The sequence below is a fragment of the Perca fluviatilis genome, chromosome 20 (genome assembly GCF_010015445.1).
Source record: "Perca fluviatilis chromosome 20, GENO_Pfluv_1.0, whole genome shotgun sequence".
Taxonomy (NCBI): Eukaryota; Metazoa; Chordata; class Actinopteri; order Perciformes; family Percidae; genus Perca; species Perca fluviatilis.
The window spans coordinates 16,861,811-17,005,989 of record NC_053131.1 but is presented as its reverse complement, the minus strand read 5'-3'; the positions used below and the strand labels follow the sequence as shown (position 1 = coordinate 17,005,989).

The 144,179-nt window shown below is 40.8% G+C and overlaps 1 protein-coding gene across 4 annotated transcripts; it reads right to left on the bottom strand.

Moving 5' to 3' along the window:
- Positions 1-56,369: 56,369 nt before the first annotated feature.
- Positions 56,370-142,045, bottom strand: qkia (QKI, KH domain containing, RNA binding a). 4 transcript variants are annotated; one of them, XM_039785134.1, is made up of 8 exons: positions 141,603-142,045; positions 109,265-109,407; positions 94,139-94,255; positions 87,172-87,315; positions 65,221-65,308; positions 63,502-63,801; positions 61,236-61,310; positions 56,370-59,996 (listed from the first exon to the last, which is right to left on the bottom strand). In XM_039785134.1, exons 1-8 carry the CDS (start codon positions 141,745-141,747, stop codon positions 59,980-59,982), a joined length of 1,029 nt encoding a protein of 342 aa, XP_039641068.1. In that variant the 5' UTR covers positions 141,748-142,045; the 3' UTR covers positions 56,370-59,979. The 4 variants fall into 4 exon arrangements, with proteins under 4 accessions (XP_039641068.1, XP_039641067.1, XP_039641065.1 ...); XM_039785133.1 differs by having other exon boundaries at positions 63,361-63,777; XM_039785131.1 differs by having other exon boundaries at positions 63,361-63,801; positions 141,603-141,747.
- Positions 142,046-144,179: the final 2,134 nt, after the last annotated feature.

The window sequence follows — 144,179 nt, the reverse complement described above, 5'->3', positions numbered from 1 at the left end:
TAAAACTTTAAAAAATATAAATTTTAAATACCTTTTTTTACTGCATGTGATTAGGTCATACTCTTATGTCAAGCATTTATTAACTGTTTATAGACCCATCATGGATGCTTCATAGGAAGAGTTGTAGTTAAAATGCCATTATATTTGATCAAAGCTAGTTGTAGTGTATTTTCATTAAATGTTCATGTACTGCTTATAAATGCTATGTGGTGGTAAAAATAACGTTTTAGCCGTGTACCTTGTTGTAAGTTGTTTGTATTTGTCCTTGATGCTTTTTTAAATGTAGTTATTAGCAGCATTAGAATACGCATTAAGTTATCATCACAACTGCCATTCAAGACTCAGTATAAATACAGCTTCAAGTGTTTCCCAATCATCCTACACAACCTCTGATCTAGATTATCTGGGCAAGGGAAAACAACATTATTCTTTCCATTCCTTTTTTTTTTTTTTGGTCAAATAGGTCCCTAACACAGCATGAGTCTGAATTTCTGCTGTCCAGAGCTGGATAGAGGATGTGTGGGCTCCTCATGCTCAGTAAAGCTCCACAGAGTGTCAAGAGGATGATCAAACAGTCGGGTGTGCTTTTAAACCCTTAAGAAAGTCTACTGTAAAATGCTTTGAACATGTACACACATTATACACCCCACAAGTGGTCCACAGGGATTGCGTGGATATAGAGTCTCCTTCTGTGTGAGTCTGTGTGTGCTAATTGCCTGCTATACAGCTATGAATCATATCATTTCCATAATTGTTGAAGTCAAACATGAAAGAATCGTTATACTCAGCATAGAATGACAAGGAGCATTAGCACATGTGATGCTATTAGACTTACCAATGCAAAACTAACTTCAAGACATCCAAGAGATCAAACTTGGATAATGACAAACTTCCTTTCTTTTGAATAACAAGGTGAATAAGAGTAAAGATAGACAAGAGAGATGAGATAAGATGTGTAGGAGATGAAATATGATGGGACAGAGAGATTTTTACAGAATAACAAAAGGTGTAACATATGTGTGAAAAGCGTCTGAATAGAGAAGGAGGTGATGAACAAGTAGGTGAGAGAACTCGTCGTTTCACAGTTTCCCATGCCACACACCGTAATCCATACAATGTGTTGTCTGATCCCATCAGAAGGGAAAGGTGTCATTATACAGAGGTGGAGGATTTGGTAATCATTTCAATCTGGGGATAACAAAGGCATTTACACAGACAAAAAACACAGCTCTCTGATTCATTCAAAAATGCAGTAGTACTACTTCTAGCTCAAGTTTTGCTGTAACGTTATTTGGCAAGGTGCTCTGTTGGCCAATCAAAACACAAGTGAACATTCTTGCCAGATTACTTTGTGACATGAATGCTGTATTTCCACTGTTTAGCTTGCAATCACTGTGACAAAAGGTTATATTATTGTTAAAACTTTACAGAGTTGTAAAATCCCTCCTTGTAATATTATAAGCCGCTGTGCAGTGTAAACCTTCAGATTCATGGATCTAGTGTATTACTCCAACTGGACTTCCCAGGTTCCATTTCATCTCCGCGGTACTTAAAACAACATGCCCCTATCAATGCAGGCCTTGAAGTCTTTTTATTTTAGTAAAGCAGGGCTGTTTTCAGTCTGAATGCCTACTTGACCCTAAAACAGTCATACTGTATATTCCAGAAAATGTTCTCACTCTCTAAAACTCAATTTACACACATACAACTTACTGCAGTTAAAAGTAATGGTTATTTTCTCCTTTTGTAGCTGCTTGCCCTCTTCCATTCCTCTTAAAATGACAATCTAAGTTAAAAAACAAAAACAAATTCATTGACACTTTATTGATCAGTGATTTCTGTAAGAGAGGAAATCTGAGTCTCCTCCTATGACGATTAGCTGGACTTCATGCATTCCATGTGTATTTGTATAACATTTTCCATCCATTTGAATTTAATTGCAATGCTAATGGTTATGAACCGGAACATTTTCCCTTATCCTTGTTAAAACACCCTGCATATTGTTGCTGAGTCCATAAAGTCAAACTCATGTGCACTGCAAATGGTGTGTTTGATTTATGTTTGCAAACCTAAGACTGTCCAGGATCACAGGAAAATATATCCAAACCTTCCCCCCCACACACACACACACACCATAGATTGCATCAAGCAGTCAGTGATGATCTAAAGCAGAGCAGTCAATAAAATATTTTTTTAAATTGTGAATTACCGCAACCACAGGAGGTCCTTGAGCAGACAGTCATAAATGTGCAGATATTATCAATTAGGGCTATCAAAACGAATGTGATAATAACTAGTTCCTTTAAATTCCTTTTAATGCCACTCATTTTTGCACACGTTCTGTTCCGGGAAGGCGGCGCTGCATTTGAGAAAATGTTGCGCGTTAACAAGCTGGCCGATGGCAAAATTACGAATCCCACTATGGCCACGCCAAGACCCGCCCTACGAAGCAGCTTGATTGGTTAGGGTTAGGCATTTCACCTGGAGTGGTTAGGGTTGGGGATTGGTCAGGGGATAGGACCTGTACGTGTTAGCATGGACGCCTGGCCAATAGTAGTGTGTGAATGCTATTGAAGGGCGGGTCTTGGCGTGGCCATAGTGGGATTCGTAATATCGCTGGCCGATGCCCAGCTTTATGCAAATGAATCGCGTTGAACGCGACGCGACTATCCAGTAGAAGTAGACGAAAATCTTTCAAACTAACCTTTGTTGCAACTGCATGGCCTATTTCTTGCTTAAAATGTTTTCAGAAACACATTTCGGTGAACTATTTTTGTAAAATACGAGATCGTATTCTCAACAAGCCGCCATGACACTGTTGAAATTCTCGAGTAGCCACACCCACTTCACGCATTCGTCCAATCAGCTGCTGGTTAGGGGCATGGAGCATCAACCATGGCTATATGACGTCGCAACACCACGCTTCAGTCGTGTCGGACATATGGATCTGTACCGTTAGAGCTGTTGTCACTACCCAAAGTGAGTAGAGTGCAGATTTGAGTTGCGCATGCGTCACTTTGCGACGAGTGCAGATGTGAGAGCTTACACACCGCCTGCGTGACACGGCTCGAAAACGCGTGCTTGCTAGAAATAGAACCGACGCCTATTTTTCAAGGGACACGCAAGCGTGTTGGAAGCGTTTCCAGGCAAAATAGAATAGGAAAAAGATGTTTATATGTCGTTTAGACAAGAATACATATTCATAAATGACATTTTGATGTTTGAAAGCCTCTAGGTTTTGATATAAATGCAAAAAAAAATTTTTTTTCTAATATTGCACCTGTCAATACAGAACGAAATATTCTGTAGCCTATTTTGGCATCAATACTGCCAACGTTGTCTTTGCTGTAATCAAATCAGTATATATTTATGTTTAACATGGCATTTCATTTTATCAATGGGAAACCTACATGTGTCCAGACAAGGCTAGCAGCAGCAGCGCCGCGTCAGACACGTTTCTGGTGTGTAAAGACATAGAAAAATCCACGCAGCTGACACGCAACAGAAACGCCACGCTCACGCCACACAGCCAGTGTGTAACCGGCCTAAGCCATCGCAAAAACTAGTTTACAGATTTCAATGAATTATGGTGGAAATGGGCCTAGGACCAAATTAGTTGGAAAAGATCCAAAAATATGTTGATTGATTTGTTAACACCACAAGATAGGGCCTATGTGCTATGTACAGTAAATCGAAGAGAGAGAGGAAAAAAAAAAAAACTATCTGGCACTCAGATGCATATTAAAACATTTCTTGAAATAACAAATTTAGAAGATTGTGCAGCCTTGACAGAGGTATGCACTTTCTGAGTGCTCTCTTGTTTAGAAATGGGCCAGCCAGGTGGTGAGGCAGTAGACAGTTTTGGCCCATCAAATCAGTCTGAGAGTTAGTTAAATCAGTGTGTGCCTGTCCCACTGTGCAAATCACAACTGCAAATTATACCAGCCCAATAACCTGTCCTGTGAATATTTTATGATAACTGGAACAGCAAGAGAGAGAGAGGGCACAGAGAAAGAGAGAGAGAAAAATAGAAAAATAGAAATCTGTTTTTATCACAGAGCCTGTAAATTACTGATTCTGTAGACAGCTTGTTAGTTTCCCCGCCTCTCCGTCTTTCTTTTTTGGAGCAATTAAACCAGACAATTGCTCCCCTGGAATTGCCTGTCTGAAAGAGGCTTGATGCCAGCTACTCAGGAGCCAATATCCCCCTCTTGCTTTTACTGCCGCAGGCTAGCCGGGCTTCTCAAATGTGATAACGTGAGTGGCCAAACAATAGAGCCAAGTTTCTGCCAATCACAGTCACAGTCAATCAAACACAATTGGCTCTCTACTAACATGGCTGCAATAAGCACAAAGCAGTTATAAACTTTAGGTGAACATGATTTTGACATCTGTTATTGTTGGGGAGAAACAGAAGCTTTCAGTGTTGAGCACAAAGGCGCCAACATGAGCGAAACTGAGCCATTATCGAAAACTGCTACTCCAACTCTCGGTATGCTGTATAATGTTTTCCGCGACACTTCTGCATGTATATCAGATGAAGGAGAGAACAATTCAAAAGGATCAAATCCTAAAGTTTAACCTGAATTCTGCTGACTTTTGGGCAGAAGCATTTCCAGAGCTATTCTACTCTACTTTCTGTTTATTCACTCCTTGTTAGTGTGACTGAGACTGGGAAATGAAAAAAAAGGAAAAGAAACAACACTTTTTGACAGGAACCCACAACAGCTGTCAGAAGGATTCAGCAGTATAAACAAAATACAGCATTGTTTCAAATAGGAAGGGAGAAGAAGAAAAAAACATCTTTTGTTTTTTGGTACCCGACTTGGGTTATAGATGAGATACAAACAGAAGCTGTGACAGAACTGGGGTGATTGAAGGCTTGGGAAAATAATTTCTGGGAAGTCCTCAAAGATTCCAGAAACAACTGGGTTAAATAGAACAATAAATACAGTATGGAAAGCCTGTATTTTACAAATATAAATTTACAACACTAACTTTGGCCCAGTATTTTGGTTTGAAAATGAAAACCTACGTTCTTAAACTCTTACTATAAGCTATGGGATTGTACATGAACACTGCTATCTGCCCGGGTTAAAATGGGCAGGCTTCTCTTGGAAAATGGTGATATTAAGTACAGTACATCCAGGATCAAAATCTGATGACAGTTGTTAGCAAAACAATCTCACCACAAAGTCTATTCAGGAGCTGCACTGGAGCTTTTGACCATCTACCTTAGCAGATGGAGCAGATTTCCAGATATATGAATAATTTCAATGTCAACTTAGAAGCATTCAATGGAATGTGCTGTTCGCACCACACGGTGAGGCGCTTAGCACAGTGCAGAGGCAAAGTTAAGCGAATGTTTATGTCACCTATGTGCACACATTTTGCTGACATATTTTGCTGACGCATTTTTGTTGATGCAATCCTTGCACCTGATATAGAGCAGGGGAAGTCTTTGTTTAAGGGAAGTTGACGGATTTGCAAAAACACCACTGATGAATGCCTGGAACAGTTATCAGGTCGGGTTTCTGCCCAGCTGATTAAATGGCCAAAAGGGGGCACTAATACATTACTGTCCATTATTTACCCTCCTTTGGAAGTGAATGACTTACGGTCTCTTTTAGTCCAACAGTGCGTCAAGTTGTTCACATCCTGCCAAAACTTTAAAATGGCTTTGTGCAGTTATGAGAATAGAGAAAATGAGCTTTTCATCTATCGCCCTAACCCTTTCAAGTAATGTCATCTCATCAGTTGCCCATTAAAAAAGGTCAAACAAGGTTGAAGTTGAAACTGAGGAAATTGCAAAAATTGCCCACACCGGCACAAAGTGATTTTGATGCTGATCATGTGTGGTTGACCTTATAGTGAATGAAGTAAGATTTAAACTAAGTTTTTAAGTGTTTTAAAATATATTGCAAAGCAGAGATCAAAAAGAATATTCACAGCTGATAATTCTCTACTTCAACCTTTTCAGCACTCCACAGGCAAAGAGGCCTTTGCACACACAAACATATTCCACATGCAAGTGTGTAGGAGTATTAAAAATGATTTAAAGTCTTACATAGAATAAAGAATCAAATATTTGTATAGGTTCATTTTGATGCTACTTTCCGTGAGATGAAGTCTGGTATGACCGAACTGAATGAGATAATCTCTGGAAGCCACGGGAGGCGGAGATTTACCAGGGCTCCCAGCGTGTCAAGCAGGTGACCGACAGATGGAGCTGGGCAGGCCGGCCTGCTGGCCAGCTGGTTCTCCTCTGCAGGGAGGCCGCGCTTTTCCTCCGCTGGGCCACCAATCCTCTTCTACCACTTCCAGTCACAGCCCTGACCTCGTGATCCCACACTGGTGCCACAGTCACCTGCTCATGGTAACACGGTGCTTCCTCGCAGAGAAATGTCTTCGCTGCATCACGAGGAGGTATAAAATAAGGCTGGGTAAAGGCTGTGTAGCAGAAGGTTGGCGGATCAATCTCAGCTGGGAGTTGGCAATGTGATTTGCGACAGCGTGATATTCCCTGACATGATTTTCCGTCCACCGGCCTCCTGCTATGTCTACACTAAGCTCATGCAGTTTTAATGCAACATCTTGATCTTATGCGCCCCACCTTTGCTACATGTCCTCCTTCCTGTTCATTTCTTCATGCATCACTTATTTCTTCATTCCTCTCCCTCAGTTATTTCTGTATCTCAGCACATAGCAAATTTACTTTATTTCACTCCTCCGTTTGTACTTCTGAAAATCATCCAACAGAGTTTGCCATCTGTGATATATGCTTGTCAGAACACTCTAGCCAAGTTGGATATGCTTTTTTCTAATAAGGTTGTGAATCAAGTCTATCTTGTTTTATCTGTCCAATATCAGCACCAGTTTGCCCTTTCCACCAAAAGCCACAGCTTCAAATTGCAATTTATTCCACAGGGATCGAAACTCAGAAGCAGCAGTTATGTGGAAGAAGAGAGAAAACATATAGTAAGAAGTGTGAGGAGAAAGAGAAATGAAAAAGGAGAATGATGGAGTCAGTACCTGTATATATTGGCAGAAATATTCAGGTTAAGACTTTTGGCTCCTGACTCGGAAGCAAAGGACAGAAATATAACGCACTTTGGAAAATGGCAGCTGCACTCGGAGCTTACGGGGGGGATGTTAATCTTTCCACAAAATATATACCTGCGTCACGACAGGCTAATATCTCTCGTGACAAATTGATGCAACTTAGCCGGAGTGTTGCCAGAAAAATGTGAAATGCTTGCAAAACAAATGCAGCCCAAAACAAAATCACGTTTGTGGCAGACACATGGGGACTCTAAAATGGTCTGGCCACCAAACATGCTGACACTGGCAAACAACTCTTAACAAGGATACAACTCACTGCAACCAATGTTCAAATCTTCCAAGAGTAAAATTGAAATGCTGCTCTTTTCCTCTAAACTGCTTTACTGCAATTATACAGCAGGATGAGGGAGAATTATTACTGTTTTTTTTCATTTGCCCTGTCTGATTATTGCAGGAGAGTCACAAATTCTCTTAAAAGCAACTGACTCAATTTTACAGAAACGTCGCTGATTCTGCAAAGATCTGTTCATTGTACGACGCATTTTATTGACTTGATAGCCTTTTAAAAAAAGGTCCTGTGTGTGTGTGTATATATGTGTGTGTATGTATGTATATATATATATATATATATAAAAAAATAAATAAATAAATAAATAAATAATCGCAATCAACTCATTCGCGCCACGCAGTTCAAAGTACATATTACAGCTATGGTAGCCTTCACGCTTCAAAAAGCCGGTCTCTTGCTCTTTTCAATATCCTTTTTCTTTTTCTGGGCAAAGAAGAAGAATCCTGTTCCTGAAATTTGGATTATGAATACGTGTGGTCCTCCATGTTTCCTTCTTCAAACTTGCCAGGGACAGGAAGCTACGATACCCATTAGCAGCATTAGCAGCACCTGTGAGTTTATCATTGTGACAGTGAAAACGTGAAAGGCGGAGCAGTATGTCCTGTAGGTCCCTTACCGGCTAACATATTTCAAGATGGTGCATGAATATGGAGCGTCTACCCCAGTTCATGTGAATGCAAATGTAAAATGTCAAGCCAAAAGGACTACTTGGAATTGATGGTTGGGGGAAATATTCATGAAAAAGTTTGTGAACGGGCAACACAGATGTTGATAATGAACAACTAAACACGTTACACACTGGACCTTTAAGTTATTGTTAAGTTTTGGATTTCTCCACATGGGGCTGTAGTAAGAGTCTCTCGGCATGGAGCGTGTCTTATTATTACTACCTCTCCAAAGCCAAAAACACATGAACAAAAATGGATTAAATTGTTCATTTGCCTGCTCAGTTTACTTGAGATTACCCGATTTACCTACAGTAATAACCTTGCATTGCATCCAAGGCTAGCATATCATTCACTGTTATTGAGTGCAAGTTTACAGGTTACATTTTTAAAAAGCTAATTTCAGGGCCGCCACATCCACCGCGTGTGAGCAGATACCGGTCTTAGATGCTAACTGCTAGTGCAACTTTTTCTCATGTAAAACTGAAACGTACTGTTTGAAGTTAATGTAACTTGTGTATTTTTTCCAAGTAACATATTTTGTATTTCTATTGTAAACATCTGAATGGCGTTACGTGTAATACTGTACTATACTGCAATACAAGAACATGCAGCACCTTTACTTCCAGGTGTGCTACAACCTTTATCAACTGCTGACTTTTTGTCAGACTTTTTTTGCATTACTACTGAATTAGCATGCTATCATATTGTGTATTTACTGTAGCTATCAAATGTATAGGTTTTCATTCCATTCAACTCAGACAATAAAAAAAGCCTTAGAGTTTTTTAACCAACTCAAGAAGCTAAAATGAATGAACAGATAGATACTAATATAGCTAAAATAGCTTGCTAAAATCGGCCAGTGACAGCCGTCATTTCTGCCGGCAAAACTGACAGTTGCTAACAAAAAATGAGAGGCCTGCTTTTGTCTATTTCTGTCAAAAGTCAAGAAACCCATTGTTTAAAATGACCATGATTTCCTATTATTAAATCTGACACAATTATAATTATATTAACTGCATGCTTGACAGGTGTAGCAACAGTAACTAAGGCGAGCAGGGCTTAGTGGACGATTAATTAGCATGTCAGTAATTTGCTAATATGAAAGCAAAGCATGATTGAGTCATGTCAGAACCACAGAACTGTCCATGAACAGCACAGGGTGGCAACTTGTTAGCCATAGGCTGATGTGGCTGAAAGCAAGGTTGAATGCAACTAGAGGGCACACATTGACTGACCAGCCTTGTTTAACCAACCATGAATGACAAGCCATCAGCACAGGCCTGAAGACAGAGATGCATGTACTAATTTAGGACAATAATGATGCACATGCGCATCTTTGCATTCAAAGACAGCGAGCCGAGAACACCCATGGGCTCTGTCAGTCCAATGCCAGGCACTCATTATCTTTTACATAACTGTCTGTGTCTCTCCTCATGCCAAATGTCTGCTTCGGGGGGGGGGACGACTAACAAACTGTGTCAGCTGGGAATAATTTAGGGGCAGCAAGAACAAAACGTCTTTTAGTTTTGATGTGAAGGATTGCTTTGTCTCCAAAGGGAATGTTGGGTGGTTCCCATAAAAAGTTTTGCAGGCACAAAAAGCTTCATCACTTATTCGGGGATGGGTTGTAGGCGGTTCTCTGCTCGTCTTCTCATGTTGTGGAGAAATGAGGAGGGGTTGCACGGTCCACAGATCTCTGGGCTGTCCTCATTAGAGTCTCTTAATATCTCTGAATCTGAAGCCCAGAATCACAAGGCCTCGCTGAAAAATTCTAAAAGATTTCTGATCTGTCAGCAGCCATGAGTCATATTTGAGTCATGACACGTATGAGGGATGCTTGTGCTTTTTGTTTATAGCATTACCAGAGCAGTTGCATCAAATTGCCAGGGTCTAATTTGGATTTTCGTAAAAAAATAATCATATAAATGGCCATGATATTGCCTCTCTTAATGGAGATAATACTCATCACAGAGAGTTTAATGTCTCCTGAGAAAATATAACCCTCTGAGTGAACTGACTCATCCAGACTGACTGCATCTATAATTCACCTGGTGCAAACACCTTCTCAACGGCAAGTCTGGAGCCTCACCTTCACCAATACAAAAAGGAGAAGTCTTACAACTCAATTTATGGAGTTCATATAAGCACTGGACTATTCACCTTCAAGGTACAGAGAGTTTGAATGAAGGGGTGCTCAACCATAGCAGCATGCATCTCCGCCCATACACAACTCCATTTTAATTCCTAACATAAGGGAACACAAATGCACTTCTATTAAATTGGAAATGACATTTAGGAAAAAACAAAATCACACTTTGCCACAAGCCAAGAGAAAGATTAAGGAAAGTAAGTGAAGAACTCAGTCGGACAATTTAATTGAAATTTCTTAAGGGATTGGCTTTAAAGGAGGGGGGAAATGCGTAATAAGTTGTTTTATTTTAAACGCCATCACATTTTTCAGCTGGAATGTCATTTTTCACTCAGTTCAAAGGAAAAGGTCATCTGGCATCCTGCAGTATTAATGTACCACCATTTATGATTGGTTTTCAATCATTCATTAAAACTTACCATGCTTCAAGGCACAAAGCTATGATTAAGAAACCTTTCTTCCCCCCTCAGTCTGGCCACTGGTCATTTTTTCCTGCTTTAGGCTCACTCCAGTCCATTCCGTTTCATTATTTAGTTTCTAATTAAAGCACCTGCAGTTATGCCCAGACTGTGTCTAGGTGTACAGTGTAGCAAGTGGTTCCAGACAACAGCTGAATTAAACAAGCAGTCTGCTAACAGCCTGTCTTTATGCTAAATGCTGTTTTCATGTCTACTAGACTGTCTGGAAGTCTCTCTCATCTCCTTCTTCCCACATGTGCTCTCATTGATTAACAGTTGCAGGGAGAGGTGGTGCAATGCCCAGAATACAGCTGCCACACCTTTCAAAGCATTTGCCCTTTTATTTGGCATGAAAACAATGTTTGAGAATCAACTGGCTGCAACATGTACTCTCGCACAGAAATGGATGGATCACCAAGCAACGCGAATAAAGGAAAGCCACATGAAACGGACAAAAACACATCTACGTTCCCCAGATCTTTCTGCACAGACTGCGAGAAGGTGTGACATGTTTGTCAAACACACATACATCTGTACAGCTGTATATATATCTGGCTGCAAGATTGGTTTTAGTCGCAGACAAAACATGAGGATGGAGATACTTCTAATGGAGCTCAGCGCAAATTCTTTCAGGAAGACTTCTAAAACATAATCACTTTCTCTCTCCTCTAAACGAATCAGCCGTAGAGGTGTTCACTTTTCTTTTAACCAATCAGAAGCAGCCACGAAAATCACGAGCCAATCACTGCCCGTCATCCCTGTTTTAAACCTGTCTCTCTCTGCTGCTCAGTTGTCATTTCAGGATAAGAGCGCCACCTTCCTCCTCCCCTGCTCCTCCTGTCTTCGCCCCTCACGGCTCCTGGGTCCTCCTCCGGCAGGCCTCTACCAGCGGCTTTTCAGTGTTGGTCTTCAGGCTCCTCTCGCCACCATCAGTGTCTGGACTCCATCAGGGGGGTTCATATTTCGGCTTCTACCCCTTTTAAAAGTTTTTCAGATTTTTAAAATGACGGTGGAGTCTAATCTCCAAAGAATGTACTGTACATTTCACCCATATGTACAATAAATCATTGCATATCTGCAACGAAGTCTCTCCTGATTGAAATGCTCATTGCGTATTTCTTGCCACTTCTACCGATTGTCCTTTAGGATCAATGAATCTTAAAATCCTGTGTATAGCTCAATTGATAGAGCATCATCTTACTGGTATTTCCAAATATAGCTGTTGTATTCTCATTGAGGCTATTCATGATAGAATTGTGCAATCATTGATAGCAACATAAATGTGTCAAATGCTGTATATCAAAGGTGCACAGTAGCTTCCCAAAGTTACTTGATAACTATTGTTTTTCTTTATTCACATGCTTACAGTGCAACTAAATTTAAATGTGCACTTGTTTTCTACATTTTGTCAGTCACTGCACCTGCAGGCAAGTGAGTGCCAGACAAGTAGGTGGCAAACTTGTCATTAGACATGATAAACATGTATTTTCTGTTTGAAAGGTTTCTTCTAATCAATGCCTTTGCTAACTTACCATTTTTGTGATAATTGTATTAACTATACATCAACAGTATGGACTCTGGTTACAGTTTTGTTTGTATGGCCTATTAGAACAGTAATAGAAGGAGCCACAGACCAATAGATCAATTAAACATATTCAGGACGGTGGCACATGTTTGAATTGTGCCTAGCGTAGTTTAAAACCCTGCAGCTGCATATGCTGACAATCAATTGATCCATCTACTTCTGCAGGGCCTGGAGTTTACCACCGGGCAGAGCGCCAGCCCTCTGGAGAGGGGAGCTGATCAGTCCAACCATGGGACAACAAGACTGCCACTGTGTAAGACAACCCAGGGGACATAGAGAGAGCCAGCAATGTGACATATGCATAGAGTATTTTCAATGTTACTTTACAATAACTTACACTTTATGTAAAGTTTATCACAGTCGTTGATTGTTTGGGCAATTTATTTGCCGATAACCTGTAAAAGTTTTCAGCCAACACAGAACGCTACTTCCTACTGGACTCTCTTGACAGTTTTTTTCTCAACAGTGCTGTCTTAGAAAAAGACATTTACTGCGCTGTCACCTTACTAATGAACTTTCAGAATACCACAGGGACTAGACCAAACATGCAGGAAATGATGCAGGGTGCGATTGCTAAGAGGTGAAAAGGTCAGACAGTGCCCAAGACTCTCGCTAATGATGTCGCTAACTGCCTAAATAAATCCGTCTGGAGAAAGTGCTGACGCAGACCAAAAGAAAGAAACAACCAAACCTCACACCTTCCTCTACCCTTCAGTTAAATCCAATTTCATATTCTCTGAGATTAACTTTTCCCCATTTACTGCTACCCGTAATTCTCTGTGATACACAAGCTTGAGGAACTTTATCTATCTGAGAAACACACATGAAATCACATATTCATACTTCGTATTCACACAGGGTACAGTAGTGTGTGGGTAATGATGATGTACGATCTAATAACAGCTTTCTGCTTCTGTCAAATCAGACACTTATTAGCATTCATGTGCTTGTCCAATTAAATCCTCTGATTAATGTGCCAATCAATTGAACTTAATGATTAGTGTTATGGAACACTGTTGCATAACACTGTTAAACCTCGTTCAAACAACAGGATATGCTGATTAGTCAGACAAGTGCACAACACTGTCAGTGAAATGGGAGGAACCTTTAATGAGGAGAAATGGTCAAAGGAGGCTAGAAGTGAGATGAGAGGTAGGGGGTGCAAGAAATGACACACACCAAGTGAGAAATGCATCAACAGAAACAAGTGAGAGGATTAAAAAAGATTTAAAGCTTTCTTCATGCAGGAAGTTATAATAAAGGATACCACACATTATTAGCTGAAGTGTTTATGTACAAAACATTTTAGAAAATGTTAGATAAGGTCCAAACTTTCAAAGTCAACATGAAATTTGATTCCTCCTAAGTTTTTGTGGCAGGAATAGAGAACTATGAGCACCCTATACTGTAGCCTGTCATACAAGAGGTTTTTCCCTTTTATCCCCACCATTGGTTATGTACCGAATTTGAGGCATCTGTCCCTTTTCAAAATTCTACGTTTTGAAGGACCCATCATGCTGTATTTCACTTGGAAAGTGGAAGCTAGCAAGCTAGGCTAACTAGCTTCTACTCTCTTATTTTTGGTAATAACAATTTTGACCAAATAAGCCTAAACAACAAAGACATATTGTATTAATAATAACAACATTAATTTTAATTTCAGTTCAACTATAATTTTTTAAACGGTCTATATTTCATTTCCTTATTTATTAATCTTGGTGTAAATCAAGTACTTAGAGAAATATCAACTTTCATAAATAAAATGTTCAGAGACCATGTCAGTTCCCTGGATCATACTGCTCTTTCATCATTTCACTGAGGAACTCAAACCCTCTGCGCCAAATCTTATGGGCATATTTGTTAATTCAATCTGATGCTCCAAATTATTGCAAAAAAAAAATTAAAATAAAAAAAGACTTAAATTACTGTTTGAGAGTAATTTACAAACAGGTTCAGAAGGGAACGTGGAAAGGTTTCAACTTATTTTCAGTCACAACGAAAACAATATAACAAGAAAATAAAAATCTGGCCTGAGAGAGCAGTTTTTTTTTTGGTGTAGTCTGGAAAGCTAACTTGCTTACAAGCTTCAAATTAAGGTACCATGTGGCTGCCATTTTTCATTCAAATACTTTTCTGTATACTCTCCCTGGCCAGACAGCGTACCGTTATGCATTGCTTTGAATATTTAAATACTACTTTCATCTCAGGATACCAGTTTAACAACAATTTTCATGTCACGCATTCTGAAATAATACTACTCAAAACTAGTATTGTGTCAATTTATAAAAAAACTGGCTTTTTCCAACTCAAGACCAACAGGATGTGATGAGCACAGTGGCTCTCAACGTACTGAGTGGAAAATATGAGTGTACAGACAGACATGAAACAACTAAGAATACTGAATTTCTGTGGCATTACAAAAGTCTTATTCTTTCTGGAGCTTATTTGAACTGACTCACAGAATAATTGAAACCATTTATTGCAGGTTTTGATGTACTATGTGCTGTTACTTACTGTTTATTTTCCAATAAAACCCTGATTCAGAAGGTCCACTCTAATCGAGTTGACTTGCGACTCATACTGTTGCAGTGGGGGGTAACAAGCTGTAAGGGATAATCAGTGCTGATTCACCACAGCTCAACTCCCAATTTGCACAATATTTCCACATTTTTCTATTCTTTTTCATCTTTTTAATATCTTGTATGCGCTTCTGAGGGAACTAGAGAGATTCTGTGTCTCACAGGAAAATATGTTTATTTTATTTGAGTTTAAGTTCATTGTTTTTCAGTTAAAGTTTGAAAGAAAGAAAGAAAAATAGTGGTGGTTATTACTGGCATCCGAGCTGTACCAAGTTGAGGAAATGATGAAAAAAGACCTACTTTGCATTCTCTTGCATACTCATGGCATGTGAAAAAAAGAGAAAAACAGGTCATCAAAATCACCCATATTACTGTATAAGATGGTGATATGAAACGGTCCAGTGAACAAATCATATGTCAAAATACTCCTTCAGCTATATACACATACATAGCTTGTAAAATATTTGAACTATATATTTCTGCTGTATTGCAACAATGTCGAAATTGTGATCTTACAAATATATGTAAATGTGTCTTATTTAAGTCAAAGACAATGTAATTGTTGAAACAAAAGGGCAGTCAGTGTTTGATTGGCCAATTTGCTCTGGTATTCCTGCCTGATGTTTTGTTCAGCCATGCATCCATTATCCTGGTACCATTTCCTCCATCTACACACCCCTCTGACCTCCTCCTATTCTTTCTCTTGGCTTGGACTCTGATCTGTGGTGTGAAAAGCCCCGACACCCTGGTGTTCAACAGGAAGAGAGTCCCAGTGTGATGGGACTGAATGTCTTGCCAACACACACTGTGAAGCGGGCGCCTGTGGAGGTCTGTATGGACCCTCAGATGTGGAGAACAGAGAGACAGACCCACAATTAACAACAGCCCCTCTGTATTCAGACATCCTCGGAGAGGGACTCTGCCAGTGATGGCCACCTGCCCGATTCTCTATCACACACACACACACACACACACACACACACACACACACACACACACACACACACACACACACACACACACACACACACACACACACAGAGGAGCTTGCTACAGCTGAGGCCCTGCATTTATGTCATTGTGATGTGCTAGAAGAACAGATGTGCACCCTTACATGCACCAGAAGTCCAAATTAAGATATCGCAATCACACACACACACACACACACACACACACACACACACACACACACACACACACACACACACACACACACACACACACACACACACACACACACACACACACACTTCCAATAAATCTAACAGTGGAAACTATAAAAACTCATTTGATTGAAAGCCTCAACTTTATCGGTTTCCTCAGCAACGCTTGAAGGAGAAACATCTTCAATTTAATCTGATGCCAACGAAAAACTTCCAACTTTGATGAGAAGAAGATTGTTGTAATCAGCCTCTGCAAGACCAAAGATTAATAAACACAGCCTGGAAGTCGACAAACCCGACACACCACCGTCGACCAAAGAATAGAGGAAGAAGTACCTCCATTTGTCAGCCCTCATTACCTGCACCACTTTCTTTCTATTCACCGGTCTCAATTTTCATTCAGCGGAAAATGTCAAGTTGTTTGTATGTTTCAGAGCCCTGAAATCATCCGTTAATATGCCGCCTCCTGTTTTTGAGCGCGAAGGGGTGGTGCTGTACGGGGGTAGGCAGGAATTATAAACCATATGTTGTTCTCTCTTTACATCCATCTCTGTCCCCCTATTACTGATGTGTGTGTGCACAAGTTTTGTGTAATCGATTTTGTGTGTGTTCAGCGTGCGTCAGGTCTGTCACGTTTACCAAAAGCAGGACTGAGAAGATTGATAGGGGTTATCGTTTCAAAACACGTAATTCATCAGCACTTGACGAATCCATATCTGACACAAACACCATCACCAGCAGCTACACCTTCCTTGGATTTTTGTGTTTCACTCTTGATGCAATCTATGATGTGATATGCGTGTGCATGCATGTGTGTGTGTGTGTGTGTGTGTGTGTGTGTGTGTGTGTGTGTGTGTGTGTGTGTGTGTGTGTGTGTGTGGCAGAGAGGTGTGTGTGGCAGAGAGGGGTGTGTGGTGGGGCCTCCATTTGAAAGCAGAAGGGAATTGACGGTGCAGGATTGGACAATATTTATCTACAACAGAGCTGAGGAAAATAGGTTTGTTCCTGATGACATTTTCATCGATTGAAACATGTACTGCCCCCCTTCCCACTGAAAATGACTAATCTCAGGACTTGTGGTAGCGGTTTTGTTCTTGGGAGGTCAAGGTGCCATGTCCACACAACATGTTGGACTTGAGATGAATTCTCCATTTTATCCCTACATGGATTTTTCAATCTTGCCCCAACCGAACTGAAAAGAAAAAGATGGGAAATAAATCTCCTAAAATATCACCTGTTTGGTGTTCTTGTCGCAAAATGGCCAACAACACGTGAATTAAAAGGAAAATAAAGGGACAGTAGTTAGTGCATCAAGTAGTTTTAAATGTATTTTTCTCTATTCAAATGGCTAACATTTTATAAATATTAAAAGTCACCTTAAACACACTTATTTCCTCCTGACCTTCACTGTATTTCATGGAAGCACCTTGATAAAACACAGGGTCATTACTAAAGAAGGAAAACCTTTATTGCTTGGAGGGTTTAAGAAGATTGACATCCTTCTTCTACTGTACTGCCATAAAAGGTTCACTTATGAATTGATATGCCAATTTTGGGTCAGTGTGAATATTTCGACATCATCCTAGTGTTTTCTGAACCCGCCCTAGTTGAGCAGTATGTACAGTATGGAGTCGTAATCATAATATGGAGAACATCATGGAGGAACAGTGTTGGCACCATTGGGTGCATCTGGTCACATAAAATGGCCTCATACTGCCTTGCTGTTATGTGACCCTGCAGAGCTATCAATGGACCTAATGGCTACAAGAACACAGCAGCCTGTGCCCATTCAGATCCTCTATGCTTAGCAGATGGCAAAAGGCATTGTGGGTCAGAGCATCAATTGGCTTTCTACAAACATTAACTCATTCTAATGTGGTGAAAATGAGACTGAGTAGATCAAATTACCTAAGTTTGTTTTTGTTTTTCATACGTCCAAGGTTTGTGAATAAATTATGTAATTCATCTGGGTGTATTGGCTTACAAATCGTTTCTGGTTAGCTCCCTTGCCCTGGGTTGCCAGATTTGAATGACACCAAAATAGCCCAGAGTTTCAAACTCGCCAATTTGTCATAAAAGTAGACCAATTCTTTTTTTTTATGCTTCATTTTGAAGAGTTTTTTTTTTTGTCTGATGTGGCATATAAAATGACACGCACACATTATTTTTGCAATAATTTTCAACATCAACACTGTCTCACTTACATAGAATACAAATCTCAGTCACACTTAGTTCATCGTTTCAATCTTGTTTTCTCATAAGGCCCTCTCTTAGACACGTCTGCTTATTCATAGGGCTCCAGAGGATCACTATCAACAGTTACACTCTCTGGTGAGTCCAAGGTAAAATCCAACCGGATGTGGTCACGGTCCGGTGAGCATGAAGCATTGGTGTTAATAAGTGATACATGAGCTAATGGTTCTTTAAAGTTTTTTTAAAAATCGGTTAACTTTTCCAAATCCTCCTGCAGAAAAGTGAGTACTGTTGAGAAAAGCCTTGGCAGTTAGTATGTGTGTCAAGGTAATTCTCATATTCCCCCTGTAGATATGCAGATTTGATGTGCTGTAATCATTCCAATATTCTGTTTCACTGAAATTTATTTGAAACGCTTTTCTACTGCATTTAAATCACTTTGCCAAAAACCCAATGTTTCTCCCTCAGCATCTGGGGGATAGTGACTCATTGAGTCATGTCATTAGATAATGGGTTTGGAGGAGTTCTTCAAATGAACACAGTTCCTGAATGTAAAATGGAGGCAGAGAGTTCAGTGTTGTTTTTTGTGGGCATACCAGGGGATTTCCAGCGCTGTTGCAGGGGCCCCATCTGTTGTAGATCGAAGCAGCATCACAGAACCACTGACCCATACTACAGCTGCCCTGTCACAATATTGTTTTTAAAGGTATAGCACAGCAGCCATCTCCACCTTATTGCCAGATAGATGGAAGATATTCTCAGTGTAATGCCAATAGTAAATATTAAGTAATGCTCAAGCTCGAGGCAGCAGGAGTTCATCATTTACTTGTTATTGATCAGCTCAGTTCCCCAGTGATCACAGCAGTGTGTTGTCTCATGTTTCTGTGTGTAGGAGGTATGAGGGCGCCTTCAGCACAGAGTCACCTTTGATTGCATTTCAGCTGTATTCACTTAGTCAATATGATCATTAACAATAATATTAACAACTCAACAGATTTACATATTTCAAAATGCAGTTCATCAAGATACTGAATAAATTATGTCCATGTTCCTCAAGAGCTGCTGCAAAAACCTTGGATTTATTTTGTTTGGTTATCAAATAAACAAGGGGACATGGAAATGCTCCTGTTCTGACAATTTAATCAGAGCTTTTAGTGAGAGGGCCATAATTCAAGGCAACTGCAACCTGTCATCACTCTTTTTAGATAATATGCTACAAACGCTGCATCCTATACTTCTCACAATGCAACTCTATATGTCCCTTTGTTAAAGAACACCCCCTCCCTTTCTGGACAATGCCCCATCTTTCAAATCCATGTTACTGACATATGCTGACTGACATATGCTGTTGCTTTTCCACATCATATCTTTCCAGCTAAATAAATATCTTTCCAGTTAAATATTTGTACGGTTTCTCCCTCTTCACCCATGTACCTGTGTTCCAATCGGTATACGTGTTTACTGTCTGTGTTGTATTTCAACTCATTTAGACTGCATTTTATTTTCTAATGTATTTTATTTTCTAACCCTCATTCCCTTTCCCTAAGTGACTTTGCCACTTGTCAGGCCGCTTTTGTAAGAACCTGTTCTTAATGACTTGCCTGATAAAATAAGTTTGTGACAAAGGCTTGCTTTTGTATTGTTGCTATTTCTTTCTCCATGCCCAACATAAGATAACACTGATAACCCCTCGTATTTCCAGCATAAAATATCCTTGACATTTAATTGCTATGTGGGGTTTTCTATGATTCTCTGTCGGTTCTGCTGATATGGATAGAAATGCTTTGAATAGTGACTTCATCATAAATTATTGGCTTATTATTGACTTTTATTGTATTTAAAAAGGTTTGACTGTACAGCACACAATAGTGTGATTACTAAAATACTGATGCCAGTTTGTAGTCCTAATTCCCTTGTCTTTGGGAAACTGGTAGGGACCACAAGCCCCTGATGCATTATTTTCTCATTATCAAGCTGTTATGAGAGCTGATGCACCTCCAAAGAAATAACCCAAAATGCAAAGAAAAGACATTTTCAGTCATAATTCTCCTACTACTAACATTTTTCATGTACACACTGCAGCTGGACAGTGTTTAAAAGCCCTTTCCCCCTTACATTATTGATGACTTAAAATAAAAAGAAATGCAATACTGAGGCCTAATGCAAAATATCTGCCTATAGAGGCATTTTCACAGTATGTGAAATGTAAGATCGACTGGCAGTTATTTTAATACTGAAAAGCTACAGAGAGGCAGATCCTTGTGTGTTACAGACAGCTTGCAATTCACTGAATCTCCAAGAAATGTCCTTATTTACTAAGAATGTACAGGACATCATCTGTTTGATGACAAGGCAATGAAGCACTATTTTCCATGCATGGCTATACTTTGACCTACACCTTTTCCTTTCTCACAGCCTACACTAATGCACGTGTACCTCTACATCCCTGTCCCCCGTCATTTCATTGTCTCTCTCAGCCCATTTCCCTTCTGTCTGTGTGTAATTTCAGCAATAAACTGCCCTGTTAAGGCTGCTGTATTTCTTCTGTTTCAAACTCAAGTAATTGAGTAATCTATGATGGATGCAGACTTGATACTCGCATGCTGTTAGAGACAAGAGAATACAGAAACTGTATGTCAGACTTACGCTTGGCCCTGAGAGTGTTTTTCTTTTGTTGTTGTATTTTTTATTCTTTCTGAGCCTGTGGCCATGCTGTATTGACAAGCTAGCTGTGGCAAGGCCTGGCTGAAAGGCTCGAAGGGCTTTTAGCTGCGCCCTCGTTTAGACAGCTTTGAAAAGAGAAGCTTGGCCTCTGTGGTTATCGCTGGCACGTTAGAGGGAATGAATATAGATTTTATCCTTTCCAACTCCCACCTCTTTTTTCGCACTCGTCTACTTATCTCTTTTCGTCTGTTGCATTCTCTCTTTCCGTCTCTCTCACCCTGCCCCTGCAATTATGACAGCATCATATTGAATTTCTCTATTCTCTGAAGATGATGAGGATGAGGCATCAGAGGGCAGGATGCAAACCGTTGTGAGGCGGCAGTTCATCAAGAATAAAACCCCACGGGGTGGGTAGAGGGGGGTGGGGTGTGCAGGAGAAAGGGGGAGAAAAGATAAACTGTGGAATAGGATTATAGCAATCCTTCGGATTGATTCTGAAAGACAAAGTAGAAAGAGGAGAGGGTGAAAATGGAGAAATGCAGCATCCTGACTGGGAAGTGGAGAGAGACGAAGGAATGGCGGAGTCAGGAAATCCCAAGGGAGACCAGGGATAAAAGAGTAAGTGGAGGAAAAAGTGAGATGAGCTCCACCGCGCTTTATACCCCAGAGAACTGCTGTGTGTGTATGTTCACACTTTTTTTTTTTTTTTCATAGTATTTGACTTGTACAAACTGCATCCATTAAGGAACTTTTTTTTAATCTTTAAAGTTTCCTGATGAAGAGGTGAAATAAATGAACACATCTGTTCAATTGCAGCAAAGAAGACATCCGCATGCTCTTGCAAAAATGAGAAGTGTATAAGACCTGGGAGACTACACTGATAGACAACATAAAGATAAAACTGTCACGGGCAAATTACATAGAGGGGGAAGGATGGGAGCAAAATTGAGAATGAATAGGGGAAGTAAACAGAGAAAGCATCTGAATCTTCTGCCTGAGCTAGCATGCTTCACTCTGAGGCTCATCAATAACTTAGATGTAATGGGAAATATTTTCCTCTCCCCCTGCTTTTCTTTTGGCAAAAGCTTCACATGGTGGTCAAACCAGGAACTCCCCTATATTTTACACTTGTCATTAGGATTCCCTTCACACATACACGTAATGTATAACCTGGAATCTCTGCTGGTGAAACTCCCCTTGCTCACATGTGTCATTATTGATGAGTGTGGTCATGTTTAAAACATTGTGATGGAGGTACAGAAAGATGGCCTTATCTACACTATGTTGTTGAAGCTGGCCAAAGTGAATTAAATGGGCATAATTATTTTATGGGCATACTATTATTAATAGTTGTTGAACTTCTAGTTTTTCATCAGAAAATGTATGGTATTTAATGAAATTTTTCGTTGTGTAAAAACAATTACTGTGGAAATATTTCATCCTAATACCCCAGCATAAGCCGTGACGTTAAATTTGCTGGCTTAGAGAACCTGGTGCTATTTTTTACCCACAATGCAACAGAAAAGAGAACTGCTGAAATATTTACTTACAAGTGATTAAGATAGCATCATACATGTTTAAATATTAAACCATGGCTAGGGATTTGCCCCAAAATACTTTATGCCAAGTAAATGTTAATATGCCACAAATAACCAACCAAAATGATAAGTCATCATTGTTTTACAATACTAATATTGCACAATCATTTTGAATGTTTGAAATGTCAAACATTTCAGTCTATTATATGTAGGCCCGCACTCGCATTCTCTAGAATAGACAGTTATGTTGTACTTTTGGTTCTGCTGAAGGATGGAGAGTTTATCCCAATAACACATTGAAACAACAGTAAACAATACATTTTTGTGGTCACTACTTACATATTTTTGTCCTTTTGAAAGAGCATCGACTGTGAGTTGAGTTTGCAAACCAATTTCCCTAATTAGGTAATACACATTTTGAACTGAAAAGAATTTGATTGCAATTAAGGTAACCTAGCAACTGCCTATCAGACTCAGACTGGAAGTGAGCAGGACCAATAATGTTGGATTGGATGTTGGTACTCAGCTGTGCCTCAATGTAACTTGTTAGTGGGTAATTAGGTCAGCTTGTTACATCAAACAGCACAAACACTCATGGCACCACAGTCTGCTGCATGAAGCCAAATAAAGGCAACAGCCTTGAAAAGCAGAAACATCTTAGATCGAAACGCATGAGGAGGGGACACCAACGATTCAAAATCTTAACAGCCTTGTCAAGTGATCACAGAGACTGTTGTGTAACTGTCATGTGAGTCACTGGTTTGATCTCTGCAAACACAAGCTCAAGTGTCCTTGAGCAAAAATACTGAGCACTCAGTTGTCAACCTGAATGTCATACATAAACAAATGATGCCGTTCACATTTTTTCCAACATGTGGAATTTTGTCCAAGTGAGCTAAAAATGAACAATCTAGGCAATGATGTATTTATTAGTAAGATATATATTATGTAGAAAAAGAAATTAATAAAAAAAGACCAACAAATGACTAAAAGAGGTACAGAGTATAAGAGGAAAGATGGATGATTTCCATCAGCCAGGTCATCCCCAGGGTGCTGCAGGGCTACTAAACACACATGCACCCACTTTGTTTTCTTTCTACCAGCTGCCTTTTTTTCTATATAAATGATTCTCTGGTTCTCAGTCCTCTTCTTTAAGGCATTCAGGGAGACAGTGCAGGCCACAAACACTATTTTTTAGAGCAGATCATAACTCAGTCAAGCTGCCTTGATGAGACTCATAACTATGAATTTACAGTCACTCAAGTTTTTCCCCTTGTACTCACGGCTGCATGCTCACCTCCATTCACCCTTTCTCCTTCAGTGTGTAAGTTATTATAGTGACTTTCACTAAGCGCTTTAGGATAATTAATTAATGGCACAGCACTGTGACATCCTAAAGTCCTCTTTGAGAAATTACAGTGTGTGGTCAACTTGTTCCTCTTGTCAAATGTGGTACTTAAATGCCCTTAATTCTTTCAGAAAAGTGGGTTTACAGGGACATTAAGATAGTTCCAAACAGCCTGTCAGCAACACTTCCACAGGACCCTGGGCATTTGAGGTAAAAGGGCCGCCCACCACGTCAAAGCATGTCTGCTGACGTCACACAACAAACACATATGTTTCAGATCAGTTAAAATCAATATCAAATCAAGCTAGACATCACAAGACATTTGTCATACACCGATACAAATGACCCATTAATAACCCTGATAAGAAACACTGACAAAAGCACAGGAAAACAACTTCATAACAAAGTTGACAAAAAACACATCCATGCATCTCAACTGCAAATCAATAACATGTTCAATCTTAAAAAGCATAAATAATTTGTCACACAAACCCACACACAATAAATAGAAAATTGGTCCTTACCTCAAGCAGCTTCTTCTCTTTTGTTTTGGCAAACTGGGTTACCATAGCCTCAAAATCCAACTTTACTACTGCTGCTACCTCCATTACTGCAGCATATTTAAATCACATTCACTGTGGGCAGCATCATTACTCCTCTTACTTTGCTTTATAACTAAAGCTTTTGGTTTCTTGTGTTTCACTTGCATAATTTTACTTTTGTGCTTTCTTTTAACAGTCCTTCTTAGTCAGACATGTTCCACAATTCATTGTTGTGTTACTGCACATTTCCTCTTTCAAAACCGAGTAGTAGCAAAATACTGACCATGGATCTGTTTTAAATTAACAAGTCAGACACCTCATATTGTAGCCCAGCCCCATGTTGTTCAATTGGCCAATCACAGCTGTTAGTTTTTTGTAAAGGCCCTCGTTAATGCCACACCCACACAGGTGTTTTTAATTTGCCTGAGTATACCTCTTCTCAGGCCTTTGTGGGCGTATACTGACTGCACTTGCTTCTCATGTCTTTTCTCATGTAAAAATGAAACATATTGTTTACTACCAACAATAAAGGATACAACTAAACTTTGTGTTATGCAATTATTTTATGTAAAGTGAACTGAAATTTTACCACCTTCAACCTGAGCATAGGCCTCATCAAGCAGAATAATTAAAAACATGTTGTGTAAGTGTGCAGGGCCTCTAAAATAAGCTTTGTTATAAAGACATTCATAACAATCATAATGTATATACTGTGGATACAGTATTTCCTGCTCAGACACCCAGTTGGTAGATCCAGTTTTGGCTGTCAGCTGAGGAAAACTTGACTAAAGTCACCGTAAAATATTGTCAAATTATCCTTACACTTTTGTTTGTCCTGTGTGGTCAAAATCCAAATTCCAGTACACTGAAACAAATTCAATTTGGCTGCAGAGAGTTACTTAGTTCTGCTGTATATTACAGATGCTGTTGTTGCTCTAACATGCTGTGCACACAATATGACTGAGAATCAGTATTTACATTGCAGATGCAATGAACAAATCCAGGTCACCCTTACCTTCAGGCGTGCATTGTTACAATGAGTGGCATGATGAATTGTGTCCCATCATCATCATCATATTCAGTAATACAGTTCATGATTGTCATAATGGTAAATGTGAGTTGCATATGTTCTACTATCATCAGTATTTTTCATTGTCCGTACATCACCATTATCTCTCTCTCTTCTTATTCATATTATACAGACAAGTGGCTTTGCCATGTTTGTTCTGCCGAGTGGCGGGAGCGAGGAGTGTGAGTTTGTGGTAATTAAAGCTGGATAGAGCCCTATCAAGTAAAGCTGCTTATGTTTAATACAGTCAGCCATGCAGACAGGGGCCGGCGGCACACGGCCCGGCGCAGCAGGGGGACGGCACGGCGCACAGCCTTTGCACATAATCCCGCCCAATGCATCAGCATGAGAACATGAGAGAGCGTGAGGAGGAAGAGTGGTTGTTACGCTTGGGCATTTAGCAAAGTTAAAGAGCATTTCATTGTGTGTGTGTGTGTGTGTGTGTGTGTGTGTGTGTGTGTGTGTGTGTGTGTGTGTGTGTGTGCAGAGAGACAGAGAGAGAGAGAAAGAGAGAAAGAGAGAAAGAGAGAGAGAGAAAGGGGACAGGGCAGTTGAGAGGGGATGGAGGGAGTTGCAGAGTGAGAGGGATTTAGTTTATGGCAGATAGACTTCACTGACTAACTCCATTGTGCTGGTGCTCTCTGGTGTGTGGATCAGAGACGGAGAGAGTGTCCTCCGCTAAAATTTGCTGGCATCTCCAGCCAGGCAGTCACTCACTCAGTCACAGTGTAACACGGCCGTGCAGTGAAATAATGCCTCGAAAGACTCACACTCAGACAAAGAATGACTCACAGATTGCGGGACTACATGTGCACTTACACACCTACACAACTGTTCTATTTTAGGTTTTTCAATGAAATGTAATGTAATGAATCAAATGGCATGGTGAGGATGCTGTTGTTTTTGGGAGGGCATTCTCCCTAATCACATACACTACTCACAACCTGCCTATCCCCAAACTGTTGGCCTATTATTCACACATTAGGCTGGTTGTAATGTTGGTATGTAGAAAATAAGAAGAATATGAGAATCAAAGCCACACACTCAACATATGGTTGTGTCCTTGCTTCTTATCCCTTTTGAAGAAATATAACTTTTTAAATGTAAAGAACAAACATTTGTCTACCCCCCTTTTTTTGTGTTGAACAGACTTCACCTTTTCAAATATTTGTGGTGGAAATTCACTGGACAGCATGAATCAAAGTAATTTGAGGTATTTCAAGGCGTGAATTTGTACTTTAGTGGGATTTCTGCTCTTGTTTGTGATTGTTTGCCTGATGATAATTACAGACTTGAAGTTATACTTTACCCACTCTTATAGTTTTTTTTCTTATGATCATGCTACATTGTACACTGCTTACATCTAATTTGATACACAGGTGTGCATGTTAATAGACACAGCCAATCAGCCAAATTCATTCCTAATCAGCAAAGGGAAAGGTTTGTCGGTGAAAACAATTTAGTTTATTTGTTTGGTTTAAATCTCTCAGTGGGCAGGGACTTGGGAAAGGAGCATTAATCAACAGGTGAAGAGGGCTACATCTGACCGTTAGTGTAGCAGCAGGTCATTAGAGCCTGAACACACATTGTTTGGGCCTCAGAGTTACAAAATATAGTGATTACCTGCTGCTTTAAATGTGACCTAATGGACTGAAAATAGGAGTATACAGCATGAATAAAGGTGTGTGGAACGTGTTTTAGATTAACAGTTGACAACTAATAATTGAATTCTTTGGCTGCTCCTCCATTTTGGTGCTATTATTTTACATGGCTGAGCTTTTGCTGCTACTCAGTGTGCATTTACATAACTGATTTCTGAGAAGTGGAGAGGGAGTTGTCCGGCTCATATTCCTAAATGGGAGGCGTACAGTGCTGTAATTTCACAGCTGTAATGTGGCATCAAATTAGCCTTTCAAATCAATGCCTAATCTAACCTCGGCCCAGAAAAAAGATCTGAGAGATCCAGTCTTGAAGAAGGCTGCCAAATCCCTCAGCATCCTTAGTGGTGGTGCCATGATGACACTTTAATAAGCTGTAAGCTCCTCTTCTGATTTAAGACAACCTGAAATATAACACTAATTCCCTTGATGAAAGGAATGTTATTTCTATAAATGTGACACATGTAACACAAGCTGAGGCAAGGGTAGGAGAGAAAGGGGAGCGTGTGGGGGATGAAGATGAGGATTTGCTTTCTGCCTAATGCACATATTTGCTGAAGTGGCTTCAGCCAGTGTCTTTTCAGCTGACCTCTCACTCTTCAAAAAAAAAAAAGGTTTAGTGTGATATTCCTTCCCACTTTTGCTCAAGATGTTTGATCTCTAAGCTCAGAAGAGGGTATTAGACTTCACAAAGGCGAGCCGTTGATACCCCAGGGATCAATTTCACCCCGGCAGGTCAATTCATTGGAGCCGCACAGTGATTAATTAAGTTGTCCTAACCATCGGAAGCAGGGAACGACAGAGGACTTTTAAAGGGGGCGAGAAGAGAGGAAAAGAGCCGGCTTGGATCGACGCGGGTGGTGAGGAGTCCTGAAATGTGAAGCTCGGCGGTGATGTGCGCTTTTGAGGTTTTCATCTGTCTTCACCCCTGTCTGCTCTGTCCTTGGAGCCGGGGCTGTTCATTAGAGGATGAGGAGGAAGCTGGATACCACAGTGTGAAATAGGGAGAGATGCTAATCCTGACAGGTTAGTCATTAAGAAGCCTTTAGAGAGGAAGAGACATGCAGGAGGGGAGGGGGGGAGGCGAGAGGAAGGACGAGGGAAAGAGCATGAGAGAAGGCCTTGTTATTAATCCTGGTCAGACACAGTGTGAAGCAACCTTTGACCCCAACAGCTTGTTTTTTTCCCCCATTCACCAATTTTTTTTCATGTTTTAAAGTGTGGCTTTTAGATGTCAGAGACTGGTCTATATAGTTTTCTGGTGCTGTCATTTTCTTTAATTGACCATATGGACAGAAAGGTGTGCACACAGAGCAGAGGAACTAAGGTTACATAGGATTTGTGTAATCATTTGTGTTTATGCAGATATATGTGTCCACAACCTATCTACACCTCTCTCTGCTTTCATACCTAACCTTTTTGGTTAGCGTAAAATGGACTTTCATTTGGGCTGTTGTGTAAGGTGTCAATCAAACTCTGATGTGGACTAAACAGACCGTGGCCGCCTGAAAAGCAGGGTCTCTGTCTACTTCCAAGCGGACTCTGGTGTGGTTTGTTTGTGGTGTGAAAGCCAAACAGACCAACACCAGGATTGTGGGAGAGAATATAGTATGTGACTTTCACATACATTAATTGAAAGGAGTGAAAATTATTGTAGCAACTGGCCTAATAACCTCTATTATCCCGTTTCTGTCACTATTTATGATATATGAGGTCCATTTACTGTCTTGACTAACAGTCAAGCTCACAATCAGCTATTTCTTTGGACGTAAAAGAAACACAATGTAAACACCAGAGGAGATAAATAAACTCATAAGGAGCAGTAAAGTGCAGCACGACCTGCTGTCAGTCGCCAGAATTAGATGTAGTGCTGATGATGCAGGATGGCAGTCGCCGAAACTCTCTAATCAATGAGTCCCCATATGACTTCATGTTTACAGCTCTTTGATCGTTTGTAAAAAGCTAGTCTATATCCTTGCCGTTCCACTCCCGGGATTGCTTCGTTGCCGCCGGAAAATCCGCCAGATTTCAGTCATTTAGGCCGGATATCCGTTGCCTTGGGCTTCCTTTGTGTTGGCATTTTAAACTCTGGGGGATTTATGAGGAAAAAAGGTTAACTTTTTCTCAGATCTCTGCAGGGTAAATCCAGACAGCTAGCTAGACTGAGTTTTCTGTTGCATGACTAAAACAAGTTTTAAACATCTCCTCCAGCGCGTTTTGGAGGAGGGTCTGGCAAAGCAAGACATGAACCGTACCAGAACGAAAAGGCAATGATGTATTTCTTTTTCCTTGGTTTGGGCTAAATGAGCTGAACTACAGGTGAGCCCTTAATCCTTCTGTCATTGCAGCTACTTCCTTTCATATTTCCTCTAGCACATCTTTTCACATGGGCTCATTTTATGGTGCGCACAAAGGTGCGACACAACAATCAATGCTAACACATTACCATAAAGCTAAAGGGATTCAAATTATAGGCCCTTTGAAGCCTTCCAACGTAAATTGGACGAAATTACAACAAGCGCGGGTGGCAGAGGCTGATGCCTACATAATTACAGTGTGCTGCTTTCTTTGGCAGGAAAAAGAGGCTCTGATGAATCTGCCCTGATTACCAGTATTTAGCACCGTCGCCCTGATTGCACACATACAGTACATGTGACAGGTAGCTGTTAGTCCTTTCGGTTCTTTCTCTTACAGTCTGTTTTTGTCTCTGTCTGAGCTCGAACTTCACCTCTTTCTGCAGAGATCCCTGTCTGTCCTCATCTCTCAATAGTCCCTTTCCGACCGGAGGGATTTTTGCAGTTCCTAGAACATAACGTTCCTAGAACCTTTTTTTTCTCATGTTCTGACTGGACCAATTTGGGGATTATTAAGTTCCTCTGACTGCAGTTCCTGTTTTTTCCTTTTTGAAAAGATTATACTTCTAGAAGTAGTTTTAAATCACTATACTTTTTACTTGAGTAGATTTGTGAAGAAGAAACTGTACTCTTACTCCACTACATTAGGGTACAATGAGCTCGTTACTTTTCTTTTTACCTCTTTGGTATTCTACGCGTCATTGTTTTTATCCCCCCGCGAGAACAACTTCCGCTAAAGGTTCTACCACGTGACTGTGTTTCACCAATCAAACGTAGTTGTGCAGTCTTGTCACGTAACCGTACTCAATCTCAGCGGCGGGACGGGTTAGCTTTACAGTCATAGCAAAACAAAAATGTCAGAATCAACCGTCGGCAATGCAGACACAGATGAGGAGGAACACCCCTGGCCTCATATTGAAAGCATGTTTCCCTTAGTAAACGTGCGAAACAGCAGCTACATTATGTGGTGTCTTCTGTGCCTACCAAAACAAACGGACATTTCAGCATTCAAAAACTCAATATCTAATTTGGGGAAACATGTAGCAGTAAGTTTCCTAAATTCGTTTTTTTTGCTGTGGATAAGCGAACGTTTGTCTTTTAGGTTACATATGTTTTAAACATTTCCTATATATAGGAAATGTTACTTGTGCTTATTTATTTTTTATTTATTATTATTTTATTTTTTAAGCACTTGAATTTACCTGGATTATTTTAATTTAAGCTATTTTTTAATTCATTAATTAATTTTAATTAATTTTATTAATTGGATGAACTATAATTTGCCTAAAGATGATTATTTCGTATTTTTGTCTGTCTGATTGAATGCTTGTGTTAAAAAATAAATCAGACGTTACTCAACAGTTACTCAGTACTTCAGTAGTTTTTTCACCAAGAACTTCGTTACTCTTACTCAAGTAATTATTTGGATGACTACTTTTTACTTTTACTTGAGTCATATTATTCTGAAGTAACAGTACTTTTACTTGAGTACAATTTTTGGCTACTCTACCCACCTCTGGTAGAACTGTTTAGAAGTGGACTGTTCCTATAACTACGTTCCTGTAACTACTTGGTCGGAAAGAGGCTAATGTATATTGATAAATTGTCTCGTCCACCTGCAGCACTCACAGGTGTGACTATGAAGCTGTCAGCTCCTGGGGAAAGTCAAAGCACTGCATTTCCATCAATGAATGTTCAATTAGTCTGGTTTTCATGTGATTTGTTCGTAGCAACAATAGGCTTTGGTGTCAAGGTACATGAGATGATGTTACCATTCAACAAACAAACAACACAGGTAAGACAATACGCTGTAATCCAAATGAGCAGGACAAATATACACACAACACCACACACACTCGTGTGTAACATCATTTACACAAGTCCGCCCACACAAAGCTAATTACTGGCATCCTTCCTCAGATTTTTTTTTTTTACTTTAGCTGTCAACACAGCACGTTTTCTGCAAGGTGACAAATAAGCAAACGTAGCAATTTTTTTTTTCAATTACACTGATGCATTGCAAGATTATTGTTTCACACAAGAGATATTACCTCCATTTTTGCCTTGAAAACTTGTTAGATGAGCATAATTATATATTTTCACGCTGAAAAGTGATGCATTACATTCTGACAGTTGGTATCCAAGGCTTGTGTAATGATATCAAGCGGAGTTAGGATGAGGGTAAGGAGAGCTAGAAAATAAACCCCATAATCCACCAGTGGGATGTGGAAGCGTGTGGAATCTGGTATTCCCTTCAATCGAGGCCCTGGGGTCCCATTTTAGATAATCAGTATTTCACAAATAAGACTATTTTTTGCTTCTGTGGAAATAGCTCCTCAGATGATGGCTTCACAATGAGACAGGATGGAGCTCTCTGTGCTGGGAGAATGCTTTAAATAATAAAAGCACATGGGGCTTCATGAATAGAGTATTATGGGGCTGTGAATGGAAGCTTTTTTTTTCTCCCTCTCTGCCTTTTGCCTTTGCTTCCCATGCCGGCTCCAAAAAACACTCTGGCCCACTGTCCAGCTTTTCCCTCCAGAAATGCAAAGAGACAGATTGAGAGGGAAAGAGAGGGAAAGAGAGAGAGAGAGAGAGAGAGAGAGAGATAGAGAGAGAGAGAGAGAGAGACATAAAAACATGCCCAATAAATGATTTGTGGAGTAAAAGATTACTTACCGTAAAAAAAGGGCATTTGTCAACTTAAGATATTGCCAATTGTTTATATATTTTTTAAACTGAAACTCAAGAATAATCTCCTATAATAATAATAATAATAATAATAATAATAACTTTTTATATATATATATATATATACTTTCTATAGCACCTTTAAAACCAATAGTTCACAAAGTGCTTTGCAGAGGAGACAAAACACATACAAATCAATACACATACAGTATATATACACATCAAATCAATGCACATCATTGAATAGCGAAAAAGGAGAGATGGGGCAGCTTTAAAGGACAGGGAAACTACATACAGTACTTTATACACCAACAACAATAGTAATAATAAAGTGTATTGAGATAGGGTTTGTCACACAGTAAGGAAGTAAAGGAATAAAACCCCAATGTGTTTATGTTTTTAAAGTGTTGCCAGTGTATCTTCTCGTTTAGTAAACATGCTGTCAAATACAGTGTATAGCTAATTAAAACTATATTATAATACTGTATCAAGTACAAAAACATACATTAATATGGGTAAAAGAAATTCAAGGACACATTTGCTTTTATCTAGCATGCATGTTACATGAAAGACAATGAATTACATTTTCTATTAATAAGTTGTATGATTGAATCAAAGACCCATAACAAAAACATTGATTAGACTGTAGGCATCAGTGATCTTAAAATGCCAGCTTGGTGTTTAAAGTGGTGTTTTATTTTTTTGGCCATTTTTCAGCCTTTATTTCAATAGGACAGCACAAGACATGAAAGGGGAGAGAGAGGGGGAATGACATGCAGCAAAGGGCCAGAGGTCAGAGTCAAACCCAGGGTCGCAGCTTTGAGGAGTAAACCTCTATATATGGGTGCCCGCTCTACCAACTGAGCTATCCAGGTGCTCAAATGCCAGCTTGGTGTTTAAGCATGTATGGGGGAAATTTTGCTTTTGCAAAACAATCACGTTAGCCTGCCCTCCCACTTCTCTGTGATCATTTATTTTGGATGTCAATATTGCCAGCACAGCTTTGCAATTCTTATTACAAACTAGTGCATTTCAAGCATAGCTGCTTTATCTGTGGGCCGGATCTGGCTTGGTAATGATCAATGTCACAAAATGTCTGGCCTTTTAATTCCTGTCCTTTTTATATAGTCTGAATATGACCTTTCCTAATATCCACTCATAGTTCATGGTTTTCCCTCTGCGTTCTAACCACAGCCTGTCAAAAGACTTTGTGTCTATTTGGATACACACATAAAGGGGCACTTGCATGTCTCCTGTGATGCATTTGAGTGTGTGTGAAGCTGGACCAGATCTCTGACAGGTGGACGGTGTATTAAAGGGCCCCTCCCACAGCCTCTGGTCCTCTCCAGCAACCAGCAGAGGAATCCACCGCATCACGTCTCCTTTCCCCCAATTCACGCATCACCACCTGGCGCTCTGACAGCGGCTGCAGCCCGTCGTGGCCCCCTTGTCAAATCCTGTTGCCTTACCCCTTGACACCTTCCCCCATATCTCCGATCAAAGTGCCAAAACCACCGCCGCTGAATGTTTGATTTCTATTTATTCATGTGGTGTTTCTACTCCTTCAACCCCCTCGCTCTTGAATAACTTTCAAAATATACTGTATATCTGAAACACATAGCAGGCTGCCTGTGTACGGGAGCTGTCAGGAGGCTGTCATGTTAGCCAGCTCTGCTCAGCATACACACTGTCTTATGAATTTATGAGCTTGAAGAAGAAAAATCTCTGTAAAAGTATGTGTGTGACTCTGTCTGTGCATATACCTTTGATTCTACATTTGCATGTAGGTGGCACAGCTTTGATTGCATGTTGCATAAATGTAACACTGCAAAAAAAAATGAATATGGGCAATGATGCAAAATAATCTGTACAATTTTGTATAATTTATTTAGTTAAATTATGTGCAGGATCCCGTTCTTCGTACGTGGATAAAAGTTATCCAGATTAAGATGTTGACGCTTTGACATGAGTCTGGATTTTCTTCGGTTCTTCGAAGCTGTCTTAATTTATGCCTGGAACTGTTGTCAGAGCAACAAGTACTTAAGCCCAAACCTGCAAGGGCAGGCTTACTGACAGTTAGCTGGATCATAACCCAGACAGATAAACCACATACATGAAATCATTTTCACTTTTGCTCACTTTCTTGGATTCATAACGAAATAGTGTTGACATAATGATGATTTTAGATGAGAACATGCAAGTTATTGTTACCCAAAAAAATTTATTTTAAACTGTCAGCAAATAGGCATAAATTAAACTAAAATATTATGTTGAAAACATTAATGAAGCCAGAACAAACATTTCATTTGACATTAAAATAGCAATTATTCATATGAACGCTAAAATGTATTAAATGATTAACTGCAGGACCCACTTTGCAGAAAATTTTTCACGCAATTAATGCTGCTTTTAAGAAACATTAGTAAGGAATCATTTTCATAACAGGCTTATGATTATCTCTTAAAATGTCTCACTCATCTGTGGAAGAACCTCACACATCATGCACCAACATCACTCGTAGACTGTTTAAATGATGAAAGTGTGGAAACAGTGGAAACACAATGTAAAACAATATGATACCAATAACAATGCAGGAACACACGTAAAATGAGATTATGAATGAATCTATTGCCTCAGTGCATGCTGGGACAGTTCTCAACACACCTACTCTTACATAACCACAATCACATGAATCACATGTCTGAATTAGTTAAGTTATTGAAGAACAGAGCCCTGGGAACTGACATATAAATATGTGCATGTTATGACCTTCACCATTTAAAACGTTACCAGTTTTGTGGAGTTAGATTCACTCACCTGTCTGATGGACGATTTTCAGCTCCTCTAGTTTTTTCTTGTAAAGTTCTCTTCTAATCAGCCTTCAGTCTGGACTCATTTAACATTGGAGCCCTGTCCTTAATCAAGCTCTCATCATGTTTCCTGCTCTCCATGAAGAGCCGAGCATGTGGACAGCCTCTCAAGGACTGTCTGGAAGTTCTGCAACATCTTCCAGCCTTTTTAGATAAAACAATTATTCCAGGGGGCTCGGAGGATAAAGGGCGGATATTATAATGTCACAGAAGACGTTTCTGTAAGAAACCTTCGCCACCGTGGTGCTCTGCAGATCAATGAAGCTCAAATATGAGGCCAGAGTTCTGCAGTTAAATATTCTAAAACGTTAAGGTCAGATTTTCAGTACATCAACCTCCGAAGACACAGAAATCATTACTGTATATTCTGTTACAGAACTGCTTGGCTAAAAACGAACCAATCAAAAGATTCTGTCAACTGCAATCTTATTTTTAGCAACATCTTTGGTGCGAGATGCCAATTTTTAGTAGTGATCCATTGAAAACTGTACATGTATTTTCTTTACTTGTTGTTTTGCATCTATGCCATCCAACTTTATAATTACAGTTTATCATGTACAGATTACCAGCTGGACTGTAAATTACATTTTCACTGCATACTAACAAAGAACAAGGTGGAAAATCACATCATAGTAGAAGGTCATGTATTTTATTTAGTACAAAAGAGAGTATAATCATGTTTACATCTCCAAATATAGCTGATGTCATTCCTCAGTGAGGACAGAAACACCTGCAGTATGCCCTCTTGTTTTCCTTCCCACTCGCTCCCTGTGACATCCTTCCACATTAATCATATGTCCTTCCTCTCACCTCCTCTTCTGACCCACCCGGTTCAACATTTGCTCAGCTAATAAGCATAGCATTTCAGCTGAAAGCATTGTTTCTCTTGATTTACTGCACACCATGGCGGCTCTCCAAATTAGAATGTTTATTTATGGCCATCAATATTTAATTGAGTTTACTCTAATCTTGCGTTAGTGGGTTCAGAAGTCTCTGCATGGCTGTTTAAATATTAAAGTTAATTGGAGCGGAGATACTGTAAAGAGGCTTGGCTTAATTGTTCTGGGAGAACAGGTAGCTTCTGAAGCCTCGACATCCAGAAGGCACCACACACACACACACACACACACAAACACACACACACACACACACACACACACACACACACACACACACACACAGTGTGCTTTTACCAGATGAGTTCTTTGAGGATTCTCGGTCCACAGTTGAGTCGTTGTGAAAAGTATTTACAAAGTTTGTTCATTCAGCTGTAGCACAAGCTAACAGGGTTAACAATAACATAGTTGATCATTTAAGTTATGATAAAACAAGACATGTCATGCATGTAGTGAGTAATCACATGCATGTATTAGGTAAAATGCAAGCCTACTTTTAAATGCATTAAAGTTATTATACATAACGTGAAATAAAAGATAACAAGATAGAAAAGTTATGCTCATTACCGTTTTAAAACTGCAAAATATGGAGGAAGGAAATGGTTCCTTCCTGAGGGACTAAACTTTAAAGCTCCAATGTGTAGGAATTTCTCCCGTCTAGCGTTGAGATCATATATTGCAATCAACTCTCTCGCACCACGCAGTTCAAAGTACGTATTACAGCTATGGTAGCCTTCACGCTATAAAAAGCCGGTCCCTTGCTCTTCAATGTCCTTTTTCTTTTTCTGGGAGAAGAAGAAGACTCCTGTTCCTGAAATTTGGATTTTGAATATGTGTGGTCCTCCATATGTCTCCATGGAAGCTATGATACCCATTAGCAGCATTAGCAGCACCTGTGAGTTTATCATTGTGACAGCGAAAACGCAAAAGGCGGAGCGGTATGTCCCTTACCGGCTAACGTATTTCAAGATGGCGCATGAATATGGGCGTCTACCCCAGTTCATGTGAATGCAAATGTAACATTTCAAGCCAAATGAATACTTGGAATTGATGGTGGAGGTGAAAGTTTATGGACGGGCAACACAGATTTTGATAATGAACAACTAAACACGTTACACACCTTTAACTAAAATGTGGGTACAGCTTGCTTTCTGTGGCTTGGTACAGTATATTCAAGAACAGATGAAGAAAGAGAGACCAAATGATTGTAGCAAATTCAAACATTTCAAGTATCAGCGTTGTAACTTTTATTAATGAACGTTTATGTTATGGCAGGTGTATTGGTCAGGACCTCCATACAACCTGCACATAACCCTGCGTAAAACCACAAATCTTGTTTTTACATTTTGGTATTTGTACGAATTAAACAAACAAGATTTAATGTATGAGCTTTAGGTGCTGGTAGGTGGATTTTGTTACATTTAGGACAGATACATGCTAGCTGTTTCCAACTCCAGTCTTTGTGCAATGTTAAGCTAACCAGCTGCTGGCTCTAGCTCCATAGTAAGTGCACCAATATGAGAGTGGTATCAATCGTCTCATCTAACTCCCGGTAAGAAGGTGAATAAGAGTTTTCCCCAAAATGTCAAACTATTCCTTTAATGTATGTGCCTGAGAAATTGTGTCATTAAGTGTTTCTTCTAATTGTTTTTTGTAATATTTGGTTTAATTTGAATTATTTGGATTTGATTAAATACCCTGCCTCGATTTAGTGTGGCTAAGTTTGACTGACTGTGTTTCAGGTTGGTTGTCTTCGAGTCTTTGGATATGATTAAGTTTGGTTTGGTTGGCTGAGGTGTGAAAACAGGTCTGGAAAGCAGCAGAGAGCCCATGTTAGGCCTCAGGTTATGCTGTTGAGGTGATTTAAATAACACTGTCTGTCTCTCATTTCATTAATACACTCCCTCTCTCACAGAGCCTCGGGGCATACAGCTAGAGCAGCGACTGAATGAAATTCTGTTTTTCAAAATGAGCAGCATACTCGAAAGCGATGGTAATCTCAGATGTAGAAATTGGAAAAGTCAGCACAGCAAATGCATCAGCAGCTTTCCTCCAGACAAACATGCAATATTGATTCTCTTTTGCAACAGGTCATATTTTATGCATTTGTTTTTAAGATTTTGATATTGTGCTCCAGTGCTCTTCATGTTTGGAAGAGAGGACTTTTGCTTGTAAATTAACATTAATGATGACTGAAGCAGATGTGCACTCACTGCCTGGGGCCCGTTTCAGGAAGCAGGTTTAACAAGAGTCTAACCCTGAACTCTGAGTTGGTTAACCCTGAGATGGGAAACTCTGAGTTTTTGGTTCCAAAACAGCTGATTATAGTTGGTTCAATTAACTCAGAGTAAGTTGACTCATAGTAAAGCGTGTTCACCACCACAATAAAAAGGCAGCATGAATGGAGCCATGATACTACGATTCACCATGGCAACAACCAAAAACAAATCGGTCGGCATACTTTATCCCTCTGGAACTGGAACTACTCATGCGCACTATACAGCGAGTTTGAATATTTTGTTAAAAAAAGCAACACGGCTGCTGCTGCAAAAAAGCGAAAATTGGTGTGGGAGAAAATTGCTGCTCGAGTCAATGCGTAAGCTCTAATATAGTGTATTCATTTCATATTTAATCACAGGTAACCTGTAATATTACTGGTGAAAACTGGAATGGTAGTACACCTATAATTTCATTTAGGTTCAATCCTGTGGGCGAAAAAGTAAGCTACTACTAATCCCATGCGGAGGTTGCAGCACCATGTCATTAACAGAATTGTAATTTATAATAATTTAATTCTTTTTAATGGCTCTCACTGGTTTGTGTCCAGCGAACACTACAAAAACGATTAAAAAAGGTTTCAGAGCGAGGCACACTTTTCTGACGGTTCTGTATTTGCAAATAACATAATGCAACACAAAGAATAATTTACAATTAACAATTTAATTACAAATAGGTAATTATCTGGAAATTAAAATACATCTAGTCGGGCCTGAATATCATCTCCCGACGTATGTTTAACTCCCTGTGAAGTAATATAGTTTCTTCATCAACGGGACTGTCGACAAAAGGACATGCCATGTTCGAGAAAAAAACTTTTTCTAATCTGCCTAACATAGTTAATAAACCAACACTGTTTTTTTATTTATGCAGATGACAACACTGCGCTAAAATGCGCCTGATACAGACTGAATGACTGAATGACTCTCAAGGTTTATTGAAGAAAACCTGCTCCCGACCAGGTTAGGTTCACAGACTCAGTTACCATAGTAACTGACTCTGAGGTTAAGTTAGCTCTCTTTCTGAAACGAGCTGGAGTTACTCCTCCTTCTCAGGTTTAAATAACCTCCCTTTCTGAAACAAAAAAAACAGAGTTTCCCTCATCTCAGGGTTAACAAACTCAGAGTTTTCACTAAACCTGCTTTCTGAAATGGGTCACCTCAGAAACCTGGTCACTTACTGTAATTAATCTTAATTGGGTTAGCGTGCGTGCGTGCGTGCGTGCGTGCGTGCGTGCGTGCGTACGTGCATAGGTGGACTGCTGCCTGCAAATGACTGGTGTTTCCCAGATTCCAATCTGACCCTACAGCGTGCGTCGGTGTGCACGCATTACTTCTCCTTGCACCAGCCATTAGTATAGAGCTTGCTTTCCTCAGCCGTCTCGGGAAACAATAACTTTTGTTTGCTCACATCTGCATTTTCCTCCTGTAGTTAAGATTCAAATTTGCAGGAAATCCAGATGCATCAATTGAATTGCACTCAGATACTGTGAAGCAGATTATTCACCATAATGACATACAAGTAAATAACAAATAAACAAAGGCAAGGGGAGAGTGAGCCAGAATAAAATACGCTCTGATAATATTTCTGTTTAAAGCACCAGGGCTAGCAATCATTCTTCTAGCCAATTCAGCTGACAATGAATTGTCAAATGGTGCCGACATCAAGAAGACAGATACCTTCATAAAAACTGCCTTCAGTGCCACATAAACAGCAGCAGGAAATGAACTAGAGTTTGAATTGCAAAGGACTGCGATGCGGTGATGTCTATTATCATTAACCCACTGAGGAGGTGGAGGAGGGTGGATGGAGGCACTGCGTCTGACCCCCCCAGAGCCTGCCTCTGAACCGTCCACATGCCTCATGCAAGTATTTTGCATCTCCCCAGACTCGTTTTTGTATGTATATTAGATGAAAACATTTGCAGAGCTGCCGGCTCTCTGTGCTGCTCTATAGGTTAATCCGTGCTGCTCTCATGACTTAATCTGCTACATCGAAATGCAAACACAGTTATCCTCCAGGGCTCTGCGTCCACCAAGTTCATAATAAAACCGTTTTGTTTTACACATCATGATGAAACACACCGACAGGTAACCTTAAAAAATGACTGATTGCACTACATTTTCAATTGTTGAATATTTAAGTGATAAAGTTCAGGTGCTGAAGGATTCCTTTTGGAAATGCAACTCTTCATTTGAATTCCACACACTTTTACTTCAGTGCCAGGGTGAATAGAAACCAATAAAAAGGCACTGCAGCTGCTCCTAAACTACAGTAATGACATGAGATAGGAAAATATCAAAAATTTTTCTTCTACATCCAATATCAACTGTATATTGTATATTGAAATAGAATTGAACATGTTTGTTTTTTTTCAGATCGGAGTCAGAAAGCTTTGTAGAAGATGCAAACATGAAATAAACATATGTTAGACTTTGCTTTGGTTTTAAAGGTAAAATAGGGTCGTTACAGTTATATGGGAGCAGATCCTCTTATGTAGAAAGTCAGTATGATAATAAATCTGGCCCCCGACCAGCATTTCCATGTAAATTTTAGTAACAAAACACGAGGAAATAGGGATGATCTGAGATGGATGGAAATTGAGATGAGAAGGAGGAAATGTTGAGATTTAGGTAAGTAGGGGAAGGTGATGGAAAGGAACGTGTGTGAGTGTTAAGGGGTCTGACTGCTTTAAATTGGATGGCACGTTGCAGCAACGGCTGAAGAATTTTATTAAGAGTCTTTATATCTTCTGCCTTAAGCTGCCCCGATCATCATAATCCCTGTCCAAACAAGAGATAATGAATCTTCTCTTTTAGTATTTGGGTTAGATAGAGGAAAGCATGATGCCAGTGACGGGAGGGAGAAGTGCACAAATTATTGGATTTAGATTAGGAGGGGCCTATTTTAATGGGTTTGAAGTAATACCACAACCTTAATGAAAAGTTGCCCCAGGCCTCCTTGATTGGGTGGGAAAGACTGTGTGTGTGTGTGTGTGTGTGTGTGTGTGTGTGTGTGTGTGTGTGTGTGTGTGTGTGTGTGTGTGTGTGTGTGTGTGTGTGTGTGTGTGTGTGTGTGTGTGTGTGTGTGTGTGTGTGTGTGTGTGTGAGTGATAGAGAAAGCAGATTGGCCAATAAGCTGTGCTTAACATAACTCATTGAAAAGGAGAGAGGATGTTATTGTCTTCAGTTTATTTTTTGTTGATTTGCAATGCAGTCATGTCCATATTGTGATTTATTTTTAGAATTTATTCATTAAGATATTGGCTGTGGTCGAAAAGGTGTGTGAAGGAGAATTCATAATGAATTAGGATAAGACAACTGCTGTGCGAGGGGAATCCGACTGTCCTTACACTCGGCTGTAATCATGCGACGGCGGATGTTATTGACGTGGGTCTGCCAGCACATCTGGATACTTTGCCCTGTGCGTTCTAAACGTGATGTTTCATGCAGGCTAAATAAACGCGGGCAACCCGGTAGAAAATATTACTTCATCACCATTTTTCCCCTTCTTATTCTGCAATAATTATGTCGTTTCATGTGAAGCACCCACTGCATATTATGAAACACTGGGCTGTAGGCTGTTTCTTGTATGAAATGTGTTCAGCAAATAACATTTATTTTCATTAGTGGTTGCTCAGCTCACCCTCCTGTCCATTAATTTTTATCCACATTATTCCCAATTAGGATGATTGTATGAAAATAATTGTCACATGTATGCAAGATAAACAGAATGCGTTAGACCTACGAATCTACTGTAGGCTACATATTCTATGTTATAAGGGTTGGATGGTTGTGGGTGGGTGACAGAAATACATTATTAATGAGGACAATAAACAGAGCAGAGCTGTCTTGCTGGCTGCTGTGCGCATTTACGCACGAGGACAGCAGTCAACAGCGTCACTTCATCGATTATTTCATAAGCTAAAAGTCAAGTTATGTTTTCTCTGTCAACTTTATAATTACAGGGCGCCCGGATAGCTCATTTGGTAGAGCAGGTGCCCATATATAGAGGCTTACTCCTCGACGCAGTGGGCCAGGGTTCGACTCCAATCTCTGGCACTTTGCTGCATGTCATTCCCCCCCCCCTCCCTCCCCTTTTATTTCTTCACCTATCCTGTCATTAAAGGCCTAAAAATGCCCCAAAATAATCTTAAAAAAAAAAAAACTTTATAATTACAATGTTTAGTTTTGCTTTAAATGTCCCACAATATCAGCTACAGTGACATTACTGCACGCATGGAAATATTAACAGTTACTAAAAACAGCCTTACTCATAATTACAGTAAATCTTTGAAGAAAACACTGATACATCACTACAATGCATCGTTTAAAAGCAATAGCCTAAAGAGACTGTAGAAAGGGTGCAAATAAGTTATTTGGGTTGTTGTGGGTGGGGTATTTCAGGTAATTGATTTGAATGCCTTTATAGCCGATCTGGCATCGTCACATAATATTCCTACTTTTACACATGGTCATAATAATGTAGTCATATCTGTAGTGAGTTTTTAACAAAACATATATATTGAAATAAACCAGGGGGCAAACAAGTAACTTGTCTCAGACGCTGCTCTAAACCAGTGTCCGGTACACTGTGTAACTTTGGATTCAGCGATCCATTCATTCACAGTTCTGTAGACACTACTCACTGTCATGTTACGCGTTGGAGAGGAGAGTAAAGTTCTCACATTAACTGGTTTATTAAACCATTTTGGAAATGGTGATGCGTTGCTTTAAATTTTGCTGCCACAAGGACGGCATTATCATAAGGATGGTCCAGTGTATCCTATGCTAAAGGAGGTAACAAAGGAAGCTTGTTGTTAAAGTCTGCTTATCTATATTCAATCTTCAATTTACATTTTCTAATCCAGTTTGTTCAAAGACACTTTAGGCAGGAGTATAGCGTAACATATTTAGTTAATTCAACTATTTTATGGTAATCAGACTTGTGTTTATATTGTTGTCAGCTCAGTAAATGCAAATATTTCTCCAACTTGCCGTTCCAAAACATGCATTGTTGATTTGTTTGTGCAGCAGCCCTTTATTTAAAATGTATTTATTATTTGAAATGCAGCCTTATTGCAATGGCAGATAAAGCTACAGAGGCAATCCCTGCCGGGTACATCTAATTTATGGGATGGAGTGGTTAACATGATGCAGAACACAGTCGTGCTCTATTCTTCTTCTGTATTTTTTGCCAAACCAAAGGGACGGTACATAGGCTTTATCCAGAGAACTTGTATTATATTGTCAGGGGATCAACGTATTGAGAACACTGCACTTTTTGTAAAGGATTACAAAAAGAAATGTGAACAAGGTTGTCTCATCCTTTTAATTCCTCAAGCTAGCCCTCGTCTTCATAATAATAATTAAACCAGCCAACCTTGGTCTCTAAAGACCAGTTTACATGCACTCTTTGACACTCTTTGAAGTGGAACCGTGCCAATTAATCAAAGCAGAAATACCTCAACCTTGGTATTAAAATGAATAACCACAGACAGCAAGACATTTAAAGGAGTTCCTGTGTCTGCTCCCCCTTCTTTCCACTAGAAAAAGTGATGAAGTAAAGAGGTGGAAAACATGAAAGCAACAGGAGAGAGAGCTGCTGAACAGGCTGCAGTGTGGCAGATACAAAAAGAGCTGGATGGGCAGATATTGGCAGACAGACACAGTGAGATGGAGATGCAGCCTGTGATAAGAGCAGACATGTACAAAAAAGAGCAGTTATGGATCCAATTCCCCCAAAACAGATTTATAATATATATAAATGTTAGTTGCAGCATTATGTTTACACCTTTGCTTTGTTTGCTATGACATGCAAAAATCTCTCAGTGGAAAAGCCAGTGCACTTGTGACAAAAATAATTATAATTAATAAACAAAAATAACAAATAAAAGGAAATAAGAATGAGTAATTTCAGTCTGAAATGTATTTACGTATAAACCACATCTTCTGCTTCCAATGCCACTAGCAGGTTTCCAAAAATACATGACTGCAAAAGGATCCATATGTCTCAATGCTTTTATCTCCTCCTGCTGAAATCAAAGGGCCTCCCCCAGATGTCATAGATATGTAATGCGGTATTAGTTTCCAAAACATCAAAACAAAATCACACAGTACCTTCTAATACTGAAACAGCTAGAGGTTAGAAGCTCCAGATTCTCTAATTAATGCACAATATTTTTTTTCCAATTACAGTCATATTGATGAAGACTCAAGATGTGCCACCCTAATAATTAACAGGGTAATATTACGGCTTTCCTTGTGCTCACTAGGGTGTGGTTTGTGTGGAACAGTGACAGCATGGTGCTACATTACGCCAGCCTGAAAAATTGATGTGGCTGTCAGGTTCAATTAGAGAGGTAATGTCTTGGATCAGAGGAGTGGGACCGACCCAGGGAAGGGGTAAAGGAAGAATAGGGAAGAAATACTGTGACTCGGGCTGAAGGGCAACAACCAACAGGGGGAGGAAAGGCCAGAGGGTGAGAGCTGTGTGAGGAGGTCAGGAGAGAAGCTGCGTGAACGTTTAGGGAGATGTGCATAGTTACAGAAACACTGAGGCTAATGATGAGAGAAAGGGCTGAAATTACAGCCTGTTAAGGATGCAGCTCATCTATCACACTCTTTATTTCACACGTCATCAATGTATGATTAAACACAATTTCAGAAGGTACAATGATCATATGTAAGCCGTGTGAAATGGGGAACCCCAAATAAGTTACTAAACTCTTTTCGGAGGGGGCCCGATAATATACATATACCACAGATAATATACAAACCAAAAACTCAATTTACTATAGACACAAAATAGACAAATACAGAATACAACAGAATACAGACACTTAACAAAATCAACAAATCCAGTCACAACAGACTCAACATAGACAAATACTACAAACAGACAGACGATCCCAGCACAAACTATAGCACTTACGGAATAATCAACAATCATATGTTATGAGCAATTTTTCCTTGAGACTTTTCTCGAAGATGGAGACGGAATGCAACACTTTCAAGTTTTCCTCAAGCTCGTTCCAAATCTGTGGACCCCTACAAACTACACTCAGCCTCGTACACTTTAGCCGTCGTTTTTTGCCAGTGATTAGGTGTTTTACCCTTGTGTCATAAGTGTGCAGGGGACGACTGATTGGAATAAGCTCACACAATCTGTAGTTTAACCTATGAATGACCTGGAATGTCATGCAGGCATTATGAAAGACATTATATTTGGTAAGCCTTAATCAACCAAGGCGACGAAATAGAGGACGATTGGGCTCAGACCACGTTAATTCCCGCATGATTTTTTTCTGTAAAATCTGTAGTTTTTTCAAGTGGCTGGGAAAAGTGTTACACCATATGACATTACAGTAGTTTAAGTGGGTCTCAAACAAGGTTTTATATAAGGTGAGAAGTGCTGAGTGTGGGAGTAAATGTCTTACTTTAAAAAATAGTCCAACATATTTAGATAATGTTTTGTTAGATTATTAATATGGCATTTGAAATTTAAACATTCATCAATATAGACTCCGAGGAATTTAGTGGTGTTTACTCTTTCAATAATTTGTTCATTTATTTTAAGACAAACATGCTTGTTTTCCATTTGGTTTTTGTTGTAATGAAACACAATGTAGTTCGTCTTATTGATGTTAAGAGATAGTTTATTACACCAAAACCAAATTTCTAAATTTCTTAACTCTCTATTTATTATTTCTTGCAGTCCAATTGGAGTCTTATGTGACGTAAATAAATTTGTGTCATCAGCAAATAAAACTTTGTGTAAAACCATGGTGGAATTAATACTATCATTATCATTAATATATAATATAAAGAGAAGAGGGCCCAAAATGGATCCCTGGGGGACTCCAAATTTGATGGGTTTGCTTATGGAAATTTTTTCATTAATATTTACATATTGCTGTCTGCCAAATAAATAACTTATGAACCAGCTAAGTGCTAGTCCTCTGATTCCATAATGAGGACATTTATTCAATAAGATGTCAAAATTAATAGTATCAAATGCCTTGGATAAATCAAAAAAAAAAAAACTATACCACAGTCGCCTTTCTCAATGGCATCATTGATCTTTTCAAACAGATCTAGTACAGCCATGAATGTAGTACTTCTTTTCCTAAAGCCATATTGGGATGAAGCAATAATATTTAGCTAATCAAGGTAGCCATTTAACCTATTGTACACTACTCTCTCTAAGACCTTAGAGATTGTAGGCAAGATTGATATAGGATGATAATTGCTCATATCATTTTTATCCCCAGATTTAAATACTTGCAATTTTTGCCATTTTCAGCACAATTCCAGATAGCAGTGAAATATTGATACAATAAGTAAGTGGCTCCATGATATCAAGTGCAATGGCTTTCAGAATTTTACTACAGATTTCATCCTCACCAGCAGTGTACGAGCTTCGTAAGTTTGTAATGATTTTATAGATTTCATAAAAAAGGAATTGACATAGTTGCCCAGCAAGTAATGGTTAAAAGAGATACCTTGAGGTTGGTTTATTTTGTTAAGAGTTTTTCTCCAATGGAGAGTAATTATTAAAGTTATTTGCTAGATCAATGTCATTAGTGAAATTATTACTTAAATGTGAGTGTATGCCCGCAGTATTTGGGAGCACGGTGCTGTTAAAGCTCTTGTTAAGGACTTCATTTAGCACTTTCCAAGACTTCTTGGAGTCACCCTGTGTTTTGTCAGAGCTTATCTTGGGTGGAAAAGTTGGCATGTTGGAAAAGAATGATGATAGAAACCTTTTTTTTTTTTTAATAAAGCCTGCCTCTGGTTCTTTTACTCTAAACAACTTTTATGTAATCATGCCATATACTGTTAAATGTCTCCACTTTAATAGAAAAGCCCCCAAAGATTAAGAGTTGTCCAGATGGGGGAACTTGTTGCATGTCACACGCTCTATCACCATAGTGGCTAATAACACACCAGAGTACATTTGGATCATTAGAAAATACAAATGGCATCTTAAAAGGAAGGCATGCAGAAATGCTGTGATGTATTAGAGTTACTAATAATTCTGTAATCTTCTTGAATGTATTTGCGTGAGGGTAGATAGAAACACATACTGAGTCACATTTTACTTCAGAAAATCATTTAAGATTTGTAGCATCTTATTAGAATCATTACTACTGACAACTTCACAAAGAACATGACAAATGCATGTACAGAAATGTACAGAGCAACACATTAATCTCTGTTTATTGTGCGTGTGCAGATGGTACCACATTCATGAGTCTCCTGCCAGCCCAGTGTGTTGAGATTTAGTGAGGATGCAGTTCTGACAAGACAGATTAATTTAAAACAAAAAGAACAAGAGAAAAAAAAAAACTGTCCTTACTTATGTTTACACCCACTGCATGCCCAGATTAATTACAGACACACACAGGAAATACACATCCAGGGACAATGTAGTAATTTGTCCACACACACGCACACATACACACACACACATACACACACACACACACACACACACACACACACACACACACACACACACACAAGATAGCACCATGCTAATGTGACATCTCGCTGTGCCTCGGGGATGTGTGTGTGTATGTGTGGAAGTCAGATGGCAGGAAGTTCATTACTGCCTTACCGCTCAGTGTGAGGTCGCCCAGCGCAGAGCTGCTCACCGGGACCTGAACAGCATGCTGGGAGCTCAACCTGAGGGGGAAACACACCCAGTATGGAGGCACATCCTTAACAGGAGACATATAAGACAAACATGAAAGCATAAATCTGAAAACAAATAAGATAAAGAATAATTTACATCTTCTGTTTCCACCATATATTTATATACATTATTAGTACTCACTGTATAATTAAATATCTTTGTTGTGTCAGGTACACCTGCAGACGCATAGTTTTGTTTCAGTGACTTGAAATGATTAAATTGAAACAGCTTGGTTTTATAATTAATAAAACCGGAAATCTACTTCTGCACACAGCCTTAATCATGCACATGAAGAAAAGTGAAACTAATAAGAATAAGTTATAACTACATCTTTATGTTGGGGCGTTATTTTTTTAACTTTTAAAGTGGAAAAAATGGAAAAAAAAGTAGGATCAAAACACCTATATTTGAATTGGTTGACTTTATCTGTATAGCAGAGGCAGTGCTCTGGGATTATGTGATGTTGGAGAACTGTACTCCACAGGAGTGGGGTTGATGTGTGTGTGTGTGTGTGTGTGTGTGTGTGTGTGTGTGTGTGTGTGTGTGTGTGTGTGTGTGTGTGTGTGTGTGTGTGTGTGTGTGTGTGTGTGTGTGTGTGTGTGTGTGTGTGATTGAGTGCTAGGCCAGAGTGCAGCGAGACACAGGTGTATTAAATTGGGTCAGCGTTTTCATTTCCAAGGGTACACACACACACACACACACACACACACACACACGCACACACACGCTATTTCAAAGTGAACCCTGAGTGAACACACCTGCACATGCTATGCATAGGAATACACATACATATATACACACACACACGCACGTTAATGCTTCCCAGATAAGTAGGATTAGGAGTTATTGTTGTATCTAGACAAAGATTCTCAGCCTGTATCAGACATAATAAAATGGAGGGAGGTAGTTTTTTATGGCTCCTTTTGTGACTGTGTTTGTGTTCATGTATGAGTGTGCGGAAATGTTTACATGTCCAGGGTTAAACCACAGGGGAGCCGGGGTCAGAGGAAGGTAAACTTCCTTCAAAGAGCTCTGAGCTTCGGTAAAAAGAAACAAAGACTGAACAATCTGTGCTTGTGTTTCTCTGCTTTGGAGTGACCACCTTTCCCGATGTTCACCTTAACATCAAGGAAGTCTATTTTCAAATCATGAAAGCCGCTCCATTACAGCAACAACAACAATAGCAGAAAGCAGCAAGAATCAGTACAGGGAAGCTTAACAAAAGCCAAGAAGTCACATTAAAAAATACATTGAAAGAGATGAAAAGTCGCTTGTATGCTAGAAAGCAGGCAGGACTGCAACCTTTTTGCTACATTTTCTGCTTATAGCAATCTAGCAGTGCTACATTAGCCTTGAGTTTGATTTCACACCCCATAATAGCTTTATAAAACATTTGAAATATGAGGAGCAGCACAGAAATTGTGAGTGACAGTATACAGACAGCTATTATACACTGCTGGGGCTGCAGCTGCAGCATTAACATAATACCAGCACCAGCTACGGTATGGTAGCCTATAAACATTAGCTACTTCACTTTTCTTTTGCTCCTTTGTCTGCTAATTGTTTTCAGTAATGTCTTTGTAATGTCTTTTTTCTCACGTCATACATGATGTTTTATTGTGTGATGTTGCCGTAGCTACTTGAATTCATGGCTCATATGGTGTTTTAAAAACTGTCAGTGGAGCTAGCAGAAATGTTTTATCTTAGCTAGCTAAACATTAGCTTACCTTAGTTATAATCCCTGTAGATTTCTTGCGTGTATCACTTTTCTTCAGCTTTAAACTAAATAATGTTGTAAAGTGGCTTAAACTTTATGAAAACATGAACGAAAATAGTAGTTTAAGTTTAATACTCGTCATTTATTTAAAGATAGGAAAAACAAATAGGTAGGCCTAACTCATAGCAGAAAAAGCACAGGTGTAGCTGGACTCACTGGCAACTAGGCCACAAAATGAAGCATCACTTAACTGTCTCTGTAAAACAGCAAATAACTACTGTTGCAATTACCACTATTGATGGGGACCATTGATTGGATAATAAAGAGAATGTACTTATAATTTACTAACTCAAAAAGTAGATATTTGACTTTTATATTGTTGTCTCAAAGCTGCAATAACTCATACAGCTAATGACTGAGAGGCACATTTTCTTGGAGCCACCAGGAAATTGTAGGAAATGCATCCTAATTCTTAACATTCAGTCATGGTGGTTGCCAGTTGTAAACAGCTCCAGATGGGTCATAATCTTGTGTGATGAAAGAGAAGAGTTTCAGACCAGAAGAAATTTCACCTGCTGACACTTGATTTTTATATTCTCATACTGATGTCAGTTGATTCACTGCATTGATACAGATATGTTCCTGTTACCAAAGTCCCTGTCTTTACCACAGTGTAGCTATTTCCCGGTCCACAACCACAACAATTAACATTAAATTCACATATAGGCGGTGGGCACAGAGAGAAAGACAGACCTAGACCTGGCAGAAGACGTCTCATACACGCGCAGGCACGCACACACGCACACACACACACACACACACACACACACACACACACACACACACACACACACACACACACACACACACACACCCTGTCAGCATTGGGTGACACAGCAGGCCTGCAGTATTCACACCTGTCGGGATCAGTCAACACAAAAACAGCACAAAAGCAGCTGGACAGCCTTGCTGGACTGGCGAGGAACATGTATCGTTTGGTCCGAGCTGGAGTGACGTGACTGATAGGTTGACGATTTGATTTCTTACAGTGACATTTGGGTGTCAATGGGGACATGACAGATCAGGGAAATGTCAACTGAGCCGTCTGATTAGACATTATTATGGAAAACTTACAATAAAAATGTCAAAATAGGAATTTTCCCCTGGTATTTAGACTTTTGAACCAGGAGACCATATGGCATATTCATCACCAACCCTGACATATTATTTGCAGCTATCAAAGAGAAGCAGGAAATGTCCTCAGTAGCTTTTCCTGGAGAGATAGATAGGCCTACTCTTCAGAAGACATGACCACCTGTGCTATACCATCCAGAATGATGAATTTCAGAAAGCGTCACAAAATGACTCTGTTACTGATTCCTGAAGGAGAATTACTCTCTCTAGCAACAAAATAAATAAAACCCACTAACTTTTCCCTCAGCTGTCTGTCTTTCTGTCTTACTGCCTCATTCTTTCTAACACACACACACACACACACACACACACACACACACACACACACACACACACACACACACACACACACACACACACACACACACACACAATCCGCTGCAAACACACAAAATCCAACTGCTAGACTGTGTCACTCGCCACAGGTGCCCAGAGAACTACAGAGTTGTATTCATCAATCTAAGCTTGACAGCTGCAACAAATGCACACTCTAAAACAACTCTCTCTCTCTCTCTATCGCACACGCACACACACACACACACACACACACACAGGCAGCAAGACACAGAGAAACAGCTGCACTCTGATGAATGCCCTATATTCATTCCACAGGAAGCTGGTTCATCTGTCACTTCTGATGCAACCCTTCCACTCTACCCCTTCAAAACACACACACACACACACACACACACACACACACACACACACACACACACACACACACACACACACACACACACAAGTTCTCTTTCTCTGATTAGACTCCCAGCTGGTCTCTGCGACAAATGCTCCTTTGATGCATCTTCCCGGGGGCCAAAGCCACCATCAGCACTCTCCTCCTTCCACTTCTCTGCTTCTCTTTCTCGCTCCCCGCTTCCTGCATGACATTAAAGTCACTTCCAGCAGCACCCTCGCAAACCGTTTACTCCCCACTGTCCTATTCAGCAGCTCTGTCCTCCAGCAAGAGGATGAGAGAAAGGAGAGAGAAAGATGTGTCCTTGTCGTTTTGGATTATTTCCTGCAGAGTAGCCAACTTGAGCCGTAATGAGATGTCCACTACAAAGGCCTTTGTTTTTATTACTGAATCAAATAAAGGAGTGGGAATACAACTGTGAATACATCTAACTGTACATTTGCACCGGTTTACTTTCACAGTGTGACAACAGCTGGCTTACTTCACCTTCTCACAGGTCGTAAGTCATCAGGAAGCCCATAGGAGTAGTACACTGGTGTCAATGGGAAGATGGTGCAGCACTGACTCATCAGTTTGACAGGATAGAAAGTGATAATTACCCACTAAAGTGGCAGGTTGCCATTAGTTTCATTGCAGGTTTTAGAATTCTGTTGCTTCTGCAGCTACATTTACATGCACCTGACTCCCCCTGTAACCCAGAGTTGACATGATATGTTTGATAATTAGGGTAAATGTCTGGGAGGATGTGCGGTAGCCTGCAGCAAACATCTCATACTGATACTGCAAAATAAGAGAAGAAACATGGAGGGACGTCTTCGTTTTTGATTTTTCATCGGTGATTACCATGAGGCGATTGACGAGTATAGAAACACCCGTTTGCATTATGTGCAGAAATCAGATTAAGGTATAAGCATACATATATTTAGTAGTTCTGGTAACAGGATTATGCTTCTGTTTTCAGCCTCAAAATAAAGTGTTTAGATGACAGCAATTGATTCTCATGTATATACATTAGATGCAGCATTCTCCTAATTGACAGGGAATTATTTGGCTACTGACCCACTACTACTACCACAACTATGTATGCAAGATATGCATTTTGTTCCTCATTGTTTCCTCACAGACATATGAGAATATGTTTAGGATAGTAGTATCCTTTGAATACTGTTTCCCCAAATAAGGAAATAGGTTTTAGGTTGTATATGTTAAATTGACATGGCATGAACAACTATATATTTAGTTTGTTTGCCAAAAAGTAATTCACAGACTAAAAATAGACCCCAGAGAGGTCAAACTCCCTGTAGGATCTCTTATGGACAAACTGCTATTAAAGCCCCAAAGACAGAAATCATGAAAATTATTTGGGAGAGGTAGTGATGCACAAAGAGTAAACACCAATTGCTGATATAGCGCATTGTTCTTGTAGTGTGAATTCATTGTATTTTACCGTTATACAGCCAGGGTCTCTGAAACAAAATATAAAAATAATTTTGTTTATAGGCAATTCTCATACTAATTAGGAAAAGTCAGGAAGTATAACGACAATACGAATATTGTGCGGGCTGTTCCAAGCAGAAATGTCGGGTTAAATGGAGAACAGTCTAAAATCGAGGCATGACACATTGAATTTTAAATACATTTTATGATAATCTCAGTGTTGGAGGTCTTTCTATAAGAAAAGTTCTGTCTGATGTATGCCATTTAATGACTGTTGTATTGCTGTGTATAGACTTAGTGAGCATTTAAACACTGCATCTCATTCAGTATGATGTGCAGCTTTTAGTGAGAAGTTAACCTCTGCAGTGAGTTCAGTGTGTAGCAGTGACACGCCGAGACATAACTGGCTTTCTTAAAAATAGATCTATCCCTAAATAGTGCCAGCACTCAGTTTGCAGCAGAGGTATGAACCTTTAACCGATTGTCATACTACTTCATGTCATCTATCATGCATGATTGCTGGAGGGGTGAAAAACATGTGAAAAGAAATGCAGAGGATGTATGTGCCAGTTGTTCCTCAGCCCAGACGTTAAAAGTCAGTTTAGAGCCCAGAATGAATGCATTTAACCGCTAAATACCATCTCCAGACAGAAAGCTTTTGCTGTGTGACCCTCGCAGAAGGTCAACATTTTACCACCATCACACTAAAATCCAAGAGAGGGCTTGATCTCACTTTAAAGGCTTAGGCGAGAGCTATTTTTCCAGTGTTGAACTTTCACATTTTATTTCGTGCAAATGCCGCGCACCTACCTTTAAACGGCCCCAAATCACAGCAAATCCAAAGAAATGATGTCACCGATAAAGAAGCATGAGCGAAAAAGCAAAGGACCAGTCCAGGTAGAGCAGTCAGAGGGAAGCTTGTAAATATGGTTCTTTATTGCACACATGACATTTGTTTTCCTTCTTTTTTTTTGGTGTGAGCAACAAAAACTGGCATTACATGTTTTACACCCTATTCAGAATTCTCAGTCTAACCCTCTATAAAAACAAGGTAACACAAAACAAAATAAAGGCTACTTCACATAAAAACTTACAACTCCACAAAAGAGAGAAAATCTCACAGATTTTAGTGCACCACTATATGGATGAGGAACTTACAGTATATACCATACTAGTATAATTTTAGGAAAAAAATATTATACTTTTTATGCATACTTATCACAGTCAAAAAATAAAAACACAAAACTCCAGTGGGGCTAAAAAAAAAAAATTCTCATTCTGTTTTTTGATAGCATTTGCCCTTTAACCACCTGAGTGCTTCATCGCTGAGACCAATACTGATTGGTTTACCTGCCGTTTAACTCATTGGAGGAATGTTTGTTAAACAGAACATAAGAAAAATAAAAGATTGACAGGTGAAAAGGTAGTTAGTAGATAAATGCACTGAATGCCCTGCGACAGATTTGAAAAGGCACTGAGAACTAGGCCAGAGATGGCAACAGTATGCAAACAGGCGTTTACTGCATACTGTCTTCCAATCAGAAAAAGAAGTTCTCAGTTGATCAAATTCAAAACAGAATCCATTAAGCCCAAGTTTAATGGTGGGAAATGTCTGCTTGTTTCCCAGTTTATATTTTAAAGAGTATGTGCATTTTGCTGAAAAAAATAAATAGAAAGCGTGGGCATTTAGTTTCTTTTTGTGCTCAACAAAAAAGCTTTTGGTGAGATAAACGAAGACAGAAAATTGGCACTTGAATGATAAAGTACAAAAATATATAATTTCCCAATCGCAGGAAAAAAGGCACTTTATCTTTTACTCACAGACGCAATATTTTAGGCAGTGTTTGTAATACATTGTGCTCTTGGAAAAAAAACTCCCCACTTATTAAATTTTTCATCAGTTGGTACCTTTGACATATAAAATGTGAGGCTTGTGACAGCATAAATATATCGACTGCCAATGGACGGATTTTAGCTTTAATTGAATATGGCACAGAGAGGCCAATCAAAAACATTGAAGGCCAAGCTTACATTATAAATAAAAAAAATGCATGGCTGACAACACTACATGTATAAAAGGGGGAAAACATGTCAGGCTGGCCAGTAATTCAATCTTTGTCTCTACTTGCTGTTTAAGCAGGTGTTCTAGGCGAAAACACCAGTTTTCAAATCAGACACAAAAATGTTAATTTCAGAGAGGAGAGAAATGCTAAGTTTGATGTTCGACACTGTTAATCCTTGTTCTTTGCTTGCTTAGACATGAATAGAATCGCAACAGTTAAGGCCAAGTTGTTTTTTGTTGTGCAGATTTAAAAAAGGAGAAACAAAATAATTAAAATCTGGAGGCATCACTCAGTGGGTTAAAGTAATAAGGTTACTAAACAGGATTAATGAAGTTAATCTTTTGCTTGTGTGTCAGTGTCAATACCTTGAATTAGTGGAGGAGGAAAAAAGCTGAATAGAGAGAAGAGAACTGAATGAACCCATGGACGATTGCACTGACACACTAGTAAAATGAACACCACATACTGGCAGCGTTTCAGACGAGAACAATAAATACCAGCTAGCTGAAAAAGCCATATCAGCGTTTTGCACTGGAAGGAACAGTAAGGTTTGTTTTGATCCCAAAATACTTCATATTGGCATGGTGTACTGGTGTGTGTCTAAGCATTATGGATGCTCCCAAATGGCCCAGTATTAGCCATTATATCAATAAGCTGAATGGGGAGAAGTGTTCACCAAACAGAGAACAGCTGGTGATAACTATAACACTGCTATCCAGGCATAACAAGCCAGGGAGGCAATGGAGGAAAAAGATTGGGGAGAGCTTTAGACTATCACATAAAAGTCATTTATGTGTCTGTTGTAAATAACTCCCATCTACTGTACATGTGCTCATGAGATGTCCTGCTCTCTACATAATTCACAGTAAAAATGTATCCTGTTGAGATGACTAATATGCAGTATTTTGCACAGATTATAACTAATGGTTCGAGAAAGAGGACACCGGTGCAAAATGTGTACAGACATATCACCCTTTTAATCAGAGTGAGCTTTGTTCAGCTGATCCAGAAGTTAACCAGTGGCCTCAAATAACATGCAGCTTACCTCAACACTGCGACACATCCTGTCGTCTCACGGGGTCAGTGACACAGAAGGACAGGACGATTAACAAGAGAGTTGTCTCAAATAAGAGACGACGAGACACAGCAGCGGAGTTGGAACTGAGCGGGGAGGGCAAGTATGAAGAGTGTCAGCAGATTTCTCCAGCACAGAGGTGAGAGTGCGTGAGCGGGAGTGAGGGACGCTTATCAACTCGTGCAGTTTCCAGTTAGGTTGAGTGTGCATGTTGAGTAAGTGTATGTAGAGCATTTGTGCACAGTTGACTAGTGTGTGTGTGTTCAGTGTAAGTGGTGGTCAGACACCAGTTTTAATTGTGTTAGTCCGTGAACCAGACCAAGGTAATACATTCATGAAACTGGTTAAAAACACAAGACAAAATATCAGCAAGTTAGTAAAATTCTTACTAAGAATGTTTTATTAAAATAAATGCCAAGAGGTTAATAAGAAAAATAACAGCATACACCATGAAAACTAAATGCAAGCATGTAAAAATACTTATGACAAGAAAACTAATAAAGTAGCTAATGAGTTAAACAAGCTGGGAATTGGCAAGAAAACAAAACCAAATATAACAGGGAAAAGGCAACACTCCCCACAAGAGACAGTTTTCAAGATGTAAAAGAGAAGGGATGGGGGGAGGAAGAGAGGGGCTGTTTAGGGGGGGAAAGTTGCAGTGGGTCTCATAAAAAAAAAGCACTCAGAAACATGATTAATATACATATAAAATGAGATTAGAAAAATACATTATAAACCTGTAACAATGGCTGTTAATTACATTATTATACATGTAGTAGGCAGGCCAGAGAGAATACGGTAGGTATAGTTAACCTTTCACCTGATGGACTTATCCAGCCTTTCACAATGACACAGCAAGTTGTAACATTGCAGAGGGAATTTTCTTAATACTGTCATATGCTGAATAGCCATCACTTGCTCCACTTTAATATTGCATTTCAATTTAAAATAACACTGAAAAAGAAAAATTCATTGACCTTTCGGTGTAACAGCATGATGAAAGAGCTATGAATAGAAAAACAAACTGCCAAGGGTAATATTGGGATCTACGAATTCCTCAAGTTTTATATTATGAGTTTAATTCACCTTCCAGCAATAAACTGTCAGTTGTTTCAGTAACTGAAAACTATTTGGATGTGAAACAGCATTGCTTGTTTCATTATCCAGCATTTCATTCGTCCATTATAAATCTTATTATTGTATTGATAGTTTGTTGTCAAATTGACATCGAGAGACATGGACTGGATGCTTTCAGTTTGCAGCTGTTGAAACAAATGGGCTTAATGCCAGCAGGGACGATTCCCCCCATTCTCTATCCATTCCCTTGAACGTTATGTATTTTTCTCAGCTCATGATCAAAACATGTTCTGGCAGACTACTGCATTGCTATTGGCAGTTCGATTTGTTCTAGGAAGTTAATCACAGTCACCAAAAATCTCATTTCATGTCATTAAAATCTAAATAAAGAGAACAAAACCTGCACATACAGCAGAGTAAAGGGCCATCAAGTAAAGGAAAGGAAAAAAAAAAATTTCAGGAAGACAAAACCATGGCACATATTTTAGCTGGTCAAAATGACTGCTATTCTTTTTGCATAGAATAACTTCGGTAACACCACGATACGGTGGGAGCTACCCTGCTCGACTATTCAGAGCGTGTAACACTAGCAATTCCTCTCTGCGCCATCTTGGTGGGTGCTGGATATTATTGAACACAACTGGAATACTCAAAAAACAGAAACCACTGTTGATAAGGCACTTTGATTTGATCCTTTTAAAACTCTCTTGCTCTGATCCTCGCTAACTTTTAAGGGTTATGACTGTTTTGGTCTTCGTCTTCCTTTCCAATCATATCCAAGATAACAGCACTTTGTCCTCACCCACTCAGTTTTTTTTCTGATTTCCCCCTATACTGTTTTAAACTTTTTATTTTATTTTATTTTTTTCAGATTTTGTAACTGCAAGTATCAAAAGCTAAAATTGCCAAAAATAGATTTTTCAATTTTTTTCTCTTCTCCAGCACCCTGTAAAATTATCTATTTTTTTGTTCTCTTCTGTATTTGTATATGCAATGACAGATATCTACATTTTTATATATTTATATATATATTTATATATAAGACGTATGTATAAAGCAATTTGAACAGGCAGGCATGGCTTTCACATCCTATTTTTTTCTTGAGAGAGTTGAACAAAAAAAAAAGGGTGGGCTCAGGAGCGAGGCTACGATCACAGGGAGGTGTGACACATTGTGGATGCGCTTTTGGAGGGTTCGTCATGTGCTCAAAATAAATGCTTCATCACTAAAATAATCAAAACTAAAAAATATATTAGCAGGAAGGCTCAGAGCATGCCCACCTGATGTCCTAACTGATGACGGGTTACAAATAAAAAGACACTTAAAAAATTGGCCAAATGGTGAGATGAAAAAAAAAGAAAAATAAAGAAATAAACACTCGTTTGGCAACGTGGCTGATGAAACAACTCAAGATAGAAGCCTCATGACAAAAGCATTTATGTACAAGTTGTACACTTCAAAGTGCCCTTCCCCCTAGCAATGTACTGTAATTGAGTAGCTTGTTGATTTTAGTGTTTATTGCCTGCATTCATCTCCTCAGAAAAAGTAGAGCATTAATGGGTCAAAACTCATCTAACTGTCTGTCTGTTCCAGCTAAAGGCAGGCACCACAAATTCACACCCTTCCAAACTCTAAAATCACAAGAGAGCGAGAGAGCCCTCTGTGAGACAGATGCATAATAGCAGATATATAATTCATTGGAAAACCCTTTGGCTAAATATGCACACTTAATACTTTTTTTTGTCTTTTCAATCACAGCTCAGCTAACTCATTGAGATATTTTTCTAAATACATCAGGCACTGTATAATGGATGTAGTGTGGATGGGGGCGTAGCAATGAACAGTAGCTAATAAGCACTGCTCCAATGTCCCCGAAGCCTCAGCACACCCTACTTTCATTGTAGTATTAATTAAAAAAGAAACACACACACAAAGACCCATCAGCCAAAATAGAGACCTTCCCATCTTGCCCTTCATCATTTCTTAGTTTCTGCAGCCTGTTTCAAACACCAGATTGCGTTTTGTTTTCCAGAGATAACCCCCTGCCTTATTTTGGCTATTCAATTTAAGCAAAGCTAATTAGTCAAATATGAATAACACAGAAACCAATATCAAGTGGAGAAATGAATCAAAAAAATAAGACAGGAAAAAAACACATAAATCATAAAAAGCTTTTTTTGCAATCATTTCAGCCATGCTTTTTAAAAACGGGACAGAAAGCAGTTTGGAGGGGCACACCCAGAATGTGTCAGCTCATAGTTACATTTTAGAGCTCAACAACTGCACTACATGTGAAAAATGACAGAAATTAAAACAAGTTAATGTGGGAGTATGTTCTCTTTCCTTCTATTTCTTTTTCTCCCCCAATAGGTGGGTGTTTGAACAGGGTGGGGCAAGTAAAGGCTTTTTTTTTGGAGGAAGCGGGATGATGTCATTACTCTGAAACCAAATGGTTTGCGTCAAATAGATATTGAACTTTGAGTCACACAAGTGAGGTCACCAAATTAGAGCGATTAAAGGAGGGCGGTTGGGGAGGTTGGGGTGGGGGTCTTTATTGCTATATAATTCAGTGCAGAGTTATGAGTAATACCACAAACACATCCACCCAGTAAATGATTCATGAAGAAAAAGAAAGAGAAAGAATGGGAATTTAACTCAATGAACAGAGGGAAAAAAATGAATATTACACAACTTTGTTGGGTTTTGTTGTGTGTCTGTAGAGATTCTGCATTGGTTTCTATTTTTTGTCAGAACGTGTTAAAGTAACTGTATGGGCAGGCGCCTCTCTCTCTCTCTCTCTCACTTGCGTCCGAGAGGCTAGCAAAAGGCAATTACCAGTTAACTGATCAGCAGGCAGGCTTGGGGCGGCTCGTCATTGGGTGAAGAGTTCAGAGGTCAGAAGGTCATGTGTTAGTTGCCGGTGGCGGCTAGGTGGTTAGAAACAAAAACAAAACAAACAGAAAAAAAAGATAGAAAGGATATTAGTGTCAGCAAGAAGAGACTGGAATGACATCATTTTAACAATAAAATGAATGCAATCTCTTATGTCGCCCCCTGCTCCTAATTCCCTTGCCAATGTGAGATGAACCCAGCTAATCTCAATATAATCATGACGCGGTCACATCATGATCCCAACTACTAAGCCCCCACCCTGAAACTGGTAGCTCGGCGGTTTAATTTAAGCGCACATTGCCCCCAAAAATTAAAACAGAAGCAAAGAGAGGTCGAACAGACAAACAAAATAAGAACAAAAATCTAGTGTTTTAGTGTCTTTCAAGTTGGAGTGCAAGTTACAAACAGTGTGATTAGTGGTAAGGAGACTCACTAATGTTATGTGAGGGATAACTGTGACTAGTGTTAAATGTGCAATGAATAGATGAATCGATGTTTTCCGATTCTTTCTTTTTATTTAGCAGTATATTTTTATAATATAAATATACACAAGAACCATAAATACATTTGATATAAAATGCTCGAATATAAATTGACAGTACCTCATGTACAAATGAAATGTTTAAAATGTGTTTTAGCTTCATTTATTTATTTATTTTGCAATACACTGGAGAGAAAGCAAGCTACCTCAGCTTATGTCTGTGCGTGTCTATCATCCATAGAAAAATAAAATGCAAAATAAATTTAAATTTCAAGGTGAAATGGTGCGTGGTAGCAGCATGGCTACTTGTCTTCTGCCTATCAGGTCTCTCAAATACAGTAAAGAAATGCTTCTCCTTTTTCTTTGCTCCTTATGAGCCAAGGAGATAAATCATGTATGGGAACAAGCCTGCCCCATTTTAGGCTCTAATCTCACATCAGAGGAATGTATACTCCTTTAACACTGCCTGCAAAGTACTTCCTGTCCTGGCTTCACAGCTGCATAAACCAAAAGCTGTTCCGATCACTTTTGCCTGAGCTTTGATATATATACAACATCTACATAATACTGTATATGTTAAGTACTAAATGTAAACAAAATGTGCATACCACAATCAACCATTTAGCTGGTGTGTGGATGTATGGGGTAGGAAAAGTGGTGGGGGTAAAGGAAAACAAAAAATACAATACAGACAATATACAAATTCCCAACTAAGGCATCAAGGCATAATAGGCATAATAATCATTGACAGTCATCAATCAATAGCAGAGTGTAGCTAAGAGACTAAACTGACCTCTGTCAGCGGTCACAATCCTTTGGTAAGGATGGACCCGCGTGTCATGCCGTCTCACTTTAGTAGCCATTGCACCTAGATTGTAACAGTTCCACAAGGTTAGAAACCATTCACTTTGATCAGGGGGAAAAAGTCATTTTTTTTACAGTAATAACATTCACATTTTTAACCATTATCATTATAATGCTTGGATAATACAACAATACACAGAATAGCAACATAATACAGTTTATAGTACATATACACACACACACACACACACACACACACCCACACACACACCAAACAGCTTTTTTATGTGTAGAAAAATGCAGTAGAAAAAAATAATACGCCTTTTTGGAGTTTTACTTGGTATTTAAAAATGCATAACTTAAGTAATAAAATTCCACAGTGCTCAGAGTTATATAGAGGACTCTTTGAAAAGGGGGCAGGCAAAGGGTACAGGCTTCTGGGCTGTCTGGAAAAATAATGTGATTCTTCCTGTGGGATCCAGAGGGGGATTGAAAAATGTGTCTCTTTATTTTGAAAGGTGGGGAAATCCAATACAGCTCTGATCGTAATTGAATAGTGCCAGTCACCACCTGCCTCTCCCCTTTCTCTTTTCTCTTTCACCATTTCTCTCCAGGTTAAATCTGTTCACTGGCTGCAGAGACTGTCATTTCCCTCTTATATTTGTCCAACTTTTCTTCCTACTGCAGTGCTTGACACTGCCTTGTGTACATGCATACACAAAAACTGTTTGCATGTCACTGTATGTTCAAGTACTACAAAAATGTGATGCATGCAGGGATTAAAAAAAATAAATCAAGCCCTCTCAGAGGAAAAGGGGACATGGGAAATAAGTTATAACATTCAAGAAGGATTTTGTTCTGGCACTGTCACGTTACGAGCGATTTTGGCTGATGGCTACGCAGCCACCTACACTACTCTTAAGAAGCAGATGGCCTGATATTTCTTTATTCTCAGAGGAGCCAATGGTGGCTAGATACAGTAGCGCAAGAAGCCAAACCAAGTGCATGAGTGTGTGTGTGTGTGTGTGTGTGAGTATGAGAGTGAGTGTGTTCCACAGGGCCCCGTGTTGCTGAAGGCACCAATCGATAGTGTGAGTAAATAAAATGCACTAAGCTGGTGTAACCCTGCAAGTTAAAGAGAGAAAAGCCAGTCAGCTGCCCCTGTCTGTTCTACACATGGCTCCCAGAGGCACGTCAAATACACAGGTCAGCTAAAATCAAGCTTGTGTCTGCTGCTGCCAGATGATGCCACAGACAACATTAGAGAAGTACTGTGTCAAATTAATGTTGGAAAGCAACTGACAAAGGCCTCTTCAGTCTTAACATAAGGAAACAGCTTTGCTTTTGTTAACTACAGCCTCTATACAACATATGGTGTTCATATCAGACTCTATTTCATCAATAGATATTCAGTTATCTCTCTGGTAGCAAATGTGTTGAGCTTAAAGCACCATTGAGAGAATATATAGACCCTCATATTGAACTGTACTCCTGACACAGAAACTAAGGGGAGCGTCAGATATTAGAACAGAGCTCAAGTTCAAGAGGGGTGAGGCTAAGACAATGGAGAGAGGGGGAGAGTAAAAAAAAAAAAAGGGAAGACTGGAGGAATTTAATGAACATCCCCAGTGGGAGTGAGAGAGGGACTATCTACAGGCATCAAGGCCTGCCAGCAGAGAACAGCACAGAGAAATGATTTCAAAAGCTGCAGAAATCCGAGGGGATCTGCCGCCAGACTGAATATGCCTCCAGGCCAGTGCATGAAAGGGTTAGAGAGCAGGCTCACTGTATGTGAGTGGGTTTCTGTCGGCGTGCCTCATTGCACACTGAGGCGAATGCTCCTATATGAACCTTGCAGAAAAGAGGCTATGTAAACCTGAGAGCATTTGTGTGGGGGGGGAAAAAAAAAAAAAAAAAAACATCACATTAAAATAAAAAAAAAAAACCTTCAACAACCCACCCCCTCACAAGCACATTTTTGTCCCCTTTTGCCTTTTAAATACAATGTCCATATGAGCCACACAGCTGGTCATCCCATTACCAAGAGCTTCACCAGCACATCCACTCTGTGAGTTTTTCTGTTTTTGATCCTCAGGTGGACACGACATATTTACCTTTCAACAAGTCCTGACTGTGGCTCATGGCAGCTGCATCCAGCACCCCAGCTCCATGGTAAAACAAGTTGCCCTCCTGTCCATACTGGCTAAAGCTGGCCGCTGTACCTGCTGGACCCATGCTTCCCCAGATTCTCTTACCTAGAACCCCACTGTGCTCGATGGGGTACTCCAGCAGGGAGGTGGGTGCCAGGGCGTAAGGGTAATCGTAAGGGGTGGTGTAGATAAGCCCGCCATCCGGTGTGGGAGGCACCAGGGTGGGGGTGCCGTTGGGCAGCATGGCAGCCATCTGAGTGGGCCGGATGAGGTTCATGATGGGGCCCCCAGATGGAGTTTGGGGCCGGAGTGCCTGGGGAGGTAACACCTGACCTGTGGGGGCCGCTATGAGCCGTTGGCCCTGAGCGTTTGCTGCTGCCGCTGCAAGAGAGAATGCAAGGGTGGCTGCCATAAGCAAGAGAGCGAAAGACAGGAGTAGAAAGAAAGAAAGAAAGAGGACAAGAGATAAAAGTGTAGTGTGGTTGATCATAATCACAGATGAACAGTGAAAGGTGAAATACAAAAGAGGATAAAGAAGAGGGAACAGGAAGTGGCAGGTAGAGAGGGGAGAGGAAGGGGGCAAAAGGGAAAATTAGTCCATGCAATGATCATGGTGGTGAACCACAAAAACCACAATCTGTTGCAAAGGAAAAGTCAAAAAAGCCAAACAAAATTAAAAATGACCCCTTACACCAAAACACAGAAAGCACAAAATGCTGCTGTCAAGCTTACAAATCACCAGAGCAGCTATACATTCATCTACTGGAAATGGCATAGGTGAGGTAAACAACACACATGCCAACAGAAATGGAGCGGTTGAATATATGTAGAGGAGAAACACTCAATGAAGAGCAGGTTTCACAAAAGACTGATCAGGAATCATGGCCTGAATATGAACATCACTGAGCACAATGGGAACCTACTGCATTTAATTTGTTAGCAACTTAAAAAAATGTTGATCCCCCACATAGTCAGCAGTCCATTTAACTTGGATAACATAAAAATGAACACACAAAAATCATTTTTCAAGTGGTTCTGCATCAGCATGTTCCGTGAGCTGTGCCACAAAAGCTTCCCCAAAGGCAGATCAATTCAATCAAGTGCTATGGTAACTATGGTTAGATGTTGGGCCTGTTAATCACGGCTAACATGTAAGCAGATGTTAAATAAGGAAAATGACATTAAGCACTTTAAGTTTAATTTCCTAAACTTGAGCCCAAGTATATAGAAGATCCCAGATGATGTTTAAATCACACTTTATGTATATGTTTGGGATTTATATTATTTATTAATACCCAAATCATAGATGTGATTATGCATTTAGAAATGACATTTGGTGATTCAAGCGCAAACACTGTAGATGTGTGAGCTAGTGACTAACATGCAGAGTTGAGGTAGAATACAGCAATGTGTTTAAGGTTAAGAGTCCGCAAAAAGCAAGTGATACAGAGCGATGGCATCTGGATTGCAGGGGGAAGGATTGATGGCGCAGTGGATAAAGAGGAAAGAAATACGTAATAGAACAGAATGGAAGTTGTCCTACTCATGGTTGGGTAGGTAAACAAATTGTTTGGAGAGCTTGAGAGAGAGAGGTCTGCTAGTGGTCAGAGGTAATATGATTTATGTACACAGCAGGTCTGACTTCACTCTAATTTAATGGATGTAAACAATATTAGTTAACGAGAAATACAGAAAATATAATATATAATTAAGCATCTATAAGCATGGTCAATACAGATTAAAGAGTTTTTGTTTATGATGCAAAATAAATTGGATTGCATAAATTGCTGATATATATGTGCGTATACACGGAGGCTCACTTACGTGCTTTGATGTTGTTGTCTCTGTATGTCCCATTGAGGATCGCTAGCTCCATCAGCTGCATCTTCTTCAAATTGTCTTCTCCCTCCGCCTGTGAAAAACAGAACCTTTAATGTCCATTCATAACAACACACCACACATTTATTCCAAATCATTTCACAAGCTGAGGCCCCTTTATAGGCCAATTGAAACAATCCACATGACGACCATTTCATCTAACTACATGCCCAGGTGTTGTTAAGAAGCTACAGTGGGGCAGCTAAATCATTTAGACAATACATGTCATCTGTTCTCCACAATCGCCGGTTGGATTGGGTTTAGTGAAACAGAGATGGAGGTAAGCTAAAGTGCCGTTGTCATGGCAGAGTGCCTTGTTGTTACTAAAATGCTGACAGCCACATTAAGTGTGGGAATGCATATTCACAATCCATATCAGAATGATAATTACTGTAATTTTCTTTGCTCCCTTGTGCACAATCAAATGCGCAATAACCGCCCTGGCTAATGTCAGTCCTGTCAATTAATGTTTGGATAAATAAATACAAAAGCCGCAGCCACTGTCATTATCGCCAAATTAGGCGACTGAAATTATTCACGGAAAGCAATTAAGATAGCACCCCTCCTCCCACTCACACCCATCTATTCCTCCCCCTTTACTTTCTGCTCCACCCCACCTCCATCCCCAAACTCAATTTCCCCTTAAGCTACCAAACACTCAATAACCATGACAACACAAAAGCCCATGATTTTCCAGGTTGTACATTATCATTACTCTCCAAACTGAAAGGTGCAAAGACAGGTATGTGAAACGGACGTTAGTTTGTGAACTATTGATTTCATGCCTTTTGCGGCTTCCAAAAAGTTAAGATTGTGATGCTTTTTCATCATTTCAACTCACAAATCCAAAGAAAAGGTGACTCATGCTGCATGTACATACACTCTGCATTGGCACATAAATGTATCATGTGTACACAGAGTAAGGACGACCAGCCTATTAGTGGTGACAGTAATGAAAGCAAGAAGGCTATGCTGAACCTCCTCTGTTTCACTATTCTATCTCTGCACAGAGTGAATCTCCTGGACCAAGTTTAACAACAGTATGCTGCTCTATTCAGAGGACGATAAGGAAAGAAAGATGTGGAAGGGCAGAAAGAAAGAAAGAAAAAAGAATGAGGGCTCAGAGTTAAGCCCTCCCATGAGACTCCTCTTCAACACGGCCACAGAGAGAGGAAGAGAAAGAGCGAGGTTAAGCAAGAGAAAAAGTGACAGAGTCTGGTCTCCCTTGACTAAATATAAGGCAGTGGCTTCAGAGCAGTCACAGTATTCAGCGGTGTGTGTGTGTGTGTGTGTGTGTGTGTGTGTGTGTGTGTGTGTGTGTGTGTGTGTGTGTGTGTGTGTGTGTAATGTTTAGTGTACCTTAGAACTGCCAATTAATGAAGCAAGGAACTTCTCTCTACTGATTTCTCTCCCTCTCTACCTCCACTGTGCTCTCTTTTCTTTTAATGGGGAAGTCTTCAAACACAAAAATGAAAAACAAATTTCCTCAAGCTACCCATTTTCCCCTGCAAAGACAGACAAAAGGCTAGTAATGCAAATACTAGTGATGCGACATTCTGTTCAACATAGAACAGAGTACTTATCAAACCCTAAACTATCCCTAGTTATCCCAATTAACATCAAGTAGTTATGAAAATTCTAATTTGAACACATTTTTTTTCCCCATTTTGTACCCTCATTAACAGGCCTTGGAGGTGAAGAGAGAGCCACTTGACATGCAGCGTCAACAATGACCAGACTAGGCTAATTGAACATGGCCCACGTCAATGGCTAGCACGTAAACCCTACTCAATAGAGAGCCAAAAATCATTGATGTAAACAACAGTACACGTGACCGGACAAGCCTTGAAATAGCTGCATATCACACCTAAAAGAGAGCAAAGTAAACATTATTGAATCCAATTTCCAAATGTTTTCTAATCTACCGGTTACTTCATTTTCTCTGTGCTTATCTTTAGTTATTAACATCACAAATTAAATCTTAGATCTTGACCTCTACAACTTAGTTCAATAAAAAACAAAGACTTCTACACACTCCTAATGATGCCTACGAAATGAAAACCAGTTTTTTTACTTCCGTCTTTGTGTGTGCATCTACCAAAAACTGTCAGTGGTTCTTTGGAAGTGGGCCAAGCTGACTTGCTAGACAAAACTGAGAAATCAGGGAAGGAAAGAGAAAAAGACTAGACAAAATAAGAAGATAACTTCACCAGATGCAAATCACGAAGGTGGCTAAATGCATTATGTTTTCATAGCTTAACTCAACAATAAATCATACATTTGTCTTTGCCTTTTATTGTCACATTATGGAGAGCTGTATAAACACTACCCACTCTGGTGAAACCGTTCTTTGCGAGATAGCTTTTCCTTTTCCAACACAGGCCTGTTGTCTCCCTACAATAATTCAAATGGCTCCTTAGTCGTTCCTCTCAAATCAAACGAGGAAAGCCCTCATGAGCAAGGTGTATCCCTGCAGTATGAGTGCAAACCAGAGAACCAAAGATCCTTGGTGTCTTTGTGGCTACACTTAATACTTTGTGACAAGAGTAACCATTTTAAAATTCAGACAAAATAATGAGCACATTTTGGGAACTGTTCGATATGGGTTGGTCTCTCACATAACCGTATATGTATGAGAGGGAGTACAATGGGGATAGCTCGGCAGCAGCCTGCAGCTCAGGACAATTGCATGCTGGGATACGAGTGTTAGGGCTGCTTGTGTTTGTTGTGTGATGATGGATCTGCAGGGTTGTGGGGGTTAAATGAGCAGGGGGCAAGAGGGTGCCACCATCCATCCAACTCTGCATAGGTGGCACACTGCCTGTTGAGAGGAGAGAAACACAAAATAGAGGGCAGCGAGAGGGGAAGAGCACAGATGCTGCTGCTAGGATGAGGTGTGCGCTGCTGTGTGTGAAATGTGTGTATCCCCAGTAGAGTGTGGATGATATAGCTCCATCTTCTCACTAACACAGTTTGTTAGTTTAAGCCCCCAAACCCAGACAGATTGTTTCCGTTTTACATGTGAAACAAGCTAATTTTCCCTCATCAACATACAAATTCCCTACTGCAATATTTCCCTACTTTTCTCAGTTTTTGTTCTCTGTGGTATTTTATGGATGTTTGGGAAGTGTTGGCAGTGTTAGCACCTTTGTTTTATCTACACAACAGCAAGATGGCAGATTCAAAATGGCTGCAGACAGGAGCCGTGAGATAAGGAGAAACCAAAAGATAATGCTGGTGACAGAGCTGGAGTTGACTTGGACCAACCTAAAATGTGTAGCCTTGGGTGGACTGGGCCAGCTTCCCACCGCAGAAGCACAGCTTAGATGAAAGTTTGATGAACAGCGCCAGGGAGAGCAGTTAACACTTTAATTTTGCCTAGCTCAAGGGGCTGCCACAATTAACAGACTCCTCAGTCAGCATGCACAACCCATAAGAAAACATTCACTTAGACAGAGCCATCACAAGGACCGTGTGTGTAAGCATGCTGTGTGTGTGTTGTGTGTGTGTGTGTGTGTGTGTGTGTGTGTAATAAATCTGGTTGCTGAAATTCCCAGAAGAAGAATAGCTGCTTCAATGAGATGGATGAGAAAAGGAAGTTTTCCTTTATCATCCCTAACATGCACACATGCATGTGCGTAACAAACACACACACCCACACGCTCCTGTCCATCAGCGAAAAAGCCACTCAATAAAGCTGCTCTATCCACAAGAATCAGATTCAATCAATGATGCCTATTTGTGAAATCAGCAGAGCGGTAAAAGCTATCAGGGAGGAGCAAGACAGAGGGATGAAGGAAGGAGGGAAGAGAAGCAGGAGGGAGGGAAAGGGAGACGGGAGTGCGATGAGCAAAAGTAGGTGAGCCGTGTCCCACTGCCACTACCTTACAGCCCTGCGATGAGGTCACTAGATGCATGCTAAATCACTGTCATGCTGCACTCTTTTGTGCCTCTCTCCTGATCAAAGCTTTTGCTCATATGTTGATGACATACAAACTGTAGCTAATGTCAATTGTTACAGACACTAGAGCTCAAGTCGATGATATATACTGTATGCGCATGTGGACGACAATAAGCAACAGATGAGCAGCTGTCTGAGAGTGTTTATACGGCTGCGCCCTCACTCTCCCCAGCACCCCGACTCCAGGCCCTTTCCTATCCATCTCACCCACTGGATTAGGTTGGATGAATTTGCTCATGTCTATGGCTGCAACTGAGGGGGAGTTTTTGCTCATATCTGGCAAGTGTCACAGTCTATGCAGCTCAGCTCAGCTAACAGCTCAGAGAGATGAAATGATGAGCAGAGACAGAGATAGAAAGAGAGGTGGAACAAAGGAGTACCAGGAGGAGAAAAAAAAGCACTGCAGTGCAAGTACAAGAGAAAGCGTGAATGATTGTCTTTGAGTTGGTGGAGAGGTATACATGAAGAAGAAAGGGATAGCTGGAGAATATGTGAAAAGAAAAGACAGACAGCATAGTGAAAACCAATTTGTCTGTTCCCCTGTGGGCTGACAGTGGCTAAGGCCTGCTTTCCTTCCCTGGCCTCACTGCCAGTCATCACAAACAAGCGTATGTTCACACACACACACACACACACACACACACACACACACACACACACACACACACACACACACACACACACACACACACCTTAGGCCTTAGCAGGGCCAGGGTCAGGCTCTCTCTACTACTCCAATTACCTAAGCAGTAAACACAGCCTGCCCTGGCCGCCTCCTGGGATACAGAGAGAGGCAGAATGTGTAGAACTAAGAATAAGAGGGGAGGGGGAAAAAAAGTCTGGAGTGAAGGAAGTGGTATTGGGAGCCTCTGGGAGGGAGGAGTAGATGACTTCATGTAGAGGGGTGGAACTAGTAGTGGCGGCAGCTGGTTATTCTCCTGTTCCCCTCCCTCTCTTGCCTCCCTTTTGGTTCTTTCCCAAACTCGAAACATCTGGAGGAAAATGATTACTCTCGCCACGCCGCCAAGGCGACTTATCAACAATTCCACACTCTCCAGAAGTGTAGGGTTACAGAAGAAGGAATTAGTACTTGTAGCAAGCTTCAAATCAGACAAGTTTTTTCAAAGTGACAAGTTCAATCAATTCATGTCAACTAAAGCAAACTTGGAAGTTGGATAGGGGTAATAAATTAAAACGTGTGTAGCAAACCTGATTCCCATGTTTTTATCGACAAGACTATAAATCAAACAATAACTCTAGCAACAACAAAAAAAATACATACATTATATGACACACACCCCTTTCTCATGCAAAACCATGCATCAAATACTAACAAGTAGAAACTACATATACAATAAATACATAAAGACACCCTTTTCACTTTTCAATACTATCAAGCAACTACAGGAGAAAAAAAAAAAAACCTTTTTCCTTTTCTTTGATGAAAAGCACCTTTAAAGAGTGTGCTGGAGTAAGTGCTGCATGTCCTCAAATTCACTGCTGCACTTTCAAAGGAAATTTTTTTCCTCTGCCTTGCTCCTCGGCTTTTGTGAACATACAGTATCTGCCAAGGGAATCAGGCCTCAACTGTATTTTCCTTTTCCCCAAAGACTAACAACGCAATCTAATGCAACTCTCCTCTCTGACTGTCTTATACCTTCACAACACTCCAGCAAAGCCTCTTTATTTCTCCTTTCCTCCTTTGCTCCCTTCCTCACTCCCAGACAGCTCTGTTAGCGACGTGCGCCATTAGTCATGCTAAACCACCAACACACTAGCTCATTAGCATAGAAGTGAACCTGACGCCAGTCAGATTATTAAAAACTCATCACGGCTGCTCCGCCCCATTACGGTCAATCACACAACTTACTGAGGAACAGTTGAAAGTGGTGACTTACAAAGTCAGGAATAACTCTTCTGTTAATACTTCACATTCTGCATCATAACAAAGCTTTTAAGTGCAAAGGCCTCAGAGTTTAAGTGTTCTGTCTGATGTAGCGTTGGTGGGTGCTTAGAGTGCAACAATATGTTGCAGAAAAGTATTAATTTAATTGGTAGAGTCTACTTTACTCCCACAGCTTCTCTGGGGTTATCCATAACATGCATAGTATGGTTGGTAGACAGGGCCCTGTCATTGGCAGTGGCCCCTGGGTCTATGGGGCTTATAACAGCCTTTTATTATGCTGAGAGGACTGAAGTTGGCAGCCTTGGTTCTCTGTTCTAGTCCCATATCAACTGACACACATATACATTAAAGTGCGGATACCCGACCCGAGCCCGACGGTACCCGACAGGCTGGGCCGGGATAAGGCATTTGTTGTAAAATGGTGCTGCGGTTCCTTTAAGAGAGTTGTGTGTGTGTGTGTGTGTGAGATAGAGAAAGAGAGATAGAGAAAGAGGAAGCAGATGTGTAGATGCGACCGGAGCAGAGTTGGTGGAATAAGTTCAAGTTTTGTACACAGTGTGTGCGGTGTCCGATATAAACCCCAGTTCATTCATTCATTTGTTCGCCAGAAATGGGATTTTAACCCCGACATTATTCATTCTATAACGTCAGCCCTGGAGGTTACGAGTCTCCACTGGCTTTCTGACCACGGTCGGAAACAAAGCAATCAGGAAAGGTTAACACATTGAACATTTTAAATTAAACAGCTTATAATGTGGGCTTGTTGCCCCGTGTGCGCTGATGCACTCATCTGTTGACATTTCTGAATGTCTTCCTACAGTTGCTTAATAAAAGCGCGCTTTCCACACAAACAAAACGTACATGTGTCATTAGTATGAGAAAAAAACAAACAGATTTGAACTGTGTCTGGCTCGGACATAAATATCTTAATACCTGTCGGGCACGGGTCGGGTTCGGTTACTGCTCTGTCGGACATGGGCCGGGCTCGGACAGAAAAATGTGGCCCAATCAGCAGTCTAATATACATACTTAGTACCACTGCCAGGAGAAAGGAGAGGTAAAAGAGAGGACAGAAGATATGTTTTTCTACCAGCTCACTGCACTCTCTAGAACCAAAGAATAAAAAAATCTGTTTCTTTTCCATCAAAAGCTTTTCCAATAGTACAAGGGGAAAAGCTGTGCGGAAATTTGGAGTGATCTTGTTTATCCTCAGAAACTGGGCTGGTATTCGATGTAACATAACAGCATTAAGAGCGGATTAAACTTCATTTAAATAACCTAGAAAAACATATACAGATTTAACAACAAGATTTAGATATATTATTAAAAGTTGTTGTCCTGCATCGGCTTTGACAAAGAGATGATATTACAGACTAAGAGCAGAAAGGATCATTCAGTCCCACCATGTTGTAGAGCCCAACAAACAGCTGTCCGTTTCTCCTGTCCCCCTTCTCTCATCATCCGTTCCCTTCCTACCATTAACATTTCCTCTGTCCTCCCAGCCCATATTCCCAATTTGCATCTTCAAGTCTCTACCTTATTCATCCACTTCTATTCTTTTTCTCTTTCCGCTTTCCCTCTCTTCCCCTCCCTTTATCCCTCATTCCACCAGGCTGCCAGACGGTGTATTGTTCTGTTGCTGCGATCCTTTAATGCCATCCAATCGAGCAGGGAATATCTTGAAAGGATTTGGCCAGGGATGATTTGGGAGCTTTAAATACTGCTGAGGGATTTGCATCATTCAGAGATCCTGACTCCTAGGACAGAGATCCAAGTACCTCCTGCAAGATGTGGATTCATCCTTTGGATAGATCTACCTGGACATATGCAGTCAGCCCGTGAACACCATTTTTTTAACTACTTATTTTTGAGAGACCATTTTGTGTCCTCAGCTTATCTGGCTCTATGAAACCTGACAAAAACATCATCCATACTTCCTTTAATTGCTGCAACAGGCAATCTTATCTACAATGAAATAATATGTCACATTATACAGTTGCTCGATTATGGAAAAAATAATAATCACAATTATTTTGGTCAATAGTGAAATCATGATTACTCATTAACATTTGGATATAATGGATAGTGTCCAGGGTATAATCTGTTAGTGTCCTTTATCTCACAGAAAGAGTCTTTGGATTGGAATGAAATCTGTTTTACTACTGAGAGTTGGTTCAGCTTTACAGATATCACACATAACGTTACACAGCTAATGAACAGTTCCACAGACATAACACAATGTGCATCTCACATCACATGTTCACTTACTATGACCACTACTACTGTCATTACGAAACATTGTGCCAAAATATCAACAAAGGCAGAGGGACCGCAGGGTTAGCTAATGTTAGCTGTTCCCAGACAACGGAGTTGGTTTTGCCTTTTTATGCTCACCAAAAGCTGCTGCAATCTTTACTCGCGCTGAGTTTTTAAATTCCAGCGGATGATATGCACACGACTTGCCATCCTTTCACATATACCAAAAAGACACTAGAGACACACTTTCACTATGATCCTTTTGATGATTTGGATCACTGACTAGGCCAAGTCGGTTCCCTACAATGCATTGCTGTAAATGTATTCTATTGTCTTTCTAGGATAGTGTTGCGTACCTTCTCTGCTAAGAAAAAAAAAACATTGAGATTTCAACAGAGCTTTTTGAACAGAAAAGAGAAATGTTTTGGTTTTAGTTTTAGTTTTGCTGTGCCCCACTGAAAACAACCCAAGTTCCACCACAGGAGAACTGGTCAGCGCAATAGACAGCAAGTGAAGTATTGCAAACATCACCGCTAACAAACAATAACAGTGTCAAAGAGAAAATTAAGGGACGGCGATAAACAAACCAAATGAACCAAAGTGAGATAAAAAAAATAAAATAAGCTTCTATAGTTGAGACACCCAGGGAGGCAAAGAAAGCCATCAGTCCAGAGTTGGCTGCTGGGACAGAGAATGGAGTTTGAAATGACTTGAGCGACGGCTGGCAAAGCGAGGCATAACAGACTGTAGGAGCTGAATTTAACGGGCGGCCTTTGGGCTCTCTAAACGCTGAGCTCTACACAATCCTATTTTCCTGCCTAAACACTGGGACACAGTCACTAGAGAGGCAGAGATGAAAGTGCTGTGTGTGTGTGTGTGTGTGTGTGTGTGTGTGTGTGTGTGTGTGTGTGTGTGTGTGTGTGTGTGTGTGTGTGTGTTTTCCCACTTTTCAGATGTTGAAGCTTGGCCCTGGCAATGCCCCAGGGGAAGTTCAAAACTACTATGGGTAGACAATGTATAAAGCATGTGAGAGACTAAGGCACAGACAGTGGCAGAGAGACGGTGCAAACAAGTCCCAAGCAGCATTGCACCTTTGGAGATGCATAGTCCTAACCGCAGCTCCTCAACAATTGATCAACAGCCATACACATATGCACACATCTGCATTTCCTTGTCTCTCTGTGTGGGGATTAAGTAGTAAGAGAAGCAGATAGATTGGCCAGAGGCCTGCAGGGTCCCTCTACTTGACACTGGAGGACCAGGGCAGATTAAAACTGGCCGGTCTTCTCAGCCTGCCTCGTTACCCGCCTCCTCTTCCTGCGCACTGTATTAGGACACTTAACAAAAACAACCTGGAGGAGCAAACACAATCAGGTGGATTAGAAAGCAGGCCATTTTACAATGATGTTAGGGACCTGGGTGGTTAGGGACTGAAGTGCATGTGTGTGAACTGAAATTAAAAGGACAGTAGAAGTGGGCAAGGCAATTTTGTAAGTGGTGCAGAGGGCCTGTGTACATAGAACGCACCTTCACTGGGGATCTTGGCTGATTTAAAAATCTAAATGAATGAGACAAGAGAAGATACAGGACTGATTCCCCTTAGAGGGAGGGAATAAAAGAGATGGATAAGGAACAGGATGATGCTTCAAGGAGGACTAAGGGAAGGAAGAACTCAAGAGAGTGTAAGAGAGAAAATGCTAATTGTGGCGTGATAAAGCTGAGGTTTTGTTCAGGACAACAGATGACAAGTTTCTGAACCTAAGGACACAGAGCTACCACCAACAATAAGTGACTTAATATTATTATTCTTCATTCTAGCCTGACATTTAGGTTTGTTAAACTAGTCAGACATAACCATGTGTGTTTGTTAAGCGTGTATATGTAACTACATACTTCTGATACCTAACTTCTGGCCCTAACAAACTAAACCTAAATATATATATATATATATATATATATATATATATAACTAAAACTTTATGGGGAAAAAATAAATAAAAAAAACTAAACTAAAATGGCAAACAGACTAAAATCTAACTAAATCTAAAAAGGAAAAAATTCAAAACTATGTTAACCTTAGTGTACAAGCACACTGAAACAAACGCCACAACTAATGACCATACTATAGGCATGCCCCTGGGGAGATGCACATACACAAGAAATTAAATCTCAACTAAAAACAATTACTCCCATGATTACAAAGTCACTGCAATCAACTGTGTGACGTTTTAAATTGCTGAAGTTATCTGATGAGGATTAGTATTTTTTTGAATGGCATGGTGCTTCATCTGATCACACCTGCTGTAGATTGTTTTCTGTGTTCTCAGCAACATATAGCCAAGTCTCTGCAGACTGAGATTGGCTGAAGAAGTCTGCCTGCGTTTGGTAGGGCCAGGAAATTAAACAGGAGGAGGACAAGACTAGGGAAGGTGGCCAGGTTTAGGCAGGTTGCTCCCTGCAGTGGTACCGTTTCTTTAGGGTTAGAACCACCTGTCTGTCCCCCAGGAGAGCCACAGAGCTGGAGATGAGGAGAGATGGGCAGATGGAGATGTGGAGGGGAGGGATGGCAGGAACCCTTGGGCCAAGACCAGACCAAGTCCCTACTGTCGGGGTTGAGCTGACTGGAGGGACTTGGCACGGATGGAAAGAAGCTCAATAGTAACCGTATATAGTACTGCAATAAAAAGACTTAGACTGGAGGAATGTGTGTGACTTGGGAGTCATTAAAATCATCTACAAACTAGTAAGAACAGACTTTTTGTGGAACATCCTCTACAGATAATCTATGGAAAACATATTTGTATTGTTTCATAATGCTTTGTGACTGGCATAGTTGATACAGACCGCTCCAGCCTGTTCTGTGGTTTGTAACTTGTATGTTGTTAACAGGATGTGGGGGCCTTCAGGCCACCACCGATACAGTAATGGAAGAGAGTGGTGAATGGCTTGTCCCCTCAATCACCCAGAGAGAGAGAAAGAGAGCAGCAGACAGCAAGAGAGGGCAAATAGACAACAGAAAAAAAAATAAAAAAGGAGAAAGGCCACACACTGAGGGGGAAACAGAGGGTGGGGAAAGGTGGGTAGAAAGAAAGCAAGGGGAAAAACAGAGAAAGCAGAAAGCAGTACAAGACAATAAGTCTGTACATCTTTACTTGACAAGATACAGAAGGTGAGATATTTGGTGGCAGAAAAATAGGAAATAAAAAGTATGTGAACAAAATAAATGATAATATATACCAACCACCCTGAGGCCTGTACTACGAATCAAGATCAACATGCCCTGGATTTCTTTCAGTTACCCGGCTTCACTAACCCTAACAACCGCGGTCCTGCATAGCCTGCGTCACGACGGTGGTTATCAACTAGTTCAATCAACCCAGGGTTTCCCAATCCAGCGGCGCGCACGTTCACATAAAATAGGTGGTGTTTGCACAGCACGACCAATCGCGAACATCTACCAGAGCTGCATATTTTACATAAGAAGAGCAAATTATAATTCTACATAAATATGAAGAACACAGACATGGTATTGCAGGCAAAACGCAATACACTCGCTGCTTCCCAAAACAGGAAGGAAAGCTGGCAAAAAAAAAAAAATAGCCGACTGTGTAAATCACAAAGCTTATCAATATCACTTCCCCATCAGACAGGCACAAGATCTGACCATAATTACACTTGTGCTTTCCATAAACTGTCGTTGCTTTAGCCTATTATTTCAGTTGCAACCCTGGCAGTGGGAAGCCATCATGAGAGAGAAAATAAATATATATAATATATAAAAACATAATTCAAACCGATGTGCGTAACACATAGCTATCCATCAGGGAATGTTAACGGGGGTTGTCGGTCTCTAAATGTTTTAACTTTTATGAGCACACCCCTCTCCCTCTCTCTCTGCGCCCTGCCTGATCTTCTAGGAACGGTGACGCCGTTATCAATCGAGTATTGATTGGTCAGTAGTCAGTGCTTTTACACCAGTTATCTCTAATCTCCAACTTAACCTGCTACCGACCAGGTTAGGTGTTCAGCTTAAGTTACCACAGCGATTGAACCCAGTGACAAGTGATCCACCGTTGTGGTACAGAAAACCCTGGGTTGAACCTGAAGTTACCTCGTTAACGCCAAAGCTTCGTAGTACAGGCCTCTCGTCTTCTAAAGGGATTTACCTAAGAGGGTTGGATGGTGGTGAGCTGGTAAATACAAAAATATTCTCTCTCTCTCACACACACACACACACACACACACACACACACACACACACACACACACACACACACACACACACACACACACACACACACACACACACACACACACACACACACACACACACACACACACACACACACACACACAAATGTGCATACGTGATAAAGGGTGTAGTATCTGTTCTTGTCCGATGCACTGTACATTTGTGGTATTAGGTATTATGTCACTATACCAGCCAGCTCAAGTAGGCTTAGAGGCCCTGCAGGTAGGCTGTAGTTTTAGTCAACCTTGCAGACTCAGTCCCTTTAGGCTGCTATTACCTTCATCAGGCTAATGAAGGCCCAGAGGAAAAAAAAAAAAAAAATAGCTCCCAGATTCTTCTGCCAATAGTTGTGTGTTTTCCTGTGTGGGTCCTCTGTGTGATGTGACTGGTTGCATGTGTGTTTATTTCCAACCCAGTCTGTACTGGGATGCCAGTCAGGGTCTTGCTTGAGCCCACTTTCAGGTGTTTCAAGTTAATGCCAACATTCAGGCTAGAGGAAATAGGCATTTTATTCTTGTTTTGGTGTCTGGAGTGCAGTTGAAGAGTGGCTGCTGGACTTTAGCTTGCCAGTTATTTATGTAACCAATAAGTTGATGAAAAAAGGCTGTTAGCAGGGCATCCAAAATGTCGACATGCAGTAGGGCTAACGATTTTGTAAAATAATCTAATTGCGATTTTTTAAAACCCAAATTGCGATTTAAAATGCGATTACTTTTTAAGCTCTTTATCTGCTGTATTATTCAACAAAGACAAACAATAAATCATTGTATAGTATGACCAACACAATATTATATGTGCACAATGAGTATGGCGTTGCCAGCCATAGTGATCCTACGGGTTGACCATATCAGTTATAGCAGCGGAAAAACTCCTATGTTTTCAACTGCGCTGCGATTCTCCGTTTACATTATTTGTGTAGCTGCAATATGGCGACCTGGTTAAAATATGTGCGGAGGGCATGTTGTACCGCTTCTCCATTGTATTTATCAAAGCCGAGAGCCCAGGCTTGGTCACCGTACTGAGATGCATCATCTTTCATGATAAACTCTGTTACTGCTTGAGTAATTTCCACGTTCTGTTACTGAAGTATGTTTACATGGAGTTACGCTTGTTGTATCAAAGTCTGTTCCCCTGTCGAGATCTATTAAAATTTCAGTCGGTGATATCTATGGAGTGGTATGTCGCTTACTTGACATCCTGGTGTCAAGTACATGGCTTTTTAGACATGCAACTATCATACATGGCTTTGTGGCATTTTTTTAGAAGTTAGTAGTGTTGCTCTGTGAGGTAGCAATGTTAGCAGGAATACCTGACGCTGCGCAGCTACTTGGAAAGTTGATACTTCCTCTGTAGACTGCTTTACTCTCGCATGTCACGTTGCAAATGCAATTAATCGTTCAGCCCTAACCTGCATTCTTGAGCCAATGCGGTTTCACCTGACATAGCCAAGCATGGTCACTTCTTACATACTAACCAATCAAATGACATGCAGTAGTAATCATTATCTTATCACCTCTAGATCATTAATCAGAGGCATTTCATACTTCACACAGTTTTAGTGTTTGCTCTCCTCTGCTCTCCTGGTTACAGGGTTTTAAGTAGTTAAGGTTAAGGTATCAGCGAAGCATCAGTATCAAATGTGTTAGTAGGGCATATAAGGACCAAAAGGCTGGGTAAATGAGTACAGAGTGTGAGGATGTGAAGATGGATAATAATGAAAGTAAGAGGAGGAGGAGGCTAGGGGACTGGGGTTAAAAGTCTTTAGGCCACACTGCCTGCCAGCACTATCTGCTAAAAGAGAGTGAATGGAAGCTAAAAAAAAAAAAAAAGACTACACAAAGACAGACACACACAACAGGCAAAGTAAGAAAACGGCAGAACAGCACTGAAGGAGGAGCACAGTGATGCAGGCTTGCCGTCTCAAGTAGAGGTCACCAAGTCAAGGAAGCCAATTAAAAAGATGATTAACATTCATGTGATCCACACTGTCGTTATGCCCCCCCCCCCCCCCCCCCCCCACACACACACACACACACACACACCCACCCCCCCACCCCCACCCCCACACACACACACACACACACACACACCCCCACCCCCACCCACACACACACACACACACACACACACACACACACACCCACACAAAATAAACAGTCAAACATGCAGTCCAGTCTGTTGTAGCTGTGGTGTCCTGGGAGGTGGAGATCAGGAGGTTAATATGATCCAATCCAACTCCTTCATTAGCCTGAATGAAGGTAATAGGCGCTTAAAGGGACTGAGTCTGCAAGGTTGACTCAACTACAGCCTACCTGCAGCCACCTCTAGGGCCGCCTACTTGAGCTGGCTGGTATAGTGACATAATACCTAATACCACAAATGTACAGTGCATCGGACAAGAACAGATACTACACCCTTTATCACATTGCTAGTGTGTGTGTGTGTGTGTGTGTGTGTGTGTGTGTGTGTGTGTGTGTGTGTGTGTGTGTGTGTGTGTTTTAGAGCTGCCAATCTTCATCTATGACACCATTCGAATTTAATTGTTATTTTTTTAAATATTCAAATATTTAATGCTCAAATGCAGCCTGTTATTAATATGTACTACACTACTCAGGCTTATGCATTGCCAATGCCATTATAGGCATGTGGTCATTACACGTTCTGTCCACTAGAGGGACTTCTAACATTAGCCTGGCCTTGAAGTGGACCTACGTCATGGCGATTGCACGCAACTTTGTTTACATTCATTTTCCACCACGAGCACACAGCGACGAACACAAATCAACATAGAACTCTGTAATGAAGCATTATCTAACTAGTGTATTGAAGCGGCTCTGTTGTAAAGCCTAACAGTGCTCTGTTAGCACAATATTATGTTAGAAAGCACAGCTGAAACGATTTGTCATAAACTAGTTAAGTAACAATAGTGTTAGCTACGATGCTAACGGCATGGATAACTGAGCCAAACGTGCTGTCACTACTATTTTAGTGATTTATAAGCAACTTGTTTCTTGTAGATTGTCACGTTACTGAGAATACAGCTATTAGAAGGTAATATATGAAGTCAAGGCTAACTCTGACAGCTGTAGGGCAGCTAACATAAACTTTAGCTGTCTAAATAAAGTCACATTCGAATAGTGATTTCAGCATTCGAATAGTATTGATTTTTTTACTATTCAAATTATATTTGTCTTTCGGTATTTGTTCCAACAGCCCTAGTGTGTGTCTGTAACCGTCCTTACTCTGCAGCTGTACTGCTGTCCTTGCAGCTAGGTTACAGGCAATAAACAAGGGGGCATGCCCATGGGGTAATCAAAGATGTCCAGGGATAATAGAAACACACAAGCTAGTTTCATCATACCTCAACTTCTCCTTTCAGAACCCAAGGACACATAATCTCCCACATATCTTAGACGTAAAGTTGCAGTTTTGAGTAATTACACTATGGTAGACACAGCACCAGTAGTAGACTATTGCCTTTAGAAGCACAACGTAGTCAAGTCAAAAGGCATGCACCACCCAATCAGGCTCAATGAGAAAAGTGAGCTTCTGTTGTGGAGATGGCTGGATATATCATGCATGACAGAGATGTGGGGGGTTTGAGTAGATTTAGAGTAAATAAAAGGAGAAAGGTAGTGATAGGTAGGCCTAACAGAGAATAAACATCATTAATTGGAGAGGCACACAACGATGGATGCAGCCAGATGGTGTTTTGTACTCATTTGTCATACACTGCTGACAGAGAGAGAGGACAGAGTGAGAGCTAGAAAGAGAGAAAGAAAAACAAAAAGAGGTGTTTATTGATTGCAGTCAGTAAAGTCAGTACAATGCTGCCTAGAACAGAATTCCACTGTTTAAATCTAGCTCTGCTTGTTCGGCATCTTATTCTCTCTGTGCATGTGCCTTTCCTGTCTGTGGTCAGTGGTTCTGATGGTGCTGCCATTGTAGCACCAAGTCGGATGCATGCTGGCGAGTACAGACCCCGCAGAGTGCCAAACTTGGCGTCCGTTAAGGTCCATCTGTCTGCCTTTTACAAAAACACCATCTACTGTATGTTCTTACTCAAAGGTGGTCCATAGTAGAGAGAAAGAGGTGACAAAAAAAGAGAAAGAGAGATGGGGAGAGAGTGAAGGCTTAGGGGAACAAGATACAGGAATAAGAACAAAGGGGCGGGCGTACAGGTTTGCCCAAAAGAGAAACTTAGTCTTGGCCTAGAAGCAATACAATGAGATGGTGAGCCAAACATGACAATGGATGGAGAGCTCTCACTGCTATCCACTGCCAAGACATAAAAAAAAAAATTTAAAAAAAAGAAATAAGTGGAGCATGAAACCATCAACTAATGTGCACAAGAACTACATAAGTGGAAAAAAATGCCAAAAATAGAACTTTAAAAAAGGGGCAATAGAAGGATTTAGGGGAACGTGGGGATATGGAGCACAAGTGGGAGGAGTAAGTTGGAGCAAGAGAGCAGGACTCTGTTCCCAGCGTGTTGCAAATGGAATAGTGCTCGAGGCCGCTGGTCTGCTCGGGCTGCTACCATGCTCACTTTGTTCTCGGCAATGACAGTTTCAGTCAGGGAGACATGCACTTGGCTCTCCAGGGCCAACGTGTCCCTGCGCCAACTAGTTCTTTTTTTCGCTGTGTTTTATTCTCCCTTCAAACCTAACTTTCCCTGCTTCTTGGGTGTGTGTGTACCTCTCTTAATGTACTGTAAGATACCTTGCGACAAGTGCCTGCCATCACGGCACTGAATCAAATGTAGAGCAATGTAGATAGCATTGTTTGGAGCTTCCTTTATCAGGCAATCTCACATAATTTAAATAGAAGGAGTAGCTTCAGTTCTCACCGTAACGAGTACAGCAGTGGTGTCCAACCTTTTTTCATCTGAGGGCTAATTTAAAATAAAGAAAGTGGCCATGAGCTACGTGCATCACATCGCTTAAATTTATTTACCTAACAAACATAAGCTGAATGAAGCTACCGTTTGCTGAAATTGCAATACCCTAAACTTGTGAAAAGTCTTAACTTCACGTCAAGGATCATGACGGATTTTACACTTCTTTTAGCCCACATAGTTGTCTACATCACTGAAAATATTTCCATCAGAGTCTAAGAAAAAATTACGTCTATGGCCCACAAAGTTAGCTACCTCACTTTAAATAGTGTGGTCATTTTGTGTGTCAGTTTGCCAGCTACTGGAAACCTGCTCGCGAATATAGAATAAAAAAATGTATTTGCTGTACAGCAGTCACTTCTGATTAAATAATATTCAGAAAAGAACAGAATCAACAGACTTTTCACCAGAGTAAAAATCCTGTACGTAGCTATAAAAATGGAAAATCTCAGAAAGCATGAGGTGCTGTACTTGGGGTTCGTTTCCACAGTAACATGTTAATGAAATTCTACCTCCTGCAGCTTTAATATCTAATAGGAAAAGGTGCCTTTGGCGAAAGCACTCAGGGTTCCTTAAGGACAAGGCCTTTTTCTGGTCTCAGATGGCCTTGTCCAATTGTCTGCCTGTCTGTCATTTTCCCATAAGCCCTTCATACAGTGCAGTGACCTGAGGGGACAATGAGAATTTATTATATCCATAAAAATGTCCAGTGCGTACACCTGTCGAAGACACACAAACACACACACAAATAAACCGAGCGATCACATTGCTGAGTGATCACATTGTTGATCATCACCTATACATAACACCAAAAGACCAAAACACGTTTAACTGCAGTGTAAAAAGCATACATAGTGGGCAAGGATGGCATAGTTTAATTTAACTGTGGTTATGCCTGTAGTTGTAATGGTTTACCATCCAAAATTAGTTGACATGGGGAGTACAGCTCAGCAGAAGATCATTAATAACATGTGGAGGTAATTCAGATGGATTTGGGCTTAAGTGGGTGTCCGTTAACAAAGCGGATTCCTATTTGTGATGGTTACATCATTGCACATAATCATGGGATATACACGTCAGGTTGTCTGTCTCTCTCACAACTGACCAGAGTCTGTTGTAAATCACAGGACAATACCTGCCTACGAGTCAATTATTATTGGTATCCAGCCCTTCTAGGGACAGGAAGGGGAAGTAGAGCAAGCCAGCCAGGGTTTATGCATAAAGCTCTGCAAGTATCTAAGTGGAGGTTACCTAAAGTGCAGTGGTGCTCTGCTGCCGGCTCCGTTTGAGGGCCTTAACCAAGGACTCAAGGGATGAGCAGAGCATTTTAGTGAGTGTGTGTATATACTTGCATGCATGTGGAAGTATTTTTCTGGGCATGCATATCTGTGTGTGTGTGTGTGTGTGTGTGTGTGTGTGTGTGTGTGTGTGTGTGTGTGTGTGTGTGTGTGTGTGTGTGTACGCTATTGTGAGCGTTTGTACTAGGGCTGGATCAGTGGAGTAAATCCACACTTGAAAGAGTAGCTCAATCAAGCTCTCCCACCCATCTCTCCCTCCCTCCCTCTGTCTCTCTCATCTTGCCGATGTTCCCCTGCTCCCAGTTCATGGAGAGTTGAAGAGTTCACAGGACTAGGGAGCAAAAGAGCCTTACAGAGGGCAAAGAGGAACAACTGTGAACCTTCCCACTTCCCATCAATACCCTCTTCCAACGGTCAATCTCTGAGTAAGGAGCAGCCATTGACAGGGCGTTTTGCGACACAAATGTCAATATTTGCCAGACTAACCACTGAACCGTCGATGATTCAGACACAGACAGAATATATTTACAACATACATACTCTCATATGTCTTGACAGTTGGTCCCACATCTTGTTAGCTCAGTGACTTTGAAAAAATATTTAACACAAAAACAACTTTCAATGATCAAACTAAAAACATTACTAGTAAACAATATTGTATATACAAAAACACAATTATCTCATCCCATAAATAAACGCTATAAGCCTGACTGTTACATCACTGAGTTTAGCTTGGCTGGTTAAGGAAAAGTTTTTCAGTGTCAGACATCCTGGCCCGTTATCCCAAGTGAGTCAATTATAAAATTATTTAAAAGCAAAATGATCATTATACAGCCTTTAATAAACCATAAACTTTGCAGACAAAACAACCTTTTGGCTATCGTTTTATTTTCCCTCTTTGTTTAACTTCTGCAGCTGGGTCCTCTTTAAAGACAAGTACAGCCTGTTCCTTGAAAAGGAATAAAAAGCATGACCTCACATTTTGTTTCCTGTGCGATTTAATAATGGCGATTTTACGCTGCCAAAATGTGGAGAAGATGCCCTTCATTAGAACAGTGCGTTCCTAGCGTGTCTAAACTTTAATCCAATGTAGTTTAGCATGATAAAGGGCATTACTGTCAGCTAGCTCTACTGCCCACACATGCATGTGTGCATACATATGCACGCAATGACATGAAGAAAATAAAATGCCCTAAGGGGTTCATTGGTAGATAACACACCAACCCAACGTTCAGGGACAGGATTACTGGACACTTATTCTAGCATACTGACACTACGTCACTTCTATTGACATTTATTTCTCATACACTAGGCCAGTGCCAGGCCATTGAGGTAATGTACATTAAGAGAGCGGCCACTAGTAAAAGCAGAAAACAAAAAGGTCAGAAACCTACGCTTGGTTTATTCCTCTGATCAATACGAATTCATCAGGTATTGATGCAAAAGCCAAAATATGTTCAAACAGAATTTATAACTATTAAATACTTGTAAGTAATTTATTTATATATATATATATATATATATATATAAAATTGTCTCAGAAAACACACAAACGTCTGTCAAATGGAAGGATCTTTCATTGCATTTAAATGAACAATGATGCCTTGCTTGAAGGAAAGTGGCCTCTGGAGGACTGCAATGGGTCATTAATTAACCATATAAAACTCTTATTTGAATTAAGGGTAGAGTGATTTTTTATGAGAAAAGATTTCATTAGTGTCTCAAAAGAGCTTGAAGCTGCTTTATGTGTGTGAGAAATAAAAGAGGAGAGCTTTTTCCTTAACCCAATAAATGGTTCAGGTTCTAATTCACCAGACCATCTTTGATGCACTTGTCAGGCTGCAAAATGAACAGAGATTTTTGTGGCACTCTATTCAGATGAGCGGTCATTGACTTAAAAAGGACACCAAAAGGGTTTTTCTTGTGTATGTAATTTGTTGTTGTTGTGTTCACACGTGTTAACATTGACTCATTCTGCATCACTCTTTAGAACATTTCTGCTTCCAGAGATGGCGTCATCCTCCACGTTTGTGTGTGCACGCACATATTTGTGTGTGCATGTATACGTGTCAACATCTTCAGTGTGGACATACAGGCTGTGGAGATCTGAAACACTCCTGCTTTCTGAAACAAAACAAGTACCCAAAGGAGTGACAGGCAGGCTGAATAGAGACAAGCAATCCTTAAACAAGAGGACATGAATTGAATTGCTTTCCACAGTCAGGCTGGGCTAAGGCCTTGCTGAGACAGACAGGGAGCAAGAATCATACTGGACATGAGACCTCAGCATGATGGCACCTCTTGTGTCAGATCTTACGTCCATAATGGGGCAGTTCAGATGAGCTAAACAAAAAGTTAAAGTTCATGGCCCAAATATAACCATAATTCAGGCATGTTTTCCGATTAAACTCTTCGTCTACTTAATAGTATGCATATAGATGCGCCATCATTCTACAATTTCCTGCCCTCCTCTACACTTTGTGTATTTGTTTATAATTAAAGGAGGTAGTCTTCCTTGAGGTGTCACTTGCCCAGTGTTTGCAGAAAGCCTCATAATGGTACTGAAAAATTATAAGCTGATAAATTGTAATGCAGCTATATCTAGGATAAACAGTGTCCTTGCTGCATTTGTTTCTCCCAAAGTGAAAGAATGTAAATGACGTACACGGGTAAACATAATTCTGTATTTACGGGATAAAGGGCATCAAGGGAAGCAGCTAAACATTAGGATTTAAGTGATACTGCAACTCTTGTTTAACCTTGCATGCCTAGCATTGACTGGCCCCATTTCCGCAGACCACCAACCCCTGTGCATTGCCACCTGACGGCAAATCTGGGCCTTCAGCTGCCCTGTCCACCTGGTCACCACAGTTAACAGCAAAAAATACACATTGCACGCCAAAAAAACTATCAGCAGCCATTACCAGTGGCACAGTGTATGAGGAAGTTGAGGCAGGGGGGAAGCGGAGATGAAATGTGGCAGTCACAGGAGGTGTGTGCAGCTAGCTATGTTTTTCCACTCCTCTGGGGGTACAGCCAACCTGTTCCCCTGGTCTATATAAGGAAGTAAACAGGATGCTAACAGTGGGATAGCTGTGGTTTTCCATGTGTAGCTCCATTATTTTGTTGTTTGGACTAAGATAGTGAAGCACGGAAAAGGCCCCTCTCAGCACTACTAAATCAGAGCTGAACCACATCCTTTGTGTCAACTTCCTTGGAAACTCAAATGGCGTTACTTGTGGAGAGCAACACATAAATTATTAGGCCAAAGGCAGCTACCATTGCGCGTGATGCGTGTATATTAGATTGTGTGTGGTATGTACTCACAGCAGGTACGAGGAGCTTCTTGACCTCCTCCACCGCTCTCCTCATCTTGATCTCAGCTCTGCCCTGTGTGTCTTCCACTGTGATCAGGACATGAAGGTCTTCGTTTAAATGTTCCCAGTTTGGCTTCCCTCTGTTCTGCTCCTCCTGGATAGAGATAGAGAGAGAGCAAGAAAGAGATGGTGAGTAAATGTGACAGTGTGGGTGTGTTGGAGCACCAGTGCAGTAACACAGCATATCAGAGGAAGTGGAGGCGAGAGGCAGGCATACACAGAGGACGACAGGGCCCTGTGAAGAGAAGCAGGATGACATGAGCAGTCCTTTAGTCAGCTATTTAGCTTTAACTTTGAAAAGGACACCCTTCTTTAATAGATCCCTCGTTTCACAGAGACAAAGACGACAGCTAGCCCTGCAGCAATTAATATCAGTGAAAGATGGATGGGTGGAGTGATCAGAGAGAGATGGATTGGGGATTTTTTTTTTTTTGCCACACCAACTTAACTAGTAATATTTCAAATACAGTTCAGGATTGTGTGTAAATGTGCACAAGCGTGTGCCTCTGTCTCTGACTTGTGTTTGCATGGAAAATACTGTCCGGTTAACAATGGCTCTCTAAGGGAGTCGTTTTCCTCCATGAAAAGGCTGCGGCAGAGCACTAAGAGGGTGCCAAGAAAGGCAAAATAGGCTGTATTCAAGACCGACATCATAGCCCAATAGCCCCTTCAACGCAGTTAAATAGGAAGCCGTTTCAAGATTTGAATTGGGAAGGCTGAGTTTGGGAAATGGTGCACAACGTTTAAAGTTTTTAGGTGCCTCCATGAAAAGCCCAGTCAAACTAGATTTTTTTTGTGAAAAGGTAAATGTGCTATGTAGAGACAAATGTGGAGTAGCCTCACATTTGCATTTTCTTTTTATAAAACACGCTTCTCCATCTACTTTCCTCCCTCTTCTGGTTGCCCCGCTGACAGTAAATGCAGTGAGCAGACACTAAGAGCGCTTTAAAAAGCTTTTGAGGTTGTATCGCATGTCACTGTACAACCATGTAAGTCAGCGGTTTGAAAGCTGACTACTTCCCCCTTAGGTGAGGAGTTGAGGTCTAGATCGTCTGAAACAGACAACCTCAAATTCTTTGATGTGTGACACCCCATTAAAATATCGAAACAGGATTATAATGTTACAATGTTAATATTTGCCTGATTTTATGAAGACAAAAACAACATTTCAAAATGAATGTAACTAATAATTATTTAAAAATCTGAATTGGGATTTCCTCACAGGCGGTCAACTGCAACCCAGCTTTCTCTCCTCCCGTTGTTGATGAACATTGCTGTTTACCCCCACACACAGAAACCACCCCAACTTCAGATCACTGCTCATTTGTGAGGGTGTCTAATTACAAACAATGCATTGCAGTGCTCTGCAAGGGGTCCACCCGACAGGATTTCAATATACTTAACGAGCACGCACACACACATATATATAGCTTCGAGCTTGAGCTAAGTGCCACCCACCTGGTTTCTACTCCAAAGACACCTGTTGCCATGGCACTGCTCTTTACACACACACACGCGCACACGCACACACACACACACACACACACACACACACACACACACACACACACACAATATTCCACTCTCGTTTTCCCCTTTTCCACACGGGGGAGGGCCTAGTTTCAGCAGTAAGGCCATTATTTCACCATGGCTGTTTGCCTACGGCCTATTAGGGGACATGGGGGCTAGAAGGTGACTCAGCATTTTCTAGAAGGGACACAGACAGACAGGCCACAAGGGCTGCCTCTGAATGCAGGGCACTGTATGAAAGCACATGGTAGATACATAAATGCCCTATATTGACATAGGGTTGCCAAAGTAGGATCCAACAAGATTAGTCAATCATGTGTCTGTGTGTGCGCTCTGGCAGATTCTAATGAAGTTAGGATTGTGGGCAAATACAGCTGGGAAAACACACACACACACACACACACACACACACACACACACACACACACACACACACACACACACACACACACACACACACACACACACACACACACACACACACACACACACACACACACACACACACACACACACACACACACACAAACAAAAACACACACACACAACAAGGTCACTGTGTGCCCTCTGAGAGTAAGCGACGGCATGACAAACAGGAGAAGGGTGAGAAAAGCGAGGGGAGGGGAGCGCTAAAGGGAATACTGGGAAGGCCTTTGAAGAGAATGTCCACGCCGACCCACATCATATGCCATGGCAATAACCACATACCAGAAGGTAATCTGTTTTGGCAAAATATGTAGCATGAATAAATAGCATGGAAACTGCAGCTAGACTCAACATCTAAGAATAGGATCAGATAGAACAACTGCTAGTCAGTTATGTTGCCTGACTTCAATCGTCTGTAAAGCACCTGTTTGGCTGCTGGCTTTCACACCCTTTAGCTTGAGCCAAATAAACTTTATGGCCTCAATTCTCAACATGGATGACACCACATACAAATGTTGCACTTTAATGCTCATAAATGAAACCGTTTACACTCTCCCACTCAGAACAGTCCCTTCTTCTTTGATCCTAAAGGACGTTCCCAATGCAACAGAGGCTAAATGCCAGCACACCAAACCGGTGCAGTAGGGAGCTGCAGAGGCATGGAAGGACAAGAGAGGGCAGGCAGGGCTGTAGAGGAATTATAATGATAAAGAAATATTAAACTAATATTAAACAAACTGAAAACAACTCACAACTTTCTAAAAAAAAAAATTATACTCGACTTTTCAAGTAAAACAGACTGCCTTCGAATGGTGATCATAATCAAAACTTAATACTTGATGATTTTGGTCTACTTCAATGATTGGTTAGGGTTAGATTTGTTTTTATAAAAAAAAAAAAATAAATAACACTACATAAAATGTCTAAATCTAAAAAGATGGATTGAGTACTACAGAGTGAAATCTGGAACTGGTCACCTAAATGTCAGGATTTCAAGCTCCGTGTGAAAAAACGATCCATACTACAGCACTCCTTCAAAAGAGGAAATTATATCAATTACAGCCTTAAAAAACTATGTTGCAGGGACCACTACACGTGCTATTTGCCATCCGCATGCCTTCTCTCAAAGCCAATTCCAGCCACTAATCATCAAAAGTAACACCTGGACATTGCTCTGCTTTTCTCATCAACATAATAGCTCCCTATAAACTCTTTCAGTTGCACTGGGTCAAGGGTCCTATTCTGTTCTGCCAATGGCCGTGCTGATACCACATTTTTAGCTATTATGTGTCGGGACAGTCAGCAAAAAAACAAAGCTTAGGAAATTCGTTTCATATAGAGCATTTCTCAAAAGGGCAAGTCTGAAAGGACACTTAGTTTGTCTCAAAGTAAAAACAACAACAACAAAAAAACATCTAACTAATCCCTATTCTACATGTGTAATGGTCGATATAACGTACCTGTAATTTAATTGCTGTTGTTCCTGCTGTTGTTTTGCATTAAACATGTCTATAAGAGTGAAAACCAGGGGGACTCAAGCTGCCACATTAGATACAAGTTTGATTGGAATAAGGCTCCAGGAGGAGGAGTCATTTTTCCTTCCAACTGTTAAGACAATTATTGTCAAAAGGACATAGCCTACATGCTTCTTCCCTTTGGGCAGTAACTAAAGAATTTACACGATTTAACATCAAGCTCAGAAAAGGCCCCCAAATAAAAGAGACCGGAGAGTTGAGTGTAGTGGTGTCATAAACACCTTAAAAGAAGTACTCTCTATGGAAATAGTGTGTGATCCATCCTGTCTTAAAAATGTGTCTAAAAGTCTCAATCCAGAGAAGTTACAGGAATGTACCTGCACTTACTCAGTTACTCTCACAGACACTTTGTATTTGGTCTAGCTTAATCAGAGTGTGAAGTGCAGTCTTGGAACAGGTTATTATCCTGCGTTCGTCTCTCCTGTCTCCCATTATTTGATCAAATCTTGCCCACACACATGCACAAGTGGGTTTAGTGATTTCACCATTTTCATACTGTGATTAGGACTGCCATATCAATACATAAATAATTAAAAACTATATATTTCTGCTGGGTTCTCTCTCAATATTCTTAGCTAAATATGCATGTACTATAAGCCAAATGTAGACAAACCGAATTGGAATACCTCGTCATTTGATTACAGACTAAAGACTAAAGTCTGTTGGCATTTGAAAAGAAGTCTTAGTCACTGTAGACGTTACTTTGGCTTCGGACAAAAATGGTGAAATAATAAGTGTTGTTTATTCTTGTTAAAACTGTAACCTGCTCAAATTATACAAGGAACTACAGTAGTAGTAGAAATACTATTTTTCTTTTATTATAAACAGAAAAGAAACCCTCTGGCCACAGCTAACAAAGCAAAAGTCTAGCTTAAAAGGATCTGGATATCAGGACAGTAATCCGTGACAGCAAGCTTGAACAGTACTTGTGGGGGAAATTGACAGCAATCAAAATAATTTGCACACAAATTATTACAGGAAATCCACAATATAACAAAAATTATTCAATGATCAATTTGGGAGTGAAAAAAAAAATGATAAGGACACCCATAATTATAAGCATTATATTTGTTAAGTATCACATTTTTCTTTTCACCTGCTTCTTTCCTGCTTATCGTCTACTTGATTTGCTTTTCTTTGCTCGGCATTAGTCTTTATTTTACTCTGCTTCCCTCCCTGTCCCTCAGTCTCTGCTCGACTCTCTCCCACTGCATAGCTCCAGTGAGCCGACTCCCCGCCAGGCAGTGCAGCCCAGAAGGGAGCAACCAGCTGAATTATTGAGAGCATAAAAATGCTGCCGCTAATGGATCCTGAATAAACACACTGGCTAAGCTGCTCCTGCGGCTTCCTCTGCTGCCACAGGGCATCAAGCTCGAAATACTTTGAGGATGCAGAGACTGGAGGATACAGCTGAGGCTTTGTCTGGGGCTGAGCTACAGTTATGACACCATGGCCATCCAAAAGCATTTGGGGTACAGGGAGCAAACCTGATAGTGATGATTATTGACAGTAGCAAAAAAAAAAAAACTGGCAGACCATTTGATGTTTTTTCATTATCTTTTCCCCAGCTTAACGTTACTGTAAATATCTAAACCATACACCAGTATAGTCTAAAGTAAGGGACAGAAAGGTAGTGAGGAAGGGAAAAGTCATTTTAATGGAGGACAATTAAAAATATAAAGCCTTGCATAGAAAGCTGACACAATCATTTAATTATATAGATGTGCTAAAATCCCAGTCTGTCACCTCAAATGTTTCCCATTTAGTTCATACCTACTCTAAACAACCAGCCAGGACTATCCATGAGACATTTCCAATATTGGTTAAGTGTTTTGATATGGAAGCGATCCTGCTCAGCTTTATTGGTGTATAAATGTTTAACTGTATTGGGCCTTATTTAGCGTAGTAATTGCACAGGACCTTTGACATGTCCCGTCATAAGTTTTAAGATGGTAAGAGATTAATAAAGGTAATTATAGATTCATGTAATGAGCTAAGACAAAGTTCTAAAGTGTTTGTGTGACTGAGTGTACATGCTTGAGCGCGATCTCTCCCATTTAACTACTTTGAGATCTAATTCCAAAGAAAGAACCATAGCAGAGCGTCTTTATCTTGTTCTGTTATAATAAACACACTCAGAGGGAAGAGATAGAAATTAAAATACAAATGGAGGAGCCATAAAAAAAAGGAAGAAAATGTTGGCCCTGCAGCAAACTGGAGCTTCTAAGATTATGACTCAGCTGAAAATCTGTGTACATCTGTGTGTATGAATCCTGTTTCTGTTAGTATGCTCTGTGGACTGTATGTGAGTGTGTGTAGAGAAGGTGATTCCCATACCAAGAGGGATGAAATACACTTCTGACTTGTAAATGCCTTGTAATATAGCACCACTACCTGGAAAATCAGAGCAATTGGGGGGTACAGAAAAAAAGAAAGATATTTAAAACAAAGATGCAACTTCATAAAAAGGTGTCACTCAATGAAGAAAAACAAAACAGAAAAACAGCCAAAAGCAGCCAGTATAACACGACTGAAGCCCATGGGCAATACATGCACAGATGCTTGAAATACCACAATTTTCAAAATTGTCAATTTGTCCTCGCAGTAACTTCAAAGTACACCATCAAATCTGATCTGACACACTTTGGAATCCCTTAAGGATGCATGTAAGTTGTTGTTGCTGGAGCATTCATTGTATGGTATATCAAAATGAAATATGTAGGCATCTGAAATAAGCCATGAGTCCACTTTGTAGGGTTAAAATACATACTTCTGCAAGGCTGACCTTAGGTAAGGCAATACAGGACAGCCCAACATGTTCTGACAGACTTTCATCAGCATTGTTTGCAACATAGTCAGTCTTGGTTTTCAAACGCTGTGGCTGTTTAAGGCAAAAATATGTTTTGCAAAATGTGTGCAAATGCAAGTAGAATAACGCAAAATGGGTTTTGCCCAAGTTCACACCTTGGGTCTCAGGATATGTAGACACACAACATTAACCTTTTAAGTCTCCAACCTCCGCTCATGAGGTCCAGAAATAGAGGCTGTCTCTGGCCTTAGCCATCTGCCTTACTACTGCCATCTGTATTTTCCACTGCACAGCGTTTTGCAAACAGCCCTATCAGATGTCAGAATCAGAATGCAGCCACCAGGCATTTACGAAGCGTGTGTCTGCTACAGGGCTAGTGGGATGTTTTTGTGTGACAGCAGTCCCAGCAAATTTCACATTATTGTTTACCATCTCAAGACAGATGATGAATCCTTGTGGAGAAGGTAAGAGCCAAGCTTTAGTGTGCGTAAACTGTGGTAAATGAAATGTAGGACTTTATTTTTTTTTATTTTTTACTTGTGTTACTGAGCAACACTGTTATCTAGAGATAAAACACATTAAACACACTGGGCACTCTGCCATGCCGATGAGCTTACCTTCTTCTTGTCTCTCATGGAGCTCTTGCCTCGCACCATGATTTTGCATCCCGTTTCTGCTTCCAACTGTTTGGCTGTTAGTCCCCGAGGGCCAAGGATTCTCCCCACAAAGTTATACTGCAGATACAGAGAGAGAAATAAACCAATGAGTCTATAGGTGAATATAACAGCAGATAGTACTTTGCATCAGTATATAAAATCGGACAACAATGGAGAAAAACATATGTATATGTACACTAGGGCTGCTGGAATGAATACCGAAACCCCAATATAATTTTAATAGTAAAAAAATCAAGTGGTCACATCTTATGAACAATAAGTTAGTGGGAGTGAGAAACTGTGAGGTCTAAGCTAATGTTACGTACCGAGTAACGTTAATACAACATCACGGAGCTAACGTTATGTACCGAGTAACGTTCGTACAGGGGGCAGTGACAGGAAATCGGAAGAAGGATGGGAAATAGTTTGGCTTAGTTATTAATGCTGTTAGCATCGTGGCCAACACTATTGTTATTTAGTTTATGACAAATCGTTTTGGCTGTGCTTTCTAACATAATATCATTGTGCTAACCGAGCACTGTTAGCCTTTACAACAGAGCCACTTTAATACACTTGTTAGATAATGTTTCATTCCAGAGTTCTCTGTTGATTTGTGTTTGTTGCTGTGTGCTTGTGGTGGGAAATTAATGTAAACAAAGTTGCGTGCATGACGTAGGTCCCCTTCAAGGTCAGGCTAACGTTAGAAGTCCCTCTAGTGGACAGAACGTGTAACAACAACCACATGCTTATAGTGGCATTGGCAAGGCAGTGTAGTCCATATTACATCAACAGGCTGCATTTGAGCATTAAAAAATAACAAATTAAATTCAAATGGTATTATAGAGGAAGATTGACAGCTCGAATGTACACATGAATAAATACAAACATACAATAAAGATTCCACTTTCCATGAGCTTTTACTTTATCATCCCCACTAGATGTCAAAATAGTCCTGAACAGAAAATAGAAAATGAACCACAGGGAATTAGTCTAGGTGGTAAGGGTAGGGAGAAAACAAAAGGGAAAATGGAGTAGGAAGGGTGATGAGGGGGAGGTAAGTTCTGAGGTGAGGTAGTGTGCTTGACACAATTTTCTTATCAAGGCCCCCTTTCACTGGTGAGTGGCTTTGGAGCTTTGTACCAAAAGGAAATGTATTTACCAACGTAATCCTCTCTACTTCAAAACTGGCTTCCAACGGGATAAAGGGAAAATGTGTTGAAATAATCCAACACAATTTTCAGCCAAAATAAAAACAGAGGGAAAGGAGGAGAACTGGGGAGAGGGGTGCAAATGTGTTAAAAAGACACACACACACAGAGTTGGGTAAGAGTCCCTGATACTATTAAAATGGTATATTTTTACAAAAGTCCCAAAGCTGAAATATTCAAATGCTCACTGGCATAGTGGAAGGCTTCCCTTGAGAATGAGAAGCACAACTGTTCGTCTCTTGAAGTGTTACAATGAGCCGTGACACCGCTGTATTAAATTCTTAAACGCAGTCACATCTGCTTACGCACTCCAGCGCACCAATGCCTCTACAAAAATCCAAAAGGCCATCAGAGAAGTCACATTTAATTACAGAGCGTTTACAAATGTAACGCAATGTTGGTGTATTTCCCCTAAACAATGTAAACAAACACTTGTGAGGACAGTCAAAAACTCCAGGCTGTTGTTTTCCTGGTCCCCATCACTGGGCTTGCCTGCAACCGTAGCCCGTCTCAGGAGATGCTGGAGTCCCTGCAGATGATCATAGCATGCAGCTACACAGGCTTATTGCGTGTGTGTCTCCGTCACAAGGCAACTGTCTGGTTAACTCAAATCAAGGAAACTGGTGCAGGGGCTATTTTTTGTGTGTACGCATACTGAGGGATCTAGGGGCACCTGTCCTCAGAGACCAACAATGCATGGTGGGACACACGGACACACGGACACACACACACACGGAGACGCACACACACACGGACATACACACGGACACACACACGGACACGTGATGCTACATGCTCATAGTTTACCACTCTAGATGTTGAATCTCCTCCAAGAGGTTGCTCAGGGATAAAGCATTAAGGCAGGCGGTTACATGCGTGTGGCTCAGGTTTTACAGCCATGGAGTAAGCTTGTGGGTATAGGCTGGTGTACCAGTGTCAGATGTGTTCAATGATGACAGAGGCAAGTGTACAAACTCACATGTGCATATGGGTGGGGGCACAGCACAGAGCAGAGCAGACATCACATCTAGCCAAGCAGCTACCACAAGTTTCACTCACAAAACTTATTAGGTACTGTAAATAAAAAAATTATGCCAAAATCATCTCAGTGATTGAATAAAGCTCAGTGTTTTAACTGTAGTGGATGTCTTTCTCTGCTCCCTGGCTTCCTACTCTGCACTCTGTTATGCTTTTAGAAAAGGTGACCTCCATTTTAAGCCACTGGAATGTAGAGACAATGGAAAGCCAAGCGGGTGAGTTATCAGAAGGGTGCAGGGCCATTGAGCCTGCCAGGAACTCCACTCTGTACAGCCAGAGGAGTAGGATGGATGCAGGGCCCTCACTGCCAAATACACTATCTGCTCTTCACCTCCTCTTGCTAAACTATCTAGCCTCCTCTGCACCTACTAAAAAAAATAAAAAATAAAAATAAAATCTAGTTTTCATATTCTATATTCCTGTTGTTACATCAACTCTACTGGCTCCCCTGACCAAGGTCTTAAAAAAAATTAAAAAAGTCATGTCTGGGAACCACTGTGGCTTTTTGGCTTGATTTCCAAAACTCTGCACCCTCTAGGAGCACTTGAAGAAGTTACTACTGACAGGGACATTTGTTGAAATTTAACAACAAAAATAGGAAATAAATATAAATACAGGTACAATTGTGATGATTATATTAAATAGTTAGGTTTCCTCCCACTGATGCCTGATCACCCAATAAAAAAAAAAAAAAAAAAAAAATTTTTTTTTATTTAAAAAAAAATTGCAAAAATTATGTAATTATTATCTACTAGAAAAACGGCTGTAGCGATACACTATTATCCGCGATATATATATATATATATATATATATATATATATATAGTAGATAGCGTTAACGCTGAAGTAACTGCAGCGGGGCTAATGGACCCCGTTTTATCTCTTAAATGACCCCTACTAATAATGCCCGAAATGATACCAAAGGTCTACACTAGTATATATAGGTTATGCTCTCATAAAACGATGGATTGGAAAGTTTGTAAGTACACCAGAAGTTTATGAACACTTGCCTGCTCTCTTCTACTCTCTGTTGCTGTTGCTGCTGCTACCTGCAGTTAGACGAGTGCTTAGGGCCGTCTATAAATTACTACACCGAAAAGAGATACAACAAAAATATGTATTAATTTAATGATTAAATAAGGTAATGTCTCCAAACTTACCTCAATTATTTGTCTCCTGCTAGTTATATTACAGCACATCCTTTAAAAAATAAGTTAAATTAAAAAATATTTTTGTTCCATCTCTTTTCGGTGTTGTAATTTGTAGATGTCCCTAAGCACTCGTCTCACAGCAGCAACAAAAACAGCAGAGAGCAGAAGCCAGCAGGCAAGTGTTATTTACATAAACTTCTGGTGTACTTACAAACTTTCCAATCCATCGTTTATGAGGGCATAACCTATATATACTGAGTGTTTTAGCTATTTATAGATACATTAGTCGCTAAGTACAAATGATAACAAATAGCTTCCAGCATCCTCTACTAACCTCAATGTTAGACCTAGGTGAAAAAAGCTTCTGGGGTTTTGCCGTGTGATGGTGCAAAGGACCCTAGGGTGAATTACTCCGAACCATCACTTTAAGTAGCTCCAGATTGTCCGCTCTAGCGGAGAGTTTGGTTTGTTCAGCCAGCAGTGAGGTTTACAAGAATTTGTCCAAATTTCCAGATTCCCGGCAACCTAAGATAAACAGTTAGACTAAAAACCGACAGCTTTTGTTTTTGTTTGTTTGTAAAAATTCGCTATTTGCAGAGTAGAGCTGTGTTTGCGTAAAACAGCGCGGTGGACTGAGCAGATTGAAATATCGTTTTCTACATGTTTATGCCGGTCTACACAGGTGAGTGCATTGATAAGTATTGACTTTCTACTCATGAAGGTTTAATTGTAGCCTATTTACAGAAAAGAGACTAGCGTGAGTTCATCTGCCCCAGCGGCCGTTGGTAACTCTGCATCGTTCCCAGTCAGGTGCTGCGTGTTTTAACCTTTAACGCACACACATCTCGGCTCAGCAGTGTGTGTGGAGCTCGTGCATCGCTGTACAGAATCTCGGCATGTGAATAGAGATGTAAATACAGGGGGCTGGGTTTTTGCTCCAAATGCTTGAAATGATAAATAACAGAACGCATTTTTTCCTCTTTACATTTTGTGAATTCATGATTATTCTGCGGGCCAGACTAAAAGCTTTGGCGGCGGGACGCCAGTTGACGTTGGGTGCTCTACAGCGACACTAGTGGCTGGCTGACCAAATCGCTCTTCCTGCAACGTGAACGGGGGTAAACACGGGCGATTTGAATGGGACTTATGTATCGATACTCGCGGCTTAAAAATCAATACTTTCTTGGGGGAAAAAATATCGATTTATATCGCAGAATCAATAAAATTGCTGAGCCTTAATGTCTACCAGCTCCGTTTATTCAGGCGCTACTGTCAGAACCCATCTGGTGAATAGAATACATGCATTAACTATGTCTTTTGCTGACTAGGAAACTCCAGCAGTCTCTTTGTCTCTTTGCTGCACTCTTATTTCCTCTGCTCATTTACAGAATTAGAAGATTAGAGACACTGGGACCTTTGGTGGACCAACTCTTTTCCACACTCCCCTGTTTTGGTCTCATTTTATCACAGTTTTTCAAACAAATACAAATACAGTATACAAACTTGGTTGTGTGTGCAAACAGAAAGACAGACAAACGCACATGCACTTACACACAAAGCCCCCTTCAGGACAAGGGCTTACACTGACATTAAAGGGCCTTTGTTTAGCCCCAGTTATCGCTACTCCACAGACGGGTTATGTAGTGAGCATATCTATGTCTATGCCACTGTGTGTTTATGAGCACAAGTGTGTGTGAATCCACAATGTATGGAGTAAACTCTTGCAGACACCCTCGGCACCCAGAGCCGATTGTCGCATGGGTTTGTGTGTGCATTGTGGTTTGCTTTTATGTGAACAACTGAGAAACAACAGCAGTTTCACCAAAAATGCTCAGGGAAGCAGAACAATTGTGCCTTTGACGGTGTTTGTTTGTGGTGGTGGGGGGACAGGAAATGAGATCATGTTGAGGGATCTGGCTGCGTGCGCGCAGAGCTTATCGAAGAGCAGGGCCAAGCCGAGAGGAGAATACCAATCACTTATTAGCCGGCCTCACTGGGCTTATTGAAATGAGGAACAGTTCATTCAGTGTAATGTATCAAAGCAAGGTGGTCTGTGGTTACACCAGGCACTGCCATCTCTCTGCTCTTCCTCTACTCACTTGATTCTAACCCTCCTATAATGTTAGTATTAAGTAAGTATTTTGAAACAACTGATACCAATGTAATGGCTAACCATTTACTACAGCAAAATCCCCCTTTTCCTTATACATAAGATGCTGCTTCACAGAGTTAAACACTAATGCAGACTTTGCAAAGCGAAAGTTAAGTATTTTTGAAACCCCACAAACTCGAGAACTCACACGGTACGCCATCACCCAGAGATTTACATTAAAGACGTGGACAAACAACAACCTAAAGTACCTAACATGCCAGTCAACCAACGCACTTTCAATGCTCTAAACTCCCACCAAAATCTGAACAAAAAGCTCTTTTTATTTAACAGTTTTATTTTATACTTGAATTAAATGTATTTGAAAGATGGCCCTTTGCAGTTTTTAGTTGCAAAAGTTTTTATTTTTGTATGAAGACATATAAAGTAATTATAATACATTTAATTTGTTGCGTTTCTTTTCTTTTAAATTGTATGTCTACTGCAATCATATGGGAAAACTACATTTACATATTATGAATCATTTTAAAAAAAAATTTAAAATAGAGAATTGTTTTTGAATCGAAAAGTGATTTTGAATCGAATTGTGACATTTTCTGAATCGTGCACCCCTACTAATAAACCTCTTTTCTACGTATATCCATTCAGCTTGTGGAAACTGAGCAAGCTTCCTTTTTCTCTTAGTACACAGAATTTTGCCTTTCTTCTGCATATATTGGTCATCGTCCCATGTGCATGGGTCTCTCATAGCACGCATCAATGTTATATTTCTAAACATCACATTCATTTTTGGGTGGAAATGCCCCATCATTCAGTTAATCCATCCTATTAACCTTCGCTTTGAGGCCTAATCCCGACAACACATACGCGTACATACACAGACAGAGAAGCTCGACATAGTTTTTCCACACAGTAAACGGACAGGAGGGAAGGGAATGGGAAGCAAACAGGTGCCTAACCTACAGCAGTTTTCATGCTTTATCTACAGGAAGGACAGAGGAGGTGAGGCTGGGGCGATAAAGGAGTCAAAATTAGACTTAGATTTCCAATTGTGACATTTACGCCTCAAAGCCCTATAGACTTCAAAGCGCTCTATTCGACACATCTAGCATTTAGCACCTAATCCATGGCTCCTTTGATAATTCTGTTTGGGTTTATTTTGAGGTTGCAGGCAGAGTGGAAATACAGAGGAGGAAAGACGGAGATATGGAATGTGTAAAGATTGATGTCAGCTAGAAGTTTGGATGACATGAGTGAAGGAAGCACAGAGCAAAGTTTGTGAACTTTTAGATATGGCAGCTGCAGAAACTAGCTAGCTAGTCATTTCCTCAGTGTTTGTTTGAGTGTTAGTTAAGTTTCAAGTGTTTTTTATTATTAATGCACAACAATTACATAAACAGTCACCGAAAATCTTGAGTCTCAGGTTTCCAACAATGCTAATTAAATGTGTATTAAAAAAAAAAAAAAAAAAGAGAGAAGATAAACTTAAAAAAGTTAATCACAAGTCAATAGAACTGCTCTCTTTGACAGAGCTGAGGGAGCTGTGGACTAAAGCTAGCCATGCTGTTCTACCTAAATCCTGTGCACACAGACACTGTGCGGGCCAACACTACGCCCCCTGGTGCAGCTTTCGATTCCTGTGTAGTTGACATGCTTCCTTTGTCCTTCATTCTCCGTTTTCATCTCTTTCTGCCCCTCAGCTTAATGACTGCTGTGACAAACAGGCCAAGGAAGCACTTAACGCCGTCCACTTATAGTATACAAGCACAAGTTGGTAATATGCAAGCAATCACTGGCATTAGTGCAGTTATAAATACATATCTAACAACTTACACGGTTGCCCTTCATCATGTTAACTCACTACAACAAATAGAGTCCTCTCTGTTTTAATTAGGGGTCCAAGACCAAGGGGCCTGGGAAACGCGATTGCAAAGCAAAGCAGTTCACAGCTCCAGTGCTTGCTCCAGCTCCATGCTATCAACCTGAAACTTGTGATGCTTGTTTGGCATGCTGCTCTGAGGCTCTGTACCAAAATTTGGTGAAGCTCGGCCATTAGGGGGCGCTATAGTCAACGTAGACGAGTTTTGGCCCTTTTACTCAATGTTAATGGGATATTTGCAATGGCAATGTACCACAGACCTTGCAGTTCACACCTCTCGATATTTACTGACATTTGCCTCTCCACCGTTACGCTTTGGGTTACGCTTTCGCGTGCTCCCCGGGTTGTTGGGGGCGACTCGCGCCGAGGAGGCTTGGACCCCGTCATAACTGCTTGCAGTTCTAGTTATTATTGTAATTACCCTCCTCATCAATAGGGTTGGGTATCGTTTGGGTCCCCGATACTGGTGCTAAAACGATATTTTTAAAACTGTTTAAATGTGCCTGAACCGAAATATATATATTATGTATAATATGAAATATTAAAAAAGAACGGCTTGTTTATTGCTAAGGCCATATGGTCAAAATTAAATGATTGATTAATAATGTAATAACAATAACTTATAACAATGACTTATTTAACGACAAAAACAAGCACCAGATGGGAAAAGGGTATTTTACAATAACTTCGAATGCACCACAAGGCTGGCGAGTTTCAAGTGGATGCACCGTCTGTGTGTTGTTTTTCCGACAACGGCAGCTGCAATCAGACGGTTACGTCCCATGTTGGAATCCTCTATAGGGAAATACAGTCACTTTGCACCGCTTAATGTAAGATGTCAGCATTTTAACCATTGTGTTTAATCCATCTACTAGCTAACGGTAACTTAGCGTCCTGTGCAGCGATGCTTATGAAAGGAAATTTAAAAAGTCAGGCACCGAAATTTTCATTTGTATTCGGTCTCGTTACTACCGTTTATGTCGGAGCCGGTGCCCTATTAGCACTGCGTTTCGGTACCCAACCCTACTCATCAAATAGCTAACCAGAAGATAGTTCATCAAATTATCATCAGCATGCATGGCTGGCTAGCTAGAGATATCAAAATCCTCCACTCTGCTGCTCTATCGGTGAGGTGTGGGGGCGGTACATTTCCAGGACTGGTAATGACTTAAGGGGGTCAGAAGGATATCAGGAGCTGGCATGATAAGTGATGACACCCTCATGGGAACAAGCTTAATGACTTTCCCTGTGCAGGGAACTGGCTGGTCTTACTGTAGTGAAACAGAAAAGTCCAGAACAGCCTGTCTGCCCAAATCACCATGGTCTCTTTTTTGGAATTCTATAATATCTCTGTGCATTGCAGTTGAAGTGAAGCAACTTTTTCCCCTCACTCCAAAACGACAGACAGACAGACAGAGTTAGTAAATTCTGATTTAATATTAGACCCAATTAATTTATTAAATAAATGTAATACTAGTTTATATCAGTTTTAGCTTACATATTCACATATTATCCTTTATATTCACACTTTATATCATTTCCTGTTTTAAGTATCATCAGGACAAATGTACTTAAAGTAGGACTGCAGCTATCGATTATTTTAGTAATCGAGTATTCTACCGATTGTTCTATCGATTAATCGGATAAGAAATACATTTGTTTTATTGAAGAGCAATAATTAACAATAGTTTGGTTACATTTTCGGAAAAAGCTACATTTTTATTGCCTACATTGCTTACAATATCATATCTCAAAAAACTAAAACATTAAGCGCATTCAAGTGCCATATTACATTGTTTTTTTAAAGAAAACATTTTTTTCAAATGATATCAACCTCAAACTAAAGCATACAATAAACATACATAAACATTACATTAAGTTGTGCAACTTAACTTTCAGTTTCAACCTGAGACTGATCTGTATATAGGCCTATATGTAAATATTAGTTATACTCAACCTATTTTCATTTATATATTTGATTACAATGCTAAACAGCTCTGTTACACTTATGCTAGTAGATCGTTGATCAGCTGTTTCTCCGTGAAGAGAGAGAGAGAGAGAGAGAGAGAGAGAGAGAGAGAGAGAGAGAGAAAGTGGTGCGCAACAATCTGCTGCTTTTCTGAAGGGATAGTCAACGCGTCAGCTCTTTAGATCAAATTGTGGTCACCACTCCATATGTTCTTGTCTTTGTTTTTGGTGTTTGGTGTAGTTTCATCGTCCATACGACTGATTTACTTTTGTCGGGTCCGCTTCGTGGAATGGAGGATTAAGTTAGACTCAAATGTTTTCTGTTGAGATGCTAAAGCACTGACGTGGTGCTATTATTGCGGTAAGCTAGTTTGATTTTGCAGTAGACACACTGTACAGTTTTCGTTTTAATTACGTTTGAGCGGATTCCAAACTTTGGACACTTTGTCGTTTTCTCCAGCCGGTCTCTTCTCTTAGCCCCTCGCTATTTACATGCTTACATGTGTCGCCAGCAGCAGACTGAGCAGCGTCTGGTGTGCGACAGTAATAATAATCCGTGCGGAAACACTGTCCGTCAGCGATACAACGTTGGTAACATTGATTTAACGAAGCTTCGAGGCAAGTCATTTTGCATCGAGGATTTTTTGTAATCGAATTATTCGAGTTATTCGAGGAATCGTTTCAGCCCTAACTTAAAGTATTAAAAGTAAAACAACTCCGAAGAATGCAGAAAAATCCTGAAGTTCTGTCAAAGTGTTCAATCAGCTAATAATTTCAGCTGTACTTATTGATTGATTGATTGATTGATTAGACTTTATTGTCCACCTTAGTGGAAATTTGTCTTTGACTTCTCCGACATGAATGGCACAAATATAAAATTACATTAAAATACACACAGTTAACAGTACAACTCTAATACCATCAATATGCAACAACAGGAATGGAAAACAGTGCAGACAATTAAGATGAGGTAGGTTTCGATCTACAATTAACACATTTAACATTTTAAGTTAAGTTCATGTATGGCATGGGGAATAAAAGATCTGTTCCGACTCGCCCTTGGAACCCTGAATCTACGGCCAGATGGAAGCAACTCAAACTCCAAGTGTAGTGGGTGTAGGGTATTTGCTGATATCTGTCTGGCCTTCCTGAGTACTGCATTATCAAATACATCCCCAAGCTGCCTTTGTGACTTGCCAATCACCTTCCCTGCAATATTAACAATTTTGTAAAGCTTGTTTTTATCTTTCACATTCAGATTACCATACCAGGCAGTTATATTAAACTGTAAAATACTTTCTACTAGGCCCCTATATGCCATCTCAAGAATGTATTGACTGACCCCGAAACTCCTCAATTTTCTAATTAAAAACAACCGTTGGTTAGATCTCTTAAAAATACTCTCTGAGTTAACATTAAAACTTAAAAAGCGTGATCAATGATTGTACCCAAATACTTGAAATTTTCGACTACTTCCACAGGCCGGCTGTTAAGTACAACAGGATTGAAGTTACTGGCCCCTCTCGGTTTTGTTTGTATTATAAGTTCTTTTGTTTTTGTCACTTTAATTTCCAATTTAACAGTCTGACACCAGTCCTGCAGTAAAGTGACTTGGCTAAAGTAGGCTTCCTCATGTGCTGCATTATTTTCTGTGAGAAGTCCTACCAAGGCCATGTCATCAGCATATTTAAGTAAACTAACATTGGTGCTGTGCACAGTCATTTCATTTATATAAATAGAAAACAACAGAGGTGACAACACACAGCCTTGTGGTGCTCCAGTATTTATAACAAGCTCATCTGAGTAAACCCCATTCATTAACACTCTCTGAGGGCGGTCAGTTAAGAAACTTCTAATCCAGTGAATGAGCCCGCCATTCACATTCATCCTATGAAGTTGTTCTAAAAGAATTTGCATAGTATTAAAAGCGGAAGTAAAATCAATAAAAAGAACCCGAGCAAGCGATTTTGTTTTTTTCAAATGTTTAGCTATTTGATTTACAAGAGTAAGAGCTGCATCCTCTGTGCCCCTGTGTGGCCTATAGGCAAATTGAAGGGGGTCAAGTTGATTCTCAACAGAAGAATTTTGTTGGGAAGTCTCATTTATAATAAAACATGCGTTTTGTGTGCAAAAATCTCAATTTGTAAAGTACTAACTAAAGCTGTCAGATTAATGTAGTGGGGTAAAAAGCAAAATATTTCCCTCTGAAATGTAGTGAAGTAGAAAGTGGACTGAAAAGAAAAGGATTCCATTGCAACCTAAAGTACCATGACAACCCCCTAAACACCAGACAAACACTAATGCCACGTAAACCCCAGCAGCAGAGCTGTATTGCACAGCGGTTTTTACAGACCTCTCTCTATAAGTGACCATTCTCTTCTCTCAGGGCTCTTAAAGCTGGCGAGAGGAGTTCAGACAGTCCTGTTTAGCAGTTGCTCAAGAGCTTACGTCTAACTCAGGGTCCCGTTTCATAGAGTCAGCACAGCAAAGTTGGTGTCTGTGGACACGTGTGTATTTTCACTCCTAAGCATTTCTTACTACCCAGTGACCTGCCCACAACCCACCTGGGCATTTAACAGTTGGCATATACAGATACACAGGGCATAAAGTAGAGACCGAGACACACTAAAAGACATGTCACACATCCATCCAGATGCCTGAAGGTCAACGGAAATGACATGCTGAGCTGTCAGTCAGCTGCCTATCAGTGTGTGTGTGTGTGTGTGTGTGTGTGTGTGTGTGTGTGTGTGTGTGTGTGTGTGTGTTGTGATCGTGTTCTCAGGAAAAAAGCGGAGCCACAGATAGCATTTAATTGAAGGTTGAAGTTATCTGATAGCCTGCGACTCAGCTGTCAGTCAAGATGCAGTCACCACGGTGACGCTTCACAGCGCTCTGCACCACTGACGACATCAGGAAATGGCTGACTTTGAAGAACGGTGAGGGAGTGGGTAGATACACAGGCAGACATAATTGTAGGAGACACACAAACACATTTACAGACACATGTGGGGCACACAGGCAAGTACACACAGGCCAGAAGGAGAACACACTTAAGGGAATTAGAGTAGAGGCGTGCTGGCAAGGCAAGTTATTTTGGTAGAATTGACATTCTGCACTGCATCCATGCACCAGGAAAATCTAATTATCTACTGGTGAAACCAGAGCAGGACACACGTAGGTGAGAGAGAAAGTCACATCCAGCAAGTGGGACCTCGTCATAAGGATATGGCGGCTAAAGGTAAGTGGGAGTTGTGTTTTTAAATGAAAATGGAAACCGAGACAGGCAAGTGGATGGAAAGAAGGAAAAGACGGGGAAATGGTATGACCCATGACAAATTTTCCATGGAGGGTGAGTTGTTCCCAAGAACACAAAACGGAGGCTTGGACCATCATTCCCTGCTTTGTTGAAAGAACCTAGAATTGTGTGAACAAGACACACAAACACACATGCGCACACATATTCCTTTTCGATGGGGGGAAATCAGACGGAAATGTGAGAGGGGGGGAAATATTCCCCAGTCTAATAATCATCATTACAGTTTCCTCCCCTTTCAGCAGTGGGCAGATGGGGAGAGGAAGTGATATTTTTTCAGTTCTTGCCTCTTACTTTCTTACACTGATCATCATATATCAATTTCTTACACCACCACTAAATAATTCCAGACTTTATCATGAGTGAAAACACTAACTGGATATAGAGATACTGTAGCTCGGTCGAGGTTTGTTTTTGTTTCTCAAACTACAGAGGACCAAGACAAGCTCAGCTTTAGGTGGAAGTCAGTAGAAAACACATTAACACATTATCTGCCATTGTCTGTTGTTCAAATGATGATATCCCAAATTCCATTTCCTCTCTGCCTACCCCAATAGTTTAAAATTGCAAAGGGCAGTAACAGAAGCATTGAAAGAAAAAGAGAGCAGGCCAAAGGATTGCCTGCATTACCTATTACAAGTTGCACTGGTAGAAATCAAATGCTTTGTCAATAATTCTAAAATCTGCTCAGTAACTGTAGATGTAATGTAACAGTTTTTGCACATGAACAGTGTTCCAAACAGGAGAGGCAGGAATTGAAAAATCAATTTAGACCTGCTGCTGATTTCCCCCGGTTCATCACATTCATACATAACAAAGCTATCTGGCATTATCCTCTTTTCCTGCAGACTTAATGACCACACTTGGTGAAAGGGGTGTCATAAGGAAACACAGGTCATCAGTGAGTCATCTCGGCCACCAGGGGGAAGCCTAATTAATGTAGTAGCTTTTCTGGCAGCTCGTAAACACAATACGGAGTTACAACCCTGCTTTGTGAAGAGCAGCATAGCAAACCGTGCAAAGGAAACACAGGGGTCATCAGAGTATGCCACACTTTTTTGTGTGTGTCAAGTCAATCAGAGTGTGTGAGAGTCATTCCATGAGTGTCTTTACAGCCACAGGTGGCACCCATTAAACACACACACACTTACACCCCACACACACACACACACACCCACACCTAATCCAAGCCAGTCCCTGGTGCCCTTTATCAATTCTGTCAGGGGGAAAATGCAATCCACGCCTGGCTGAGCCTTGCCCTGCTCTACAGTGTCTCTTATCCTTCGTCACCTCCCTCCATTCATTTCCTCACTGGAAGCTGCTGGGATTACCAAGAGAAACGTTGCTCCTCAAGACGTGGCACAACCATTCACGTGGGTGCCAAAGATTACCATGAGGACAGGAAGGTGACTGACTGGACGTGGTCTAAACCACACACACACACACACACACACACACACACACACACACACACACACACACACACACACACACACACACACACACACACACACACACACACACACACACACACACACACACACACACACACACACACACACACACACACACACACACAAATATATCGGTCATTCTTCAAACAAAGCTTTTATTGACTCGTTCTCTTCAGCTACCAGCCTCCTCATCACTACAACCAACATGATAGCTCCACAGTGTACTATCCGTTCCCAGCTGTGTGTGTGCATGTAAATGTGTGTCTTTCCATCCCAGAAAAGCCATCTATGCAACAGCTCTAACCAATGACATTATTAAATCCAAAAGATTTTCATATCCTTTAACTGAATATTTATCTCAATCCCCTCCTTCTCGGCACTAATCTACCACTGAGTCTGCCAATAAACACCCCAGTATGCAATGTTTTCCTGAGGCCTGCCACCTTATATAGCTTTAACGGCAGTCCATTGGTATGCATGCTATGAGCCCAACAACTGCTGTTCAACTAACCAGTCAAATGAAAGTGAACTAAAAAAATTAACAAGAGAAGACCGAAGAGATAACTAAGAGTGGATTGCTTAAGGAAAGCACTAAGGAGTGAGCAAGAAAGAAAGAAAGAAAGAAAGAAAGAAAGAAAGAAAGAAAGAAAGAAAGCGGTCATTCCAGGGATGACACCCCAAAAAAAACTACGTACATGCGTGCGTGTTTGTGTCCACACAGATATAAGATTTTTTTACTTTATTACAGCTGCTGATTTAGCAGTTGATGCAATACATCTTGCTTCCTTGCAACACTCAAATTGAAGGAAAAACCTTTAGACATACTATATGATCAATGTTATGTCCCTCTTAATTGATTTGTAAAAAATAAAAATAAAATAAATAAATAAAAAAGGCAGATATACAAATATTGTTGGCACTGTGATACAGCTGCAATAGTGTGAGGTGTGTAAACCAGCTACTTACATCAGGGTACTCTTTGACAGGCACAAACAGTTTTTCCTGCAGGTGGACGATGGGTCCGAGAGGCTCAGGCAGCTCCAGAGGGTGTCGGTCCACAAGGCCATTCACTGTGTCGCTGTACATGTCTTTACGCACTCTGTTGATCTCTGAAACACACAAACATGTACACTGTGGTAAGCAACTGAACAAAAATAGTACAATCAAACATTTTGTATTTGATATATCACTGTCACATTGATTTTGACCTCTGGGCAAAGACTTGCATATAAATCTCGGTTGTAAAAACGAACGGAAAAACTGAATTTTGTGAATTGCCTTGAGTATTGGTTGTCTTTCATAGACAAACAAGTTTGTTTTTCGAGTACTTCACAAAAAATAATCATAGCCTGCAAGTGTAAAATATGACAGCTGAGCATGAATGCTTAATACCTGCAGGATATAGCAATTGTTCTGCTCCGACTAAAAACTGTGAATGTGCGTTTGCTTGCAACTTATTCTATATGCCAGAGACAAAAGTTAAGCGCTGCATTATTTAGGGGTTAAGGCCATCATATTTCCTTTCTGCCTGGTACTCCCCTGTGGCTGTTCTCTAAGAGCAGCCTGTGCGAGTGACTGGACAGGTGCAGAGAAGAGAAGCAGAGAATCGCTCAGGTATATGCCGTCAGATGTGATCCCTCTGTCAGATAAAACTAATGGGTCTTTCTCTCATTCACAGAATTGAGTTCCAGCTCTCTCACACACATACATGATGACCTCTTATGGTGCATTCTTTGTGTCTTGTAATCGCGACTAGTAGCTCGAGCGTGACGTCACATCCGTGTCGAAAAACGAATAACCGCGGGTTGTTTCATTCTTTTTGTCACACAATACTACGAGTCGGAGAAAAGATGATTTTTGTAACATTTTTACTAACATTTAGGATTCTATTCACCCAGTTATTGACATATTACACACATATATTTCACAGTTTGATACATGAAAATTAAGTTTTGATTAACGTTAACGTTAGGCTACTGCTCTGCTTTCTGCTCAAGACTCGGCTTAAAGCCATTGTTGTCATATAGCAACCAAGCGTCTCTAGCCAATTTCAGCTGCACAAGCTACAAAATAACTAATCAGGCGGTATTTAACTCCTAATAAGACATGCCTATAGGTAGCAGTATACAGCGCTATGTGTACGACTTCTTCATTTGGTTACAACAAAGACAAAAGTGCTTAAAATTGTAGATAACCACAATGTTTACTACGTGTGATGTACGACGTAGCCATCTTTGAAAGTGAGCTCGGGGTCCTCTGAGTTCAGACGACTTGACGAGTCGTAAATACGACCTCGGGGGCGTTCTTTTTGCAACTTCCGGTTCGTAACTCCGGAAAACAACTCGTAAAACGACTTCGGTGGACAAAAAGAACGCACCATTATTCACATGCACCCCACTTTGACTGCCTCCGTAGCTCATACAAATTCACACAGCATACAAGTGCAGTGCTTTGCAGCTTGAAAAAAAGGCATTCATTCATCCTGCCAGTGCTGTGTCTGAATGTCACAGTTGGATGAGGATTGACGCTTGCAGTTGTAACACCCGTTAATAGGGGACACAATGGTCGCACTTTCTAACTTCCCACGTTTGCCATCTATACAAACATTCCTTTCTTTGCTGAACCAAAAAGTTAATCAGCAGTAAAGGTAGGAGAAATGTGATCCAAAAAGAGGCATCTACAAGTTTATTTTGTTAAAACAGCTGCACCAAATTGGTAGGGCTGGTAAGGCCTCGAGGAATGACATTTGTTAAGGTAGAGGTGAAGCGGGGCCGGGCGTTAGGCACTATTTCCATCTCTCATGAGACTTTGGAGCAGTTGGGAGCTCTATATTAAACTCTAGCTGGGGAACCTGACACTCAACTATAGATGCCCTCAGTAAAGCTGACCTCTAAGCCTCAACTTCACGCTGAAGCAAAATTGGAAGGTGGGTCAAACTTGCATATTTAGGTTTTAGCGTAGTTCTTGTCATGGTTTTAAGTTAGAATAATTGTACACTTATACTAATTAAAGAGGTAAAAATAAGACACAAGAAAATAATGGATTCTGCCATGGAATCAGTTTGCTGGGATTTCCTGTTGAGCTGCGAAAGGGTTTTCTCTGGATACCGTAGATGACACACTGACAAATGTGTGATTGATGGGCTCACGGACACTGACAAGCACACACACAAACATCTGGCCTGCAGCTGCGTGGGCACCTCAGGGACACATCGGAACCGTACAAACAAGCCAGGAGACTTGGCCCAAAGCGACTCCTTCCCAAATAACATGACCTCAGCACTCTGTGGTCCACACAGATACTCCCAGCAGTACCTAAAGACAAATTCATCATCATGGTATCTAGCCCAGAAGACAGATGACATCAGTCCTTACTGACACCAGCAGCTTCAGCCGGGCTTTGTGTATGAGCGGAGGGGCTTGGCAGTGACACATCTTTCAGGGGAGGAGCTCGGGACAGCATAACATAGGGAGTAATGGGAATATAATAAAAAAGGAAAGTAAACTACAAATTATTGTGTCCAAAAGAACCCTTGAGTCCATAAAACATAAATATGATGGCCTAGTGGTTAAAGAGACCGTATTTTAACCAAGGTCAAAAATGTCATCTGTTAACTCCCTGATGGATATGCAAATCTATCCACAGCCTGATTACTCCTAGTTAGTATTTCTAGAAAAAATTATCACTACCATAAGCCATTCTATAAAAATGAAATGTTCCTCATTACAATAAATCTTAGTACCTTACTTTCTGTGTCAGTCTCTTCACACTATTAGTAAACACAGAGGAGCCATTTAACAGACCACTTGTGGGCAAAGCATGTGTGTAGGAGCCATCAATGACTAGTAAAGAGGGGCTAACGTTCAGTAGGTTAGAAAATCACTTCTCTGCACATAGCTCACAGCAAAAGCAAATATAACGTATGCTATTTGCAAACTCCAATGCATCCAAGAACAGCCATCCTTCAGATAACAAGAGAAAATAAAAGAAGTTTGCACATGTGACAATGCTACCCAACAACCCTCAGCAGCACCCCTCCTCCTCCTAATTCTATTTCCTCTTGCTGAAATGCCACATTAACATAAGGGGCCGTGCTGGGCCATCAGTGGAGACGTGCAGCATTTGACAACCTCTAATTTCAACGTGGCAAGTCTCTTCTGAAGCGCTGCGCTCACCTAAAAATTACCCCCAGCCTTGCACGACCGACAAAATCATTTGTCTAGCTGTCCATCCAGGCAGAAAAGGCTTTTGTAAGAAAGACACAAGTGAGGGAGACTGAGGATCATCATCTTGGAATAGAAAAAAAAAAAAAAAAAAGAGGAAGACAATCAGCAAGAGTAAGAGAAGGATAGGTTATCAAAAATGAGATTGTTTCTTGAACTTTGGCATTAAATGACAAAATGTATGTGTTTAAAAGCTATCTAAAAAGGACAGTAACAGATCGCCTCTTACTTCCCTTCAGCCGTCTCCTAGCTCAGTGCCAGTTGACATACACAACCTGACTCAGCAAACCACACCACACACACACACACACCCACACACACCCACACACACCCACCCACCCACACACCCCACACACACACACACACACACACCCACACACACACACACACACACACACACACACACACACACACACACACACACACACACACACACACACACACACACACACACACACACACACACACACACACACACACACACACACACACACACACACACACACACACACACACACACACACACACACACACACACACACACACACACACACACACACGACAGCTGAGCTATCTTCACAACAACTGGCCAAAAGCCATCTGGTAAGGAAGACTGAGATACGGTTGAAAGCTCTCAAAAAAAAAGTAAGTAAGTGGACCTTATTTTTTTTGTCAAACTTAAGAAGATGCCTGAATATTGGTGCAATGATAATGGGTCAATTATGACCAAGTAAATATTTTAAGGCTGAAAGATAGTCCTAAAATATAAACCCATCATTAATGACTGTAGGTCTCAAGCAATTAATAGTCTGTAGAATAATGTTCTGATTTAATCAACATGCTGATAAACGTAGCTAAATTCTTAGAATAAGAAAAAATTATTTTTTTACTGATAAGCAAAAGGAGATGTGTTGACATCATGTAATGAAGCTTAAAAGCAGCATGCCATGCAAATAATCTGCACAATTAGAGCTTTTGCCAAGCTCCCACTACTGTCACGATTAATTCTTTAGCAGACTTCACCCACAAGTGAAAACAGCATCAAGTGGCATGAGGTCAGATTTTTACCCACACAGAGACAATTCATTCATTCATTGTTAGGGCAAAAAAGAACTAGGCCTAAGCTAGAGAATCATGTGCACAAGGGAGGAAACGATAGAAGGTATGGAGAAAAACAAATCCATTTAGCATATCCACTCATCTGAATGAGAGACGGTATTTGACAGATTCAGACACCATATACTCAGCACCATGGGATAGGGGGGGCTTTTCATTTATTTACAAGCCTGATGCCAAAATCATGAAGCAGCACCGGCAGAATTACGGCCGGTGAAGATCATTCAGCTAGAGCTGCTCCAATAGAGAAAGGGAACAAGTCCATTAAGAGCCCAAAAATAGACCTGCTCCATAACTGCTTTGTCCTCTCCCTGTAGCTCACAGCAAAACATCATCTGACCATGCAGAGCACATCTGTCCGTGTCCGTGTGTGTGGTGTCCGTGTGTGTGGTGTGCGTGTGTGTGTGTGTGTGTGTGTGTGTGTGTGTGTGTGTGTGTGTGTGTGTGTGTGTGTGTGTGAGAGAGAAAGACCGCACAAGAAATGCAATGGCCGAGTGATCAGCTTTGCCTGAGAAAAGCAGCTTTTGATGCCTTGTGATGCCTGGTATTAGGCTGATAATATCTCGCACCTGAAACAGATTGAGTCTAACACCAATTAATCTTAAAGCCAAAATTATCAAATGTTCAACTCTGCAGAAAGACTGAATGAGTCCTACCTGTTTAAGGGGATAAAAAAAAAAAAAAAAAAAACTCTGTAGTGTTTGTAATAATTCCATCTTTTCCTACTTGCACATGCGTACATTCTCAAATCAAGTTTTCAACAGGGGAAGAAGAAAAGAAATGGCTAGGAAGCGGAGGTAAATATAGACATAACAACTGAAGTGGGCATGTCAAAAAAAAAAAAAAACTACAGCAATCACAGATACACCTAAATGTGCCGATGCTGAAACTGAAACAAGACTCAGGCGAGGAACAAGCCTTTTCACTTTAAAGCTGTGCACTTTAGCAATCACAAAGCCTGGGTACCCGTTGCAAACGAAAGGATTTGGGCGTTTAATGCATTCCTGCCCTTTATTCACGGCACAGACGACTTTATCCAAGACGACACTCCACTTCAACAGTTTAGGGGTTTGGCAGGCCAAGCATATGAAAGACGGAGGTTTCTTTTAAAGCAGGGAGCAGAAATATAGTGTGCATTGGTGGGGGTGACTGAGCCATGAAAACGTATGCATTTCTGGGTCTTATCGTCTACTCACAGCTGCCTCCTCTCTCCCCCTCCCTTTTATGTGGGGGGAAAAGTTTCCTTATGCTTCTGTCTTATTTTTACTTCCTAATCTTTGATTTAACAGTATGCCTACACTGCAAAATCCTTTGATGTTCATGCACAAACTATTCCTGTGCTGTTAATGAGTATGCAGTACTATCAGCATAGTTAAGAACAGCAGTTATTTCAGTTCTTACAAGGAAAATACCAGGTTTTGGTTTGAAATATCCTGTCATAAGAGTTTTCATTAGGTAAAATTTGCGTTAATGAACTTTAATGACAACATCCGGTACCCAGAGGGTTAGTACTTCACTTGCCTTTGTTTACAATTTACCAGATTCTAAATTTAATGTAATGGATAGTAGGAGTGTGGCAGTACACACATTAATCGCAAAATATTCAGTACAGGATGCTCTGTTCAGTATGCGACTTGTTTGAATCAAGGAATTATGTGGCTAGTGAATAGGTTTCCCAGTAAATACAGCAATACTGGACAAGCAGGAGTATTTGCGACAGCATTACTCAAGTGTGTCTATTACTTGCAGTAGTTTAACACTCACACTTGGGTGCAAGTCGTTCTCCCATTGGCATCCAAGCAGCCTCTTTTCACAGATTGAGAGGGAATAGGCAATAATGAATGGTATAGGAGAGTTTATTGCTGTGGATATGTGACTATACTCAGTTGCAAAAAACACAAAGTACTTGAGCACCCCATAATAATGTTCATTTACATCGGAGTAGTTTTAGAATTAAAGAATTTCTGAAGCTGAATTTGCTTTGGCCAAATCTTTGGTGAGGATTTTGTCATGAGGAAGAGGTAAACTAACAAAGGATCACTTTCAAAAAAAATATGTAATTGCATGAATCAACAACTTTTTCAATGGCAACATATGGCATGTGGGTACTGTGAGAAACTTGAAATCGTATTAACCTATTTACGTTTAATTGAAACGGTGTCAATGTTCTTACAATGTATATAACTAGGTGGGTCACGATTTTGTTTTTCAATTTAAAAAAAATCATCAAAATGAAAAAATGAAAAGGATCGTCAATTCCCCTGGTATTTTTCTCTCTCTCCACCTCTCTCCACCCTACTTGCACAAGTCAGAAGAAGGAAAAAAAAACAGACACAGCGTAGCTCACCAGCTGGTAGCATGCAGCTAAAGACGCTTGGTAACGTTAGCTTACAGGTAGCCTGCAGCTTGACTAGTCAAGACACCATGGCCACTGCTGGAGATGACAGAAACAACAGAACTAGAAAATCCTCCTGTTTCCCTGAACTTGTTAAATTAATGGTGCATTCAATTGCGCCTCAAAAAAAACAAAACAAAAAAAAAACTCAAACTGTTGCTGCAAAGTACAGTTCTGCCATCGAGTGGCTCTTACTATGGAATTGCCGTCCCTGTTGGAAAAAAACCAAAAACTTATCGAAAACATTGAATCTAATCGTGACCTTAAAATAGTCAAATCGAATCATGATTTGGAGAATCGTGATCTGAACTATCAAATTCAAAATAGTACTCACTAGGGCTGAACGATTAATTGCATTTGCAATAATAACGCGATATGTTAAAACGTGATATCCTAATCGCAAAGGCTGCGAATTGGTCACGTGACTCACAAGAGCAAATCAGTCTACGCTAACGCTACGCCGTCCCTTGAGCAGATTTCTGTCATTCAAACAACTGAGTTGTAGTATAAAACTTGTAAGGGTTTTATTCGGGCTCCAGTCCATACATGCAGTTAATGAATAAAGGCACGCAGAACTGAAGGCTCAGTTAGCAACGATGAGCTCTGATTAGCGGTTAGCTCCAGTTAGCGGTTAGCGCCGGTTAGCTCAGTTATAAAGATATGGAGTGGAGGAGACTGCCGCGGAGAGGGGTAACAACTAGACTCTGATAAATGATGTTCGGGGAGCTTTCACAGCAGCTTGGCTGCGTTGTTTCAACAGTTTTATTAGTGCAGTTAATCCCACGGCAACACCTGCATGCTACTACTAACGTAACGATAACCTCTCTGAGCAAGAGCAGCGTCGTTGTCATGCACACGGCACGCAACTTCATGAGGGGAGGGAGGGGCTGGAGGCAGCTCCTCTCTGTGTGCTGTAAAAGAAAATACACCAATGTATATATTTTTAATTATTTAACTGTCTAGTAAAGTTCAAAGACAGTGTTTAAAAAGTGTAATCCACATGTGTTTATGCAAATAATAATTAAATAATCTAAATACTACTAAGTGTGGTAAAGCCACATTTGTTTTTATATTTCTGCAATCTGCACTTTAGTTTTTGATTTTCATATGAATGTTTACACCAGGCTTGGTCAGTGCTCAATATAGTACTGTGATTGAAGTAGTTAAATAAAAGATGTCATTCATATAAATTCATACATCACCTAATTTCATCATCACATACAGACCTGGCCTCCAGGAAAGAACAGTTTGTTTGATCTATATAATCTTGTGTTGTTCATACTATACAATGATTTATTGCTAGTTTTTGTTGAATAATATAGAAGACAAAGAGCTTAAAAAATAATCGCATATTGAATCGCAATAATTTGAAAGAAAAAAAAAAATCGCAATTAGATTATTTTCAAAAATCGTTCAGCCCTATTACTGACAAATAGATCAGTTTGCTTAACAGTGACTCATCCACACGGTTCCTGAACTGACATGATGCGGATATAAGCGCTGGTCCCCACAGGCTAAGGGGTCTAAATTACTCTAGACTCTCTAGATGTGTCAGGGATTCTCATAAGGCAGGCTGGGTAAAAAGCTCCAGCGTCAGGTCTTCAAGTAGATAGGCCACCAAACCTTACAACTGGCGTAATAAGGTTTCTGGATTGTCTCCCACCGCCAGAGCAAGGTAAAAAAATATTAAATTTAAGAAAAAGTCTCCAGTGCACGTACACACATACTTACTCATCTAATTGGTAAAAGGCAAGCAAAGACACAGAGAAACTATGCTTTCATCCAACAGCATTCAATCCATCAGCTTTTCTTAGACATGAGTAGGGGGGGCGCCAAGGAAAAAAGGTTGGGAACCACTGCCCTATAGTGCAAAAAGTATATACACATGATAGGTTTGGCAAATCTCAGAGTCAGTGAGCCAATAAGCATGCATTATGCTTCTACCAAGATCTAATAATGCTGGTGATTGGCTGTCAAAAGTTGCATGTAATAGGGCATGCAGGGAAAAGTAGTAGCTGAAAAATTGTGTCGTAATGTGTAATTTATTTTTGTTGGTATCGAAAAAAGTATTGTTCAGAAACTGGTATCCAAGTCAGTATTGGTATCAGTATCGAATACCAATACTGCGATACCCAGCCATACTGATGACAGATAAGCGGAAGCTACCAATAATGCACAGGAATGTGTGTGTCCTGACACAAACTTAAGTACATACGGTATAATACATATAAAAACAAACCCCCAACGTAACATTAAAACACCCACATTCACATGAGCTAATGAGCTTTTGTGTGTTTGCAGGCAAGGCTCTCCTGAGACAGTGAACCCACAGAAATAACACTCCGAACAGAAGGAGGAGGGAAACTGCCTTAGAGAAAAATCTGCTGAACAAATACAGCAGGAAACCAGCAGGAAATAGTGCTCCATCTCTCCTCTACCTTGCTTTATTATCCTTACAAACATTAAATGGGAATATTACCTATTCTACCTTTTAAGACAATACAGTTAACTCACTTCTAGGGATATCACGATACAGAAAATCTAGTAGTCGGTACCGATACCACGAAAAGTACACAATACTCAATACCAAAGTCCATACCACGGTGTTAAAAAAAAAAAGAAGGCATGTGGCTGGGTTGGATCAGTGGGTAGAGCAGGCACACATGTACTGAGAGGTTTATGCCTCGACGCAGAGGTCCAGGGTTCGAATCCGACCGGTGACAAGTTCCTGCATGTCTTCCCCCTCTCACCTAGCTGTCCTGTCAAAAATTAAAAAGGCGGAAAAGCCCAAAAAATAATCTTAAAAAAAAAGAAGGCATTTTCATGATTCTTGAAACCCAATTCGATACCACGGTAAAAAACCAAAACAATAAACCTCCATTATACTCCTCTCCTAAACTTTCTGTTACTGTTTTGTGGAGTGGAGGGGTTAGAGTGGAAAGGGCAAGGAGAGTGTAATTTACATGTAATCTGAAGCAAATGTCAGTCTTCTGGACCCACAGCCCGCTACTTTGAAGCTGGGCATCACTCAACAGCCAGTGTACGGTAACGTCTTCCACAAGTTAACCTGGAACTCCCAGACAGCAAGCATGTTTAGTCTGGTTCTCTCTGCCGTTGTTGTTTTTCACATAGAACCGGGCTGATTAAAGTTAACCACACTGATATGAATCGGTTCCACTTAAACAAGCGCTCCAGGTGAGGTCGTGAAAGCTACTGCTGTAGATGTACAGTAAAGCCAGAGGCTGACTGCGGTCGGGTCAAGCCATCAGAGAGCAACGTGTCGTACGCAAAGATGAGCCCTCCGTTTTTCTGTGCCGGAGGGCATTTAGCGGCAGACTAAAACACTTGTAAGCGAATACTGCCCCCATCAGGTCCGGAAGAATAGCTTCCCTCTGTACCTACGGTACTGTAGAAAAACAAGTACGGTCACGTTTTAAGAATTTTGGACTGACTTGGTACTGAAGTACCAGTTCACCTGACAGCCCTACTCACATCCAAATTATTATTACTATTATGAAACACATTTATGATGTTTTGATATAAAATAAAGAAAATATGTAACTTAATGTAAAAAACCTAAACACATTTGTTTTTTTGTTTCTCTATCACAAATACTTAAATTTTACTCAAATTATTGACAGAAAAACTGATGTCCTGAGTGGAACAAATTCTTACATTCCTAATTACGTCAGAAACATTGATAAGTTAGGCACACAGTTTACCTCCTCCTCTATTCGTGCTGAACCACTGAGAATATGTATGCTAAAAGCAGAATGTGTAGGTATGGTGATGGCCAAGAACAGCAATCAGCCAAGCCATTAATCATAACTGGTGGCAAATGCAATGTTTTCTGGGGCTGTCACTGTGACTGCATGCAGGAAGGGGAAGAAATGCCAAGTACAATGTGGCTTTCTGTGGCTGCTGGCAGCAACGGTGACTGTGTGCTATAGGAGCGTGTCATAGCACGTTAGTTTGGTGATTAAACAAAGCAAACAGATAAAGAGAGAGGGACCAATGGAAAGGCAGAGCTTAGGGGTATTGGATTTTCAATTCCCCCCCCCCCCAAAACACCTCATTAACTTGTGTTGGAAATTACATTTGAAAAAGTTGGGATGTCTTACATTTGGCGGAATGCATTTACCTTTGCACGACAGCAAACAGTGCTCGCAAAACAAATACGGTTTGACTAGAGTGACTACTGTCACTTGACTCCAGCACCAGCAGTAATAGATAAACAGATGTAATAATGGTGTTGAAAAACACAACTCAAAAGTAGGCCAAGTTAACTGAGGCTTGAGAAGTATTGCCAATTTTTGAGATCACGATCATCAGTGAAGCAAAGTCATTAAACAACTGTCAAGTGGCCTAAAAATACAGCGTTACAGAATGTCTTAAAATGGCAAGACCACAAGAAAAAAAAATCTCGCCGTGGTCCCAAAACCGGCAGCTTCTAGGACTGTTAGTACGTGTCTGAAAAATGAAATGACAGAATGAAAATTGAAATTAGAGAATGACGATTACTAAAGCTGTTACCAGGGCTCCGAAAAACAATCTAAGCCGTCCCAAAATTAACGTGGACCATCCCGATTTTAAAAATCCTTGTTTTTCTACCCTGTTAGCTGGTGTGTCTAAAAGTTGGAGAAGCTGCTGGACAAGAGGTCAAACAAAGAAATGTGATGGAGAGATCTCTTTGCAGCCTTATGTCACAGAGAGGACGAAGAAGAGTAAGTAAGTAAGCAAGTAGGTGGTTAACGTTAGTGACATGATTTAAGCGGTTGCAGAGTTTTGACTCTTCATAGTTAACATAACCAACATAATCAGCTCAATCAGCTCAATCACTGGAAATGCAAACGTCGGCTGCTGACTCGTTAGCTGTTAACCGTAACTTTACCGTTAACATTAAACCTAACTGGTTAACAAGATGTTACATTAACTAGCAAGCTTACCGACTTGGGTTGAATTCCCCGTTACAGCTGCAGCAGCCGTGAGTTCAGAGGATGCCAGTTCAGGGTCTGGCTCTGCTCTGCGAAAAACATTCCAACTTTCTCTCTGTGTGATCATTTTACAAGTAAATAGAGTCAAAGTCACGACACAGCTGTTGTCTTTAAAGGGGTGATAGAATGATTATATAGAGTATTTCACACTGTTCCTTATGGTCTCCTAATGGGGTATGTAACATTAGTTGGGCTGAAATTGGCCTGGTTGATATTTTATTGGCCCTTATGCATTCCTGTGTTTTGGCCCTATTTGTAACAAGAGCTGCAGTGTTTCGTTACCAAATTCACTTCTGAGACTTTTTTATGCGAGAAATCAACTATATAAAGCTCAAATATGGGCCGTTTTACGAAAATGGATGGTTAATTGCAAATTTGGTAAAACTGTGTTGTTGGAGTTGAGCGGCCGGTGCTGCCTGTGTTGCTGCCTTGCCACCTTGCTTGACTTCCTCCACAGACCCCGGCCTGCTGTGAGCTCGATTGAGCTCCGGCACGGCTGGCAGCCCACAGCACCTCATACCCGTGCAAAGTCACCGTTTGGGCTAATGGACTAGCTACCAAACGCTGCTGCCCTGACTCCAGGGCCTGCAAATCCTCTCTTCCTGCTAGCTAAATGGCCCGTGTGTGAGAGTGAGAGCGCGGTCAGCGAGCTTGTTACACCAGCAATCTCTTACCACATGTTACACACGTCACTTATACAACATCTAACTAAATGTCTTATAAAGCTAATAACGGTGTCCGATTTCAAGTTAATGAATATTTGTGAGCTGTAAGGGTTTCGTTAGCTGTGACTGTCCCTTCAATCCTACGTGTAGAGATTGCGGCTAGTTAGCTTCATTTTGGTCGTAATTCCGAGTATATTTACAGTTTGAATTTCGTTATAATTACACACATTAAAAGATTAACTGGAACCTGTGGTAAGAGAATGCTGGCGTAACAAGCTCACGGACCGCGCTTTCACTCACATACACCGGGCATTTAGCTAGCAGGAAGAGGGGAGTTGGAGGCCCTGGAGCTCTGTCAGAGCAGCGGAGTTTCGTAGTCCATTAGCCCAAAACGGTGACTTTGCGCGGGTATGAGGTGCTGTGGGTTGCCAGCCGTGCCGGAGCTCAATCGAGCTCACAGCAGGCGGTAAGGGGGCGGGGCGGCACCCGGCAGCACCGTCTCTCTGAACCTCCGATACAGTCGGACAAAATTTGCAATTAAACATCAATTCGTTTTTCGTAAAACGGCCCATATTTGACCTCTACATAGTTGATTTCTCGCATAAAAAAGTCTCAGAAGTGAATTTAATGGTAAAATAGCAGATGAACAATGTATACAATTTCTGAGATCTGCACGACCTAGATTCAGAAGACCAACTGATCTCAGGTCAGTTGTGTAGCCTATGCAAATGTTGGGGTGTGACAAACACAGATTAGAGCCAAATGAGGAGGAGCCGCAATAGTTGACGTCAACTATGGGGCTTGTTGAGATTTGCCCGTTTTCAGAGGCAGTTTCAAATAGTGAGATTTGCAGAGGAAAGAGGTGTCAGTGGGATTTAGAGGTTCTATGTATGTCCTAGCTACCCACTAAACTGTCATTATTCAACTATGACAAGGTAAAATCAGTTTTGCATTCTATCACCCCTTTAACGTATGCCTTTGGTGTTTTTATTAGAGGATGTCGCGGTTATAAAATCCTGATTCAAGCAGTACAAAGATATTTTGTTTTTTAAATACTGGGAATCCGAACAGGCACAAGCTATAAACGGGCACTGCACTAGAAACAAATTATCTACTATTTTACAAAAAAGTATTTTCATAGTCAGTCACATAACTACTTAACTTAACTACTAGTGTAAACAATTTACATGATTCCTAAAAAAAGTTGTAGCAAAAAGCCATCTTATCCTCTTTACATCACCGTGCTAACCCATCCCAAGCTTAACAGTAAAATGTGTGGTTCAGACAGTATCTGCAGAGCTATTAAAACCTCAGACTAAAATTAGAACAAGGGATCATCACATTTGATGATGTGGAACTGCTTTATGGGGCTGTGTGCTGGTGGGGGGCACGCTGGCAGCTCAATGAGCCATAGGAGTGCCAGTTTTGTGCACTTAGCGGGGTCTACCATAGAGTAAGGGGGAAACTGGCAGGGAGGGCTGGCTCGATACTGAACCATAATGGCTTACTCTTAATGGTTGCCGCAAGGGGCCAACGTTCATTACTCTCTGCGTGGGGGGACTGTCAACGGGATCCTGGGGTGAGACTTGTGAGTGCAATGCACACTCACAGACACTTAAACTTGGGGGAGGCACCCCAAGGCGAGTGAGCAAGGTGGAAAGCTACAGAAACTGTTTTCTTACCTTCACACACTCAGATATAATTCCCTTGCAGGAGGCACCAGGGAGTGTTGGTGTGGTAGTTAACAGATAGCTAAAAGTGCCTTCTTAGTATAGTTTAATAAAATACTAATTATTCAACGATTGTGAAAATATTTATATCCAGCACAGCAGAAGCTAGAGTTCTGTGCCAATACTTCTTCTGTCGTCAGTTCACCTTTTAAAGTAGCCCTATGCCCTGCCTTAGCTGAAACAGACAACCTAATGCACACAAATGTCGACTAAGGGCCCCTCTAAAATACTAAGCAAAGAAAGGCTATTTTACTGCTGCTTTTGCCATGTAAATGGGGAGTGATATGTAGCGTTAAATTGGAAGTCACAGCAATAGTCATTTAACAGGTTGGCTTTAAGAGAGAAGCCTCACGAGCTGAAAATGGTTTCACAAATTTGAGAAGATATACTTGGTCGAAAAAAGGAAATCGCTTGCCTCAACCAAGCTACAATACACGAGGAATCCCACCTTTTACTTCCATGAGTTAAACCTGTATCTGTGTGGTTCCATGCATACCAAAAGGGATGCTTAGTCATGACAGGAGCACAAAACTGGTGGATTAATTAGTATGAACACAAACACACTCATGGCATGAAAAAAAGCATGCACTCAAACAGCCAAGCAGATTTTTGGTTCTTCTGCATCTCGTAGAAACTCATTTCACAGAATTTACCTGCCAGTAAAATCAGGCAGACAAACCAACGTGAGACCTGAGAAATCTCTCACTCTGCTTTAACCCATTTAACTCGTACACACACTACTAAGGCATTTAGAGACAACAGTTTTATCCACTGAGGCCCCAGGCATACTTTTACAAAGATGCATCCGCACTTGCACAGACACACATCCCACAACAATGAAGGGGATGCTATATAAAATGAAGCACAGGATGCATGCTGTGAGCTCAACAAGATGTGATAATACGAGATAAGGAATGGGAAGAATAACAGGATGAAGAGTCAGGATGCATGCTGATGGGGTGTATGTCTGTGGATTGGAAGAGCAGTCCTTGGTCCCATTTTGTGTTGACTGTTGCCCAGGAACCCTGTCCTCTGGACCATGAAAAGGGGGGTATTTCTGCCCTGATAGGCCCCGAGAAGATTGACGTTTCCTGTCAGTAGAAAGACTGGCTCGTTAGGATATAAGGAAAGACTATGCCTCAAAGGGTGACTGAAATGTTAACAAGATTAACTGAGCTTAGACTGTTGACCAACATTCAGATGATATAAAAAGGGCTGAGCACTATTCATCTATTAAACACATCAACTGTGTCCACCCCCTACACACAGCTGCCCCCTCCTTCATGCAACAATGGCAGGAAAGGTCCAGCTGTCAGAAGAGGAAACTAGACAGGATGAGGGAGGAAGGAAAGGCTCTGACTGTCAATGTGACTGGAGAAGATAACATGCACTGTGCTTCCTGTCCCCACCCATGTGACTAAGGAGACCACAGTGATCACAGCCAATGAGGAAGATGGAAGGGTGAATAATTTGTCATACTTCCCACCATCAGTTCAAAAAAAAGATTTTTGACTTTATGTCTCTTAAGAGCTAACCTCAATCTTTGTCCTCTGATCCAAAGGGATAATTTACCCATGCTTGCAAAAATGCTTTCAAAACAATCTGAATCCACAGGAATGTGCAGTGCTTTCAGTGGCATTATGATGTCTACTGACAGAACACCAAATGGTTAAGGTGAAGTGAACGAAATGGGAGATGGTAACATTCAGGTGGTCTTTTCAATTAAAGTGATGGTTCGGAATAATTTCACCCTAGGGTCCCCCCCCCGAAGCTTTTTTCACCTGGGTCGAACATTGGGCGAGTTAGCGTTATCAGCTGAATAGCTTAGTGCAGGCGCTAATGGATCCAAGTTCGGTGCTGTAATTTGTAGACGTCCCTAAGCACTCGTCTTACTGCCGGTAGCAGCAGCAGCAGAGAGCAGAAGCCAGCAGGCAAGTGTTATTTAAAATAAACTCCTGGTGTACTTACAAACTTTCCGATCCATTGTTTTATGAGTACATAACCTATTTGTACTAGTGTAGAAGTTTGGTATCATTTTGGGCATTATTAGTGGGGTAATGTACAAGATACACTCTTGGATCCATTAGCGCCTGCACTAAGCTATTCAGCTGATAACGCTAACTCTCCCAATATTCGACCCAGGTGAAAAAAGGGGTTGTTTGGCTCGAGGTCGTGGTGCAAAGGACCCTAGGGTGAAATTACTCTGAACCATCACTTTAAGCGCTAGGACCAAGGCGCTCTATACAGTCATCGAGTCCATCCTCACCTGCTGCATCACCACCTGGTACGCTGCTGCCACTGCCAAGGACAAGAGCAGACTGCAGCGTATCATCCGCTCTGTTGAGAAGGTAATTGGCTGCAATCTGCCATCTCTCTAGGACCTGTACGCCTCCAGGACGCTGAGGTGGGCAGAACAGATTGTAGCCGATCCCTCTCACCCCGGACACAAACCGTTTGAACCTCTCCCCTGTGGTCCATCAGGACCAAAACCTCACGACACAAAAACAGTTTCTTTCCCTCTGCAGTAGTTTATTTCATATTAATGTTTAATATGTTATTTTATGTAAGGACCTCCTAGGCAAATTCCTTGTAATTGTTACTTACTTGGCAATAAATCCTTTAGATTCTGATTTGTAGAGATCATGGGATTTCCCATACTCAATTAATGCTGCACATATAAACACAAAACTGCTTTGCTAGCTTAATTGTGTTGCAACTCATATCTGCTGAACATTTTTTTTTTTTTTTTTTTTTTTCTATCAACAGATTTAGCTCCTGTACGTCTGCAAAATTGGAGGTTTTTTTAACATTAATATGAGTTCCCCCAGCCTGCCAATGGTCCCCCAGTGGCTAGAAATGGCGATAGGTGTAAACCGAGCCCTGGGTATCCTGCTCTGCCTTTGAAAAAATGAAAGCTCAGATGGGCCCATGTGGAATCTTGCTCCTTATGAGGTCATAAGGAGAAAGGTTACCTCCCCTTCCTCGGCTTTGCCTGCCCAGAGAATTTGGCCCGCCCAGGAGAGAGAAACATCATGGCTTGCAAACAAGCAAAGTGGCATTTGGTCAAGGCCACACCCCCACCCTCCACCTTGCTCCTCCTCAATAGCTACAGACACAGAAATGGCACATACTAAGGAAAGCTCATTGTGGGACTGGCTCTAGTGGCTGCAATTCTGCACCAAGGCTGAATTCTGGGAAAGAGACTTTATATACAGTATTAGGGGACCACTAAGGTCTATATAAAAGCATCCAAAAAGCAGCATGTTAACCAGATGAATCACTTTATATTTTTCTAGAGTTTCTGTGTGTTCCAACGTTGATTCTTGATTAATTTTCATTAAAAACAAAGTTTTCAAAAAAAAGTTTTTTTTTAATTCAACTCTGTAATGTTGACATGAAAATGGAAGAGTAATATTTTAAGTGATGTCCCTGATTTGCTCAAATGGGTCTTGGTGTGCAGTCATGCTGATTTGAGCACATTCTAAATGTCTAGACCAAATCAGACTGCCTGGTCGGATCTACTTGTTGTAAAACTACAGTCAAACACTGTCAAATGGCAACACAAAAAGAAGATAAGACTGGGGCAGCATTTTAACTGTAAATCCTTACATCAACTGTGACTCGAGTGATTTTCCCGAGGAGCAGATGGGAGCAGCAGGAGCTTGCCAGAAGTTCAGTATTGAGTATGTCAACAAACAGTTGACACAACAAATCTCTTTATTTAATACGTTTTGGTAGGTGGGGAGTGACAGAACGAGGAACTACATTCCTTTCCCTTTCATTATCAGGGAATGAGGTCACTTGATTACAACAGGAAAACATTGATGCCACAAATCCGAGACTGAAGCAAACAGAGTGCCTTTGAGTACTTTCATAAGCAATTCTTATTCACTCTCGTTTTCTGTGACAGACCCTCAGACATCCAGTCTCATCTGTCTAAAGAGCAACATTTAAACTGAACACTGACCTGTAGCAAGAGGGTTTTACCTGGATCAAAATTAGACAAAAGGTGGTGCCTCAAAACACCACATCTACTGAAACTGGCTTCATTCAAAAAGGGATAATAGTCTACATGTTACACATGAACTTTCCCAGGTAGCAGCAGAGCTATGATTTAAAAATCTAAGACACTAAAACGTATCATAATCTGCTTAAAGTTTCCATGCAGAAAAACCCTAGGAGGGGTAGAAGTAATGAACACAGAATGACAAACAGGTAACATCACAAAGTCTACATGTGTTTGTGTCAGCTGTTGTCTTATCCCCAGGCACAGGGTCCGCTGGGGCTTGTAGCTAGCATCTAAAAAAGTCCAACAGCCACTCAGTCGCTGTCCCTGGGTGTGACAACACAGACTCACACCACAGCTGTTGTTGTGTCTTTGTGCCGTCTCTTCATTGTCTTCACAGTCTGACAAACCATTTTTCCAGAATCTGAAGCTTGCTCTTGTAAATACAACTTAGACATACAAAAAGTGTGTTAAATATCTGGATGGATGTTGGTCCTCTGTCAGAACTTCCATTGTTTTGGGCCGATTATACAAGGATAAATTGGGTGCAAGTGTTGGAAGTTGTAGATTAAACAGCTAAATACCAATTGTCTATGAAGGACAAACTGTCCAGGCACTGTTTAGAGACGCTGAAAAACTCTCTCTGTGTCTGATGCACTTCCAGATATTAAGATTGCTTGTCTTAAAAAGGACAGACAATGAAAAAAGGCTCCCTCTGTCTGAACTACTCCATTTTCTCTGCAGATCATCAGAGGAGCTGCTCTTTGGCTATGTGTTTGGTCTGGTTGTCTGCTCCTGGAGATCATTCAGTTGATCCGTTTTGTCTGCCAAGTCATGTTGAATGTACCATTTAGAGCATTTAAAAAACAAAGACGTTGGAGGGGCTGTAACAACTGGGTCAGAGTGTCATGAGGGGAGAATACAAAAGAGTCACTGACTCAACTGTCATTAACCAAGCTTCCAGTATGCTAAGCCTTTAAACATTGATCTGCCTCAAAGTGAATAGGGTCCCGAGCGCAGACAGTGAGAGCTAGGCTGATGCAAACCGACAGAATGCGTGGCAGGCCTTTAATGTCACCACTGGTCCTCACATGAAAGAGGCAATGTAGCCCCAAGGCTGAATTTTTTTGCCTCACATACGAGTAGAGAGTAAAGCTGCAAAAGAGAAAACGAATGGAAGAAGAGCAGGTGGAGAAAAATCTTGGGAAACAGGAGATGAGAAAGGAAAACACAAAGGGAAGCAGTGGAGTGACTCTGCTAACATCAATAGGTAAAAAGAAAGCCAGGAAAAACTGCGTCATTCCATCGGGAAAACAAATACTGATTTTCTCCTATGGAAAACTGTATGACAACTATAGAATGTAATATTAGAAAACAGATTAGGGGGATGCAAGTACATGGTTAAGACCTAAAGGAAGTGATCGAAGGGAGAAAGCAAAGCAAACTGTATGCATGTGTGCAACTGGGGCGCAGATGGAGAAAGTAAGATTTTATACATCATGGTGATGAGGGAGAAGCAGTGTCGAAAGCATTAGACGCTCAATAAAAATAAGGTTGCCAGTACAGCTCCAATCACAAACAGCCTAAACTCATGTCAGACAAATACTCTCCAAGAAAGCAGAGTAGGGGAGAGGAAGGGTGGAACAGGGAAGGGGAGAAAAGGATTAGAGGGGACAGAGAGAGACAAGTCCATCTCCTGGCAGACTATTCTTCACCTTAAGGTGTCAACAGCAGCTGGTGCCTTGGCACCTTGCTCATACCCACACCTGTCTGCCCTGCTGTGTCTACACACCGTCCAACTCCAGCTGCCTTTAACCATCACTAAATGACCACCAGGTTTTACAATTCATTATTTGATTTACCCACACAACGCAGGTGATTAAAAAAACATATATATCCAATCCAAAATTCAAACGTTCAGCAATTTGAATCAAATCACTCCATTTCTAAAAATCACTGTCAGTGAGCGTGTCCTGGCACATCCCGCAAGAAAATATATAAACCGGACAAACAGGAGCAGCTGTAATCTTATCCAAGACGACGTCTTTTATGAGCACCATTCCTATGTAATGACACTGAGCCAAGATGGCTGACGTTAAGGCCACAGTGTGCTGGTTAATTGTGCCATCTGGTTGTGCTTTTATTTATTTTTAACAAACTACTCTATAGTAAATTCGTTTAACTCAATTAAGAGTTGTGTAACCTGTCAAACATGGCAAGAATGTCTCTGCACACATTTCAATCAGGAGAGATTTTGTTGCAGATATGCAAAAGTTTATTGTACATAAGCATAATGAAATATGGGGAGTCTTTGGTGATTAGACTCCATCGTTATAAAATAATATTTAGGGGGTAGAGAAACAGGACATATCCCCGATGGAGTCTAGACACTGGTGATGGTGGAGAAGGAACCCGAAGACCGGCCGAAGGAGCTGTCTGCCGGAGGGGGACTCGCCTTGGCTGATGAGACCAGAGGTGGAAGGGGAGGAGGAGGGTTGCGCGTCTGCCTGAAAAGACAGCTGACAGCAACGGAGAGAAAACATTTCAAGCAGGATGACATGCTGCGATTGGATCATGCATTTCGTGGCCAATTCTGATTGGTTTACTGAAAAGTGAACACCTCTAAACAGGTGAAAAGTTTTAGGAAGAGAGAGCGGCAATTGAAGTTATTAAAAGTCAATGCCACTTTTCAATGGTAGTCCATTTACTTTGTGTGAGTTATTTAACCAGGTGTAAGATAGCTACAGCATATTTATAATAGAGATTCACCGATTGGCCGGAATCGGCTGATTTTCACGTGACCGGCCATGACCGGCGACCTGCTCTACTGATCTCAGGCGAACAGTCTGCCGCTCTCTCTCTCTCCCCTCTGAGGCTGAACAACTGGAACATGAAAACCGCACTCACGCGGGTCCCGTAAAACGTGACAGCTACAGTTTATCGGAAAATAGTGTTGGGCACCCTGACTTTGATGAATTTACTGTTTATCAGACCCCAGAGGAGACAAGAAGCTAACGTTAGCGAACACTGCAGTCCCGCTGCAACAAAAAAAAAAAGGGCGCTGTATTCCTCTGACACGCTGTATTAACGTTACGGTTTAAAACGCTTTCCAGGTTAGTGGGGATGCATACCGCTCCAAACCAACATTAAAAACGTAGTAATATTCCCTCAGCGTTTAGTTTTGTTGCTAAACTGTGTGTAAAATGAGCGGTGACGTTACTGTTCAAACAGACCTGCGTGCGTTATTTATTTATTTATTTTTATATATATATATTATTCTATTTTATAGTAATCTATTATCTGTTCAAAAAATGTTCTATGAAAATGTACTATTAAAGAAAAGATAGAAAATAAATATTTGTGTGTTCTGTGAAGTGGTTAGAAAATATGAAATCGGAATCGGCTAAAATCGGTATCGGCTGGTCAAACTCAATGAAAAATCGGAATCGGCCTAGAAAGTGGTAATCGGTGCATCTCTAATTTATAATTAATAATTCATAATTCAATTTATGGGTCAGATCAGAGTTGTAAGCCAGCAGTGGAGGTAGTAACAGAGCTGAATCGACGCACACACTAGAGCAGATGCTGTTGTGTTACAAGTCCTGCCTCTTTTGCTTCCGGCATGCCAGCATGCTATCTTAAAAAAAAAAACACACACACACACTGGGGCATCATTATGCCAGCGCTGTTTGGTTCAATGTAAAAAAAGCAAAAGCCAGCGAGAGCAACAGCATAGAAGGCAGGGTCTTGGGTTGCAAAAACCACATCACTCAGCAGCTTAAAGAACAGTACATTCAGCACGCAGCTAAGATAATACACCAAATGATGATTGCAACACATAAAAATGCATTGCGATTTATTGGACTTGTTTTACAAACATCACTTGTGTTCACACTTCTATGCGAACTGGTAGGAATGACCCAGTGTGTGCGCCTGGCCCATTAACGCACAAAAACCCATTGTGTATCATTAGCTGAGGGGGAGGAAGGGAGAGACAGAGGGGTGGAGTGCGGAGCTGAGGGAGGGGTCAGTGACCTTCCTCATAACCAACCAAATGACCTCATTCACAGCACACAGGAATCCTCTGTCTCCCCCCACTGTTCTTTATCACATTCACCATCCTCCCCTCGCTCTCGGCAGCCTTGCTCGCCCTTTTTCTTTTCAGCGAACACAATCAATCAACTGAGCAGGGACGAGACTCATGCTCACTAACCCTTTCATATTTACAGCACATTCTTTCCTGCCAGTTATCTGTAGGGTTTATGCTGTCTTTCCTATGTCACACACAGTGCTAAAGAGGCTCTTTGTTTGACCAATTAAAGTCTAATCATACAAAACCACCCATTGTTCCTGCTTTGTAATCTCATCTAAACCATTGAACTGATAAGGACAGACAGACTTAAGCCTCACTACAAACAGCACAAAGCAGCAACAAACTCTAAACAAACTGAACAGTCACAAAACAGTTTAACTTGCAGTTGTACAAGTCTGATTTCATTCATGTGCTGCTACAATCAGTATGGGTTGAACGCGTTGCACATGGGCATAAATTATGCTAAGCAAATCATGTTTTACATTACAGCACACGTCTGCGAGGCAGACAGCCTCTGTAAAATACAACTGTGCAACACATGTAGTTCTAGTTAGGCTAGACAGTCACTATGTGGGACTGTGTCAGTGAGACAGAGAAGTTTAAGCAACTGAAACATTGCTGGATAGGTAAAAAAGGGGGCAGTGGATTAAAAATGTGAATGTAAGTGCCCGCTCTGTGTGACATTCTTTTAGAAATCTGTGAAAACTCCTTATAGATATCAGCATAAATTCTATCAATAGCAGATAGCACAATCAACAAATTCAGCAGTACTTTTCTACTTGGAACCCCTCCCTGATCTGATGAGTTAAGCAATGGCATCCAATCGCAAGCCTGTATGGACTGAAATGGGCGATTGAGGGTAGGCTGGCACAGGTGGTAGAAACACCATGAACTTGAATAACTGCAGTGTGGAATGAGCGCTTTCATAAACATTTAAAATTTGCACACTTACACAGAGCTTACTGTCAACAGAAAGCCTTGCAGCATGATTGCTTTGAGGCTACTCTCCTCTCTCTACACGTACCACACACAATCTGTTTCACGGTCTTTAAAATAGACTTTACAATTTGTAAAGCTTGTTTTCAAAACATTGAGGGAGTTTTCTATGGTTGTTATTTCTAAAAGGTGAATTAAACAGATACCTGGGTCTGAGATCTAATAAAGACTAAAATAAGACCGTCCTTTGTAATCACTAGTACATGCTACTAGCTTAATAAAAGCAAACATCCAAAAATATTAGCAATTGTTTAGAAGAATGTTGAAAATATTTATTTAGGCACAGCTTTGTTCTCTCAGTGCTGACAAGATAACCCAAGGTGGTAGCACAACACTTACTAGAAAGATCTTTCACACATTATGCCAATTTCATTCAAAGAGAGTACTATACCGATACAGATACTGGGGGAATGGCTAATCTTGTTTCATTCATTCATACACATACAGTACAGGCCAAAAGTTTGGACACACCTTCTCATTCACTGAGTTTTCTTTATTTTTAATGACCATTTACATTGTAGATTCTCACTGAAGGCATCAAAACTATGAATGAACACATATGGAATTATGTACTTAACAAAAAAGTGTGAAATAACTGAAAACATGTCTTATATTCTAGTTTCTTCAAAGTAGTCACCCTTTGCTCTGATTACTGCTTTGCACACTCTTGGCATTCTCTTGATGAGCTTCAAGAGGTAGGTGTGTGTGTGTGTGTGTGTGTGTGTGTGTGTGTGTGTGTGTGTGTGTGTGTGTGTGTGTGTGTGTGTGTGTGTATATATATAAATAAAGGTTAAACTGAGCAATGGCCGTGGACCTCATGTTTGGCACAATATCACGAGAGCAGGAAAGAGCAACACGAGTACTCTGAATAGTATGACATGGATTCTGACATGCACAGGCTAAATAATGTGTTGAAGCTGTTGAGAGTCAGAGAAGCAGATGAGACTGGTTAAGACTGGCGTTCCCACTGCTTCATATTTGATGGCAGAAGGCTACAGAGGAATCTTACTACCTCTTGCCACCTCACTTTCTGTGGCCCTAAGGGAAGGTTATGGCAGCACTGCCTGCTCTTGACAAACCTCACAGAAACAACACGGGCTGCTGGGGGACAGGTAAATTATTCATCTTTGATTTATCGGCCAGTCTGCAACTAGTGAGAAACCAAGGCAAAGGCTGCAAACCACAGGCAGACCGATCCACTGGGGTGTTTAAAGGAGGATGGGGCTAGCGAGCCTCTTGGACTGGAGAGTTTGGATGAGGGGGAAATATAAACAGGGTCCAAAATTAACACTTGCCAGTCGCCAAATGCGGGTACATTTCCGTTTGGCAGATAAATCTCAGAGGGCTATTCGCCTCACGGCGAGTAAATGTTTGTACCAAAATAGTTTTTCAGTCTTCATTTTGGTGAAGGTGCAGTTACTTTCTTCTGTTTCTCTGCTGTCTGCACGTCGGAGCTTCGCAGGGGCGGGCCGACACACGCACAAACACTGGCGCACACACCAGACGCCAGCCACCGCGTCACTTCGGATTACTGATAGCTAGCTTTTACCTCAGGCTAATTAATTAGCTAGTAAGTTGCGGTTTTTGGCAGCCAGCCTTCCTAGAGAAGGCACAATGAAATTAAATGGTAACCGATCATTAACCATTGACCGACAAGCAGGAAACGAAGTCTCAGTTCACCCGTCCGGGAGGTTCTGACACACTCCGTGTCCACGGACAGCTGTAGGCATGTACCGGTGTTGATGTTCTGTGCATTGTTGGACACACTTTCCTGAAACCGCTTGAGGGACCGACACCCTACTAGCAGGACTTGCAACACCGACCATAAAGTTTAGTTATGTAGACCTAAATTACAAAAAAAAATAAAAAATGCAATTTAATATTATTATTAATTCATATTTTGGCCGGTAGAAAATATACTTGTCCGGTGGATTTTTTCATCTACCCGCCAACTTGGCCAGTCAGTCAAAAAGTTAATTTCAGACACTGAATATAAACAGTCAGTGAGATAGCAGTGAGTGTGTCACAAAACTTGACGGTTTAGGAAAACATTACGGGACTTTGATAGTTTCATACAAGTAAAATGGAGCTTGCTTGGTCCAGCCATGAAGCAAAAACTATCAACTTACACACAAATTATACATTTAAAATTGTTTGATATTTAAAGCAAGTTAGATGTTTCTGTGCCTTACTGTGGATGGTATTCACATTAAGCTAAGCTAAAACACACTATAAGAGTGTGTGGGGAAAACAAACACCAGGCTGGAGGTTAAGTGCTCGGACTGTGCTCCCGGTAAAATTCCTGAGCTGGCTGCCAACACTCGCTTGCCATTCCTCCTCTGGAAGGAGAGAGAAAATGAATGCAGAGGGGTGGGCGAGTCAGAGAGGAACAGAGTGAGCATTCAGTTCATTTTTCTATGATAAAAATGTGGAAGGAAACAGGAAACAGTGACAAATGTTGCTGGTATGATTCCTGAAAAACCTAATTGATAGACACTGTCTATTGTGGCAGTTCAGAGGCTTAAAAACGAAGACACAAAGAGAAAGTGCAAGGCAATAAGGGGGAGTACTGTGGGTTAGGGGGTGGGAGAGCTATTTAAAAACACTAAGAATGTAGCAGGGTGGGGCCCATACTTAGAAATATTGTGTGTGCTGCGTATCCACATAAATGTGTGGAGGAGGGACAGGAGCTATGATTCATGATCTAATATAAATTAATCAAAAGAAAGGTGAGAGATTGACCCACCTCTGTGGGAGAGGACACAAGAAGAGCAAGCTTCTCATCACCAGTCAAAAAACAGCCCCTCCTTCTCCCTCACCCCTCCTTCTCCATGTCTGTCTGAAGGAAAAACAAACCACTGACTGGCCTTCACCATAGTCCATTCCTGTCTGAAATGGGCGTTACTTCCCGTAGATGTTTTTGCACAAGAAACAAATGGTAAAAAGCTGACATAACCTGGGTCAAGGGCAATGGGAGGAGCCATGGCTTCAGAAAAGGGCATAAACAACCCAAAGTAATGAAGGGGTCTGTGTCAGGAAGCTGTTGTGACATAATTCTTACAACATCCCCTAATCTTCCTCTTTAAAACACACACACACACACACACACACACACACACACACACACACACACACACACACACACACACACACACACACACACACACACACACACACACACACACACACACACACACACACACACACACACACACACACACACACACACACACACACACACACACACACAGTGCATCTAGTTACCTTATTCACTATTCATTTTAATGTGATTGCTCCGCTTTAAGGCTTGAGGAATAAAAAAAGAAAGAGATAAACTGCCTCTAGCAATGTGTTGTCTAACAGCCGGGAGTAATAGAAAGGAAGACACTTAGTTTTGGCGACAGCGAGCCAGATAGTCAGCCAGGCAGTCAGGGTAGGGTACGGAGACAGGAGGCCAGGCAGAGGCAGCAGTGATAAGGAGGCCCCAGCACTCACAGGATTGAGGCCTGAGATAAGAGCCCAGAGCTGTCGTTGGATGACTTTATCATACAGCACCCGCTGGGGGGTGGCATTGCTGGGGCTGGAGTGGGGCCAAGGGAGCAAGATAGGTCTGGGGTTGCTAAAACAGGGACTGAAGCTCACACAGGCACTGCGGTGGGGCTTCTGGTTAGGAGGGCTGCTAGGCAGAGGCACGTCAGAAGGAAGAGGCAATGAAACGCTGGGTCCTGCCGCAACCCCTACACCTCACCCTGTCAGACTTATGCAACCACCTAATTTATTACCAGGGAGGAGAGACCGAGAAAGAGGGACCACATTGAGTGCAAGAGGGAGTCAGACAGAGAAAGACAGCACAAAGCCTCCAATTCTGCTTTCTCATTGGTGGCTACGGCTCAGTAAACCAGCTCACAGAACAGCTCTCGGTTAATTAAATTCCAGCTTATAAGTGGTGCTTTGGGAGAGAATATGGGGAGAAGAAAAGGGGTAGGGGTGATATGACAGGTTTCGGCTTGAAACAACATTCCTGGCCTAAGACCCCAATTTCTCTCTTTGTCTGCTCTCTCACAGCTCTAATCGGTATCTTATTTTGCAAGCGGTACTCAGTCTTGTTAGCTGCTAAATTGATTGCATGTCAGTGGTTAGTGGAGGTCTAGCCCTGTGCAGTGAAATGCCAAGGGTCAACCTACAGTGGGAGAAAACAGTGCTGCAATAGACAGACACAGACAAAGAAAAAAGGAAGAGCACAATATAGACAGATTGACATAAATATGGGACATCAGGTAGAAAACCCAACGCAGACTCCTAGTATTCTCCCATTTATCAAAATCTTTTCTCTGTACAGCTGTTCCCAAAGGACCAATTCCCTACACAGGAGCCACAGTGGACAGCAGACAGTTTGTCCTCCAAATGCTGACAGCTCTCCTGGGAAGGTCCTGTTAAATCACGGCACACAGAGACAAACAAGCAGACACAAAACTATATGCAAAGGGGGGTGCTGTAGCCGTGAACAAATGGTACAATGCACCATGTTGCCACACTGCCTGCAATGGAACAACGGACCATTTAATCTATTACACAAACAAAGCTCAAAAATGAGCCTGTAAGAAAAAGGTAAGAATATATATAAATAAATATAAATATTTGATTATTCTGCTCCCCATAGAAACACCGCAACACTTCCCTCCCTTTCTCCTATGGTTTGTTACAACAGCGCCTACACTTCACTTTTAGGCTACATCTCTAGATGTTAAATGGGCTGTCTCCTCCTGCTAAGAGAAAATATCGCAGTTTGAAGCAGCTTGTTGGCTGGCAGATCAAAAAGAGAAATAAAAAAAACTCCATAGCAGGTGACACCTCAGGGAGATTAACAACTGCAACGCAAGGTGATTCCAAAAAGGGGCCTGTCAATCGGCCACAGTGACCTTGAGCGACTACACACATATTGGGAACGTAACAGGGGCGCCCATTCAGTCACGCCACTGAAGCAGGGTGGGAGCAGTCATCACACACAAGGGTGGTGTCAGCTTTCTTCAGCCATGGAAACAGCTGTGTAGACATTCAAAAAACGAAGGGTGGGCGAGGGAGACATAAGCAGCTGTTGGAATATACTCTTGAGAGATGGACAATTTGGGAAAGAGGTTGAAGCATTCAACTGTAGCTAGATTCTTTTTTTGCGCCTATTAGGAACACTAAAATCTGACAATAGGAAGGCATTTAAGATGTTCAATCACATTTGAGCCTATTAAACCTATGAAACACTACTTACTCAAATGAGTAGTGCGGGCATTGTAATGTTATCGTAACAAAACAAAAAAAAATTCTCCCTCAGGAGACAAGACGGCTGATGCCTTGTTGACAGATTAGGACACTAACTGGTTAGGTTTCTACCTCTGCTTGAGAATAAATATCTCCCAGCTTTTCACTTTGCAGCCTGGCAAAACATAATGAGGAATATCCTACACACACAAAAAAATAATACGTAAAAAAAAAAAAAAAAATTATTCAGATAAACGAGAATTCACACCACAATACCACAAGTTCAAGATTCCCTTCTGGAGTCGATCCTGTCTGACTTAGAGTTGCAGCCAAGTGTGAGGTTTATTTTTTTTACTGTTGGCAAAACCACGGTCACAAAACATGCTTAATTTATCATCATAAAAAATGTTATCGCACAAGTATCAACCTCAAACTACCGTTTAAAAAAAATAATAATAATTGGAATTGCCGCAATCTGTCAGCATAGGCCACATGGCGCAACAGAAAAAGGGAAGGGATATTAGTTTAAGCACTGTTTTCTTCTTTTTTTAAACACAAAAATTGCACAGGCTGGATTGTGCTTTTGGTTTTACCCTGGGTGGGGTCAGTTTTCACCAGTACGGGACAGGGAGTGGGAGGAGGCTGGCCCCAAATATCGCATCAGAGCTTCAGCCCCATTCAAAGGGGAAAGCAAACCAAACCGCCCCTAACAGGAACCAGACAGTCCTCCTCTGCATTGAGGTGACACACACACACACACACACACACACACACACACACACACACACACTCTATTGGCAGCAGAGTAAAGTTTGGGCTGGTGCTGTGGAAACCTCAGACTTGTGGGGTTTTACAGGAGTGAGACTGAAGCTGGAGAGTCACAAGATTCCCAGCCATGATTTCTCAAACACCAGCGGATGGAACAGTTATCCGCCGAACGCTGCACAGATGCGTCTAATCCGGCATTACAGGATTGAAGTCTAAACCCCTCACAAACCACTTCCTGTAAAGCATTACAATCATACGGCCCAAGACATCAAACTACATGTTGAAAAAGCTTTTTTATTTTAAGAAAGAATGACAAGTGAATCAGTTCCACTATTTTATTTTCGACATCAGCTCAATGACCTTTACTTTATAAATCTGAGATCCCCACTGGTCAAAATGAGTACCGCAGTATTTACAGTGTCTATATATGTTAAATGTCTTACAAGCAGTTACTGCTTACACTACATTAAGCACAAATCATCTCTACAGGGTATAATGTATTTCCTACTCTGCTCTTTAGTCCGACAGTTAGCGCACAGCTTCGGTGGTTTATATTAGCAGGTGACACAGACAAAACGCAAAGAAAGGTGATCATATGCCTAGTACAAAATACCTCAACTGTGTTAGAAATGTTATGTTCCTTCTGAACACCAGAGGATTTTGAAAGTCAGAGAAAAAAAAAAAACTTTTCACATTTGCGATGTGAAAGAACTAAATGTAGTGCTTTTCATGAGTTTAAAAAACACAAACCCCATATATCGCACTTTTGGTCATTCGGCTTTGAAAACAGATTTTTTTTGTTAGTTAGCGAAACAAAAAGTAAAGTTCAGTAAGAAAAATAATAAAATATAGATTTTCTTTTTCTTTTGTCACTGCTGACCGCACCGAAGCTAAAACACTGTTTCTTGCTTGCAGTGGGTAAGCTCACACAGCATGCCAACAGCACTACGGCTTAGTTGTTAAAAGTAAATGAGAGGTACAGTGTGCATGATCACTTTTCTTTACTGTTCAGACAATTTAAATTTTTTTTTTTTTTTTACTATGGGGGCTGGGACATGGCAAAGGGGAGCAGGGATTAAAAAGAAAACAAGTGTGCTTCCTGACTCTCCCCTCAGTGAAAACATTAACACACCAATCATGCCCATTTGAGTCCAATAAAGAAAGTTGCTCGGTCAGAATTTTAAAAAATCTCCATAATGCTCTTTTGTAGGGCATTTATGGGGTGTGGAGAGTAATCAAACTTTGCACTCTCAATGACAAAATATGGTTGCAAAAATGTGGGATAAATTATAGCATCCCACCCTAGGAAATCTGTCTCTCTTGTTTTTTTCCAGCAGGCTTGAAACTCAACCTGAAACTGAAGTGCCACTTTTCGCAGATGAAAAGCACTATACTATTTCTAACACTCATACGTGTCTGTGGCATATTAGAGGGACATTGTTCTATGTTTTGCATTAAATGAACATTAAGATTTAAGCTTAATTTGAGTAGGGGTATTTTATGTAGTGTTAAATTTATTTTTTGCATTGTTGTAGTAGAGAGAAAGGGAGGAAACTGTCCACTCTACGCCTTTAAGTGTTTTGTTTATTACCCATCAAGGAAGCAAAACACATCTTTGCAGACCGGTTTAACAACTACATACTAGAGCCTACTCATCCAGACATGCAACCGAAACTATGAGGTATGCATTGCTGCTCTATCATATCTTGTCTATGAAGAAATCACTCGTTTATCTCGCAAAGTAGTCTGAATGCCTATTTTATTTTTCAAAGTGTCATGTTGTCCAGTCTGACACTACACACAGCACGGGGACAGTCTGCTAGGGGGCTGTGGCGCTCTCTAGTGTCCCCAGCTCAGTTACATAAAGCATAGGTCCAACCTTCCGCTTAGACCAGCTTATGGTATTGATACTATAAACACCGAACGACGAATAAGCCTAGTCTATCAGCGCCGCTGCATGTGACAAAGCGTAGAAAATGCACGTAGACAGACGAATCCCGTCTGGACGGCGCCGCCGACAAAAGGCGACGCAATTTTGGTAGGGCACGCTTGACTGGCAAAAAAATATATAAAACCCGACTCCTGCTGCAGCAAGGGAAGGAAATATAATCGAGAGCGCATACCCTCGCTTTAAGACAAATGTAGTAGCTAAGTGAATTTAGCTAAACAAAGCTGTGCCCCTTCATAATGAAAAAGTTAGACGGTTGAAATAATCTTCGTGCACTCCCCCTCCCAGAAACAACTCCATGGCCATTGTTTGGGCAACAAGCAGACACATTCCTCCGTGCTTTTAAACTCGGCCGCTGGGCAACTAACAGACCCCTCTAAGCAAAAACAAAGAAAGCGAAAGACAACTTGTGTAACGCTTCTTGAAATGTGTCAGAATCGCTGTAATGTTCGGTTAAGTCTTTATTTAAAAGACGTAACGTTAGCTAAGTTGACGATACCGTCATGGTTTCTGAAGAGTTCAATGGAATGCAGACGCCCAGGCTCGCTAGCTTGCAATGTGGCTAACCCAAGCTAAATTGCTGTGGAACATGTGGAATCAGGCCCCGTCTTAACTAATTGGGGTAACGTTAACGTTGCACACTTGATAAACATAGAGAACGGTTCAAAATCTCTATGTGGTCAGTTTTTGTTAATACATTGACAGTGATAGGTAACGTTAGTTCAGATTTTTCTAAGTGCGTGGGAGAAAGTTTTCGTCTTGTCGCCACAAAGTCAAGAGTGTAGAAACAAACTCCGTGGAAGCCTAAGGTAGCAACACAACTCTCAAATCCACATCTGACTGTGGTCTATGGTACAACAGTCACACTGGATACTAACGATACTGGATCCCCTGTTTATGATGATGTGAGGTATTACTCGGGGGAAGTTGTAGCTAAGTGTTATTGTGCCTGCCACGGTCAGCAATATCGGTGTACCCCGTTGCCAGTGTGCGTACGGGTCTCGCTAACGTTATGCAGCAGGGACGCCCAGCGAAGCCGTGCCGACACCGGACTGCGCCGTGGTCACGCTTCCCCTCCTCCCCTGCGTCTCTAACATCGCTCCAGACGGGCACTTACCTTCATCAAGAAGCCTCTCCAGGTGTGTGAAGATACCGCAGAGATTTGGCAAACTGGTCATGAGCTTCTTCTCGTTTAATAGTTGCATCAAATAGTCGGGACTCGGCCTCGGTCGCTCCTTCACTTCGACCTCTCCGACCATCATCTTTGCGGCGAGAGCGAAGAACAAACCACAGTGAAACACAGAATCCTCTTTTAGGAAAAGGAAGAAAAAAAAACGAAAAAGAAAAAAAAAAACTTGCGACTCCAATCCTTCCCTCCTCCTTGTGATGAGAAGACTCTCTAACCCCCCTAAAAAAACAGGTTTGGTTTGTTCTTGTTGTTTGAGTGGAGCGGGGGCAAAAAAGAAACCGTTATCTTCCTTCCAGAGACTCGTGCGCCGTACTCTCCTCTCTACGCCGTGTGCGCTCGGGGACGTTCGATTCCACCACTGTAGGCGCGAGAGCTGCTCCACCGGAAAGGCTCCGTCCTCCTCAACGACTATTGGCCAGCGGGGTTTTCAGGGGACTAATGGGAGAACCAATGAGCGCTCAGATCCGTGCCAGCGGGGCGGGGTGGTTGGTGGAAAGAGCAGTGCGCAGGAATGCACAAAATGCCCCTGAAGTGTTGTCACACATTGACTATCACACATTTATTTATTTCTCATTTCCTCACAAATTTTTATCAGTTAAAAAATGTCACACTCAATCATCTTTCTATGCCTTGATAGTATGGCACTGTAATCAGTGTTCTCATAACTTTAATACCAAAGCAGACCTGTGAACCAGCTGAGGTTTTATTTTCTATCTTTCTTTGTTTTAGATAGCAAAGTCAATATTTTATAAATTAGGGGTCTTCTTTCTCTTATATTTATTTATTTGGAATTATCAACACTAACAGGCCACTTTCTCTTTGTAGCTCAGCTCTTTTGTTTATTTCTTTTTCAAAAAAATAAATAATCAGCTCCTCCAATACATAACTTTTTTGCCAGTTCCAACTGGTTTTATGTTGCTTCCCTTTTCCCCTCTATGTTACACAAGATCATCAGCACGTTCTTTCATGCCAATCCAGTGTGAAAACAACATTCCAGTGACTACTTGAAAGCACTGCAGCCCAATTTGTCAAATTTTACAAGGTCTAGTTTAATTATATGGTTTAGCAACGACGTGTATGGGTCTACTAATCTGGTATGGACTAGTGATCTGGTTGGAATGGCCATACGTGGGTTGTGTGTGTGTGTGTGTGTGTGTGTGTGTGTGTGTGTGTGTGTGTGTGTGTGTGTGTGTGTGTGTGTGTGTGTGTGTGTGTGTGTGTGTGTGTGTGTGTGAGAGAGAGAGAGAGAGAGACAGAGGTAGTATACTTGCCAAGACCAACCTATGAATCAGGCCGATTGTGGATTTCATGTGTAGGCTTCACTTTAGGTTGCCGGAATATGAAAAAAAATCATCAACCTGTGCAGTCCGTTTTCTAAAAGATACCTTTGGTTACTCAAGACTTGTACATCTTGTTATCTGTCTTGGGACCGATTGATCAACATTCCAGTAATCAATAGGGCCTTTTCATTGTCCTGTCCTTGGGAGGACCTCTCTCCATATCCTCCGAAGATTAACATCCCTGATCAATGGAACACACACACAAACCAGCTACCTCCGGTTTCTCACATCCTGCTTAGTGGGAAAATAAACCACAACTGGTCCGTTTTGATTTTAACAGCTGTTAGCTGAGAGGGGCCCGGCTAAATCTGAGCCCTGATCTTGGCCATCATTCAATTTGTCCACTTATTGCTCACCCACTCATGTCTTTGTAAAAGTAGTCCCCATGCTGGGTGAATGAATGCTCAAACAGCTGCACTATGACCTTCTGGCTGCAGTTTGTTTGCCACTGTGTTGGTATAGAGAATAGTACATTAAGTCTAAGCTCCTAGTATTAGTGCAGCCTGTCCAATAAACTGATCAAAGAAAACTAGATCGGGTGATGTCTTTGGACAAGTTTAATTAGACTGAAATTGTGTCCCACTATCATTAACCTAAGATACATATGCCACACACACTTAGGCCTACAACATATACACAAATTGTAAACTTGCTTACACACACAAAAACACACATGTATCCCCACAAAAATATTTGCCATCAGTCCTCTGGGCCCAGATAACAGCATTTGGCAGTGCAGCAGACGACATGTGCCTCCACATCAAAGCAGAAAGACAGATACAGTTGCCTTAACAACCTGGATCCTGCTCCTTTGCTACAGTATTACTATAATTATTGTTGAACTTCAGTTGAGTCTCAGAGAAACACATGGCTCACAGAAATTATCATTTCTTAAACGTCTATTTCAAGTTGGCATCAAAATAAAAATGATGTTCATTAGTTGGATTTAAGAGCTTAACACCTGAAGCGCCCCACTACCATATTGTATTTTGGAGCATCTGGTATTTACCATTTGATTGTCACAATTTCAACAAAGTGACCACAGGCAAACATAGTTAGCAAGGTTTTTGCATAATTGCTTGTCATTTGCACCTCCACCAATTACACAGGACATGTAATATTAGGTGTTAAGTCCTTATTAAGTTCTGTCATCCAAATGGTCTGC

Coding starts and splice junctions, on each gene's coding strand:
- qkia (XM_039785130.1), bottom strand. CDS start 141,747: ATGATGGTCGGAGAGGTCGAAGTGAAGGAGCGACCGAGGCCGAGTCCC. Junction 94,256..109,264: donor CTGTCAAAGAGTACCCTGAT/GTAAGTAGCTGG, acceptor CTGTATCTGCAG/TATAACTTTGTGGGGAGAAT. Junction 87,316..94,138: donor CCATGAGAGACAAGAAGAAG/GTAAGCTCATCG, acceptor ATCTCTATCCAG/GAGGAGCAGAACAGAGGGAA.